This window comes from Ranitomeya variabilis, chromosome 5 (assembly GCF_051348905.1).
Source record: "Ranitomeya variabilis isolate aRanVar5 chromosome 5, aRanVar5.hap1, whole genome shotgun sequence".
Classification (NCBI taxonomy): domain Eukaryota; kingdom Metazoa; phylum Chordata; class Amphibia; order Anura; family Dendrobatidae; genus Ranitomeya; species Ranitomeya variabilis.
The window spans coordinates 400,523,429-400,645,324 of NC_135236.1; the positions used below are offsets into that span (position 1 = coordinate 400,523,429).

The window sequence follows — 121,896 nt, forward strand, 5'->3', positions numbered from 1 at the left end:
TTACGTGTACCCGGCTGCACTCCAGAGGATAAAGAGTGCAGTGCGCTGAGTGAGTACAGAGACTTGTTACCGGCGTGCGGTCACCCAGGGAAACTGGACAGAGGGAAGTTTGGCCTGTGTATTGACTGCGTCATATAGCCATGCATTATTAATGGACAGTATGAAAAAGCTGTATACTATATGGACTGTGTGAAGTAACACAATAAAAGAACGTTTTGCTTGAACTTGTTTGGGTCACTGCCGTTTCACTGTGTATGGTCATACCGCTGCATCACAATACATACTACATACATACATACATACATACATACATACATACTACATAAATACTACATACAATACATACATACAGACATACAGTACATATAACATAGAGTACATACTCACCATCACTTGTCACTTTGGTCCCCGAAGCCACTGTCATCTGTAAAAAAGATTAAAATAACACACAACCAATATACTACCTGTCCGCAGAAATCCACGAGTGTCCCACGACGATCTCCCGTGGAGAACGGCAGCATCAGCTGATGCGCCCGCTCTCCAGGGTCTCCAGGAACACAATGACGGGAGGAAGGTATCCTTCCGCACTGTATTCCTCCGCCGCTGTAAAAAAAATAGTCCCTAGTCTCACTTTATGCCATTGCTGTGTGAGAAATTTTCCCACGCAGCAATTGCCATAAAGTAAGACTCTGAGAGGTTACTATCGTTCAGTGATGCACTGCAGGAGCCATTATCTCCTGTCAGTGTGTCACTGAAGGTCCTATATAGTCCATGAGCCGGGCCAGATATCGGTACCACCCGGAGTGACTAATTTTCTTTGGTATTTTTAGGTAGATGCATGTCTGTAGTTTATTTTTTGATATGATAGCCCTTACATATACGTAGCTTATTAACCCCTTCAGCCCTAGGCCTATTTGTACCCAAGTGCCTAAGCCAATCTGACCTGTGCCACTTCATGGGCTAATAACTTTGGAACGCTTTCACCTATCCAAGCCATTCTGAGATTGTTTTCTCGTGACATATTGTACTTCACGTCAGTGCTAAATGGGAGTCAATATATTTTACCTTTCTATATAAAAAAATGCTAAATATTCGGAAATTTTGGAAAAATCGGCAATTTTTTAACTTTGAAATTCTCTGCTTTTTACAAAAATACTGATACCCCCCATAATAGTTATTAATTTACACTCCCCACATGTTTACTTCATATTGGCATCATTTTGAAAATGAAACCTTATTGTTTTACGACGTAATAGGGCTTATAGTTTTATGCGCAATTTTTCACATTTACAGCAAAACCCACTTTTCAAAGGACCAAGTCACTTCTGAAGTCACTTTAAGGGGCTTACATAACAGAAACCACCCATAAATTACCCCATTTTGCAAACTACACCCCTCAAGCTGTTCAAAACTCATTTTTAAAAACTGTTAACCCTTTAGGTGTTCCACAGGAATTTTAGCAGAATGAAGGCGAAATTTCAAAATTTCATTTTTTTTCCAGATATTACATTGTAATCCAATTTTACCTGCAACCTAGCAAGGGTTAACGGCAAACCCAAACTTGGTTACCCTAATTCTGCAGTTTATAGAAACACCCCACATGTACTCGTAAACTAAAGTATGGGCACACAGCACAGCTCAACACGGAAGGAGCGCTATGTGGTTTTTGGGTGGCGGATTCACTGGAAGAAATCTAGGGGGCCATGTCACATTTGAAGGCTGCCTGAGGTACCCCCACAGTGGAAACCCCAAAAAGTGACCCTATTTTGGAAACTACACCCCCAAGGAATCTTTTAGGGGGTATAGTGACCACTTTGACCCAACCAGTGTTTCACAGTAGTTGGAAACACTTGGTTGAGAAAATGGAAAAAGTGCATTTTTTACATGAAGGTGTCATTTTAGGCTTCCACACAATCTGTAATCTCCTCTCTATCATAGGGAACAGATTTCAGGATGCAGGCCTTAGAGATCTGTGTGTTGAATCCGGTGTAATCGCTGAAGGATCAGTGTCTGGAGTGATGGACGGCCGGAGGTACAACAGAGCAGTGAGACTACACAAGCTGGTCTATGAAGCACTTATGAGGCTTGCATGGAAAAACTTCCTTCCATGGCTAGAAGAAAACCATGCAAGGGACCTTCACCATCTGGATGAAACACTGAAGAACATCACAAACTTTCGCATCAGTGTGTCGCAGGGATCCTTCGAAAAGCTCTTGGATAATGAATCTTGCACACTTACCCTGAAGCTCTTTCAAGTTTATCTTGAGACCCTCAGAAATGAACAACTCTCAGCATTCTGGATGTCATACTTGGACATGGTCGAGACCATGCTGGCCCTGGTTCGAGCTTCAAGAGAAGGCAACTGGATGCTTCACCTAGGAGCAATCCGACAGATGATACCATGGTGTTTTGCCTATGACAAGGTCAACTATGCCCGATACCTAACCTATTACTATGCCACAATGTCTCGGCTGCCCATAGAACACCCAGAGGTCCATGAATACTTCATGCAAGGTGGCTTTTCGGTCCAGATCGGTAGCAAGAATCCTTTTGGACGAATTCCTGTGGACCAGACCATTGAAGAGACAATCAACAAAGACACCCAGACACCAGGGGGCACAAAAGGCTTCAGCCTCAAAGTTGGAGCTGTTTCCAGGTTCTACCTGACATCAGAGTACCGCAGTATGTACTTGAGGCAGCTGAGGGCCCTGGTAGGCCAACAATATACTGACTTCAGCCATTCAGACCTACAGGTGTCTAGGATTAGAAGAGATGAAGCCGATGTCCAATCTTTCGTTCAACTGCTGGAGACAGGTTGGGTGAACCCCTTCAACAAAGAGCATAATGGTGAACTTATCAGTTTGTCAACAGCGACTGTAGCACCACCAGATGTAGCCAAAGACCTTCAAGGGGCATACAGTATAGGAGAGGATGCATATCAAACATTCAAGGATGAGCGTTTGGGTACCGATAAGCCAACTACATTGTTTCATGACAAGATGACGAAGAACAAACTTAAAACGTTCTCTAACATCCAAATGAAGACACGCAGACAAGGTCTTGGCAAGGAGGTAATTTTGAAGGCTGACAGAAACCTATTTGGCCAGATGATACTTGTAGCTGAGAACAGAAAGCTACAAATGAGTGATGTCTTGACTCATCCCCTGGGTCCATTGCCATGGGCACTTGCCAATGGTGATGGGTCTATCCGCAAGACCAACAAGGCTGCCCTCGCAAGGGAGTTGGAGAGGAATGCTCGTCCTGCAGAAGTGATCCCCGAGCCCTCTGCAACCATCATTGATGGGATGAGCCTGGTTCAGAAACTGAAGGGAAACAATGCAACATTTGGCCAGCTAGCAGGCACAGCAATGAGTCGCGCTATCCATGAGGGTGCTAAGAGCAAGCGCATTGATATTGTCTTTGACGTCTACAAGGAGACATCCATCAAAGATACAGAAAGAGTCAACAGATATGAAGGCACAGGGATCCATTTCAAGAACATTCAACATGGGCACAACATCCAGCAGTGGAAAAAGCTTCTAAGTAGTTCCTCCAACAAGGCAAGTCTCATAAAGTTTCTGGTAGAAGAATGGAAGGCGAAACACCACAGGGAGAAGCTTGAGGAGAAGGAGCTGTATGTCACATGTGAGCAGCTCTGCTTTAAGATCACCAAAGAACAGTGGGAAGAGGCTGCTGACCTTAAGTCAAATCAAGAAGACGCAGACACACGCCTCCTTCTCCATGCTCTTCATGCAGCAGAATCTGGTTACAAGTCGGTCATCATCACTTCGGAGGATACTGATGTCATGGTCCTGTGTCTGGGCATGTGCCACAAAATCCCATCCCACCTGTTCCAGAAATGCGGTACACAGAACCGGACAAGATTCCTGGATATCACCACTCTGAGCCGAACATTGGGAGGCAGCGTATGTGATTCATTGATTGGTATGCATGCATTTACAGGCTGTGACACCGTCAGTGCATTCGCTGGCCGTGGGAAGATGACGACACTCAAGCAGTTGAAGATGAACAAGACATACCAGGATGCCTTTCAGGAAGTTGGTCGTTCATGGGAAGTGTCTACCGAACTTTTTGAGAAGTTACAGGAAATCACCTGCCACATGTACCTGCCAACTACCCAAACAACTGAGGTAAACAGGCTCCGTTATCAGCTGTTCTGTGCCAGACGTGGAGTGGTAGAGTCAAGTCAACTCCCTCCTTGCCAGGACTGCCTTTTCATGCATGCACTGCGTGCAAACTACCAGGCTGCGATCTGGAGGAGAAGTCTGCAGAGCCAGCCATGGGTTGCAAACCCAACAGACTGCGGTTGGATGATAGATAACGACGGAAAGCTTGTTGTCAAGTGGATGCAAGGGGCACCAGCACCAGAAGCTATTATACAGCTACTGTCCTGCAAGTGTGTGCGGTCATGTGAACTTCCTCAGTGTACTTGCCTCAGCAATGGCCTGAAGTGCACAGACATGTGCAGATTACAGACATGCCAGAACAAGGGTACTGAAGACGAGCCAGTAGAACAACAGTCAGATTCAGAGTCCGATGTTGAAGATATTATGGAGTAACATATATATATATATATATATATATATATATATATATATATATATGCACATGACATGTTCAGTGTGTATTTACATAACTTGGATTAAATTTTGTTACAAATACTACATCTAGTCACTCCGGGTGGTACCGATATCGTCATATTTGGTTCTTGGCTCATGCTAAAATTCCTGTGGAACACCTAAAGGGTTAACAGTTTTTAAAAATGAGTTTTGAACAGCTTGAGGGGTGTAGTTTGCAAAATGGGGTAATTTATGGGTGGTTTCTGTTATGTAAGCCCCTTAAAGTGACTTCAGAAGTGACTTGGTCCTTTGAAAAGTGGGTTTTGCTGTAAATGTGAAAAATTGCGCATAAAACTATAAGCCCTATTACGTCGTAAAACAATAAGGTTTCATTTTCAAAATGATGCCAATATGAAGTAAACATGTGGGGAGTGTAAATTAATAACTATTATGGGGGGTATCAGTATTTTTGTAAAAAGCAGAGAATTTCAAAGTTAAAAAATTGCCGATTTTTCCAAAATTTCCGAATATTTAGCATTTTTTTATATAGAAAGGTAAAATATATTGACTCCCATTTAGCACTGACGTGAAGTACAATATGTCACGAGAAAACAATCTCAGAATGGCTTGGATAGGTGAAAGCGTTCCAAAGTTATTAGCCCATGAAGTGGCACAGGTCAGATTGGCTTAGGCACTTGGGTACAAATAGGCCTAGGGCTGAAGGGGTTAATAAGCTACGTATATGTAAGGGCTATCATATCAAAAAATAAACTACAGACATGCATCTACCTAAAAATACCAAAGAGAATTAGTCACTCCGCTTGGTACCGATATCGTCAAATTTGGTTCTTGGCTCATGGACTAATAGAGCAGTGACATCACCCAATGTCACTGTTCTATAGGGGAGATCGTCGTGGGACACTCGTTATTGATTGGACTACGGCGGACAGGTAGTATACGGTTTATTATTTTACGTTTTTTGCAGACGCTGAAGTATGGTAAGTATGGTTAAATGAAAAATATTAAAATACTTTTATCTAATGTGTGTGTTTTTTTAACTCTTTCGTACTATTGGATTAATAATGGATAGGCGTCTTATTGACGCCTCTCCGTTATTAACCCGGCTTAATGTCACCTTACAATAGCAAGGTGACATTAACCCCCTATTACCCCATATCCCACCGCTACACGGGAGTGGGAAGAGAGGGGCTAAGTGCCGGAATTGGCGCATCTTACAGATGCACCATTTCTGGGGCGGCTGTGGACTGGTGTTTTTTAAATTCAACGCTCATTAAGGAATCTTTCACACTTGCTTGGGTACGGCTCCGTCGCTATGTGTCGGGCCGACGTACCGACGCACGTTGTGAAATTTGTGCACGACGTGGGCAGCGGATGCAGTTTTTCAATGCATCTGCTGCCCATTCTGAAGTCCGGAGAGGAGGGGGCGGAGTTTCGGTCACACATGCGCGGTAGAAAATGGCGGACGCGACGGACAAAAAAAAGTTCACTTGAACGTTTTTTTCGTGCCGATGGTCCGCCAAAACACGACGGATCCATTGCACGACGGATGCGACGTGTGGCCATCTGTCGCGATTAGTCACTAATACAAGTCTATGGGTAAAAAATGCATCCTGCGTGGGCCCCCGTGCAATTTTCTGCGCCAGAGGGGGAAAGCCGACGGCCGGGGGCCAATATTTGTAGCCTGCTATGAATATCAGCCCGCAGCTGTCTGCGTAGCCTTTACTGGCTATTAAAATAGGGGGACCCCCCAAAAAATGACGTGGGGTCCCCCTATATTTTATAGCCAGAAAGGCTACGCAGACAGCTGCGGGCTGATATTCATAGCCTAGAGAGGGGCCATGGATATTGCCCCCCCCCCCCCCGGCTACAAATACCAGTCCGCAGCCGCCCCAGAAATGGCGCATCTGTAAGATGCGCCAATTCTGGCACTTAGCCCCTCTCTTCCCACTCCTGTGTAGCGGGGGGATATGGGGTAATAAGGGGTTAATGTCACCTTGCTATTGTAAGGTGACATTAAGCCGGGTTAATAACGGAGAGGCGTCAATAAGACTCCTATCCATTATTAATCCAATAGTAATAAAGGGTTAATAAAACACACACATTAGGAAAAAACTATTTTAATATTCTTCATTTAACCATACTTACCATACTTCAGCGCCTGCAAAAAACGTAAAATAATAAACCGTATACTACCTGTCCGCCGTAGTCCAATTAATAACGAGTGTCCCACGACGATCTCCCCTATAAAACAGTGACATCGGGTGATGTCACTGCTCTATAGGACCTTCAGTGACACACTGATAGTAGACAATGGCTCCTGCAGTGCATCACTGAGAGGTTACCTTAGGACAAAGTCTCACTTTATGGCAATTGCTGTGTGGGAAAATTTCTCACACAGCAATGGCATAAAGTGAGACTAGGGACTATTTTTTTCAGCGGCGGAAAAATACAGTGCGGAAGGATACCTTCCTCCCGTCATTGTATTCCTGAAGCCCCTAGAGAGCGGTCGCTTCAGCTGATGCTGCCGTTCTCCACGGGAGATCGTCGTGGGACACTCGTGGATTTCTGCAGACAGGGAGTATATTGGTTGTTTGTTATTTTAATCTTTTTTACAGATGACACTGGCTTCGGTGAACAAAGTGACAAGTGATGGTGAGTATGTAATCTATGTTTAATGTACTGTATGTCTATATGTATGTATTGTATGTAATGTATGAATGTATTGTATGTAATATGTATGTAGTATGTATGTTGTATGTATGGTTTTTTTTCTTCTTTTTTTTACATTCAACACCTTAGCCGTATGATGGGACTACTACTGTCCCATCATTGGCTAATGTGTCAATCACTGTCACTGTTGCAGGCATCGTCCGATGGGACTTGTAGTCCCATCGGACGATGCCTGCACACACGCACAGAGCCCTGGCACACCACACAGCGCCCCGGCACGCCGCATAGAGCCCCACACAGAGCCCCGGCACGCCGCACAGTGCCCCAGCACGCCGCACAGTGCCCCAGCACGCCGCACAGAGCCCCGCAGAGCCCCGGCACACCGCACAGAGCCCCGGCACGCCGCAGAGCCCCGGCACGCCGCACAGAGCCCCAGCACACCGCACAGAGCCCTGACACGCCGCACAGAGCCCCCGCAGCCCGCACAGAGCCCTGGCAGGCACGCACAGAGCCCCGGCAGCCCGCACATAGCCCCGAGATGCCCGTACAGATCCCCGGCAGGCCGCACAGACCCCGCCCGCACACACAGACATGCACAGTGTCCGCCCACACTCTTCCCCCCTCCGGAAGAGGATGTAGAAGAACAGAAAGGGCTTATTTACATTCCGATATTTGTGTCCCATTGACTTGCATTGGTATCGGATATCGGTATCGGCGGTATCCGATATTTTTTGGATATCGGCCGATCCAATCCGATACCGATACTTCTTGATATCGGAAGGTATCGCTCAACACTACTGATCAGAGATGCAGCCAAGAGGCCCATGATCACTCTGGATGAACTGCAGAGATCTAAAGCTGAGGTGGGACAGTCTGTCGATAGGCCAACAATCAGTCGTACACTGCACAAATCTGGCCTTTATGGAAGAGTGTCAAGAGGAAAGCCATTTCTCAAAGATATCCATAAAAAGTGTCATTTAAAGTTTGCAACAAGCCACCTGCGAGACACACCAAACATGTGGAAGAAGGTGCTCTGGTCAGATGAAACCAAAATCGAAATTTTTGGCAACAATGCCAAATGATATGTTTGACGTAAAGGCAACACAGCTCATCACCCTGAACACACCATCCCCACTGTCAAACATGGTGGTGGCAGCATCATGGCTTGGGCCTGCTTTTCTTCAGCAGGGACAGGGAAGATGGCTAAAATTGATGGGAAGATGGATGGAGCCAAATACAGGACCATTCTTGAAGAAAACCTGTTGGAGTCTGCAAAAGACCTAAGACAGGGATGGAGATTTGTCTTCCAACAAGACAATGATCCCAAACATAAAGTAAAATCTACAATGGAATGGTTCACAAATAAACGTATCCAGGTGTTAGAAGTCAAGTCAAAGTCCAGACCTCAATCCAATCGAGAATCTGTGGAAAGAGCTAAAAACTGCTGTTCACAAACGATCTCCATCAAACCTCACTGAGCTCAAGCTGTTTTCCAAGGAAGAATGGGCAAGAAGTTCAGTCTCTCGATGTACAAAACTGATAGAGACATACCCCAAGCGACTTGCAGCTGTAATCGCAGCAAAAGGTGGAGCAACAAAGTATTAAGTTAAAGGGGCCGAATAATATTGCACGCCCCCTTTTCAGTTTTTGATTTTCCACAAAAATTTATAAATAACCAATACATTTCGTTCAACTTCACAATTGTGTTCCACTTGTTGTTGATTCTTCACCAAAAATTTGCATTTGGTATCTTTATGTTTGAAGCATGATATGTGGGAAAAGGTTGAAAAGTTCCTGGGAGCCAAATACTTTCGCAAGGCACTGTATATTCTATCACTAAATAAATATTTGAATGTTAGGGGTCCCCACGCTGTTTTTTTTTATTATTTAAAGAAATTATTTTAAAAAACGGACTTGGCCCCCCCATTTTTGACAACCAGCCTTGCTAAAGCTCATAGCTGGGGGCTGCTTTTCTCAGTATGGTAAGGGGCCATTGATATAGGCCATCCCAGCCTAAAAACAGCAGCCCGCAGATGCCGAGAAAAGGCACATCTATTAGGTGCGCCTATTCTGGTGCTTTGCCTGGCTCATCCCACTTGCCCTGTAGTGGTGGCAAGTGGGGTTCATATTTGTGGGGTTGATGTCACCTCTGTAATGTCAGGCGACATCAATCCCACGGCTTAGTAATGCACATTTGTCTATAAGATACCTATCCATTACTAATTCTATAGTTATATGTTAAAGGGAACCTGTCACCCCGTTTTTTGAAGATGAGCTAAAAAAAGCATTAAATAGGGGCAGAGCTGGGCGTTACATTAGTGTCTTTTGTGTGCCTTTATTACCCACCTATGCTGCTGAAATACCTTTGTAAAGTCGCCGTTTTGTGCTGTCACTCACGCTGGTCTGGTCCTATGGGCGTGGTGACAGCGCTGTTTCTCCCCCAGATCAGGCTCATCATTCCGTTGGTGGCGTAGTGGTGTGCGCATGTCCAACAGAGAATATCCACTGCCCAGGAGATGCAAAAGAGTGCGATCTGCGCTATTCAGCCGTTTACCGGTGGGCGCGGCCATCTTTCTGTGGCCACGCGTGCGCAGATGGAGCACTCTGCTGCACGGGGCTTCAGGAAAATGGCCGCCGCGATCTCCATCTGCGCACGCGCGGAATCCCGTGGCCGTGAATGATGCTGCGCTCTCAGCTCCTCATTCACCAGTGGCTTTCTGCCTAGAGGTCGCATCACAAGTAGCAGACCATCATGTGACAGCACAAGGAAATGACCATCATGTGACAGTACAAATAGCAGACCATCATGTGACAGAACAAATAGCAGACCATCATGTAAGAACACAAGGAGAAGACCATCATGTGACAGCACAAGTGGCAGACCATCATATGACAGCACAAGGAGCAGACCATCATGTGACAGCACAAGGAGCAGACTATCATGTGACAGCATAAGTGGCAGACCATCATGTGACAGCACAAGGAGCAGACCATCATGTGACAGCACTAGTGGCAGACCATCATGTGACAGCACAAGGAGCAGACTATCATGTGACAGCATAAGTGGCAGACCATCATGTGACAGCACAAGGAGCAGACTATCATGTGACAGCACAAGGAGCAGACCATCATGTGACAGCACAAGGAGCAGACTATCATGTGACAGCATAAGTGGCAGACCATCATGTGACAGCACAAGTGGCAGACCATCATGTGACAGCACAAGGAGCAGACTATCATGTGACAGCACAAGGAGCAGACCATCATGTGACAGCACAAGTGGCAGACCATCATGTGACAGCACAAGGAGCAGACCATCATGTGACAGCACAAATGGCAGACCATCATGTGACAGCACAAGGAGCAGACCATCATGTGACAGCACAAGTGGCAGACCATCATGTGACAGCACAAGGAGCAGACCATCATATGACAGCACAAGGAGCAGACCATCATGTGACAGCACAAGGAGCAGACCATCATGTGACAGCACAAGGAGCAGACCATCATGTGACAGCACAAGTGGCAGACTATCATGTGACAGCACAAGGAACATACCATCATGTGATAGCACAAGGAGCAGACCATCATGTGATAGCACAAGGAGCAGACCATCCTGTGACAGCACAAGTGGCAGACCATCATGGGACAGCACAAGGGGCAGACCATCATGGGACAGCACAAGGGGCAGACCATCATGTGACAGCACAAGGAGCAGATCATCATGTGACAGCACAAGGAGCAGATCATCATGTGACAGCACAAGGAGCAGACCATCATGTGACAGCACAAGGAGCAGACCATCATGTGACAGCACAAGTGGCAGACCATCATGGGACAGCACAAGGGGCAGACCATCATGTGACAGCACAAGGGGCAGACCATCATGTGACAGCACAAGGAGCAGATCATCATGTGACAGCACAAGGAGCAGACCATCATGTGACAGCACAAGGAGCAGACCATCATGTGACAGCACAAGTGGCAGACTATCATGTGACAGCACAAGGAACAGACGATCATGTGATAGCACAAGGAGCAGACCATCATGTGACAGCACAAGTGGCAGACTATCATGTGACAGCACAAGGAACAGACCATCATGTGATAGCACAAGGAGCAGACCATCATGTGATAGCACAAGGAGCAGACCATCCTGTGACAGCACAAGTGGCAGACCATCATGGGACAGCACAAGGGGCAGACCATCATGGGACAGCACAAGTGGCAGACCATCATGTGACAGCACAAGTGGCAGACCATCATGTGACAGCACAAGGAGCAGACCATCATGTGACAGCACAAGGAGCAGATCATCATGTGACAGCACAAGGAGCAGACCACCATGTGATAGCACAAGGGGAAGACCATCATGTGACAGCACAAGTGGCAGACTATCATGTGACAGCACAAGGAACAGACCATCATGTGATAGCACAAGGAGCAGACCACCATGTGATAGCACAAGGGGAAGACCATCATGTGACAGCACAAGGAGCAGACCATCATGTGACAGCACAAGGAGCAGACCATCATGTGACAGCACAAGGAGCAGACTATCATGTGACAGCACAAGGGGCAGATCATCATGTGACAGCACAAGGAGCAGACCATCATGTGACAGCACAAGGAGCAGACCATCATGTGACAGCACAAGGAGCAGACCATCATGTGACAACACAAGTGGCAGACTATCATGTGACAGCACAAGGAACAGACCATCATGTGATAGCACAAGGAGCAGACCATCATGTGATAGCACAAGGAGCAGACCATCCTGTGACAGCACAAGTGGCAGACCATCATGGGACAGCACAAGGGGCAGACCATCATGGGACAGCACAAGGGGCAGACCATCATGTGACAGCACAAGGAGCAGATCATCATGTGACAGCACAAGGAGCAGATCATCATGTGACAGCACAAGGAGCAGACCATCATGTGACAGCACAAGGAGCAGACCATCATGTGACAGCACAAGTGGCAGACCATCATGGGACAGCACAAGGGGCAGACCATCATGTGACAGCACAAGGGGCAGACCATCATGTGACAGCACAAGGAGCAGATCATCATGTGACAGCACAAGGAGCAGACCATCATGTGACAGCACAAGGAGCAGACCATCATGTGACAGCACAAGTGGCAGACTATCATGTGACAGCACAAGGAACAGACGATCATGTGATAGCACAAGGAGCAGACCATCATGTGACAGCACAAGTGGCAGACTATCATGTGACAGCACAAGGAACAGACCATCATGTGATAGCACAAGGAGCAGACCATCATGTGATAGCACAAGGAGCAGACCATCCTGTGACAGCACAAGTGGCAGACCATCATGGGACAGCACAAGGGGCAGACCATCATGGGACAGCACAAGTGGCAGACCATCATGTGACAGCACAAGTGGCAGACCATCATGTGACAGCACAAGGAGCAGACCATCATGTGACAGCACAAGGAGCAGATCATCATGTGACAGCACAAGGAGCAGACCACCATGTGATAGCACAAGGGGAAGACCATCATGTGACAGCACAAGTGGCAGACTATCATGTGACAGCACAAGGAACAGACCATCATGTGATAGCACAAGGAGCAGACCACCATGTGATAGCACAAGGGGAAGACCATCATGTGACAGCACAAGGAGCAGACCATCATGTGACAGCACAAGGAGCAGACCATCATGTGACAGCACAAGGAGCAGACTATCATGTGACAGCACAAGGGGCAGATCATCATGTGACAGCACAAGGAGCAGACCATCATGTGACAGCACAAGGAGCAGACCATCATGTGACAGCACAAGGAGCAGACCATCATGTGACAACACAAGTGGCAGACTATCATGTGACAGCACAAGGAACAGACCATCATGTGATAGCACAAGGAGCAGACCACCATGTGATAGCACAAGGGGAAGACCATCATGTGACAGCACAAGGAGCAGACCATCATGTGACAGCACAAGGAGCAGACCATCATGTGACAGCACAAGGAGCAGACTATCATGTGACAGCACAAGGGGCAGATCATCATGTGACAGCACAAGGAGCAGACCATCATGTGACAGCACAAGGAGCAGACCATCATGTGACAGCACAAGGAGCAGACCATCATGTGACAGCACAAGTGGCAGACTATCATGTGACAGCACAAGGAACAGACCATCATGTGATAGCACAAGGAGCAGACCACCATGTGATAGCACAAGGGGGAAGATCATCATGTGACAGCACAAGGAGCAGACCATCATGTGACAGCACAAGGAGCAGACCATCATGTGACAGCACAAGGAGCAGACCATCATGTGACAGCACAAGTGGCAGACTATCATGTGACAGCACAAGGAACAGACCATCATGTGATAGCACAAGGAGCAGACCACCATGTGATAGCACAAGGGGGAAGACCATCATGTGACAGCACAAGGGGCAGACCATCATGTGACAGCACAAGTGGCAGACCATCATGTGACAGCACAAGGAGCAGACCATCATGTGATAGCACAAGGAGCAGACCATCATGTGACAGCACAAGGAGCAGACCATCATGTGATAGTACAAGGGGAAGACCATCATGTGACAGCACAAGTGGCAGACTATCATGTGACAGCACAAGGAACAGACCACCATGTGATAGCACAAGGGGAAGACCATCATGTGACAGCACAAGGGGAAGACCATCATGTGACAGCACAAGGAGCAGACCACCATGTGACAGCACAAGGAGCAGACCATCATGTGACAGCACAAGGAGCAGACCATCATGGGACAGCACAAGGAGCAGACCATCATGTGACAGCACAAGGAGCAGACCATCATGGGACAGCACAAGGAGCAGACCATCATGTGACAGCAGTTGCAAGAGATCATTCTCCTTTCAGCATGTACTAAGTTTACTTAAAGGGAACCTGTCACCACGTTTTTGGAAGATGGGATAAAAATAGCGTTAAATAGGGGCAGAGGTGGGCGTTACATTAGTGTGTTTATTATGCGTTTATTACCCACCTAAGTTGCCAAAATACCTTTGCAAAGTCTCCGTTTTCGCCTGTCAATCAGGCTGGTCTGGTCAAAAGGGCGTTGTCTTCCCCCAGATTTGGCGTAGTTTTCCGTTGGTGGCGTAGTGGTGTGCGCATGCCCAAGGTCCCGAATCCTCTGCCAGGGGATTTAAAAGAGCGCGCTGTTCGTTATTTCCTTGGTGATCGGTGGGCGCGGCCATCTTCCTTTGGCCGCGCGTGCGCAGAAGCGGCGCTCTGCTGGCCGCGGCTTCAGGAAAATGGCCGCCGCGATATCCATCTGCGCACGCGCGGCATCCCGCGGCCATTTTCCTGAAGCCGCGGCCAGCAGAGCGCCGCTTCTGCGCACGCGCGGCCAAAGGAAGATGGCCGCGCCCACCGATCACCAATGAAATCACGAACAGCGCGCTTTTTTAAATCCCCTGGCAGAGGATTCGGGACCTTGGGCATGCGCACACCACTACGCCACCAACGGAAAACTACGCAAAATCTGGGGGAAGACAAGACGCCCTTTTGACCTGACCAGCCTGATTGACAGGCGAAAACGGAGACTTTGCAAAGGTATTTCGGCAACTTAGGTGGGTAATAAACGCATAACAAACACACTAATGTAATGCCCACCTCTGCCCCTATTTAACGCTATTTTTATCCCATCTTCCAAAAACGTGGTGACAGGTTCCCTTTAATGAACATGTGCTCACCTACAGGAATATATTCCTACACAGAAAACGAACGCTTCTTGGAGAGGTTTGCCCTCACTGGCTTCCTGTACTTCCTAGAGTAAGTCACGTGACGGGAAAACAAAACAGGCGAGAGTCAGGCCACAGCTGATGTGATCTCATACACAGCGAGCTCCAGTGACAGCGGCTGCGCTCCTCCCCGTGCTGAGGCTGCCCTATACCGTACCGCACTGCCCGTACACAGCAGTCAGTGGCGGCCCGGGAGCGCGTACAGGTAACAGGCGGGTGAGGATGGGGCAGGCTACAGTGCACACAGGGACGCGGGCCTGTACGATAATATGCAGTGTGTAATGTGTCTGTATGGCATAATTGTGTATTCGCATGGTAGTGTATGATACATGTGTGTTGTGTAGGGATATAGTACATGTATAGCACATACACGGGTGTGAGGACGATGTTTGGTATAATTGTATAGGTACAGTGTATGGACACACAGTAGTTGTATGTATATACCGTGTCTAGGGACATAGTATGGTATGTGTGATTCTATAGGTACATGGACATACAGGCGTATGAGGACATAGTATGTGTATGGTATACGTGGTACTATAGGTACATGGACATACAGGTGTATGGGGACATAGTATGGTATACGTGGTTCTATAGGTACATGGGCATACAGGTGTATGAGGACATAGTGTGTGTATGGTATACGTGGTACTATAGGTACATGGACATACAGGTGTATGAGGACATAGTATGGTATACGTGGTTCTATAGGTACATGGGCATACAGGTGTATGAGGACATAGTATGTGTATGGTATATGTGGTACTATAGGTACATGGACATACAGGTGTATGGGGACATAGTGTGTGTATGGTATACGTGGTACTATAGGTACATGGGCATACAGGTGTATGGGGACATAGTGTGTGTATGGTATACGTGGTACTATAGGTACATGGACATACAGGCGTATGGTATACGTGGTTCTATAGGTACATGGACATACAGGTGTATGGGGACATAGTGTGTGTATGGTATACGTGGTTCTATAGGTACATGGGCATACAGGTGTATGAGGACATAGTATGTGTATGGTATACGTGGTACTATAGGTACATGGACATACAGGTGTATGGGGACATAGTGTGTGTATGGTATACGTGGTACTATAGGTACATGGACATACAGGCGTATGGTATACGTGGTTCTATAGGTACATGGACATACAGGTGTATGGGGACATAGTGTGTGTATGGTATACGTGGTTCTATAGGTACATGCAGGTGTATAAGGACATAGTATGGTATACGTGGTTCTATAGGTACATGGGCATACAGGTGTATGAAGACATAGTGTGTGTATGGTATACGTGGTACTATAGGTACATGGACATACAGGTGTATGGGGACATAGTGTGTGTATGGTATACGTGGTTCTATAGGTACTGGTACATGCAGGTGTATGAGGACATAGTGTGTGTATGGTATATCTGCTTCTATAAGTACATGTATATCACGCACAGGAATGTAAGGACATAGTATCTGTGTGATTCATCTCTGCTCCACATACTCTTCTTCCTGGGGTGGGTAGTGGCTACACTGGTGAATCACCTATGACCGTCGTGTATTTTAGGAGAGTAGTGCGCGCTGTTTACTACTGTACTTACTGGGAATGTGACAGACTCGTGTTTTATTTGTCTGCATTCTAATCCGGATTCTCTGCTATGATATTTTGCTATATTTGTCATGTGTAGAGAGAAGGTTTTTTTTTTTTTTTTTTCTTTTTAGCCTGCTAGGTGTAATACGTGCTGTATTTATTTACATGTTTACCTATTTTGTGATTGTTGCCAATGATTCTGTCCTCTGCTCCACAGTGAGGGGCAACTACTTATTCATGGAGGGGATTGCCTCTACACTACGCTTTAGTACAGAAATCTGTAACAAAAAAAGTGTCTAGATATAATTGATATGTCACTTCCTTATAAAAGTCATAATTCTAGCGGCAATTAGGGACACTTAAGCTAGGTAATTAATTATTTTAAAAGGAACTGATTCATCCAACAAGAACTCTGACCAGCATGGACCAGCGACAGGCTCCGATGCTGGATCTATGTTTCTGTATTCAAAGTGAAACATGCAAGGATGCAATAATGGAGCCGTTCTGGGGATCATGCTTTCTGTAATTCAGACAGCATACATCAGCTATCAGGTTCCTTTTTAAGTAAAAACAGATTAAACTTAAAAACATTCTTTAATGAAGACGAGAGCACTGACGTTGAGATCTGAGAACAAGTCTCGGGCCCAGTCTTCATTTCTACATTGGTTTCGCTACGAGAACTTACAAATCCCTAAATGGAAGGTTAGTATGTAGGGGGCTGACTGATTAATAAGGAATAGTAGCGTTTTGGATGCAGCGTGTCACGCACTTGTCTCTTAGAACTGCAGATTTACCCTTAATATCTAGGACCACTTGCTCTTCTGTCCGTACATAATCCTTGAAAATGGATGTGGCAAAAAACAAGCTCAATAGGGTTTTATTCACTGGGACAAAACATCAGTAGGGTTTCAAAGTAAAGGTTTCCATCTACTGTAGCTCCACAGGTTGGTATAGCCCACATATTATATGTGGTTCTCATGATAAAGAAGTCAGAGCAGTTCTAAACGCGTTAAGAATAAAACCGCAATGTTACCCTCCATGCCATTTGTTGGATCCTTTTGTGGACACACAACCAGCAGCACAGGTTACCCACATCTTCCATTAGTTGTATGCATCGTCCTTGACCGAGATCTGGTCTGGTTGACTTTTGATGTGAATCTTCAGTTATGTCGCCAACAAAGGGAGGGCTTCTCTGTGTAATGCGATTCAGAAATGGAGCTTTCTGAGCCACGGGATCTGCTTTCACATCTAAAGTATATTAGTAACTTTCATCTATTTTTGCGGGAAACATTTTAAGGACTACATGGTCTTTTTTTCTCACAATGCAGGTTGTCGCCAAAAATTGCCCAATGCAATGCATGTAAATTGCAATTCCTAGGGTACCACAACAAAAAAGTTGCAAAATATCCAACTTTTTGTAAGTAGGTTGTCACAGTCATTGTACTCCAGGGGTTGCATCAAGATCCCACTTGCCTGCATTTTGGGGTGGGTGATATAGCATCTGTACAGAGTGATCTTTACAACCGTGGCACAGACAAATTCTCTATGTAACCACAGCCCAAAACTTATTTATTTACCTTTAAACAATATCTTTATAAAATTTCTAGACGTTTCTGCTGTTTAAAACATATGATTGAAGAATCTCCTATGTTTATAGGAGGCACTCGCATAAGGAATTTTTTTGTGCTTATGGTGTTTTTGGGGATCTAAAGGTGGTAAAATGCATACAATAATAACCCTTACTCACCTGATAAATCTGCCACCAATCCAATTGTTCCAACAGTGGAATGTAAAAGTTTGGGCACCCCTGGTCAAAATTACTGGTATTGTGAACAGTTAAGCAAGTTGAAGATTAATTGGTCTTTGCATTTTAGCCAAAAATATATATTTTCAACTTTTACATTTGAAAAATTAAAAAAAGGAAAAGGAACCAATGTAAAAGTTTAGGCACCCTGCATGGTTAGTACCTAGTAGCAACCCCATTTGGTTGGGAGTATCACAGCTTGTAAATGCTTTTTGTAGCCAGCCAAGAGTCTTTCAGTACTTGTTTGAGGGACTTTCATCTATTCTTCCTTGGAAAATTCTTCCAGATCTGTGACATTCCTGGGTTGTCTTGCATGCACTGCTATTTTCAATGATGTTCAGATAAGGGGACTGTGAGGGCCATTGTAACACCTCCATCTTTTGCCTTTTGTGGTAGTCTATTGTGGATTTTGACGTGTGTATCGGATCATTATCCATTTGTAGAAGCCATCCACTTTTCAACTTCAGCTTGTTTACAGATGATTTTATATTTGCATCAAGAATTTGTTGAAATTTCATTGAAACCATTCTTCCCTCTAACCGTGAAATGTTCCCTGTGCCCTTGGCTGCAACACAACCCCAAATCATGATTGATTCACTCCATTCTTATTGGTTGGTGAGATGGTCTTTTTTCAGCACCCACTGAGAGAGGGGATCCGCCCCTAGGAACAGGAAACCTACAGAGATAAAAGGGGCGGCCCCCCTCGCTCCCTCAGTTGGTTTCCTGTTTCTAAGGGAACCTATGGAGAGAAGGTCGCAAGAGGATAACTGGGCTGTGATGCCGCCTGTGCGGTGTCTGTGGGAACGGCAGGGGCTCCAGCACCAGATGCAGCGTCGGGGGACTCCTGTGTTCAGCTCCCCCCTCAGCTGATGGACACCGTGAGGTCCGGGTTCGGGAAGGGCCGCCCTAGCTCACGTGGAGAGTGCTGGATGGGCTGGTACTTGTCCGAATCTGCGAGGGATCCGGGTATCAGCAGAGCAGCGAGGCTGTGCTGTTTCCCCAAAGTTTCCATGCGGGCGCATGCGCAGTGACTCAGAGCGCTCTCCCCCGGAAGTGCTGTCTTTAGCTTTCGGGAGTACCGGGGAGGTAGAAAAGCTGTGCGCCTGTACAGACGCACAGAGCGACCCACTTCCCGTGACCCGGAAGTGATGGTAACACTTCCGGATGATGAAGAAAAGAAGGGGCTGTCAACTTAATAGGTGTAATTAGTAACAATCACCCAGTGAAGCTTGTCAATATGGTACCGGTTGCGGAGGTGAAGGCACAGGCTGAGATGTGGAATGACTCGACTGTTTGCCTTTACCATTTTTATCTGTGGAACCGCTATGTCCGGAGCATCCACTGCCGCTTTTTCTGCTGCTGTGCTTCGGCACCAGTACTTCCTCCAGTGGGTGCATAACGGGGTCATTTGGGGACAACATCGCTGCACATCGGTAGGAATGTAGCCGATGCTTTTATGCAGCATGCCCCATTAACGATGGAATCCTAAAAAAAAAATAGTTTTCTATTTACCCCTTCAGGCTAAAAAGACCAGAAAATCTAAGCATAAGGAATGTGCTCTGTGTTCCCACCCCCTTCCGGGTATTTATACCAAACGGGTGTGCCAGATCTGCATTGGGTATACTCTGCAGGAGGAGTCCTCAGTAAAAACGGAGAACATTAGACGTATGATCAGGGAAGAGCTACAGGCCCTGGGGGGTTCCGGTGGAACCAAAGGGCAGAGGCCCAGCAGGGAACATACCTTCCCTAGGTCCAGATCATCTGCGGACAGTGGCGAGCTCGGCTCAGATTCCTCCCTAGAAATATTATCTTCTGAAGAGGAGGAACATAATTGCTTTCCGACTGACAGTATTAATAACCTTGTCACATCGGTTCGGAAAACTATGGGGTTGACTGATATCAATGACCCCAAAACTCCTCAGGAAATTATGTTTGCAGGTCTCTCTCAAGTGAAGAGGCGAGCTTTTCCGGTAATTCCAGCGGTCAAAGAGCTAGTGAAAAAAGAATGGGTAAGCAAAGTCAGAGAGGTTTCCTTCCCTTAAGGGTACTGTCACACAGTGCAATTTTGATCGCTACGACGGTACGATTCGTGACGTTCTAGCGATATCCATACGATATCGCAGTGTCTGACACGCAGCAGCGATCAGGGACCCTGCTGAGAATCGTACGTCGTAGCAGATCGTATGGAACTTTCTTTCGTTGCTTGATCACCCGCTGACATCGCTGGATCGTTGTGTGTGACAGCGATCCAGCGATGTGTTCGCTTGTAACCAGGGTAAACATCGGGTAACTAAGCGCAGGGCCGCGCTTAGTAACCCGATGTTTACCCTGGTTACCAGCGTAAACGTAAAAAAAACAAACAGTACATACTTACATTTCGGTGTCTGTCCTCCGGCGTCTCAGCTTCTCTGCACTGTGAGCGCCTGCCGGCCGGAAAGCGAGCACAGCGGTGACGCGGTGACGTCACCGCTGTGCTTTCCGGCTATGGCGCTTACACAGTGGAGAGAAGCAGAACGCCGGGGGACAGACACCGGAATGTAAGTATGTACTGTTTGTTTTTTTTACGTTTACGCTGGTAACCAGGGTAAAAATCGGGTTACTAAGCGCGGCCCTGCGCTTAGTAACCCGATGTTTACCCTGGTTACCCGGGGACTTCGGCATCGCTCCAGCGCCGTGATTGCACAGTGTGACCGCAGTCTACGACGCTGGAGCGATAATCATACGACGCTGCGACGTCACGAATCGTGCCGTCGTAGCGATCAAAATTGCACTGTGTGACAGTACCCTAACATCTAAGCGACGGTATCCCTTCGATGATAATGATCTAGCCTCTTGGGTAAAAGCTCCCAAAGTAGATGCAGCCATAGCCTCTACCTCCCGTCGTTCTTCTTTACCAGTAGAGGACTCGGGAATGCTTTCCGACCCCCTAGATCGTAAAGTAGATTCTATTCTTTAAAAATCCTGGGAGACATGTACGGGAGCCTTCGAACCAGCAATATCCTCCACCTGCACCACAAGATCCATGCTAGTTTGGCTAGATCAATTGGAGGAGAATATAAAAGCCGGTTTATCCCTCTAATCAGAGTTGCAGCTGCATTCTTGGCAGATGCCTCAGCCGATTGCATCTAGCGGCAAAATCAGCAGGATTATCTAATGCAGCCCGTCGGGACTTATGGTTAAAAGGCTGGAGAGGTGATGCCCAGACCAAATGGAAACTCTGCCATTCCATGCCAGTGTGAGTACCGGTTTGGCACAATATTAGACGAAATTCTCACCAAAGCGGGCGAAAGAAAGAAGGGGTTCCCTAATGCATACATTCCATCCTATAGCAGAGCCTTCAGGAAGGGAAGCTTTGGACAGTCATTCAACAGGGAAAAAGACTATAGGAACCAAGACCGCTGGGGCAACAAAGATGCTAAGCAGAAGGGTACTCTGTTTGGCAGGCGTCCCTTCAGGAGTGGAGATAAATCCCGGTGGGTGGCAGGTTATTACTCTTCTGCCGTCAATGAAAGGCAATAACATCTAAATCCTGGGCCATTAGCCTCGTGACATCTGGCTTAAGATTAGAGTTGCCCAGGTCCCTCCGGACTCCTTCCTATTGACTTCTCTAAAGTCTCAGGCTCAGCAGGAGGCTTTGGAGTTGGAAATCAGGGGTCTGTTAACTAAACGTGTTCTTAAAGATGTTCCGGCAGATCAAAGAGGGAAAGGTTTTGACTCCCCCTTATTTCTGGTCTCTAAGCCAGATGCTCTTATAGGACAATAATTAATTTAAGAAATTTGAACACCTTTCTAAGATCTCGAACATTCAAAATGGAGTCCATTCGTTCAGCCATAAAAATTTTATTTCCCAGGTGCTTCATGGCAGTCCTAGATCTCAAAGATGCATATTATCATCTCCCAATTCATGTCTTGCATCAACAATACCTTCGGGTGGCAGCCGTGTTAGAAGGTCAGATTCGTCATCTCCAGTTCACGGCGATGCCTTTCAGATTGTCCATGGCGCCCCGGGTCTTCACCAAGTTAATTCTGGAGGTGATGTCGCATTTACGGTTAAAGGACACTTTAATAGTTCTGTACCTGGACGATCTTCAAGTGATAGGAAACTTAGCTTTCTGATGTGAGCGGCGGCTAGTTGATGTAATTTCATCTTTGCAGGATTTGGGTTGGCTGATCAACTACAAAAAAATCCAGGTTGCTCCCGATAATCTGCTAGACGTTCCTGGGCCTTCAACTAGACTCTGTAAGTCTGAAATGCCTCCTTCTGAAAGCGAAGAAATTAACAATAGTTAATAAAGTACGTTCAGCAATTGACAACCCTAGAATGTCCCGGAGGGAGGATATGTCTCTGCTTGGCTCTCTTACATCATGTATCCCTGCAGTACAGTGGGCCCAGTTCCATGCTAGACAACTGCAGCGGACCATCCTAAAGGAAGAGGAAAGACTGCAGGGATAGTTGGAGGGAGTAATGTCGCTTTCAACTGAGGTTGTTAGATCCCTGGAATGGTGGCTAGATCTAAGACACCTCTCCAGAGGAGTTCTGTGGGTAGTAAGACCCTCAAAAAAATTTCCACGGATGCTAACCCCTTTGGGTGGGGAGCGCATTTAGAAGAAAACATAGTTCAGAGTCAGTGGTCTCTAACCGAAGAAAACGACTCTTCAAATTTAAGGGAGTTAAAAGCGATTTGTCATGCTATGTGTAATTTTCTTCCACAGCTGCAAGGAACTCATACAAGAGTTCTATCAGACAACACCACGGCAGAGGCATATTTAAATCGTCAAGGAGGAACATGATCAGGAACTCTGATGTCTACCGAAGACAGGATCCTAAGTCTGGCTGAAAAACATATCTTGTCCCTGTCAGCCCTGCACATCAGTGGTGTAGACAACTCTGTTGCAGACTTCCTAAGTCGCCATACCCTGCATCAGGGGGAATGGGTGCTCAACCGTTGTTTTTTCAAGAAGATAACGGACATGTTGGGCATGCTGGAGATAGACCTCTTTGCTACAAGGAACAACTGGCAGGTCGAAAGATTTTCTTCACTATACAGAGAAGACCATCCAGATATACTCGACTCCCTTCAGTCCCCATGGACCTTTAATCAGGCATATGCCTTTCCCTCGATGATAATTTTACCGATAGTCATCAGAAAAATAAGGGAGGAAAGAGCAAAAGTGATCTTGATTCCCCCGTTTTGGCCCAAGAGGCCGTGGTTTTCATGGCTCGGAGCCATGTTAGTCTCCGACCCTTGGATCCTCCCTTGGGATCGGTACCTGTTTTCTCAAGGGCCCTTCTATCATACTCAGGTGAAGGGCCCACGCCTGACCGCATGGAACTTGAGAGACAGTTGATGAGACTAAGAGGATTCTCAGAAAATTTCATACCCTCCTGAATAGTAGGAAGGAGGCCACGACCAAAATTTACGCTAGAATTTGGAAAAAATTTCTTCATTTCCATTCGGCGGCACTTTCTAATGAGGTTCCTATCCCTGCTATATTAGAATTCCTGGAGAGAGGTCGGGAATTGGGTCTATCAGTAAACACCTTGAAGGTCCAAATATCAGCCCTGGGAGCCTTATATAGTTACAATGTTGCTGGAGACAGGTGGGTAGCTAGGTTCGTTTCAGCATGTCAGTGAGAGGACCCAGTGCATATTTCTCATATACCACGTTGGGATCTCAACCTAGTTCTAGATGCATTGACAGGGGGCCCATTTGAGCCATTACACTCAGCCTCATTAAAATACATTTCATTAAAGATGGCCTTATTAGTGGCCTTAGTATCAGCAAGAAGAGTGAGTGATATCCAGGCCCTGTCAATGGATCCTCCCTTTCTGTCAATATTCCACGATAGGATAGTTTAAAAACAGACCCTTCCTAAGGTGTCTACTAAATTCCATAGATCCCAGGAGATTTATCTTCTCCCTCCTTTTTTGATAACACCGGAAGAGAGAAATTTCACACGTTACACGTGAAGAGAGCTCTCTTGGCCTATTTAGATAGGACTAGACCCTGGAGGCAGAGCAGGGCTCTTTGTGTCCTTTCAGGGCCACAGGAAGGGGTCTGGAATCACAAACAGCACGCTTTCTCGATGGATCAGAGAGGCGATTGGTCTGGCATACTTGGCAAAAGAGGATAACCCGTCGCAGAGCATGAAAGCACATTCCGCACAAGCCGTAGCATTCTCCTGGGCTGAAAGAGCGGATGTCCCGATTGACCTCCTATGTAAGGCCGCAACCAGGTCCTCACCTTCTACCTTCTACAGTCACTACAGGCTTGACCTGTCTTCTTCTGTAGACTTAGCCTTTGGTAGATCAATTCTTGACACGGTGGTCCCTCCCAGGTGATTCTCTGAAAATCTCTCAGTGGGTGCTGTCGTGGCGAAGAGAAAAAAACGGATTACTTACCGGTAATACTCTTTTATAGAGTCCATGACCGCAACCACTCGTTTCCCTCCCTCCCTTAGTTTGTAGTTACACATGGGTTTCTCCGATTGGTGATGGATTAGTATATAGAAAAGGATATACAGTTCTATATATCTAGAGATGTAAATAGATTCATACTTTAAATAACTTGCGCAGCAATTGACTAATGCTTGTGTGGCGGTTCCACTCTTTCTCTGTAATCCAACTGAGGGAGCGAGGGGGGGCCGCCCCTTTTATCTCTGTAGGTTTCCTGTTCCTAGGGGCGGATCCCCTCTCTGTGGGTGCTGTTGTGGACTCTATAAAAGAGTATTACTGGTAAGTAATCCGTTTTTTTAATGAAATTCTGTGCCCCTTTTTCTACACATGTACCTTTGATCTGTGGCCAGAGTTCTATTTTAACCTCATCGATGTACACGGCTTGTTTCCAAAATGCATCAGGTTTGTTTAGATGTTGTTTTACATACTTCCGACAATGAATTTTATGGTGAGGACGCGGGAGAGGTTTTCTTCTGATGACCCATATTTGTGCAGGTGTCTCTGAACAGTAGAACAATGTAGCACAATTGTGCTTGGTCTTTCAGACCTTATCTTGACCTCCACTGTTCCTGTTAACTGGCATTTCTTAATTACATATTGAACTGAGGAGTTGACAACTTCAAAATGCTTTTCTAGCTTCTTATAGCCTTCTTCCGCTTTGTAGGCCTTCAACATTTTCATTTGCATAGTGCTAGGCAGCGGCTTGAAGAACCTGTGTCTGCTGTGTTTTGGCACAAGGTTAGTGGAGGCTGAATTTTTAGAAAGCTGGAAAATTTGCAACACGTGGTCATTCCTAACGATGATAATGAACAAGCCATGACCCTATCGGGCTAATTAACCCCTTACGGACATTTGCAGTACGTGTACATCATAATTGGGAAGGGCTTCTAGAACAATGCAGTATGTATACATCATGTCAATCATGCAACAACTGCGATTGTCGCATGATTTTCCCTGTTGTTTCTTACAGCAGGGAAAATGGCGCCTTTGTCCCGAGAGTGGCGAGGCTCTCTCGCAACTACAATCGCTATGATTGACTGTTCAACAGTGAACTGTGAACAGACTATTGCAGCATTTCTCAGTGTTTCAGACAATCAGATTGCCTGAAACACTTATATCCAACATAGGATCGGTTCTGTAAAAACAACAATTAAAGGCTGGCTCCTGGCAACCACGCAGTCACCGGAGTCAACTCTGTCTGTGTGTAGTGCTGAGCCTTGTGGTGCAACAGAAGCCTGTGCCATCACTGAGACTGCTGCTGCTTGCCTGTGCTCCAGCTGAAGAAGAAAGAAGAGTTCCTGATCACAGCCTGATCTTTCCCTAATCCACCCTAATTTCCCTCACTTCCCTTCTAATCCCCTCCCCCCCACCTCACCTCTTCCACTGAGCGCTGATCAGAACTTGATCACTCGTTTTTTGGCATTTTTTTTTTTTCCGTTCATCTTGCAGCGACCAAGCGCTGATCAGTGACGCAATTTACTGATCAGCGTCCGTGCTTATAGGTTTCCAGGGCATTTTTTTTGTTCCTATCCATTATTATCCCCCTTCACCACCCCTTTGCACCACCTCCATGCGTGCATCCTGCAGCTGCCGAGCATTGGTCATTAAAACAAATCACTGATCAGCACTCGTGCTCGCTTTCCAAAGTTTTCCACAACTTTTTTTTTTCTACACACGTTAGGATTATTTGGTTATTTGCAGAAATTTCCTGAACAAAACCAGACTCCGCAGGAAATCCGCAAGCATTTTTCTCGCGTCTTTCTCACGGTTTTTGCTTGTTTTTTGTGCAGATTTTTCGTGTTTTTTTCCGGAGCTTCCCAATGCATTAAATAGCGGGAAATCCGCAAAATTAATGAACATGCTGCGTATTTTTCCACAATGCGTTTTTATCGTGGAAAAAAACGCAACATATGCACAAAAATTGCGGATTGCATTCTATTAATGGATGCGTTTTTTCGCGATAAAATAATTTTTTCGCGATATAAAATTTTTATAGCGAAAAAATGCGTTTTTGGCAAGGACTTTTTTTTCCCTTCACTTTTTTTTTTTTTTTTTTTTAAATCCCCGTTTTGCACCACATTTATGCGTGCGTTCTACAGCAAAATACTGTAAGCTGTTCGTACAGTAAAATATCATTTAGGTTGGTTGAAAGGATTAGATTAGTTAGGGACAGTAAAAGTATACTGTAGTAATCGTCGTCTACTACAGTAATTTTTACTGAATTGAATCAGGTTTAGTGTCATTTGCGAGCTCTCAGTAACCTATTTACGGACGTCCATTTAGTAAGTTTGTTTTTATTTTGTCAAATTTTTATATTTTTCTTTCTATATACTTTTTTGTTTCTCTTCTAAATAAATAAAAAAAAAACCTTTACACCAAGCACTCAGAAACACACCTAAATAAAATTTGGTACACAAACACCACAAACGTGAAAAAAATGTCATCCTGCTCGTCCGAAACCCCAGTATTCAGCAGATGAGGCATAGGCTTTCCTTGCCTCCGACACAGACAGTGAGAGAGGATCTCTCTTCTTCTTCTTCTCCTCCTCCTCCTCCTCCTCCTCCTCTAGTGATAACGAACCGCCACAGGGCCGAAACTGAACCACGTCCACAGACTGTATGGACTTCACCTCCTGAAAATTATGAGCCACGGATTCCTGATTTCGTGGCGCAATCAGGATTCCTATTTGACGCTACCGGCTTCACAGAAATTGACTTTTTCAAAGTCCTTTTCTCTGAAGATTTTGTAAATCTCATCGTGTTGCACACAAATTTGTATGTATGGTTTGGGGTGAGCTGGACCGCAGAGTGAAGGCAAAAGGGCCAACAAGTGCTAAGCATCTCTGGGAACTCCTTCAAGATTGTTGAGAGACCATTCCCGGTGACTACCTCTTGAAGCTCATCTAGAGAATGCCAAGAGTGTGCAAAGCAATCATCAAAGCAAAAGGTGGCTACTTTGAAGAACCTAGAATATAAGACATGTTTTCAGTTGTTTCACACTTTTTTGTTAAGTATATAATTCCACATGTGTTAATTCATAGTTTTGATGCCTTTAGTGCGAATTTACAATTTTCATAGTCATGAAAATACAGAAAAATCTTTAAATGAGGTGTGTCCAAACTTTTGGTCTGTACTGTATACATATTTGGTATCGCTGCTTTCATAATTGCCTGATCTATCGATATAAAAAAATAATCCGATCGCAAAACGGCATGAGAAAAAAGTAAAAATAACAGAATTACGTTTTTTTGGTTGCCTCAACATCATGAAAGGGGTTAATTTTGAGTATTTACCTGAATTGAAGCTTTTGTGCCCACGATCCTGTATAGCTCACCTGCGCTGCATCCAAACCGCTGCATTTTAGGTTACAAGCACAGTGGATGGGATTTATAGAAAGCCCATGGCTACTCTGCTTCTATTTGACGCTGCGTAAACTCGCCCGCGGTGCCAGTTTACGAGCCGCAGCATGTCAATTGTCTGCAGCTGAGACTCTATTCACACCCATAGCCTTTCATTAGATGTGGTAAATCCACATGGTTCACATGCGGATGTACCTGCGTGATTAAACCGCTGCGTTTTGGATGCAGCAAGAATACACAGTGTCCAAAACGCTGCTATATCCTGATTGACATGCCCTAAAAATGCGTTCCTAGACTGTAGAATGAGCTGAATTGAAAGGTGTACTTTCTAGTAATATTGTGATGTGCGATATACAGGTGTTTCTCACAAAATTAGAATATCATCAAAAAGTTAATTTATTTCAGTTCTTCAATACAAAAAGTGAAACTCATTTATTATATGGCGTCATTACAAACAGAGTGATCTATTTCAAGTGTTTATTTCTGTTAATGTTGATGATCATGGCTTACAGCCGATGAAAACCCAAAAGTCATTATCTCAGTAAATTAGAATAATTAACAAACAATACCTGCAAAGGCTTCATAACCATCTAAAAAGGTCCTTTAGTCTGTCTCAGTAGGCTCCACAATCATGGGGAAGACTGCTGACTTGACAGATGTCCAGAAGGCAGTCATTGACACACTCCACAAGGAGGGTAAGTGTCATGGGTTCCTTCTCCGGTATCACACAATCAACAGAGCAAGAGAATAGTGAACAATTCCAAGACCTTTATTTAGGCAAAACACGAAAGGTCCATATATACGATCCATCACACAAAGGATTAAATATTCCAGAACACGAACACAGTTCAGTTACAGAATAAAAGTCCAACAATCCAGCACAGAGGATGACAGTCCATATTCCCTTCTTTCTCTCTCTGACATGCTGTCTTCACATCATGGGTTCCACACAGGATCTGATCTCCCCCAGCTCCTGTCCTCTCCTTATCTCCAGGAGTAGTCAGACAGGATAGGGTGGTTTTCAGGCCTCCCACACCTGACAAAGGTGCCTGGTGGATTAAGGCACTACAGGAGGCCATTGTTTCAACAAGCTAGTTCAATATGTCATTAGCATATTAGCAAACAGGTTTATTCACTGACCCTGTGGAGAGATAACAATACGGGGAATGTGGGGGCTGATATCAGATGGCAAATAACAGCCATTCATCAATTGTCAAATAACTCATACTACAAGAGAGAGAACAATCAGTAAAATATAAATATACACAAAAATGATACCCACATAACATATCACACCATCACAACCAGCTACAAAAGGTCATTGCTAAAAAAGCTGGCTGTTCACAGAGTTCTGCATCCAAGCATACTAATGGAAAGTTGAGTGGATGGAAAAAGTCATAGAAAAAGGTGCACAAGCAACCGGGAAAACCGCAGCCTTAAAAGGATTAAGAAAAGGTCATTCACAATTTGGCGAAGATTCACATGGAGTGGACTGCTGCTGGAGTAATTGCTTCAAGAGCCAGTAACACAGACGTATCCAGGACATGGGCTACAAGTGTCGCATTCCTTGTGTCAAGCCACTCATGACCAGTAGACAACGCCAGAAGTGTCTTACCTGGGCCAGGGAGTAAAAGAACTGGACTGTTGCTGAGTGGTCCAAGGTGTTGTTTTCAGATGAAAGTAAATTTTGCATTTCATTTGGAAATCAATGTCCCAGAGTCTGGAGGAAGAGTGGAAAGGCCACAATCCAAGCTGCTCGAGGTCTAGTGTGAAGTATTCACAATCAGTGACAGTTTGGGGAGCCATGTCACCTGCTGGTGTAGGTCCACTGTGTTTTATCAAGACCAAAGTAAGCGCAGCCGTCTACCAGGAAATTTTAGAGCAATAAATGCTTCCCTCTGCCGACAAGGGTTTTGGAGATGGAAATTTCATTCTCCAGCAGGACTTGGCCCCTGTCCACACTGCCAAAGGTACCAATACATGGTTTAAAAACAACAGTATCACTGTGCTTGATTGGCCAGCAAACTCGCCTGACCTTAACCCCACAGAGAATCTATGGGGTATTGTCAAGAGGAAGATGAGAGACACCAGACCCAACAATGCAGACGAGCTGAAGGCTGCTATCAAAGCAACCTGAGCTTCCATAACACCTCAGCAGTGCCACAGGCTGATCGCCTCCATGCCACGCCGCATTGATGCAGTAATTGATGCAAAAGGAGCCCCGACCAAGTATTGCCTGAATTTTCTGAACATACATTCCAGTAGGCCAGTATTTTGGATTTTAAAATCATGTTTCAAGCTGGTGTTATAAAGTATTCTAATGTTCGGAGATAATGACTTTGGGGTTTTCATTGGCTGTAAGCCTTAATCATCAACATTAACAGAAATAAACACTTGAAATAGATCACTCTGTTTGTAATGACTCTATATAATATACAAGTTTCACTTTTTGTGTTGAAGAACTGAACTAAATAAACTTTTTGATGATATTCTAATTGTGTTAGAAACACCTGTAACTTGCCTTACAATTTACCATTGTGAAACGTACTTTGAATGAGGCACATGCCTTCTTGAGCGCACTGACAGGTTCAGGGCACATGTGCTGCTGACCTCATCAGGCTTTCTGTGAGAGCATAGAGGTGTGCCCCTCATACTGAGCTCTGATTGGTGGACACACCATAGGAATGTCTCTTCCGAGATCTGTAACATGACCACACATAAACATGACTGTCTAAGTGACTACTATCTTGAGCCTTCCCATATCTGCAGCATACTTCTAGGAAAGTGAACAGGGTACAAGTGTTCTTTTCACTTTTTGTCCACAGCCTTTGTGATATGGTGTCAGGACAATCAGTTCATTGGCATCTACAGTCATTTTATATTTTTCCAGTTGTCATATCTACATTCATCATAGAAATTTAATTTACAAATAAAAGGATCTAAAGTGGACTAACAATCATCATATTATTCGGTGTTTCTCTAGTCACCTTCCACGACAGCCACTTCGGAGGTTGTCTTCCCCGCCCTAATAGGGGACAGGAACACAAAGAGGTTAAATACCCCTCCCCTTCCTGCACTGCCAGTGTTTTCCTGTCCCCTATGGGGCATGAAGAGATTCTGAAGGGGCTGCCGTGGCCGGCGACCGGAGCTCCACTTACCAGAAGCCGGGCAGCATGAGGTCGGGCGTCCCTCCTCAAAGATTGCTGCTCCCGTCTCCTCTCTTCGGAGGGACTCGGGACCTTCCCGCCCCTCCTGCGCTCCCTTCGCGGAGTAATGCGGGGCGGTGACGTGCGTACCGGGGGCCTCCTGCAGCCCCCCGGTTTCCTCCTCCCTGCTGCAAGCGCTGGAGGTGGCGCGCGTCCCGGTGTCTGTGGCCGGCCGACGGCTGGGTCACTTCCGGGTTTACGCGCGTCACTTCCGGTTCACTCAGGTGCGTTCCAGGAAGCACGCGCCGGCCGGCAATGGCATCCAAGCAGCAAGAACACGCCATACAGCAGCGTTTCGGGGGCGTCCCAGGACCTACCCCAATCGGGCGATGGTGGGGGGAGGAGCACCATGACGCTGGGCCTTCGATCCTATATAAGAGATCCAGGTGCAAGGTAAGCTGTCTGACTGTTCACTACGTGACGGACATGGACGGTGACAGACCCCCTTGCACTGCAGCTGCAGATGCCAGCGTTCCCCCTCCTACCCAAGTAAGTAGCAGGGATTGGGCCCAGCTATCCCGTATATACGTGTATGCATATATGCATATATAGTTATATACCCTTAGTGGCTTAGCAAACCCTCTTTCTCTCTTTTAATAGGGAGAAAAGGTTTCTGATCCTAGAAAGTCAAGCCGCAGATGTAAAGTGTGTGCGACCAAACTCCCATTGACGTACGGGAAAAAGCTCTGCCAATCCTGTACGGATGAGGTCCTACGCGCTGAACAGCCCTCGCTGCTGGATAGCATTAGATCCCTCATTAAGGATGAGGTCCGTTCTTCTATGGCCACCTTCTCACAGATGTCGGTGCCTCAGCCACCCCCTCCAAAGAAGAGGAAAAAAGCCCCAGTAGAATCCGACCCGGACTCAGGAGAAATCCAGTCCTCGGGTTCGGAAGATGACTGGGAAAATGAAGGCTCCACTTCTACCCCCACCCTTAAATCAGAAAACAAAAAATACTATTTTAATTCTGAGGACATGAGTGACCTAATCAGTTTAGTAAGAGGCACCATGGGGGTAGAGGATGAAGAAGTTACACTCACAGTACACGATGAGATGTTTGAGGGTCTGAAGCCCAAAGATCAAAAAGGGTTCCCGGTACATAAGAATTTACGAAATCTAATTCTTCATGAATGGAACCTCCCTGAAAAAGGTTTGACTGTGCCATCAGAGCTAAAAAAACGGTGTCCATTGGACGGGGATAACTCTCTATGGGAGACCCCGAAAGTGGATGTACAGGTGTCCAGGGTAACAAAGAAGACAGCCCTTCCATTTGAGGACTCTTCGCAACTCAAGGATCCGATGGATCGTAAAATAGAGAGTTTGTTAAAAAAGTCCTGGGACACCTCCACAAATTTACTAAAGTCCAATATTGCCTCCACTTGCGTGGCCAGATCTCTATTTGTCTGGTTACGCAAGCTTGAGGATCACTTGACACAGGGTACCCCAAGGGAGGAAATTTTAGACTCTCTGCCCTTGCTACAGAAGGCAACGGGATTCCTAGCTGACGCTTCTGCTGAATCGGTCCGTGTAGCCGCAAAAGCTGCCGTCCTTTCCAACTCATCCAGAAGAGCACTTTGGATAAAATCCTGGGGAGGCGATTTTGTCTCCAAGTCCAAATTATGTAGCATACCCTTTCAGGGTCATAATGTGTTTGGACCCGTTCTGGATGACATTTTGGATAAGGCGGCAGATAAAAAGAAATCTCTCCCTGAGCAGAAGATTCCTAAAAAATGCTTTTTTCGTCCCTCCCGTGACCAATCTTCACAGAGAGGAAAAGGCAAAACGGGAAGGTGGAGCTATCCCAAGGGAGGCAGGGGAAAAAATATCCTGGCCCCTCAGGCCCAACAGACCCTAGATAAGCAATGACTGTGTTCCGGTCGGGGGTCGACTCTCACGTTTTTTCACCAAGTGGCAGAACATCTCCACAAATCAGTGGGTCCTTCGTACAGTTCAAGAGGGACTAAAAATAGAATTTGTGAGACCACCCCCTCAATGCCTAAGGATAACCTCCCTTCAAAACCCAGACCTCCAAAACTCCTTGTTACAAGATCTACAAAAATTACTGCGGTCAAATATGATCTCGCAGGTACCGAAATTGGAGGAAGGACGTGGTCATTATTCACGCCTTTTTCTGATAACCAAGCCATCGGGGAAGAACAGAATTATCATAAATTTGAAACCCTTGAACGAATCAGTCCGGTACAGGAGATTCAAAATGGAGACAGTCAAATCTGTAATCCCCCTCATCGGTCAAAATTGGATGATGGCGACTGTGGATCTGAGGGATGCGTATTACCATGTGCCAATCCACCCAGAGCACAGGAAATTCCTCAGATTCGCAGTCTCCGAGGGTCACCAGATCGAACATTTCCAGTTCAATGTCCTCCCCTTCGGCATCTCATCAGCCCCACGGGTTTTCACGAAAATTATGGCAGAAGCAATAATCTTCATCCGTCAACAAGGAATATGCATCGTCCCGTATTTAGACGACTTCCTGATTATGGCTCCATCTGCCCCCCGTCTGGAAACAGACGTATCAAAGACCCTAGAGATATTACAAACTCTGGGTTGGATCCCAAATCTGGAGAAGTCAGAGATCCGTCCCTCCACAAGGAGAAAATTTCTGGGGGTGCTACTGGACTCGGAAGTAAGAACATCTTTTCTGCCCAAAGATCATCAAATCAACCTTGTCCGCAAAGTAGCCAAATTCAGGGGCCAGCGTGCACCGACCCTCAGAGAATCAATGTCTGTACTAGGGTCCCTGACCGCATGTATACAATCAGTGTCCTGGGCCCAGGCTCACACACGAGCTCTCCAGACTTACGTACTCCTACATTCCAGGAGACGACAGATTCCATTGAGTCAAAAGATTCCTCTCCCTGGCCATGTAAAAGCATCTCTAAAATGGTGGCTAGATTACCAAAATCTCCAAAGAGGAGTCAGCTGGGATCACCTTCCCCTAAAAACACTCCGCTCAGATGCCAGCAAAAGAGGCTGGGGTGCAGTGGTAGAGGGTTTCCACTTTCAGGGTCAATGGGCATCGAATATCAGCAGCAGCTCCTCGAATCTAAGGGAACTAAAAGCTGTAGAGGAAGCCCTAAAAGCGTCATCTTCGCTGATCAAGAATCATCACGTTCGTATTTACTCGGACAATATGACCACAGTAGCCTATCTACGACACCAGGGAGGAACGAAGTAAGCCTCTCTGAAGGAAGTAGCTGCAAGAATATTTTTCTGGGCAGAGAAAAACCTTCTATCGGTCACAGCGGTACATCTGAGGGGGTTAGACAACACTCAGGCGGATTTCCTCAGCAGGAAATACGTTCATCCAGGAGAGTGGTCCCTAGACCAAACAGTGTTTCAATCCCTAACCTCAAAATGGGGTACTCCAGAGGTGGATCTATTCGCCAACAGGCAAAATGCGAAGGTAGAAACATTTTTCTCCCTTTATCACAAAGACAAGGCACAGGGAATAGATGCCTTCTCACAGCAATGGAAGTTCAACCTTGCATATGCTTTTCCTCCCATTCCCATGCTGGCGAAAACTCTGCAAAAGATCAGAGCGGATGGAGTGACCACAATTTTGATTGCCCCATTATGGCCCGGGAGGAGTTGGTACGGCGCCCTATTAGATATGGCCCTGGAAGGTCCCTGCCTTCTACCTCAAAAGCTCGATCTCCTACACCAGGGTCCCCTACTACATCCAGACCTAAACAGATTGAACTTGGCAGCATGGCTACTGAAGCCACAATCTTAAAACCTAAAGGTCTATCGGATGACGTAATTCAGACCCTTCAAAAAAGCAGGAAAGCGGTAACCAATGCCATCTATACTAAGGTCTGGAAAAAATTTATGTCCTGGTGCTCCCCAGAAGTTCCAGACCCCTTCAATCCTGATATAGCAAAAATCCTGCAATTTTTACAGAAGGGCTTGGAAATGGGCCTTACCCCTAGCACACTCAAAGTGCAAGTATCGGCCCTTAGTAGCTTTTTTGATTACAGCTTAGCCAATCACCGCTGGATCAAACGATTCATGACAGCAGCATCCAGAATTCGTCCTACGCTCCGTAGTAAGGTGCCTTCCTGGGACCTCAATACAGTACTTAACGCACTAACCCAGAGTCCATTTGAACCCCTGGATGCTATAACTATAAAGAACTTAACTTTGAAAACAGTCTTTCTGGTTGCAATCACTACGGCTAGATGGATTGGTGAGTTACAGGCCCTGTCGATACAGGAGCCTTATCTAACGGTCACTGCGGATAGCATTATACTAAAACTAGACCGGTCCTTTTTACCTAAAGTGGTCTCGAATTTCCACAGAGATCAGGACATTCTACTACCTTCATTTTGCCCAAACCCCTCCAACCCTAAAGAACAAGCCTTCCACACCTTGGATGTTCGCAGGGTGGTCTTATCTTACTTACAACAGACTGAAGCCTGGCGAACTGATCAAAATTTATTCATCCAGTTCTCGGGACGAAACAAGGGAAAGAAGGCGGCAAAAAACACTATTGCAAGATAGATCAAACAGTCTATTTGTCTGGCATATTCATCACAGGGACTGGATCCACCTGCCTCTCTAAAAGCACACTCTACCCGAGCGATGGCAACATCATGGGCAGAGAGGGGGAATGCCTCATCAGAGCAGATTTGCAGAGCCGCCACCTGGTCGTTCATCCATACGTTCACCAGACATTACCGGCTTAATTTCAATAGGGATTTAACATTTGGCGGACGTGTTCTGCAGGCTGTGGTTCCTCCCTAGAGAAATTAGTTGTTGGTACTACTCCGAAGTGGCTGTCGTGGAAGGTGACTAGAGAAAATAGAATTAGTTCTTACCGGTAATTCGGTTTCTAGGAACCTTCCACGACAGCACTAATTTCCCTCCCTATCTGATATTCTTATTGGATGATTCCTGCACTTTTGTGGTAATTATACATGCTACGGTGTCCAGGAAAACACTGGCGGTGCAGGAAGGGGAGGGGTATTTAACCTCTTTGTGTTCCTGTCCCCTATTAGGGCGGGGAAGACAACCTCCGAAGTGGCTGTCGTGGAAGGTTCCGAGAAACCGAATTACCGGTAAGAACTAATTCTATTTTCTCAGCTTTTCTACACCCCTAAATGGCTACAGAAGTGAATGCCGACCATACTGGTTGTCACCCAGCTTTCCTGTAAAGACGTAGAACATAGGGACCATTTACTCTGCAGGATTATCATGAACAGTTCCGAAGAACGCTCCTTTCCTGATAATTTGTCAGTGTAAACAGACTGCTGATCACCCGACAAATGCGCACAATGCTTGTTTACTGGGTGAAATGAGCTTCTGTGCTGCACAAAAGATCCTAGTTCTCGGCAGCACACTGACCTGTGTAAACAATGGCAGACTATGCTCACCGAATGATTTATGACAGATCATTTATTGTGTATTGTTAAGTGCGGTCTGCATGTATTTGTCAGGCTATTAATGACCGCAAATTGGTAAATATTCCTTTTAGCGGACATTTAATGTTGCAAGTTGGCTGATGTAAACCGAAGAAGCAATTTATAACCTGACTTAACAGGACAAATAAGGGACTTTTACGTTTTGTTTGATATTTCTTTAAATTTATTGCCTTATGTGTTATACCATGGGTTTAGTATAACTAACGCCGCCAGATAATCCTTTTGCTATAAAGATGAAAGGGCTTGTGTCACATGACCAGGCTTTTTATAACTGCCCTTGAACCTACAGCAGTTGGGACCAGTTTCTGCACCCTGAAATAAACTTGTGTGTATACAGGTGAACACAGGTATTTGCAGGTTTACAAGTCAGTGCATTACCAGTGCCACAACTCATAAAGCTTGGTGTTTGATAAATACTTTATGTAGTTGGTATATTACCCATGGAAATCGGAGGTGGGTTTTTTTTCTTTCTCCATGCTCAAGAGGGCTCCTCCAACCAAAAATGTTTTTTTTTCTTTCTTTAATGCGGGTAGAGAGGAGAAATCCACTGCCAGACTCTTATGGCAGCAGCTTTTCTCCCCTGAAAATTAAAAGAATCTGCAGTTGAAATTCATAAACTTTTAATTAACTTCCCTGACCTACTCTGTCAGGGGAGAATCTGGAGGCCCCCATACTCATCAGATGGTCATCCGGTTCCACAAAAATTGGCGGTTAAGAACAACGTGCATCTGTTGTGTATAGGAACTATTGTAAGATTAAAAATGATAACGATTTCTTGTATCATCCTCTTCAGCACTTACCCCAATCAGCAAAGGCAGGAGATCTTATTAAAGGGGTTTTCCAGCCTGTGCACTGTCAGGATTCTCCGGTGCGTTTGCATACCTCGGGCTGCATTCCAACTACCCGCGTCCAGCCTAGCTCAATTCACTTGTATTGAGCCAGGCCGCATACACGTCTTATGGTTCCGTGGCCGCTAGCACCTGGCCCCAGGGTGGGTGGGTACCTGCTGTGGTTGTTATTTAAGGTATTTTACAGCATTCGGGTCCGAGACTTCTCTTGGAAATGAAGAAAATGAAAAAATACGCTATTAGAAATAAAGTGAAAAATATTTTTTCTTATTTTACATAGTATAGTCTTGTGTAGGGAGTAATTATTAGGCTTATTAAAACAGCTGCCGACATCGTAGTAAACAGAAAACCTATACTAAACACAGTGGCACATAGGTCCCCGACGATAAGGAAAAGAAAAAGGTCCCAGGTCACAGGAAGGTCCCTAAAGGTCAAAAAAGGAAAGGAAACCTAAATTATAAAATAATTTTTTTTTAACACCAAATCGTGTGTGTGGGGGGGGGGGGGGGGAGAGCAAGAGAAGGGGGAAAAAAAAACGTGTAAGGAAACGATAAGAACAAAGTGTTATTCTGTAGGTAAAGTTCAGGAAGCTTTTCAGGCACCAAACTACCCCGCACTTATCCAAATCCTATGCCTCCATATTTAAATGCAAAGAAAACTTCGGCACACATCGATGCAACACAATTTATTAGTAGACCCAAAAAGTAAAACAGACAGTATTGACCAACGTTTTGGCCTTTCTCAAAGTATATCTGTACAAAGAGGCAGAACAAAATCAAAATTGAAAAATCACGTGACAAGTATAGACATGCTTGGGTCATACAACTGAAAGCTTTAGCTATTCATAATAAATATGGTCAAATATCAAAACATGTCAACGAGGTACTTAGAAGTATTGTGAGTATCAGAATAGACCTCAAGAGGACTGTATCCAAGTGTCAATATAGGTGAAAATCAAAAAGGTTCAGGAGTGATCTCTGTTATGTTCCAAGGAGCGGGCATGACATGGCACATAGGTCCCCGATGATAAGGAAAAGAAAAAGGTCCTAGGTCACAGGAAGGTCCCTAAAGGTCAAAAAAGGAAGGGAAATTAAAATACATATAAAATACTTTTTTATTTATTTATTTTTTTTACACCCAATGAAGTGTGTGTGTGTGTGGGAGGGGGGGGTGAAAGAGAAGGGGGGAAGAAAAAAAATATGTAAGGAAACGATGAGAGCAAAGTGATATGCTATAGTCAAAGTTCAGACAGTGAGGGCGCAGAGATGGATCCTACTACCTGTTTTGAAGCAGGGGTTGAAGATTATTTGTTACTTCAGAGCACCTGTCTTACACCCATTTCTTTCATGTCCATATTTAAACACTTCAGCATTGCCAAATTACCAGTGGTGCTCTGCTTAGATCCAGAAAATCAATGATAAGAAAAGCGGCACTCACAAGTTCTATTTCTTAAAAGTCCTTTAATCCATAAGATGGGACATCGTTGCAGTGCGCAGGGGGTGTGTGTCGGAGAAAAAGCTAGAGGACGATGGCCGTTTCATGTCTAGTGACGCTTTTACGGGTACAAACTCTGGACCGAGAGAACTCGAATGGACTCATAGAAGCGCCGTGTAGATGCGAAACGGCCGTTGTCCTCTTGCTTTTTCTCCAGCACATACCCCCTGTTCACCACAACGGTGTTCCAGCTTCAGCTTTTCTCTTTGTTGCTTCACATTGAATTACTTCTGCCAATACTGACCCACTGTACGTTTAATTCAGTTACACAGAATGCAGTCTTGTGACATTGACCTTGATGTTTTCAGCACTTTTTTTTTCATGTTTCAGATGGCATATGAGCAATTGTGGCAATAAAAGTAATGCCAGTGCTGTTGCTGCTGGATACGTATCTGTATTTTGTGGCGTCAAGGAGGAGGATCTGGAGGAGACCTGACTTAAGCTTTGTGTGCTCCTACTGCAGACACTTTACCAATTACTCAAACATCCACTGTAGTAACTTTTTCTCAAAGTTTCAACAACACAAAAGTCCATACAGGAGAGCCAGAGAAAGAGACTTTCTTCACACCAAGTCCCAAAGTCATTTCTACTCAGTAAGCTCAAAAGTCAGTACTACTACTAAGGGAATTGCTATCGCAAAGGCGTCTATGTCACGGATTAAGAATACTTTGGATTCTGTCACTAAAGTTGTCTCAAGCACACATGGAGACTTACTTTCACGTATCGTCCGCCCAAAGCCAAATTCAGCCAATATTGGGAAAGAAGAAACTATCCAAATAAGGGAGGCGAGTGCAAGCCAGTCTGACTCTGATAAAGGAGAAGTTCAAGACTCTGACCAGGACCTTCCGAATCAGTCCAAGAAATCCAGTAGTACAACCAAATCTACCTCGCAGGCGGCCCAAGCCAGTTCTCCCAAGCCAGTGGATGCTTTAGAAGAAGGCACGGAGCACAGAAACGGGGTGTTCCATGCCAGTTATATTACCACTAACTTTGGGGAAACCTATAACTTCTTGTCTCATCATATAAACTCTTACTTTGCTAACGAAACAAAGATGGAGAAAAATAACATTACCCAAATTGATAAAGACCACACTATTGATCTAAGCAGTGACAAGGAAAAAGATTTGGCCCCCGAAACTGAAGACGGCTCAAGTTCTGCAAAGAAAAGCATTTCAAATTTCCTAACAAATCAGTCCAGTAACGTCCATGCTTTTGTAGGTAATTATCTTGGTGGTCTTGTGCCTAAGTTCAAGCCTGAAATGAAGCCTGCCTTAGAGGGAAAAGCCAAAGAACTAGAAAGTGGTGAAGCCACGAATAAGACAGAGCAAGAAATAAGTAAAGATAAAGGCGTGGATGAAAAAGCCAAGCGATTGTCTCTTCAGAGGGAAAAGGTAGGTTAGAGTGTCTGTCTCCGTAACTTCCATAGAAATGAATAGGAGGAAAAGAAATGGCTCCGCTCGCTATTTGTGGTTCGGAATACAACCAGCATTTTTACAGCTTTCTCTTTGCTTTCTAAGCCATTGCCTTATCAAGTCAAGCAGTAGTTTGTATTCAGGTAGCAGCTATCAAATATACTTCTGACTCCTATTCACACAGCTTTTTTTATTTGCCTGCATAATCTTTTGGAGCTGCCTTGATGTTGACTTTTTGATGTTAGACAGTGTCTGATTTTCTGGCATAGTGAGGTGGCAGACATTTCCGATATATAAAGTTAATGTGAATTTAGAGGAGATTGTACGTCAGCTATGGTGCCCGTGGTTCATTTAGGGAATTGATTATTCAGATATAAGACTGCAGAGCAAAATGTTTTCCTATAAAAGTGAGTGTGTGGTTTATCCACCAGTGTCTAGATCCATACCACAAGACTGTCAAAAAGAGAATATATATCAGCCGTGCAAGACTGAAAAATCGATCAGCAGTAACTGGAGTCCAGAAATACAGATAGATGCACATACTGCAAGTGTAGCCTTGTGTACAGATAACAGGCAGTAACCAATCAAAGGGAGCGATTATAGGGGATTTCTGAGCTCAATCTAAATTTCCACTCTCCGTCTATGTGGCTGCAGATTGCTGAATTATGTCTGTGTGCAACATGCACACTGTCAAGATTATCCTCTACTCCAGTTACCGTATATTTCTCTTCATGTTCATGAAAAAGTCTGTTTGTGACCACAGGCATGCAAATCGCGTATTGTGGTCATATGACCACCTGCTTGAGCTGGAAATAGACTGGAATCCTGACAGCATGCACATTGCGCACTCACGAATCAGCAGTCTACAGTCACATAGAATGACTGCGTACTTTTATGATGAGACTGTAAAAACCCTTTTAAGAAAGTCTACATCTGGCTATGAGAGGATCGTATTTTTTATTGTAACATTTTTCATTCCTCAACGGGAAGTTTTGTGAACTTCATTGGATCCATTGAGTGTTATTTTGCCCACAGATCGTCTTGTCGTTCTCCAGTGCTGCAGTAAATGTCAACACCTATTGGGTATAGCTCTTATTTTGACCGAGTGGGCTTGCTGATATGCAGAGGGAGGTAATGGATCTATCTTTTACTGTGTTACATCTAGATTATTGCACGTGTGAGCGTTGATAACAGAACAAGATCTTTAGTTCAGTCCCTGAAAAGAGCTACGGACCGAAGATTATGCATCAATCGGGTTGAAGAGTTGAATTGTCACCTTCTGGAGTTTCCCGAAACCAGGGGAGTCGCAGTTAAGGTATGAAGTGACTGTGAATTCCCAGTAAATTCTGTGGGTCAGTGCACAGATTTATGAATCGGATTTTCCTTTAATACTACATTAAAGTGACCATACATATTGGCTGCATCTACCATTTTTTAGCAGAATTGACCAATCTTTGGTAAATGGTCACATTTCGAACGTCCGTTTCATTGAGTAGATCTAGAAATGTTGCCAAAGTCTTTGAAAACTTGCTTCTACCTTCTGATTTTTTGGGGTAGTTTTTGATTGTCCTATATGGATATTATTTTGCTAGAAGATCTGACACTTGAAGTTAACTAGCTTCGGGAAGGGGGTTAACTTGCTGTTTAACATCTACAGAATTGGTAATGAATGGGGTGATGGGTGTCCCCATGCTTTTTGCTGGCCCCTCTTCTGTATACAGCCACATCCCCTGCTAGGTAGGCCTTTGTATATACATATCGCTGTCATTCACAGTTATACATTACCCTGCTGTACATATACGCAGGTGTGCGGGAAGCTCCATGATCTGTCCATTCTTGCATAAGGCCTCATTTACACAGTGGTAGCAGTGTGACCGAGAACCATCCGTGTGATCAGCAGTGGTGGTATATAGCAGATATTGGTAACATCGAGGAAGGCATGAGCAGCACCCGTCTATCCGTCCTGTGGGTGTGATGCAATTCCCCACTCCACACACTGTCCTGAAAACAAGCAAAAGAAGGCAATCCAATTAGTTATTGAGCAGAAAGAAAGGATTGTCTCCAGCGTAAAAATTCATATGAATAAAACTTCACTTTTATTTAGAACTTTCGTAAGAACATGGTCTCAGGCATGTACAAGTTGTAGGGTCCCTGGTAAACTACCAACGCATTTTGACCTATGAGGTCATGGTACTTCATTTGTTGTTCAGTAGACTAACTGAGCCACTTAAAAAAAAAAAACACTAATTTCCGTGATGCGATTTTTTTGCGGAAAAAATCGCAACATTTGCACAAAAAATGCGGAATACACTGTAAATAATAGGAGGCATATGTTAGCGTTTTTTTCGCGTTTTTATCACGTTTTTATAGCGAAAAAACGCGAAAAAAACGCTAAAAATCCTGAACGTGTGCACATGGCCTAAACCTGCAATATAGGACACAAATAAATAGTAGGCACATCAATATTAAAACACACACTTAGAAATGAGGAGCATGGAACGCACAGGACTGGAGACCACTAGGTCTGCTTGTCGTTCACTGCAGAGAGGTGAGCGAGCATTTATCTCCAGATCTTATCAAATGTGTCCAAGCACCACCTTCTTACATGTGTAATCCTATGCACTACGCTATTCACTTCACATATCCACGTAGCTCCTGAAGGTCTTTTAGGAAGTTTCCAGTTTAAGGTAACATTTTCTGTGACCTATAGCAGTATTCTTTAACGTTGCGAGCAGCAGCTCCTCCACCAGTCCAAACAGACAGACCTTAGGATGTATGATTATTGGAGCACCTACCTGAGTTTCCAGATATTCCAGAACATTGTGCCAATAGTTTTGGAGTATGGAACACTCCCAGAACATATGCATTATTGTTCCATCACCATTAGACATCTCAGACATTCTGCAGATTCCAGCCTGCCCATTTTATACAACTGTGAGGGGTATAAAAGATCCTGCTGAGGACTGACAAGCAGGTGACCGGGGCTATCAAGTATAGAACCAATGTCATCTTCATCGATGTTATGCAAGCTTGGAGATGAAAGTGGATATGTAAACCCGCGCTGCCAGTATACAATAGGAGACCAGATGCGGTTTTATATGTCGGCATGTTTTTAGGTAATCACAATGATTAGATTTTATATCCACTTTTATCTCCATTTTTGTACACTATCTGTTTGGTGGATCTGCAGTAGAAGTTAGCAAATGGGTTGTTCCAACCGCGGAAGTGGGCAAATTCCACTTTTACTTTTTCCTTTCTAATCCAGATAAGACCCTATTGCGATTATTGTCATTCCAGTTTATAGCTACAGATCTTCACCAATAATAGCTATATCCTCCCTTCATTGCTGCAGATTTGTTTCTTTCATTGGGGCTAGGCATCTATAAAAGTTGGATAGCGGTTTAGCAAAGCAGCCTAAAATGGTGAGGTTAAATGGCATTGACTTTTTGTTCCACAAACATTTGAATGCAACTTATTTTTCTTGTTAATTTTAGGAAAAGGCCATTCCTTACTTACTGCGACTACGGCAAGCACATGATGAAACCCTCCGGGCTGCCGTAAGAGAAGCGTTGGCATTGATTGGCTACAATGACCCAGTTAAGGGCAGAGGAATTAGGGTGCTCACCATCGATGGTGGGGGAACCAGGTAAGCCTGTTCCTGGCTTATACTACTCAATATAAAGCTAAATAATATACAATAACATTTCTTTTGTCTACTATCTGATAACAAGAAAAGTCTGATAAGCTTGCCACCGCAGCAATTCAGTATACTGTGGACTATACTCCGCTTTTACTAAATTTTGCAAATCACATGATATACACTCTTTTATACCTGCGCTTCCATTGGGCTTCAAACTGTGGCTTTCTGATTTTTTTTTTTTTCCCCCCCACGTTATTTCTGCAGAGGAATTGTAGCTCTACAGACATTACGGAAGTTAGAAGAACTGACCGGGAAGCCCGTGCATGAGCTGTTTGATTACATCTGCGGTGTCAGCACAGGTAAAGGGATATAAAGTTTAGTTTTTACTGGCACTGATGGCTATTCCCAAGTTTAGAAGTTATCCGTGATCCATGGTATAAAGCATGACTTCCAGACTGATGGGACACAAAACAATCCAGAGAATGGGATGTCTGAAAATCCCCGTGTGAATGGAGAAGTGTTCGATAATGCGCATTGATGTCCATTAATTCTTATGGGAGTTCAGAAAACAAGCCAAGCACTGCATTCCACTATCTCCTGCAGTCGCATTATAAATGAATGAATGGAGTGGAAGTTTGCATGATTGACCACCGCTCATCTTTAGAGCCCTGATTGTTAGGATCATTGGGGATCAAGACTTCCATGATTGTGACGTTTTTCCCTATCTGGTGAATAGCAGATAACTCTAAATTTGAGAATACCCCTTTAATTATGATTTATCTTACTGTATCTGCAAACTGATTGTGTGTTTGTACATAAGGTTATCAGGTGAACTATATAGCGTCAGGTGTCGACCTATATCCCCAACCCATCTAATCCAAGGGTTGTGGTATTACCCTATTTTTTGTTATTTCAGCGTGCTGCCCAACTCATACATGGGCCGTAGAGTTGTATACGATCACACTCAAAAATAAATTCATTTTTTCCTTTCTAAAGCATTTGTAATCTGTTCTGAGACAGTGGATTGATGATCTTGTGGTCAGTGTAGCAATATTGGAGGGAGGACATGAACATTTCTCTGACATCGATCAATGTAATTGTTCTGCTCTTGTCCAGCATCACTCTCTCATAAAATAATAATGGCTTACGGTATACACTTATCAAGCAAACCTGCCATAATGCCGCAGCAGAAACCTTGTATCTGTACATATGTCAGGAGCGTGTTGTATTATGGATGGGTTATTCAGTCCCGGCAGCATCATAACCGATTGCAACCTCTGGCTCAAAGGCCTCAGTGGTAGAATGAAGCAGTTCTAAGGGCTGCAAAGAGTGTTACTATTTATCACATCAATGCCATGGCACAAATAATATGCCACAGATGGCTGATGAGAGGTGGTTGTGGCAGTGAAGTGGGCACCGATTTGGAGAATGGGGGGTCTTCTCCCTTTTTTGCAGTCGAGAATGAAGAAAACATGCATGTGGCTCCCTCTATCAGGTTTATGTCAGTGGCTGAATTGTATGCCATTTTCATAAACTGTAATGAAAGTAGCCACTAGCCTGCATGACCATCTCCATTTTGGGGTGTCATACAGGGGTCGGGGATACCACAGATGACCAAACACTACACTAAGTAGCATTTACCTGCCCCTGCTCACACGCTTTGCTTAATGACATAAAATACACATGCTTGTCTATTGGGGGTCACATAGATTGGCTGTTGTGCCCCCCTGCCATAAGGCATGAAATGTGGCCCATCAATGGACTGCACATAACTTGCCAATGTTTCCACAAGGTCTGGACATACATACATCTATGATACACAGAGGAACTGGTCTTCTGAAATGTGTACGGTATTTAAAAAAAATAAATAAAATAAAATCTATGGACTGCAAATGTTGCCGTATGAAAAAAGCCCATGCTTGGCAACCCTGCCTGTAAGTTGTAACCTTGAGTTTTTGCGCCATCTTTTGCACTAAAGTTCTGTAGGGAATTGCATTGGGACACCTGTGCAGCCACTGGGGAGAAATCCGACTTGCCTTTAACACTTTACAGAAGCTGTTCTTCTTTCTGTAAAAGAATATTGGCATCTAGTGATCACACTGGCACAGGGGGACATAGCTGCAGGCTCCCGACCTCCCAAAATACTCTCCTGCCCTTCTGTGTATTAGGGAATGGCACACTGTAATCCTTTATAGTCAGGAATTCCTTGGCTGTACACAGTCCGTCCACACAGGATAGGAGAATGCCTTACAGACTCGTTACAAATAAAACTCGTTTGTTCAGATGGCTCTTTCTATACAGTATAACGTGTTTTTTCACTATTCATCAGTACAAGAAAGTCTCATTTTTCGGTGAACTTGTTTGATCCTTTATAGTCTATTTTCACACACAATGTTTTGTCTGCTGAGACCGTGTAATGTTGTTCTGGTATTTGCACACTAGATGGCACTATAAGGGTACACTTGATGACTGAACATTTTCAGCCTGTTTCTTCTAAGCCATGACCAATGCATTTGATGTGCTCCTTGGAGCTAATCCCAGAGAAATTACCAAATGTTAAACATACCCACTGAGGTATCATTTAAGATATCTGAATATTAAGCCATCGTTTTAGGAAGCCACCTGGATAATTAGGCCTTCGTATGGATGTGGGAGTATGTGTTATAATTCATGTTGTATGTATGCATTTTCAGGTATGTTTTATATACAATCATATTTTCTTCTTTACTAGGGGCAATACTGGCATTTATGCTGGGATTATTTCACATGCCTCTTGATGAGTGTGAAGACCTGTATAGTAAATTAGGAAGTGATGTCTTCAAGCAGAACGTTATTGTGGGAACAGTAAAAATGGGCTGGAGCCATGCCTACTACAATAGTGAAATGTGGGAAAAGCTGCTCAAGTAAGTACCCAGGCGTGTAGGCAATCACCCCTAACTGTTATATAATCAGATGGAGCACAATATCGTCGGTGTATCATTATAGATTTATGTAAACTCCTATAGCGATGGGAGAACCGATTCACAGGACTCCGGTCCATCAGCCAGGTCAGTAATCTGTGACCAATGGACGGGAATATGTCAAAGATGCTATAGGATTTTTACAGGATGAAAAGAGTGAAGTGGTCAATAACGATGTTGAGAAGGCTGAACTTTTAAATTCCTATTTTGCATCTGTTCTCTTAGAAAGCAAATGTAACAGCAACTGATCTTCACGGTGCCATCGAAGGAATAAAATAATCCACACTATCCTTAAAGAGAGAGATGGTGAGGGAACACTTAGCTAATTTAAATGAATTTAAATCTCCTGGTCCAGATGAATTACATCCTAGGGTACTGAAAGAGTTAGCAGAAGAAATTGCAGAACCACTAGCCAGAATCTTTGAAAACAGGAGAAGTCCCAGAAGATTGGTGAAGGGCAAATGTTGACCCTATCTTCAGAAAAGGAAAGATGATGGAGTCAGGAAATTACAGGCCAGTGAATTCAGCAAAGCATTTGATAAAGTATCTAATACTATCCTGATTGAAAAAATTACCAAGTATGGGATTGACAAGGCTACAGATAGGTGGATTTGTAACTGGCTCAGTGATCGTACTCAAAGAGTGGTAATAAATGGTTGCACATCCAATTGGAAAAGTGTTTCAAGAGGGGTGCCACAAGGCTATGTCCTGGCCCCAGTGTTGTTCAACATTTTTATAAATGATCTAGATAAGGGAACCAAAGCTAGGAGGGATTGCTAAAGGTACCTTCACACTAAACGATATCGCTAGCGATCCGTGACGTTGCAGCGTCCTGGATAGCGATATCGTTGTGTTTGACACGCAGCAGCGATCAGGATCCTGCTGTGCCATCGTTGGTCGGAGCAGAAAGGCCAGAACTTTATTTCGTCGCTGGATCTCCCGTAGACATCACTGAATCGGCGTGTGTGACACCGATCCAGCGATGTCTTCACTGGTAACCAGGGTAAACATTGGGTTACTAAGCGCAGGGCCGCGCTTAGTAACCCGATGTTTACCCTGGTTACCAGCGTAAACGTAAAAAAACCAAACACTACATACTTACATTCCGGTGTATGTCCCCCGGCGTCCGCTTCCCTGCACTGTGTCAGCGCTGGCCGGCCGGAAAGCAGATTACAGCGGTGGCGTCACTGCTGTGCTTTCCGGCTGGCGCTTACACAGTGCAGAGAAGCACAGCGCTGGGGGACAGACACCGGAATATAAGTATGTAGTGTTTGTTTTTTTTACGTTTACGCTCGTAACCAGGGTAAACATCGGGTTACTAAGCGTGGCCCTGCGCTTAGTAACCCGATGTTTACCCTGGTTACCAGGGGACTTTGCATAGTTGGTCGCTGGAGAGCTGTCTGTGTGACAGCTCTCCAGCGACCACAAAGCGACGCTGCAGCGTTGCTAAATGTGACGGTACCTTAACACTAGAGAAGGCTCTAGATAAGCTTGAACAATGGGCAGTGACTAAAGGTACCTTCACACGAAACGACTTTGTAACGATATCGCTATCGATCCGTGACGTTGCAGCATCCTGGCTAGCGATATCGTTTAGTTTGACACGCAGCAGCGATCAGGATCCTGCTGTGATATCGCTGGTCGCTGAATAAAGTTCAGAACTTTATTTGGTCGTCCGATCGCCGTGTATCGTTGTGTTTGACAGCAAAAGCAACGATACCAACGATATTTTACACTGGTAACCAGGGTAAACATCGGGTTACTAAGCGCAGGGCCGCGCTTAGTAACCCGATGTTTACCCTGGTTACCAGCGTAAACGTAAAAAAAACCAAACAGTACATACTCACCATCTGATGTCCGTCAGGTCCCTTGCCGTCTGCTTCCCACACTGACTGAGCGCCGCAAAGTGAAAGTGAAAGTACAGCACAGCGGTGACGTCACCGCTGTGCTCTGCTCTCACTGTACGGCGGCACTCAGTCAGAGCAGGAAGCAGACGGCAAGCGACCTGACGGACATCAGATGGTGAGTATGTACTGTTTGTTTTTTTTTACTTTTACGATGGTAACCAGGGTAAGCATCGGGTTACTAAGCGCGGCCCTGCGCTTAGTAACCCGATGTTTACCCTGGTTACCCGGGGACCTCGGCATCGTTGGTCGCTGGAGAGCGGTCTGTGTGACAGCTCTCCAGCGATCAAACAGCGACGCTGCAGCGATCGGCATCGTTGTCGCTATCGCTGCAGCGTCGTTTCGTGTGAAGGTACCTTAACAGAATGGTATTTAACAGGGAGAAATTCAAGATTCTATATCTGGGCAAGAAAAACAAAAATGACATCTATAGAATGGGAGGAATAGAATAGATCACAGACTGCACATGAGTCAACAGTTTGATGTAGCAGCAAAAAAGGCAAACACATTTCTAGGATGTGTAAAGAGAAGCATAGAGTCTAGATCACGTGAAGTAATTATTCCCCTCTACTCCTCCTTGGTCAGGCATCATCTGGAATACTGTGTTCAGTTCTGGGCACCACATTTAAAAAAAGACATTGAAAAACTGGAGCAAGTTCAGAGAAGAGATACAAGGATGGTAAGCAGACTGCAAAGTATGTCCTACAAGGAACGGTTAAAGGATCTGGGAATGGTTACCTTGCAAAAAAGAAGGCTAAGAGGAGACTTAATAGCTGTCTACAAATATCTGAAGGGCTGTTACAATGTAGAGGGATCATCCTTATTCTCATTTACACATGGAAACACGAGAAGCAATGGAATGAAACTGAAAGGGAGAAGATACAGATTAGATATTAGAAAAAACTTTGACAGTGAGTTCTCCTTCAATGGAAGACTTCAAACCGAGGCTGGACAGACATCTGTCTGAGATGGTTTAGTGAATCCTGCATTGAGCAGGTTGGACATGATGACCCTAGAGGTCCCTTTCAACTCTTAACATTATACGATATGTCTATGATCCTATGAATCCCCTAACCTCTTGGCATTCCTCGTTCTTCTTTTGACTAGCCAGGCTAGCATGAAGTCATCATTGCGACGAAAAGTCATAATTGCGACATCTAATAAAGAGTAGCTGAGAAGGGCAGGAGATACGCAGGACGCCTTTCGGTACTCGGATTACTGACCTGGCCAATGGACCAGAGTTACATGAGTCAATTCTCTCATCTCTACAGTGATATTTATGACATCCTTTAGGCCAGGGGAACCTCAGGCCCCAGGGCCATTTACCACCCTTGATGACATTTTATCAGGCCCCGAGCAGATTCTCAGGGACCGCTTTCTTGGGCAGGGAAGTGTATTTTGAAAACGACCAGCTCATTAATTTCTTCTTGCTCTGTTGGCACACACATGCAGTGTTCACTACTAAACACTGAAGGGCATGCAGTGAAAGACTATGTCCTGACACCAGTGCCAGAGTCAGGATGCACTTTGTGGGCAGAGTTTGTACGGCCCCCGAAGGATGGTATAAACATCCAAATGGCCCTTGGCAGAAAAAAGATTCCCCAACCCTGGTTTAAGCCAGGTTCATGTTTTCCAAGCAAATTTCTGCTACATGCCCCATTTTACGCAGATGCTCAGCATTTCTTTGTTGCATTGCAAAGGGTGACAATGGAGTCACAAATTGGCTGCGAATTTGCAGCATAATACCACAACCTAGTATACAGGAGGAATAAGAGTCATGCTAATAATAAAGATATATTTCAAACAACTTTATTAGTTAGATCAATCACATAAATATCTTAAAAGTAGGGCTTTAGAAAACGAAAAAAAAGCCCATAATACAGAGCAACCAGATAAGTAAGTAAATAATTTACAGGGTTACAAATAAGTGACATATAATCCAAAGTTGAATAGGAGCCTGGCACAGCACCAAGGTATGTGGGCAGAATTTAATAATGTATTGCTATAGCACATAAAATATTATCATGGCGTAAATTCAAACAATGATATGTTGGAGTCCCTTCGTAATCATAATGGAGGTATATTTCCCATGTAGGTACTAGTGGCCACTAATTAAAACTCCCCATATATTTTGAACTCAATATGGCCATTCCAAACTCATATTAACATCAGCAAAGTGTGCACAGCAAGACCATATATTATAAAGTATATTTACCCATCATAGTGTCCTGGTGCCTGTGTCAGAGCTCCTTCCCCAATGCACGTTTCGGAAATGAATTTCCTTTTTCAAGGAATATATGGTACTGCTGTGCACACTTTGCTGATGTTAATATGAGTTTGGAATGGCCATATTGAGTTCAAAATATATGGGGAGTTTTAATTAGTGGCCACTAGTACCTACATGGGAAATATACCCCCATTATGATTACGAAGGGACTCCAACATATCATTGTTTGAATTTACGCCATGATAATATTTTATGTGCTATAGCAATACATTATTAAATTCTGCCCACATACCTTGGTGCTGTGCCAGGCTCCTATTCAACTTTGGATTATATGTCACTTATTTGTAACCCTGTAAATTATTTACTTACTTATCTGGTTGCTCTATATTATGGGCTTTTTTTTCGTTTTCTAAAGCCCTACTTTTAAGATATTTATGTGATTGATCTAACTAATAAAGTTGTTTGAAATATATCTTTATTATTAGCATGACTCTTATTCCTCCTGTATACTAGGTACTTCTGAGTCGCTTTTTTCACAATATGCAATTTAGCATATAAAGGCATACGAATGCAATGCAATACTTATTGACTATAATGTTTTGGGGACTATATGTGCAATAATACCACGACCGCATTCATATATTTGCTTTGCTTGAGTTCTGTTACATGGATGCAGCTGATTTCCTCGTTGCACTAATTGCTTCATGGAATGACTTGCAAACACCGGTTGTACAGATTCCAGTGTTTTGTTGTTACCTGTCTTCTCCAGGCATGCTAGTAAAGGCCCCGTCTCACATAGCGATTTACCAACGATCACGACCAGCGATACGACCTGGCCGTGATCGTTGGTAAGTCGTTGTGTGGTCGCTGGGGAGCTGTCACACAGACAGCTCTCTCCAGCGACCAACGATCAGGAGAACGACTTCGGCATCGTTGAAACTGTCTTCAACGATGCCGAAGTCCCCCTGCAGCACCCGGGTAACCAGGGTAAACATTGGGTTACTAAGCGCAGGGCCGCGCTTAGTAACCCGATGTTTACCCTGGTTACCAGCGTAAATGTAAAAAAAACCAAACAGTACATACTTGCCATCTGATGTCCGTCAGGTCCCTTGCCGTCTGCTTCCTGCTCTGACTGAGCCGCCGTACAGCGAGAGCAGAGCGCAGCGGTGACGTCACTGCTGCGCTCTCGCTGTACGGCCGGATCTCAGTCAGAGCAGGAAGCGGACGGCAAGGGACCTGACGGACATCAGATGGCAAGTATGTACTGTTTGGTTTTTTTTACATTTACGCTGGTAACCAGGGTAAACATCGGGTTACTAAGCGCGGCCCTGCGCTTAGTAACCGATGTTTACCCTGGTTACCAGTGAAGACATCGCTGGATCGGTGTCACACACACCGATTCAGCGATGTCAGCGGGACCTCAACGACCAAAAAATGGTCCAGGCCATTGTGACACGACCAGCGATCTCACAGCAGGGGCCTGATCGCTGGTACGTGTCACACATAGCGAGATCGCCACTGAGGTCGCTGTTGCGTCACAAAACTTGTGACTCAGCAGCGATATCGCTAGCGATCTCGCTATGTGAGACGGGGGCTTTAGTCATACAGGTCAGCAGTGTAGGACGGCTGACAGGTTAAAGGATGCTTCATTATCACCAGGGAGGAACAGAGACAGTGGCTTATCATGCATGATTCATGAGGACACTGTGGGAAGGAGAAATCCGATGTGATCACAAAGTAACTGGAGGTCACATTGCAGAACACATGCAGATAGGTGTTGATTTTTTAAATTTTTTGCATAAAACGCTAAGATACAAAGGAACATCTTATTTATGAAACCGTAAGTAGAAAATATTATGTTTTACAGTGACACTATGTATGGCCATTATATCATTGGTACCCTGCATTGAGCAGTTTCCCCTGTGCATTACAAATGTTGACAGATTTAAAGAGGACCTGTCACCTGCTCATAATTGAGTTAAATACCTTGGAAAAATCCCTGGGCTTCCCTATGATTCGGCCACTCTCTTCCGTTTTATGATGCGTTGCTCTATTGCAGAGATATTCACCTTTGTTGCTTTTGGAGCACAATATGTGAAATCTCAGCTTGTTGTCCAATTGGGTGTTTTTTTCAAAGTCTTCTTTTGGGGCGTGTGCTTCGATTTCACCTTTCACATCTCCGCTGTTTCTACGTTTTCTAGTCCAGCTCCCTTGCTGTGATTGGCAGCATCTGGGAGGGAGAGGAGAAAGCGCACACCCCCATAGAGAACATGGTGTAGAAATGGCAAGTTGATCGGCAAGCAGAGAGATTTCACATATTGTGCTCCAAAAGCAATGAATGTGAATATCCCTGCAATGAAGTGACACAGGGCAACACGGGGAAAAAAGTAGTAGAATCGGAGAAGTTCAGATAAATTTTTACAGAGTATTTTATGCAATTTTTTTAAGCTAGTGACAAGCTCTCTTTAAACCGTTTTTGAAAGTGAATGATCAGTGTACTAAGCAAAAAAAAAAAGAATAAGAGGACAAAGAAGCAGACATCTCTAAGGTATGTTGCAAAGTTTCTTATCTTCACTTGTACTAATCATTTGTTAAATCAAAAAGTCTAGTTGCTGTTGAAAGAGGTCATATGGCAGGTATGTGGCACTATTTCAGTGAAATAACATATGTAGTATACCTGCCCGGTCATGCGCCTTTCTCGACTGATTTCAGGTTGTAACCTCATCGATATTGCTCATTTCCGATGCAGAAGTGAGCAGCTCTAGAATATCCCCGGATAGCCTCTGTTTATAAAATCTTTATTATTCTGCTATTGATAGTAACAGCGGGTCATTGATATGCTGTATAATCATACATTTTATTTTTATTTATTTTTTTAAGAGAAAGAATGGGCGCTGACCTTATGATCGAGACATCAAGGAAACCCCTATGTCCTAAAGTAAGTACTTGAAGGTGTGTCACTACTACTTTAATCCCCTTTCATTTGTCCCATTTTTAGTTATTTGATCCCATAAATTTAATTTGTGCCTATATTTTTCTCACTTCACCAGCTAAGGCTATGAGCACACGTAAGAAAAGAGGTGCAGAATTTTCTGCACAAAATCCGCATCTCCTGGCAGAATCCGCAGCCGCAGATTTGCCGCGGTTTTTATGCGGATTTAGTGTGGTTTTTGTGCGGAATTGATGCGGATTTTGTGCGGATTTTCTGCAGTTTTTCCCAATGCGGATTTCTATCATGGAGGGGTGCAGAAATGCTGCAGATCCGCACAAAAGAAGTGACGTGCACTTCTTTGAAATCCGCAGCATTTCCGCACTGATTTTTCCGCACCATGTGCACAGCTTTTTTTTTTTTTTTTTTTTTTTTTTTTTACATTGATTTACATTGTACTGTAAATCACAGTGCGGATCTGCAGCGTTTCTGCACGGAAAAAACGCTGCGGATCCGCACTAAATCCGCATCATGTGCACACCGCCTAAGACTATTTCATACTGATGCATCTCACACAAATATGATTACACAAATATTTAAATACAGGATGTGATGCCAGAAAATAAATACTTTCCCAAGCCACTGTGTATAACCCACAGAGAGATAAGCTTCCAGGAGCAGGGCAGGTAATAACAATATATTAGAAAAGTGCTAGTTAGGACAAATGAAAGAGGGTTAAAGAAGTGGAAAACCTCTAAGTTGTGAGACACAATGGTATAACCATGGCTTGTTTTGGGGAATTGCAGTCTATATAGCAGGTAATGCAGTAAAGAACTGTGCAATTGGGACAGGTCATCTTGGTCAATGTGGTCTGTGAGTGACTGTATTCATAGGACCATGAATGGTATCAGGCGAGTGCTGCTAACATAACACAGCATACAAATTCTTACTTGTACAATTCACTTTCTTTTCCTTTTACAGTGAGGTTGTGCTGTTTTCCAGTACAGGATTACCCTGTAGTATATTAGCATGTATATTTAATTCCTTTAATGTACTCTTCACTACCTCTACTTAGAGGCCTTTTTATATAGTTTAATGGTCTGTCATATATCACTTTTATTGATGGTAGCATAGATGAATACACTGGCTTAGTTACGTGACCTTAAGTCCTTAGGTTTTAGGCATGTTACAGGGCTTCATTTTATAATTAAAGGGTGTGTCCAGGTTTGAGGTGATAGTCTGCAGTCACTATAGGTGGCCGCAGGCTTCTGAACTCTCACTGCAAGCACTGCACACTTTTAGGATTGATCCTTGCCGGTGGTAAGAGTTGACGATCATGTCAGCACAAGTATGTGATTGTATACTTCTGGCCACATTCCGACTAGACGTGTCCGGCCTTGCTCAATTCATTTTCATTGAGGCCACACATGTCTAGTCAGCACATGACTTCATGTATGCAAATCTCCTTCACCAAAGAATCCTGACAGTGTGCAGTGTGCACAGTGAGAATTCAGAAGTCTGCAGTCACATAGAATCACTGCAGACTCATCACAAACGTAGACAACCCCTTTAATACTTGTAACATAAGTAAAAATATGAGAATTAGCATCACAAAAATTTTTACATCCTGATAGATGACGTTGTCTCTGGAGTCGTTCTCTTTCATCTTTTCAGACTCCATTATGACTTTTCTTATCCATAGCTTGTCTCTGCAGACTTCCATCTTCTCCATTCTTCTGCAGCACATCTCCACATTAAGCACTTAAAGAAAGCTCTATTATAATGCTCCTGAATTAAAATATCAGTAGCAGCAAATCAAATGACTAAACTGTACTGTACTTATGTATAATAAACCTAGACAATCGGCTGAGCTCCTTCTCTGATTCCTCATGTGGTCTCTGTTCGATCTCTGTCTCTGTCTGAGTTTCTGTCACAATCCTGCGCTCTTTCTCCTCCTTCCGCTTTTTGTCTTGTTCTCGCTCTCTGCTTTCATTCTCTCTACATTTCCCTTTGTTCTCCAGTGTTGCTTGCATACCTGCCTAGCGCCTAAGGGCTGGTCCTACGTAGGTCAGGCGCGCACTGCTACTGTGCCGGCCCTGCACTGCCACCTTTCAGCCCTTTGGCTGTCTCGATCCGCTTGCCAGATTGGAGCAATGAAACAGCTGGATGTGGTTTGGAGGCCGCAGTTGGCCTAGGTTCTGTCTATAGAAAGTTGTTAGATAGTGACTTAAAGGGAACCTGTCACCCCCAAAATGGAAGATGAGCTAAGCCCACCGACATCAGGGGCTTATCTACAGCATTCTGGAATGCTGTAGATAAGCCCCCGATGTATCCTGAAAGATGAGAAAAAGAGGTTAGGTTTTGCTCACAAAGGGGCTTTCCCGCTGTGGTCCGGTCCAATGGGCATCGCGGTCCGGTCCAGCGCCTCCCATCTTCTTACTATGACGTCCTCTTCTTGTCTTCACGCTGTGGCTCCGGCGCAGGCGTACTTTGTCTGCCCTGTTGAGCTTATCTGCAGCATTCCAGAATGCTGCAGATAAGCCCCTGATGCTGGTGGCCTTAGCTCATATACGATTTTTGGGGGTGACAGATTCCCTTTAATCGGGCAAATGCCGAGCATGTAAAAAGGAACCCTTAGTCTATTTTCAGAGTTCTGACCATATAATTGAAGCTTCCGGATCATTTATTGTTTGCAGACAATCCTCGGAATATTATAAAAGTGAATATTTCTGCTTCTTTCGATTTTACAACAAAGTGGCCTTTTGTTTGAGGCAGTTGTTTTCCGGCTTTGAAAAGCATCTCTTACCCTTAAGTGGATCAATTATTCATTTAGTATAATACAACTGTGGGACGGGGAGTTTATTCACTGCCATGTTCTGCTTTATCAAGTGCTGATGTAATGCTGCGAAGCTGCAGGAAAACACAAAGGCCACTTCATAAAATGTAGCATTGCAAATAGTAATCCAATTGACGGAGGCACTAGACGTCCTGTGATTCTGAATGTCAGCCGCTCTGTGCGTATGTCTCACTGGAAAAGTTCAGGATGAGTCTTGGTACTGTGTTTGGAAACACCCCATACTGACGAGGGCTGCCCAACAGGATGTGCTGGATCATCATGTGAATTCCCGGCTGATGCGGTGTAGGACATTCTGAATGGCCGCGATCTTGCAGATGCTCAGCAGCATGGGGTTTATAGTATTGTAATATCAACGTGCTGATTACTGGCCATTACACCTCACATACAACCAGTTTAGACCAATGACTTCTAGAAACAAAAAGGAACCTTACGGGCAGTCTGAAATCCAGATTATCCATTTTATGCGCTGCATAGGAGCCTTAATAACACCCTTCTGTACAGGATGATGTGTATCTAGCTACAGTCATGGGTACAAGTGCACGTTTGTTTCTAGTTATTGTATCCTCACCACCCGTCCTGAGATCCGAGCACTGCAGCTGGCCCTTTTGAGTGAACTAGTACTACTGGTTTCTGGTGCACTGGTGACCGGGGCACAGCTGTGAGAGGAAACAAGAGGACAGTGTTGGGTCCCTTCAGTCTCAGAATAGGTGTCTATTAAAGGGAATCGGTCACCGGGTTTTTGTTACTTTATCTGAGAGCAGCCCAATGTAGGAAAGAGACTCTGATTCCAACGATGTATCACTTAGTTTGCTGGGTACAGCAGTTGAGACACAATCAGTTTTTAGATGCATGTAGCAGATCTCCGCATACTAACCTCACCCACATCCCTGATTAGTAACTTTCTATGTACATTTTATGTTGACAGTAAGCTGCTAATCAGTGGTTGAGGCGTGGTTGGACCAGGAGGCACATGGGCAGCTAGTCTGGCAGTGATAATCTCCTGCTTATAAAACCTTTATTGTATTGAAGCAACAGCAGCACACAGCCTAATAAGAGACACAGCTGAAATCGGTGTCTTTGCCCCTGCCTCATGCTGTCCTCAGATTACATTGCAAAAACCTGGTGACAGATTCCCATTAATTACCAGGCTCTCCTCAGAAATTGGGCTCTTGGCAGAAAAACCGTGATGTGATCACATACATCTAAAGAACAGAAATAGAAAAATGACGAATTGAAGGAGTTGTCTCACAGGATACAGTATTACATTCTGTGATTATTGATAAAACGTGTTTCTAGAGCGGACCGCTCTCCATCAGGTACAAATGCAGATAAAAACATTCATACAGGGTGAATTGCATTCTTATAAGCACATAGACCAGGATTTAGATTGATTGATTAATTAACCCTTACCATGTAATCACTTATAAGTATAAGCATATACCCCCAGATACTAAACAGCGCAATTAGCAATTACAAACAGATATCAATATCCCTATTCAGCCTGTATGGTCTATACATTCATTCAGTCCTTCAGGAACTAATGTGGACAATGTAAAAGACCACAAACTGTTTGGATGTCATTTATGTATTGCAGTGTCAGTGTAAGTTGCAGTACGTGGGACGGACCACTATGCCAATGCATCTCGGGATGAATAAACACAGGTCTAATGTAAAAAAATGGAATTAGGAACCATAGTTTGTCCAGACGGTTTTTTTTTCATGTGCAGGAAAAACCCCGCCAATCGGGAACTTATTATAATAGAACAAATACCGGCTAGTAATATTAATAGATATCAAAGATTGGTGAAGTGGGAAAACTTCTGGATTTTTACATTGTCCTCATGAGTTCCTGAAGGAGTGAATAAATGTAAAGACCATACAGGCTGAATTACCGATACATTGATATCTGTTTGTTATTGCTAATCGCTCTGTGTAGTGTCTGGGGGTATATGTTTATACTGATATGTGACTACATTGGAAGGGTTAAATATTTAATCAATCAAAAGCCCTACACCTATGTGCTTATAGGAATGCAATTCATTCTGTCTGTATGTTTTTATCTTTATTTGTGCCTGATGAAGAAAGCGGTCTGCTCTAGAAACGCGTTCTGTTAATAAAAACAGAATTTTATACTATATCCGGTGAGACAGCACCTTCAGATAGTCATTTTTTTTCCTTGCTGTTTTTGTTTTTATCATCCCAGCTGGGATTGACGACGGCTGCTGCAGTCTGCCTTTCCCAGGGTTGTGCCTGTGCCAGTCAGCCTTTACCAGGGTTGTGCCTGTGCCACAGTCTGCCTTTACCAGGCTTGTGCCTGTGCCAGTCTGCCTTTACCAGGCTTGTGCCTGTGCCAGTCTGCCTTTACCAGGCTTGTGCCTGTGCCACAGTCTGCCTTTACCAGGGTTGGGCCTGTGCCCCAGTCTGCCTTTACCAGGCTTGTGCCTGTGCCCCAGTCTGCCTTTACCAGGGTTGTGCCTGTGCCAGTCTGCCTTTACCAGGCTTGTGCCTGTGCCCCAGTCAGCCTTTCCCAGGGTTGTGCCTGTGCCACAGTCTGCCTTTACCAGGCTTGTGCCTGTGCCCCAGTCTGCCTTTACCAGGCTTGTGCCTGTGCCCCAGTCTGCCTTTACCAGGGTTGTGCCTGTGCCACAGTCTGCCTTTACCAGGGTTGGGCCTGTGCCAGTCTGCCTTTACCAGGGTTGTGCCTGTGCCAGTCTGCCTTTACCAGGGTTGGGCCTGTGCCCCAGTCTGCCTTTCCCAGGGTTGGGACTGTGCCGCAGTCTGCCTTTACCAGAGTTGTGCCTGTACCACAGTTTGCTTTTACCAGGGTTGTGCCTGTGCCGCAGTCTGCCTTTCCCAGAGTTGTTCCTGTGCCGCAGTCTGCCTCCACCATGGTTGTACCTGTGCCACAATCTGCCTTTACCAGAGTTGTGCCTGTACCACAGTTTGCTTTTACCAGGGTTGTGCCTGTGCCGCAGTCTGCCTTTCCCAGAGTTGTTCCTGTGCCGCAGTCTCCTCCACCATGGTTGTACCTGTGCCGCAGTCTGCCTTTACCAGAGGTGTGCCTATGATTGCGCATTTTGTCCAGGTGAGCCTGTCCAACATTTGGCTCCACAACGTCAGCGGGCTCACACATGGGAGCGTCTCTGAGGCACATGGGTGACATGCAATGAATCAGAGCGGGTGGTGTTATTTTGCTTTCTGTTTCTGTGATTACACCTGTCCAATTGCTGCTTACCTGGTTTTCAAGTACCACAGTCTGGTGGCAGGAAACTTAAAGATAGAGTGATTGTGTCAGTACTACACGTCCCATCAGGCCCTGAGCATCCGGTGCAAGAAATACTTACTTGGGTAACATTACGGCAGCTGATGAAGGTTTGGCTGTATTAGGCAGTACATGAACAGTGCTTGAAATTGATGTGTTGGAAGCAGAGCAAATGGGCAAGTATAAGTAGAAGCATCTGTGTGCTTTGAGAGGAACATAGTTGTGATGGGTCAGATTATAAAGGGTTGTCTAGTGTCTGCTACTAGGACAAACCTTTATTGATCTGGATGTTTGGCCCCTATAAAATAAAACCATTTATACTCGCCTCCCGTGTCGGCATTTATGTTCCCGGGGCTTACATACGGTTATTATGACGTGAGCCCTGCACCCAGTCAATGCTGGCATCATTGTCCCCACCTATGCACCTACAAATAATCAAGAGGAAGTGAGTAGCCAGTCACAGCTCTCCCTTCTCCCTTTTTTTTTTTTTTTATTACACATACGTCTGAAGGAAGGGATATTGATGCCAGCACTAATTGGGCGCAGGGCTCACGTGTCATAATAACCGCATGTGAGCCCCGGGAACGTGAGTGCTAACACCGCCGACAAGAGAGGCGAGTAGAAGTGATTTTGTTTCATCAGAGCCAAACATTGAGATCGAGAAGGGGTTGTCCTAGTAGTATGTTGTTAGTACCTACCAAAAGTGGTATATACAAACGTGAACTGGGGGCCCAGTTAAGGACACCTTTTTGGAAGTGCATTAGAACAGCAAGGTGGCTTGTTGTTGAAGGGAAATAGAGGAAAAAAAAAAAAATCTTTAAATCTTCAGCATAGCGAGTGTGAGCGAGCTGAGTGTGACCTGAGCGTAAGTGTGGACGGCGGTAAGTGTGACTTGTGACTCAGTGAAGAGGTATTTGGAAGGCCTTTAACAAATACCTGTGTGAATTTGTGTGAGCTGTTGAATTGGGAGTAGCTATATTCACAAGGGGTTAACTTAGGGTGGGCGGTCATAATCAAGGGTTTATAAGGGGCAGCTGTTTGGGGCTCAAGTCCTTTTTGGAAGTGCATTAGAACAGCAAGGTGGCTTGTTGTTAAAGGGAAATAGAGGAAAAAAAAAAAATCTTTAAATCTTCAGCATAGCGAGTGTGAGCGAGCTGAGTGTGACCTGAGCGTAAGTGTGGACAGCGGTAAGTGTGACTTGTGACTCAGTGACTTTGGAATCAGGGAGTTTCCAAGGGAGGAATTGCTGTTCCAAGTGTTAATTAATACTTTGTATTTGGTTTTATTTAACGTTTCTGTCTGGTGCAATCCCCATTAGGAAATGTGCTCCACAATTGTTAATGCCATCCAGTGCACATCTTGCCACATGTATGCAGTCCTTGATCAGCCGTTCGAGGGTGCATACTGCTGTGCGAGATGTGAGCATGTTGTGGATTTGGAAACCCAGATACTGGATCTAAATGTGCAGCTGGCAACACTGAGATCCATAGACAATATGGAGAGGAGTCTTCTGCTCACAGAGCAGACGCTCAATGGGATAGATCAGGAGGGGGATGGTAGGATGGAGCTGCAGGACAGTGAGGCAGTTAGCTGGGTGACAGTTAGGAAGCGGGGTAGAGGGAAGAGTGCCAGGGAGGCTAGTCCTGAACTTTCACACCCCAATAAGTTTGCTAAGTTGGCAGGTGAGGGGGGTGCCAGTACAGGGGTAGCACTGCTGCAGCCAGGCATGTCCTCTGAAAGCCGGAGGAGTGACTGCTCCAGTAAGGAGGGAAATAGGAGAGCAGGGCAGGCCAGACAGGTGCTGGTAGTGGGGGACTCAATTATTAGGGGAACAGATAGGGCAATCTGTCACAAAGACAGGGATCGTCGAACGGTGTGCTGCCTACCTGGCGCTCGAGTCCGACACATCGCTGATCGGGTGGACAGATTACTGGGAGGGGCTGGTGAGGACCCAGCGGTCATGGTGCACATTGGCACAAATGACAAAGTTAGAGGTAGGTGGAAGGTCCTTAAAGATGATTTCAGGGAATTAGGCTGCAAGCTGAAAGCAAGGACCTCCAACGTGGTATTTTCTGAAATACTGCCTGTACCACGTGCCACGCCAGAGAGGCAACGGGAGATTAGGGAGGTTAATAAGTGGCTCAAGAATTAGTGTAGGAAGGAGGGGTTTGGGTTCCTGCAGAACTGGGCCGACTTCTCAGTTGGCTACAGGCTCTACGCTAGGGATGGGCTGCACCTCAATGGGGAAGGTGCAGCTGTGCTGGGGGAGAAAATGGTTAGAAGGTTGGAGGAGTGTTTAAACTAGGGAATGGGGGGGAGGGTATTCATTTTATAGGTGGGGAAGATAGTGCAGATAGAGACCTGGGCACAAATAAGGAAGTTGGGGGTGGCGGAGGCATGGGGGGTGGGGTTAGAACAGTTAGTAATTTAAGAAAGAATAGAGGTACAGAGAGGAACATCAAGTGCATGTATACTAATGCCAGAAGCCTCACCAACAAAATGGACGAATTAGAACTAATGATGTTGGAACATAATTATGACATGGTGGGGATATCTGAAACATGGCTGGATGAGAGCCATGACTGGGCTGTTAACTTGCAGGGCTATAGCCTTTTCAGAAATGACCGTACAGATAAGCGAGGGGGTGGGGTGTGTCTGTTTGTAAAATCAGCCTTAAAACCCATCCTGCGTGATAATATAGGTGAATCTAATGAAAATGTAGAGTCCCTGTGGGTGGAGATAAGGGGAGGGGGAAAAAATAATAAATTACTGATAGGGGTTTGTTATAAATCTCCAAAAATAATGGAAGCAATGGAGAATATCCTTGTAAAGCAAATAGATGAAGCTGCGACTCAAGGAGAAGTCATTATTATGGGGGACTTCAACTACCCTGAAATAGATTGGGGAACAGAAACCTGCAGTTCCAGTAAAGGTAATCGGTTTTTGACAACTATGAGAGACAATTACCTTTCACAACTGGTTCAGGACCCAACAAGAAGGGGGGCACTGCTAGACCTAATATTAACCAACAGGCCAGACCGCATATCAAATATAAGGGTTGGGGGTCACTTGGGGGAATAGTGATCACAAAATAATAAGTTTTCATGTCTCCTTTAATAAGATGTGTAGTAGAGGGGTGACAAGGACACTAAACTTCAGGAGGGCAAATTTCCAACGGATGAGAGAGGATCTTGGTGCAATTAACTGGGACGATATCCTGAGACATAAAAGTACACAAAGAAAATGGGAGACGTTTATTAGCATCCTGGATAGGACCTGTGCACAGTATATACCGTATGGGAATAAACATACTAGAAATAGGAGGAAACCAATATGGCTAAATAAAGCTGTAAGGGGCGCAATAAGTGACAAAAAGAAAGCATTTAGAGAATTAAAGGAAGTAGGTAGTGAGGAGGCATTAAATAAATACAAAAAATTAAATAAATTATGTAAAAAGCAAATCAAGGCAGCAAAGATTGAGACAGAGAGACTCATTGCTAGAGAAAGCAAAAATAACCCCAAAATATTCTTTAACTATATAAATAGTAAGAAACTAAAAAATGATAGTGTTGGCCCCCTTAAAAATAGTCTGGGTGAAATGGTGGATGAGGATGAGGAAAAAGCCAATATGCTAAATGACTTTTTTTCATCAGTATTTACAAAAGAAAATCCCATGGCAGCCAATATGACTAGTGATAATAATTCCCAATTTAATGTTACCTGCTTAACCCAGCAGGAAGTACGGCGGCGTCTAAAAATCACAAAAATTGACAAATCTCCGGGCCCGGATGGGATACACCCCCGAGTACTGCAGGAATTAAGTACAGTCATTGATAGACCATTATTTTTAATCTTTAAAGAGTCCATAATAACAGGGTCTGTACCACAGGACTGGCGTATAGCAAATGTGGTGCCAATATTCAAAAAGGGGACAAAAACTGAACTCGGAAATTATAGGCCAGTAAGTTTAACCTCTACTGTGGGTAAAATCCTGGAGGGCATTCTAAGGGATGCTATACTGGAGTATCTGAAGAGGAATAAACTCATGACCCAGTATCAGCACGGGTTTACTAGGGACCGATCATGTCAGACTAATTTGATCAGCTTCTATGAAGAGGTAAGTTCCGGTCTGGACCAAGGGAACCCAGTAGATGTAGTGTATATGGACTTTTCAAAAGCTTTTGATACGGTGCCACACAAAAGGTTGATACATAAAATGAGAATAATGGGGATAGGGGAAAATATGTGCAAGTGGGTTGAGAGTTGGCTCAGGGATAGGAAACAAAGGGTGGTTATTAATGGAGCACACTCGGACTGGGTCACGGTTAGTAGTGGGGTACCACAGGGGTCAGTATTGGGCCCTCTTCTTTTTAACATATTTATTAATGACCTTGTAGGGGGCATTCACAGTACAATTTCAATATTTGCAGATGACACTAAACTCTGCAGGGTAATCAATACAGGGGAGGATAATTTTATATTACAGGCTGATTTATGTAAACTAGAAGCTTGGGCTGATAAATGGCAAATGAGCTTTAATGGGGATAAATGTAAGGTCATGCACTTGGGTAGAAGTAATAAGATGTATAACTATGTGCTTAATTCTAAAACTCTGGGCAAAACCATCAATGAAAAAGACCTGGGTGTATGGGTGGATGACAAACTCATATTCAGTGGCCAGTGTCAGGCAGCTGCTACAAAGGCAAATAAAATAATGGGATGCATTAAAAGAGGCATAGATGCTCATGAGGAGAACATAATTTTACCTCTATACAAGTCACTAGTTCGACCACACTTAGAATACTGTGCACAGTTCTGGTCTCCGGTGTATAAGAAAGACATAGCTGAACTGGAGCGGGTGCAGAGAAGAGCAACCAAGGTTATTAGAGGACTGGGGGGTCTGCAATACCAAGATAGGTTATTACACTTGGGGCTATTTAGTTTGGAAAAACGAAGACTAAGGGGTGATCTTATGTTAATGTATAAATATATGAGGGGACAGTACAAAGACCTTTCTGCTGATCTTTTTAATCATAGACCGGTGACAGGGACAAGGGGGCATCCTCTACGTCTGGAGGAAAAAAGGTTTAAGCATAATAACAGACGCGGATTCTTTACAGTAAGAGCAGTGAGACTATGGAACTCTCTGCCGTATGATGTTGTAATGAGTGTTTCATTACTTAAATTTAAGAGGGGACTGGATACCTTTCTGGAAAAGTATAATATTACAGGGTATATATATTAGATTCCTTGATAAGGCGTTGATCCAGGGAACTAGTCTGATTGCCGTATGTGGGGTCGGGAAGGAATTTTTTTCCCCATGATGGAGCTTACTCTTACCACATGGGGTTTTTTTGCCTTCCCCTGGATCAACATGTTAGGGCATGCTAGGCTATGGGTTGAACTAGATGGACTTAAAGTCTTCCTTCAACCTTAATAACTATGTAACTATGTAAGGATGATTAATGTATGAGGGGAATAAAGGCTAGTCCGTCTTGTCTGAACTGACAGCACAGCTGCTGTAGAACAAATGGCTGCTTACCATAGCAATGCCATTGCAGCTTGCTGATACAGTGCTGTGCAGACACAGACCGCACCAACATTGTGCACATGAGAACTTGTAGGAAACATTTTACATATAATGCTGGAATGTTGTCTTATAGATTGTAGTAACTTTTCACTTTATAGCTTCAGAGAAATTACAATTGGGAATTTTTGCACTTATTATTTATTGTGCTTGTTTCTATAGTGCTAACATATTCCACAGCACCTACAAACTTTAATCACCAGTGTTCCCATTGGGGCTCACAATCAGATTCCCTATCAGTATGTCTTTGGATTGTGGGAGGAAACTGGAGGAAACCCACACAAACACGGGGAGAACATACAAACTCTTTGCAGATGTTGTCCTTGGTGGGATTTTAACCCAGGACCCCAGTGCTGCAAAGTTACAGTGCTAACCACTGAGCCACCATTAATTTACTTCTCAACTTGTGACATTTGTATAATTTGTGTTGCAATGAGGAGGAGGGGGTTATGAATCATGGTTGCGCTGAGATATTGGTGCATTGCTGTCTTCCTGATACCATGTTCATCTTGTTGCTGTTGTAGGTTTCTGCCGTCAGTACCATAGTTAACCGAGGAATCCCATTAAAGGCGTTTGTGTTCAGGAACTACAACCATTTCCCAGGGATTAAATCGCCCTATATGGGAGGATGTCAGTATAATCTGTGGCAGGCGATCCGAGCTTCATCTGCGGCACCAGGCTACTTCCAGGAGTATGTTCTTGGGAACGACTTGCACCAGGTAAGGACATGTCCACCCCTTCATAATGAACCTGGTTCCAGCATTTAGTGTTTTTTCTAATACACGTTGTTATTCATCACCTAACCGTATGCAGACTCCAACGCTCAGGATTTAGTAGCACATCTTTAGTGAGCACGGTTTTGTGAATGCGCCCGAAGGCTGCTTAATAATCATGTCAAACACATCCTCCACTTCACATCGCTATTTCTCCGCAGACTGTGACTGACCTAATCGCATAAAACAAAAAAACCTGAACTGAAATTATTCGGTAGCAGCCTGACAGCCCTGACACTAATAAAAAGCATTATTGAGGAGCAGAATATTGTGCCTTCTGGCATCACTTGCTTGGATTCCTAAACAAAAGAACCATGATACCCTTGACATAGCAAAGCTTGTTCCTTTCCAGTGCACCGCTGCCTGTGAAGATCATAAGTTATCCGCCATTTCTTCCCTTGTCTTCCCGCCATTTAGGAGTAAATTCTATAATGATAGTGTTACTATCCTGTTACTGTAAATGGAGATGTCTGCTTCTTTTCTCCTTAATTTCCTGCACTATATTTGTCTGCCTTGGCCATAGGCTGCTATTACTTCTGTCCCTGTCATACCTACTTAATGCCCATCATTCCTAGTCTGGCAGGTTATGACCACTATGCTACTTAAGCTGTCAGAAGGCAGGAGAATTGATTTGGATTATGATGACCACATGTTCTTTCTTGCTTTATAACACAACAGCATTGATTATTCATTTGTATTTCTTTTCAGTCTCTTTCCATTTCTGTTTTCTGGTATTGGTTGCTTTTTTGCGCCAAATTTATCAAAATGGCACACCCGATTCTTGAATCTGGCGCAAAGTTAAGAATGGGTTGGCAGGGGAGCGGTGTACTCATGAAGACCGGATGTGGGATAATCATTTGACGAATACCGCCTCTGCTATACTAAAGTGGTGGTATTAGTGTGAAATGATCCTGTAAGTGGATACTCCCACATATTACTAATTTCTTTATACGTAATGGGTCTACAAATGATTTTTAATGGGATAATCCCTTTAGTCATTTTCCATCATTTTCCATGAAAGCCTAGAGTCTAAACTGTCAAGATATTCCAGGCTTAAAACGACTTTCCTCTCTGGGGCTGAAAAGCGATTTAAGGATTACACAAGTCCATTGTACACCCAATTTAACCTATTTCTATTATTCACTTTGTTCCAATTTTCAAAGTGGTAACACATCAAATGCATTTGAAAAGTCCACTGGATAACATCCACTTGCTTAACCCGATCCAATCTGGAACTTTCCTCCTCATAAAAGCTGATCAGATTAGTTTGGCAGGGCCGATCTCTCATAAACCCATGCTGATGATGGATCATAATGTTATTTTTATTGTGATACTAGAGATTAGCATCTCGCAAAAAAACTCAAAGATTTTGCCAACAGTAGAGGGTAAACTTATACATCTATAGGTTCTGGACTTTGTTTATTACCTTTTTTTTAAATGTTGTCTCACAATTGCTGTGTGACAGTCCTACGGAACAAACCCTGTTATTATGGAAACCTTAAATAAATGCCCGCTGCAGTGGCATGGGGAATGTAGTTTGTAACGTGCCAAGTTGCTCCACTATTTGCTGCAGTGAGCCAGAGGTAACTTTTCAGTGCAAGTGTATGAGAGCCTGAAGATGGCGGGTGGTGAGTATAATGTTAGGTGCATGAATCTTACATTGCTAGCACCACTCCATATGTGGGGGGAAAAAAACAACAAACGCTGGCGCTATGTGCTATGCTGTTGGCTAGAGAAGGCAAGTTAAGAGTGGTTTAGACATATCTGTGTTTTCCATGTTTCTGTGGCAGCCTTCTTGAAAGCAGGTAGAAGGAAACATCAATCTGAGCAGAGGCGGTAGTGTCAAGCGAACAGAGGGCACAAAGTAGGGGTGACTATACTTGAGAAATGAATAATCACTTTTCAGTTTCAGGATGGAGTATTTAATGCTCTAGACCACACATATCAAACTCTGGCCCTCAGGGTGATTTATATTTGGCCTGCGCCGCTGGAGCTATGTGGGTCCACTATACTGTATGAAGGACTAGGTGGGTCCATTATACTGTATGGAGGCCTAAGTGGGCCCATTATACTTTGTTGAGGACTATGTGGGTCCATTATACTGTATGGAGGGCTATGTGGGGGCCCATTATACTGTGTGGAGGACTATGTGGGGGCCCATTATTCTCTGTGGGGATCACAGTTGGGGCATCATACTTTATTTGTATTATTAATTCAACTTTTTTTATCCTTTGTTATTACATACAGGTGCTTCTCACAAAATTAGAATATCATCAAAAAGTTAATTTATTTCAGTTCTTCAATACAAATAGTGAAGCTCATATATTATATAGTCATTACAAACAGTGATCTATTTCAAGTGTTTATTTCTGTTAATGTTGATGATTATGGCTTACAGCCAATGAAAACCCAAAAGTCATTATCTCAAAAAATTAAAATACTTTTTTGCACCAACTTGAAAAAATGCTTTTAAAATCTGAAATGTTGGCCTACTGAAATGTATTTTCAGTAAATGCAGTCAATACTTGATCAGGGCTCCTTTTGCATCAATGCGGCGTGGCATGGAGACGATCAGCCCGTGGCACTGCTGAGGTGTTATAGAAGCCCAGGTTGCTTTGATAGCAGTCTTCAGCTCATCTGCATTGTTGGGTCTGATGTCTCTCATCTTCTTGACAATATCCCATAGATTCTCTATGGGATTAAAGTCAGGCGAGTTTCCTGGTCAATCAAGCACAGTGATACTGTTGTTTTTCAACCAGGTATTGGCACCTGTTCACACACTGCCAAAATGTTAAATATTAATTGACTTATTCTTGGTCTCGATGCAGTACAGAGCACATTGCTTCTTGCTGACGTTACAAAAACTATTTATATATATATATATAGGAGCTCAGAGCATAAGTCAACGCCTTATAAAGGGTAACACGTGGTCTGTAGAAACATATATACACGTCTCTTAGGAGGGTGTGGGTGCTTTTTGTCACGTGGGACTGCCACCTCCTGCCTTCACATCATTTACCATGGACGAGAGATGAAGAAACAACAGCTGTTAGGGTACTGTCACACTCTGCAACTTTCCAACGATCACGACCAGCGATACGACCTGGCCGTGATCGTTGGAAAGTCGTTGTGTGGTCGCTGGAGAGCGGTCACACAGACCGCTCTCCAGCGACCAACGATGCCGAGGTCCCGGGTAACCAGGGTAAACATCGTCGTTGCAGATTGTTTGGAAAGTTCCAAACGATCTGCTACGACGTACGATTCTCAGCGGGTCCCTGATCGCAGTAGCGTGTCAGACACTGCGATATCGTATGGATATCGCTGGAACGTCACGGATCGTACCGTCGTAGCGATCAAAGTGCCACTGTGTGACAGTACCCTTAGCCATCATAATGATCTTCAGACTTCACACAGACAGACTGCTTTTACCATCCAAACTTTGAGGAAGATGAGTATAAGTGCTGATATCTACACATGGACAATCTGTTCGTAACTATTTCGTCTGTTTTTATGTTTCACTGCAATGTGGTTATTCTGTGGACAATTCAATAAACCACTACATTTTTCATGAGAATATCATGACATTTTTCTTTAAGAGTAATACACCTGGTGAATAGTCTAGATTAAATAAATGTGCAAAATAAGCATATTTAACACAAAAGTACCAAGTCCTGCTGGAGAATGAAATTTTCATCTCCAATAAGCTCCAGTGAGCAGGGGGAAGCATGAAGTGCTCTAAAATTTCCTGGTAGACGGCTGCACTGACTTTGGTCTTCATAAAACACAGTGGACCTACACCAGCAGATGACATGGCTCCCCAAACCATCACAAATTGTGGAAACTTCATACTAGACCTCAAGTAGCATGGATTATGGGCCTTTCCACTCTTCCTCCAGTCTCTGGGTCCTTGATTTCCAAATGAAATGCAAAATTTACTGTCCTTGTGGAGTGTGTCAGTGACTGCCTTCTGGACATCTGTCAAGTCAGCAGTCTTCCCCATGATTGTGGAGCCTACTGAAGCAGACTAAGGGGCCTTTTTAAATACTTAGGAAGCCTTTGCTGTTTTTTTTGTTAATTTTTCTAATTTACTGAAACAGCGCCGCCCCTGTGAGTGAAGCCTCAACACTGCCAGCAGGAATGAAGTTACCGTAGTTTCCTCATGGCATTGCGGCTCTAAGTGCCAGCTTGGTTCAGAATCCTATTAACCTGAATATTAACCCCATATCTGCAGGATAATAGCATTTTTTCACGTGACAGGTTCCCTTTATTTTATTTCCTGTACTGTGCTGGCAGCGCCAAACACAGAAAGAAAAATGCATTCCAGACCTGAACTAATTAATAATAATAATAATAATAATAGTAATAGTAATAATAACTGGGTCAATCGACTATTCCATCAGGAGAGTGTGAACTTCTCACACACAGCTTTGTAGTGAGTCATGTCTGGCAGTCTCAATTCTCGGGAGGCAAGATCTAAACGGAGCACATCCCTAGCCATACTGTATATCGCAGTTCTCAGGTCCTCGGGCTAAGGAGCTGATCGGTGTCTCTTACAGCCACAAGGAGCATACTCTTGAAAATGTAGGTAGAGAACCGTTCAATGGCAGTGTTCATTTTCTGTACACACATCGGCGATGGCTTGTAATGTTTTCATGCTTCAACCTATTTCTTCCTTTCTCCTTTTAAGAAGAGGGGCTGAGCTGTGAGAGTCACTAGCAATGCGGAGCATGTCTAACCAAGCCGTGATGTGAGATGGTTACTATGGAGTCCGAAGAACTTGTGCCCAAATATTACAGTTGGCTTTGCATTTGTATCATTGCTGCTTCACGGAGAAAAATGCTCAAGGATGTGTTTTTGTGTGCTGCATGTAAAATAGCAAACTTTTACAAGAGCGTGATTGCTGCAAATGACCACCAAGGCAAAAAGTGAGAAATATCACCGGAGAATAATGTGGGACAACAAAATGATTGCTACTATTCTAAGAATGTGGATATTTCCGAAATTTGCTTTATCAGGAATGTATGTATTCCCTTGTGAAGAGACACTGGCCCACATTTATCAAGAGTTCTTCACACCCATCGTGATTAGGAGGCGTGCTGGAGTCTGAGGCACCGGATTCAGTAAGAGATGCACCTTTTAATGAATGAAGCGCATCTAAAAAGTGGCTGGAGTAAGATTTGACGTAAGCCACACCACGGATAGTCATAAATATGACACTTAAGATCCGCCATGCCTCCTGTCACGTCCTTCCTTTGGCTGATCTGGGCAAGTTTGGCTTGAAAACGCCAAAACTTACAAAATGTTTCCGCAACCTTGCATTGCACAAAAATATTTTTTGTCTTTTCAAAGTGTTTTGCACAAGATTTCTGGTGTAAACACTGATGAGTCTGGGCCCATGTCTTTGAGACATGCCACGTTTTTCCTGCTGGAAGGAATCTGTTATGTTTTTACATCTGAGAGCAGCAGGCTGTAGAGGCAGAGACTGATTCTAGTGATGTACACCTTACTGGGCTTCTTCCTGTAGTTTTGACTAAAAAATATTTTATCAAGGGGCATGGCTTGTCGATGGGGGAGTAAGATTCATGTACACTGGGAGCACCAGATTTCATTTATGGGGTACTAGGAACTAAAACAAAACACAGATGAAGTCAATTGTACCTGGGTGTTGGTTCTTGCAGAGTTTCATTCACAAGTAGGCTAGGTTCCCCAATCTACCAATGCCGACCCCATACATTGAGGATGTCCTTTGACTTTGTAGGACGTCACTTGTCATGTGTAAGCTAGACAGTCGCTGACTGCTTACTGTTGGCATCTGCCTTTTAAAGCGCAAGCTCTGCCCCGCAGAGTGCTTCATCACATTCTGTCTAATCTGATATTTGTGTGCCGCTCACACCGTCACTTTGTAGCCCAATACCCCTGAAGAAGCCAGAAATGGTGAAACATGTCGGGGAGGCAGCTGGCCAATTATTTTAATAAGCAGTAGTCTATAGTGGCCAACTACAAATATTAAGTGGTCCTTGGCCAGCCACATTATGCAAAAATGATAGATGAATGAATAATAACCAATAAGTCCAAAGGACTTTAAATTAGTTGTGGTATTCCCTGGTGGAAGCAATAGGCGTTAGTTGATTGTACTAAACTCATTGAGCTAACTGTATTAAATCCGCTGTATGAACACAGTGTCACAGTGGACTGCAATCAGCAAAAAATAGTAGTAGAGTTGAGCGACTTTTACTTTTTTAGGATCGAGTCGGGTTTCGCGAAACCCGGCTTTGTCAAAAGTCGGGTCGGGTGAAATCGGCTGATTTATTGCGAAAAGTCGGGGCCAACCGCAACACTTAACCCAATGCAAGTCAATGGGGAATCAAAGTCGGCAGTGAGTGGAGGACAGGAAAACACATACAGTGCCCATTTTAATGCCAAAAACATCAATTCTTGTTACTTAAGCTTGTCAATCTTAATTTACCTTATAATAATAGTTGGGCATTGAAACTTGGGGGTCATTTGGCTAAAGTTGTGGGGGGGTAGGACTGGCTCAAGTTTTTCATGGGCCTAGGAAACGCGGACTACGTCACTGCGGTGGAGCAGGGAGAGGTAAGTATTTAAACTTTGCAAGTGCTGTGATCCTGAGCAAGCAGGGGGGGCCCACTCGTTCGCATTGGCACTGGCACAGGGCCCCTCAAAGTACGGCGGTGTGTTTGACGGCGGTGGCGCCTCCCACCGGCAGAGACACTTTTGCGTACTATGAGGGGCCCTGTGCCAGTGACGTCGCCAACGAGTATGCCCCCCCACCTGATGAAGGAACCTGCACTTTCATCTGCACCTTCCTCTTTGTCCCCGTGTAAGGTGGTATAGTATGCGGGAAGGGGAACCTGACTTTCAGCAGGGTCAGATTCTGGCTGTGTAGAGTGCAAGGGGAATGTAGTGGTCTGGGTCAATGTACCAGCAGACTCCTCTAGCAGTGGCTAGGCAATGGGCAGGATGAGTAGGAAACACAGATATAGGCCCAAATAATAAAGTAGGCTAAATGCAGTTCAAATGTGGTAACAGGACTAAACAGGCGGCATTGCTTTGTTCAGTGGAAGAAAACTGTAATGAGTGGCAGACACAGTTAGTAGGCCCAAGTAATAAAGTGGGCCAAATGCAGTTCAAAATTGGTAACAGGAGTAAACAGGCGACACTGCTTTGTTCAGTGGAGGAGAACAGCAAGGAGAGGCAGACACCGTTAGTAGGCCCAACCAAACAAGTAGACCAAATGCAGTTTAATATTCGAAACAGGAGTAAACTGGCGGCTCAGCTTTGTTCAGTGGAGAACAAGAAGCAGCGGCAGACACCGTTAGTAGGCCGAACCAAACAAGTAGGCCAAATGCAGTTTAATATTCGAAACAGGAGTAAACTGGCGGCTCAGCTTTGCTCAGTGGAGGAGAACAACAAGCAGCGGCAGACACCATTAGTAGGCCCAACCAAACAAGTAGGCCAAATGCAGTTTAATATTCGAAACAGGAGTAAACTGGCGGCTCAGCTTTGTTCAGTGGAGAACTGCAATGAGAGGCTGACACAGTTAGTAGGCCCAATAAAGTAAGTAGGCAAAATGCAGTTCAAAATTGGTAACAGGACTAAACAGGCGGCATTGCTGTGTTCAGTGGAGGAGGACAACTGTAATGAGAGGCTGACACAGTTAGTAGGCCCAAAAAAGTAAGTAGGCTAAATGCAGTTCAAAATAGGTAACAGGACTAAACTGGCGGCATTGCTTTGTTCAGCGAAGGAGGACAACTGTAATGGGAGGCAGACACAGTTAGTAGGCCCAATAAAGTAAGTAGGCTCAGTGCAGTTCAAAACTGGTAAAAGGACTAAACAGGCGGCATAGCTTTGTGCAGTGGAGGACAACTGTAATGAGAGGCAGACACAGTGAGTAGGCCCAAATAAGTAAGTAGGCCTAGAAGCAGTAAAAAAATAGGTAACAGGACTAAACTGGCGGCATTGCTTTGTTCAGCGGAGGACAATTGTAAGGAGTAGCAGACTAAGTTAGTAGGCCCAAATAATAAAGTGGGCTAAATGTCAGCCAAAAAATTGATCATAAGTAAACAGGTGGCACACCTAGGTGGTAGTAGGCGCAATGTATTAAATGGTCTAAATGGAGGCCAGGGCCCCTGTATATTTTAACTATCATCTATCATTTCCACAAATTTGTATTGGCAGTGCCATTGAAGGATTTATCAGCACAGACTACACTGTGGTGGAGCAGGGAGAGGTAAGTATTGCAAGTGGTAGAGCACTGTTCGACCGGGGGGGGACACTCTCTCGTGGGCGGCGGTACTGGCACAGGGCCCCTCATATTACGACGGTGTGTCTGACGTTGGTTGTGCACCACCACCGTCAGAGACACTTCATTGTACTATGAGGGACCCTGTGCCAATGCCGTCGCCCAAGAGTGGGCACACCCACCTGTCCAAGCAAACGGCACTCGCTCGGGTGCTTGCGCCAGGTGGTGACCACAGCCCTGTGGGGGGAGTCAGCCCATTTAGGGAGGTATAAAAATGGCCTACGGTGGACATTCAGCAGCTGCAAATGGAGGAATTAGAGCAGTCAGTAAGAGGAGGCCAAAAGCAAGACATTTCTCAGGCAAGCTACGTGTCAGCAGGGGAAGGTGGGGCCAAATAATTGGAAATCCATGATTGGTTCATTTTATTGAAGGTTAGATCATCGACATTTCGGGTTGCCAGACGTGTCCTTTTTTCGGTCAGTATTGAACCAGCCGCACTGAAGACTCTTTCGGATAGCACACTAGCAGCAGGGCAAGCGAGCTCCTGTAATGCATATTTTGCCAATTCAGGCCAGGTGTCTATTTTAGATGCCCAGTAATCAAAGGGGATGACCTATGAGGGAGAATGTCGATAAGGGCGGAAAAGTAGTTTGTAACCATACTGGACAAATGCTGTCTCCTGCCACTTTGAATCGATGCAGCAGTGCCTGTCGTGTCAGCGGTCATTGCGAAATCACTCCACAACCTGGTCATAAAACCCCTCTGTCCAACGCCACTTCAGATTTGTGCACCTCTAACACCTCTGCCATGTTGCCCACTACTACTCGTGTTAGAACCATCACCGCCGCTGTGTGCTGGGAATGCCTGAACCAAACGGTCTACAAGAGTTGCTTGTTTGGTAGCCAATATTTGCTCAAGGTTCTCATGTGGCATGATATTTTGTAATTTTCCTTTATATCGTGGATCCAGGAGGCAGGCCAACCATTAATCGTCATCGGTCATCATTTTGATAATGCGGGGGTCCCTTTAGGATACACAAGGCATACTCAGCCATGTGGGCCAATGTTCCAGGTGTCAATTCACTGCTTGTGCTGGGTTGAGGAGCATTTTTTTGCAAATCAACATCACTTGTGTCCCGCAAAAACCCTGTACCTGACCTTGCAACGCCACCAGTTTCTATTGCCCCCTGAGAAGCATCCTCCTCCCATAAATATTCATCCCCATCATCCTCCTCTTCGTCCGCCAACTCGTCCAGGAGAGTTCCCTGAGCAGACAATGGCTGACTGTCATCAAGGCTTTACTCATCCTCAGCTGCAGACGCCTGCTCCTTAATGTGCGTCAAACTTTGCATCAGCAGACGCATTAGTGGGATGCTCATGCTTATGATGGCGTCGTCTGCACTTACCAGCTGTGTGCATTCCTCAAAACACTGAAGGACTTGACAGAGGTCTTGTAGCTTCGACCACTGCACACCAGACAACTCCATGTCTGCCATCCAACTGCCTGCCGGTGTATGTGTTTCATCCCACAAATAGATTACAGCACGCCTCTGTTCGCACAGCCTCTGAAGCATGTGCAGTGTGGAGTTCCACCTTGTTGCAACGTCAATTATTAGGCGTGCTGGGGAAGATTCAGCGATCTTTGATGGTTCAGCATACGGCTGGAGTGTACGGGCGACCGGCGGATGTGCGAGCAAAGTCTTCGCACCTTGAGGAGCAGGGCCGGTAACCCCGGATAATTTTTCAGGAAGCACTGCACCACCAGGCTCAAGGTGTGAGCCAGGCAAGGTATGTGTTTAAGTTCTGAAAGGGCTATGGCAGCCATAAAATTCCTTTCGTTATCACTGACTACCTTGCCTGTCTCAAGATGTACACTGCCCAGCCATGACTGAGTTTCTTGCTGCAAGTACTCGGCCAGAACTTCCGCAGTGTGTCTGTTGTCGCCCAAACACTTCATTTGCAACACAGCCTGCTGCCGCTTACCACTAGCTGTTCAATAATGGGATACCTCGTGTGCAACACTGGCAGCTGCGGATGGAGTTGTCGTGCGACTGCGCTCTGTGGACGAGCTTTGGCTTCTGGAAGAGGAGGAGGGGTGGCGTACGCCTACAGCCAACTGTTTCCTAAACCGTGGGCTAGGCAGAACTGTCACACTATGGCTGTCCCCTGTGGACCCTGCATCCACCACATTAACCCAGTGCGCCGTGATGGACACGTAACGTCCCTGGCCATGCCTACTGGTCCATGCATGTTGTGAGGTGCATCTTTTCACTGACTGATTGCCTCAGTGCATGGACAATGCGGTCTTTGATATGCTGGTGGAGGGCTGGGATGGCTGTTCTCGCAAAGAAGTGCCGACTGGGTAGGTTATAGCGTGGTATTGCGTAGACCATCAGGTCTCTGAAAGCGTCGCTTTCAACCAACCGGTAGGGCATCATCTCTAACGAGATTAGTCTAGCAATGTGGGCGTTCAAACCCTGTGTACGCGGATGAGAGGATGTGTACTTTCTTTTCCTAACTAGAGTCTCTTGTAGGGTGAGCTGGACTGGAGAGCTGCATATGGTGGAACAGGTGGTGGTGGTGGTGGTGGTGGTGGTGGTGGTGGTGGACATGGCGGATTGAGAGAGGGTTGGTGATGGTATTCTTGGTGTTGACCTACATACAGTGTTTCCTACCAAAAACCTTGTGATTCCCTGACTGCTTTGGCCTTGCGACGATACCTCCACATTTGCTGCTGGTGGTGTTTTAACCGGTGGGCTTACAGTGAGGGAAGCAATGTAGCGTTGCTGACTACCTTCATTCTGAGCGGGTGCACCAACGGTACAGGACGTTTGGTAGTTAGTCCAGGCTTGCAAGTGCATGCTGGTTAAATGTCTACGCATGCACGTTGTATTTAAATTTTGGGGATTCTTCCCTCTGTTAAAGGTCTTTGAGCATTTCTTACAGATAACTTTGCACTGATCATTCGGATCTTGGTTAAAAAATTGCCACACTCCATTATTCCTACTATGGAATACCTTTTCAGGCATTGCACGCTGTGCTACTTTCACTGGATGGCCACGCTGTCCTAAAACTGTTTTTTTTTGTTGACAAACGTTTTTGGCCTGAGACGGGCCTGCCAGATGAAAGCTGTTGCGATGTAGATGGCTGCTGCGGATCATCCTCCTCCGCTTCTGAGCTACGGTCAGCGGCAGCATCTTCCCCCAATGGCTGCCAATCTGGGTCAACAACTGGGTCATCTATCACCTCCTCCTCAGTGTCATGTGCACCTTCCTCTGTGTCACCGTGTAAGGTGCTATAGCGTTCGGGACGGGGCACCATAGTCTCATCAGGGTCAGATTCTGGCTCCGTACACTGCGAGGGCAATGTAGTAATCTGAGTCAATGGAACAGCATAATAATCTAGCTGTGGCTGTGCATCAGTGCACTCCATGTCCGATTCATCTTGTAATGGGCTGTTAACAATTTCCCTTTCTAACCCAGGCACGGTATGTGTAAAGAGCTCCATGGAGTAACCTGTTGCTCGCTGCTTTTAAGCTTGGAACTTTCTGAAGATGAGGCGAAAGAGCTAGAGGCTGAGTCAGCAAGGAAAGCTAAAACTTTTTCCTGCTGCTCCGGCTTCAAAAGCGGTTTTCCTACTCCCAGATAAGGGAGCCTTCGAGGCCTTGTGTAGCCAGACGATGACGCTGGCTCAACACCTCCAGCCTTATCTGCTATTTTGCTTTTCCCACTACCACCATAGATGCTCCACCACCATCACCATCAGTACCAGCTGGCAACGACTGCCCACGGCCACTTCCACCAGACTTCCTCATTTATGGGAAAATCTAACCAAAATAACAACTAACAACCGTTATATGGTACTGTAAAACAAGGTAGAAGGTGTATATAAACTTCTTGAGAATTTAATTCTCCCTTTTTTTGGGGGGGAGACAGCACCACAACTCAGGCCCAGTGTATTTTACAATGCAATGTGAGTGGCAACAAATGGCTGGCTGATACACCACAAACTAAGAGGACTGAGGTATATCCACTTTGTGAGAATTTGAATCTCACTTATTTTTTTTGGACACAGAACCCAAACTCAGGCCCAGTGTATTTTACAACTCAATGTAAGTGGCAGAACGTGGCTGGCTGATATACGACAAACTAACAACTGATGTATATCCACTTTGTGACAATTTGAATCTCCCTTTTTTGGGGGGGAGACAGCACCACAACTCAGGCCCAGTGTGTAACACATCGCAATGTGAGTGGCAGCAAGTGGCTGGAAGATATCTGAAAAAATCCAAGGACTGCAGTACAATTTCAATCTCCCTACAATGATCTCAGGACAAGTATGGCAGCAACAAAAAGGACTGCTGCACACAAAAGTGTGGACAAATAAACAAGATAACTTCAGAAAGGAGCAACAGGATTTTTGCTTTTAAAGGGAACCTATCACCCCGTTTTTTTCGGTATGAGATAAAAATACTGTTAAATAGGGCCTGAGCTGTGCATTACAATAGTGTAGTTTAGTGTAGTGTAACGTATTTCGGCAGCATAGGTGGGGAATCGGGGTCCACAAACTACACTATTGTAATGCACAGCTCAGGCCCTATTTAACAGTATTTTTATCTCATACCGAAAAAAACGGGGTGATAGGTTCCCTTTAAAAAAGCAGTTGGTTTGCACAGCAGCGGTGCAAACAGCAATGCAGCTATCAGGGAGCCTTATAAGCTACAGAGCTGATGCACAAAGATATAGCCTCCACTGTCCCTGCAAAAAAAAGGTGGTGTTGGACAGTGGAAATCGCTACAGCACAAAACGGTTTGGGGGTTAATCTTCCCTCCCTAACTATATCCCTGCTTCTGACGAAGCTGCAGCAACCTCTCCCTATGCTAAGATCGGCGGAAGTAAGATGGCGGTCGGCGTGCACGCCCCTTTATACCCCCTGTGACTCCACAGAAAGCAAACCAATCACTGTCATGCCCTTCTCTAAGATGGTGGGGACCGAGACCTATGTCATCACGCTGCCCACACTCTGCGTCCTCCTTCATTGGCTGAGAAATGGCACTGAACGCGTCATGCGAAACACGATTTTGGCGCGAAGATCGCCGACCTCATGGCCGATCCCACACTAGGAAAGTCGGCGATTTTTGAATTTGTCCGATCCGTTTCGCTCAACCCTAGTTAGTAGGACTTGTTCCCTATACAGCTAAGGGGTGTCAATCGGCACTAATCGTCCTTAAATGAGGGAGATGTCTCCCGTAAGGTTTCCTTAATGGCTCCATAAAGGAACCACAAAAATGGAAATCTATTAACCGTTTAGGACAATTGCTTATTCATTGACCACACATACACTGATTTTTAAATGAGCACTCTATAATATGTAGATGGAAATAAGTTATATTTTAATTTTATAGAATCTTTAGTTAGGGTCTATTTGTCTTTGGCGTTTTGGAAATACAGCTCACACGGTCACGACACATGATCACTCTCACTGTTGACATCACTGTCACTATTATAGAGATCTTCCAGATAATCTCCTTGGATCTTGAACAAATGTACCTTCATCAAGAATTCATGATTTAAATAATTTGTTAGTCACTTGTGAAACCATATCACTCATGGTACAACGATCAGGTGGAACAAGCAGGAGGTAGGTATGATGAAGATAATACACTGTCGTCAACTTTCATATAAAATTACTAAAGTTGTGACTTTGTGCTACAAATGAGGGCTTATGAATAGAGATGAGTTAATGTGTTAGGAAGACGATCACCAAATCCGAATTTGCCATATATGTACCTTATTTGTGGCAATTTTATGTTTGACTATCGTTTCCGAACATATTCGCTCATCTGTACTCCCATTGACTCCAATCGCGTTCGGTTATGTTTGGCGAATATTGCAAATACGGCGATCGCAATTCGGACTGAAAATTGAAATATTTGCTCATCTCTACTTATGAATGCTCTTTGTTCTACACACTTTGTTGGAATGCACACACAATGTTGTCTCCTCCTCTCTAGATAAGTTTGCCGGAATAAAAAAGCTAATTGTTTATACAGTTTAGATATGGCTAAGTTGTTTCATCGAACTACATACACATTCTTATAAAGTGACTATAGGATCATAAATATTACTTGTTATATGCCTAGAGGCTAAAAATGAATGGCAATGCATCCTTCTTTTTTAAAAGGGTTATACAAAGCTAAATAGTTGAATAAACATCATTTCTGTTTTTGATTTCTCATTTCCATTCCAGAGATATCCACATATATTAGAATCCTAAACTTTACAAGCTAAGCCCAAAAGAAGCCCCTAGAGAAGCTTAGAGCAAAATGTCTCTGTATAAGGCCGGCGTCACACTAGCGAGTTTTACGGACGTATGAGTGCAGAAAATACGTCCAGAAAATACGCATTGCACACGGCCCAATGATTCTCTATGGCCCAGCTCCTATCTGCCGTTTATTACGCATCCGTAATATACGGTATGTTACGGCCGTAGAAAATCGCAGCATGCTGCGTTTGTCAGCGTATTGCGCAAAAAATACGCCAATGAAAGTCTATGGGGGCGAGAAAATTACGGATTACACACGGACCATGCGTGTGACTTGCGAGAAATACGCACCGATGTTCTAAAGAAAAGCCGGCAATTCAGTGCGGTGTACAGTAAAATCACACTGACAGAATAGAATAAGTTGAATAAATGTGTACACATAGAATAGGTATATATACATACATACGATACGATACGATACACTTTATTGATCCCGTGGGAAATTATGGATGGTAACACACTCCGTTACCGCTGCTATTAACCCTGTGTGTCCCCAACTTTTTACTATTGATGCTGCCTATGCAGCATCAATAGTAAAAAGATCTAATGTTAAAAATAATAATAAAAAAAAAAAACCTGCTATTCTCACTGTCCGACGATGCGCTCGCTCCTGCCGCCATCTTCCGTTCCCAAAGATGCATTGTGAAATTACCCAGAAGACTTAGCGGTCTCGCAAGACTGCTAAGTCATCTGGGTAATTTCGCAATGCATCCTGGGAACGGAAGATGGCGGCAGCCGCGCGCGCATCGCCGGAGCTTCGCTGGATCCCGGCGGGTGAGTGCATAACTATTTTTTATTTTAATTATTTTTTTTAACAGGAATATGGTGCCCACACTGCTAAATACCACGTGGGCTGTGTTATACAGGTCCTTCTCAAAAAATTAGCATATAGTGTTAAATTTCATTATTTACCATAATGTAATGATTACAATTAAACTTTCATATATTATAGATTCATTATCCACCAACTGAAATTTGTCAGGTCTTTTATTGTTTTAAGACTGATGATTTTGGCCTACAACTCCTGATAACCCAAAAAACCTGTCTCAATAAATTAGCATATCAAGAAAAGGTTCTCTAAACGACCTATTACCCTAATCTTCTGAATCAACTAATTAACTCTAAACACATGCAAAAGATACCTGAGGCTTTTAAAAACTCCCTGCCTGGTTCATTACTCAAAACCCCCATCATGGGTAAGACTAGCGACCTGACAGATGTCAAGAAGGCCATCATTGACACCCTCAAGCAAGAGGGTAAGACCCAGAAAGAAATTTCTCAACAAATAGGCTGTTCCCAGAGTGCTGTATCAAGGCACCTCAATGGTAAGTCTGTTGGAAGGAAACAATGTGGCAGAAAACGCTGTACAACGAGAAGAGGTGACCGGACCCTGAGGAAGATTGTGGAGAAGGACCGATTCCAGACCTTGGGGAACCTGAGGAAGCAGTGGACTGAGTCTGGTGTGGAAACATCCAGAGCCACCGTGCACAGGCGTGTGCAGGAAATGGGCTACAGGTGCCGCATTCCCCAGGTAAAGCCACTTTTGAACCATAAACAGCGGCAGAAGCGCCTGACCTGGGCTACAGAGAAGCAGCACTGGACTGTTGCTAAGTGGTCCCAAGTACTTTTTTCTGATGAAAGCAAATTTTGCATGTCATTCGGAAATCAAGGTGCCAGAGTCTGGAGGAAGACTGGGGAGAAGGAAATGCCAAAATGCCTGAAGTCCAGTGTCAAGTACCCAGTCAGTGATGGTGTGGGGTGCCATGTCAGCTGCTGGTGTTGGTCCACTGTGTTTCATCAAGGGCAGGGTCAATGCAGCTAGCTATCAGGAGATTTTTGGAGCACTTCATGCTTCCTGGCACCTGCTCACAGTGCCAAAACCACTGGTAAATGGTTTACTGACCATGGTATTACTGTGCTCAATTGGCCTGCCAATTCTCCTGACCTGAACCCCATAGAGAATCTGTGGGATATTGTGAAGAGAAAGTTGAGAGACGCAAGACCCAACACTCTGGATGAGCTTAAGGCCGCTATTGAAGCATCCTGGGCCTCCATAACATCTCAGCAGTGTCACAGGCTGATTGCCTCCATGCCACGCCGCATTGAAGCAGTCATTTCTGCCAAAGGATTCCCGACCAAGTATTGAGTGCATAACTGAACATTATTATTTGATGGTTTTTTTGTTTATTAAAAAACACTTTTATTTGATTGGACGGTTGAAATATGCTAATTTATTGAGACAGGTTTTTTGGGTTATCAGGAGTTGTAGGCCAAAATCATCAGTATTAAAACAATAAAAGACCTGACAAATTTCAGTTGGTGGATAATGAATCTATAATATATGAAAGTTTAATTGTAATCATTACATTATGGTAAATAATGAAATTTAACACTATATGCTAATTTTTTGAGAAGGACCTGTATACTGTGTGGCTGCTAAATACTACATAGCCAGTGTTATATACTGCGTGGGCTGTGTTATATACTATGTGGGCTGTGTTCTATACTGTGTGGGCTGTGCTATATATTATGTGGGCTGTGTTCTATACTGCGTGGGCTGTGCTATATATTATGTGGGCTGCTATATAATGCGTGGGCTGTGTTATATACTGTTTGGGCTGTGTTATATACTTCGTGGCCACTGTTATATACTGCGTGGCCTGCATTAACGCATCAGCTATTCTACAATATGTATGTATGTATATAGAAGTCACATAGTATATAGCACAGGCCACGTAGTATTTGTCTGCTATATACTACATGGCTCCTATATACTACGTGGCCTGTGCTATATACTATGTGGCTGCTATATATATACATACATACATACATATTCTAGAATACCCGACGCATTAGAATCGGGCCACCATACTGTGTGTGTGTGTGTATGTATGTATGTATGTATGTATATATATATATATATGTGTATGTATATGTATATATGTACCGGTATATAATATGTATATATAGATACAGTACAGACCAAAAGTTTGGACACACCTTCTCATTTAAAGATTTTTCTGTATTTTCATGACTATGAAAATTGTACATTCACACTGAAGGCATCAAAACTATGAATTAACACATGTGGAATTATATACTTAACAAAAAAGTGTGAAACAACTGAAATTATGTCTTATATTCTAGGTTCTTCAAAGTAGCCACCTTTTGCTTTGATGACTGCTTTGCACACTCTTGGCATTCTCTTGATGAGCTTCAAGAGGTAGTCACCGGGAATGGTTTTCACTTCACAGGTGTGCCCTGTCAGGTTTAATAAGTGGGATTTCTTGCCTTATAAATGGGGTTGGGACCATCAGTTGTGTTGTGCAGAAGTCTGGTGGATACACAGCTGATAGTCCTACTGAATAGACTGTTAGAATTTGCATTATGGAAAGAAAAATGCAGCTAAGTAAAGAAAAATGAGTGGCCATCATTACTTTAAGAAATGAAAGTCAGTCAGTCCGAAAAATTAGGAAAACTTTGAAAATGTCCCCAAGTGCAGTGGCAAAAACCATCAAGCGCTACAAAGAAACTGGCTCACACGAGGACTGCCCCAGGAAAGGAAGACCAAGAGTCACCTCTGCTTCTGAGGATAAGTTTATCCGAGTCACCAGCCTCAGAAATCGCAGGTTAACAGCAGCTCAGATTAGAGACCAGGTCAATGCCACACATAGTTACATAGTTATTAAGGTTCAAGGAACACTTTAAGTCCATCTAGTTCAACCCATAGCCTAACATGCCCTAACATGTTGATCCAGGGGAAGGCAAAAAAAACCCATGTGGTAAGAGTAAGCTCCACCATGGGGAAAAAAATTCCTTCCCGACCCCACATACGGCAATCAGACTAGTTCCCTGGATCAACGCCCTATCAAGGAATCTAATATATATACCCTGTAACATTATACTTTTCCAGAAAGGTATCCAGTCCCCTCTTAAATTTAAGTAATGACTCACTCATTACAACATCATACGGCAGAGAGTTCCATAGTCTCACTGCTCTTACAGTAAAGAATCCGCGTCTGTTATTATGCTTAAACCTTTTTTCCTCCAAATGTAGAGGATGCCCCCTTGTCCCTGTCACCGGTCTATGATTAAAAAGATCATCAGAAAGGTCTTTGTACTGTCCCCTCATATATTTATACATTAACATAAGATCACCCCTTAGCCTTCGTTTTTCCAAACTAAATAGCCCCAAGTGTAATAACCCATCTTGGTATTGCAGACCCCCCAGTCCTCTAATAACCTTGGTCGCTCTTCTCTGCACCCGCTCCAGTTCAGCTTTGTCTTTCTTATACACCGGAGACCAGAACTGTGCACAGTATTATTCTAAGTGTGGTCGAACTAGTGACTTGTATAGAGGTAAAATTATGTTCTCCTCATGAGCATCTATGCCTCTTTTAATGCATCCCATTATTTTATTTGCCTTTGTAGCAGCTGCCGGACACTGGCCACTGAATATGAGTTTGTCATCCACCCATACACCCAGGTCTTTTTCATTGACGGTTTTGCCCAGAGTTTTAGAATTAAGCACATAGTTATACATCTTATTACTTCTACCCAAGTGCATGACCTTACATTTATCCCCATTAAAGCTCATTTGCCATTTATCAGCCCAAGCTTCTAGTTTACATAAATCAGCCTGTAATATAAAATTGTCCTCCTCTGTATTGATTACCCTGCAGAGTTTAGTGTCATCTGCAAATATTGAAATTGTACTCTGAATGCCCCCTACAAGGTCATTAATAAATATGTTAAAAAGAAGAGGTCCCAATACTGACCCCTGTGGTACCCCACTGCTAACCGCGACCCAGTCCGAGTGTGCTCCATTAATAACCACCCTTTGTTTCCTATCCCTGAGCCAGCTCTCAATCCACTTACATATATTTTCCCCTATCCCCATTCTCATTTTATGTAACAACTTTTTGTGTGGCACCGTATCAAAAGCTTTTGAAAAGTCCATATACACTACATCCACTGGGCTCCCTTGGTCCAGTCCGGAACTTACCTCTTCATAGAAGCTGATCAAATTAGTCTGACATGAACGGTCCCTAGTAAACCCGTGCTGATACTGGGTCATGAGGTTATTCCTCTTCAGATACTCCAGTATAGCACCTTAGAATGCCCTCCAGGATTTTACCCACAGTAGAGGTTAAGCTTACTGGCCTATAATTTCCGAGTTCAGTTTTTGTCCCCCTTTTAAATATTGGTACCACATTTGCTATACGCCAGTTCTGTGGTACAGACCCTGTTATCATGGACTCTTTAAAGATTAAAAATAATGGTCTATCAATGACTGTACTTAATTCCTGCAGTACTCGGGGGTGTATCCCATCCGGGCCCGGAGATTTGTCAATTTTTGTGATTTTTAGACGCCGCCGTACTTCCTGCTGGGTTAAGCAGATAACATTTAATTGGGAATTTTTATCACTAGTCATATTGGCTGCCATGGGATTTTCTTTTGTAAATACTGATGAAAAAAAGTCATTTGACATATTGGCTTTTTCCTCATCCTCATCCACCATTTCACCCAGACTATTTTTAAGGGGGCCAACACTATCATTTTTTAGTTTCTTACTATTTATGTAGTTAAAGAATATTTTGGGATTATTTTTGCTCTCTCTGGCAATGAGTCTCTGTCTCAATCTTTGCTGCCTTGATTTGCTTTTTACAGAATTTATTTAATTTTTTGTATTTATTTAATGCCTCCTCACTACCTACTGACTTTAATTCTCCAAATGCTTTCTTTTTGTCCCTTATTGCGCCCCTTACAGCTCTATTTAGCCATATTGGTTTCCTCCTATTTCTAGTATGTTTATTCCCATACGGTATATACTGTGCACAGGTCCTATCCAGGATGCTAATAAACGTCTCCCATTTTCTTTGTGTACTTTTATGTCTCAGGATATCGTCCCAGTTAATTGCACCAAGATCCTCTCTCATCCGTTGGAAATTTGCCCTCCTGAAGTTTAGTGTCCTTGTCACCCCTCTACTACACATCTTATTAAAGGAGACATGAAAACTTATTATTTTGTGATCACTATTCCCCAAGTGACCCCCAACCCTTATATTTGATATGCGGTCTGGCCTGTTGGTTAATATTAGGTCTAGCAGTGCCCCCCTCCTTGTTGGGTCCTGAACCAGTTGTGAAAGGTAATTGTCTCTCATAGTTGTCAAAAACCGATTACCTTTGCTGGAACTGCAGGTTTCTGTTCCCCAATCTATTTCAGGGTAGTTGAAGTCCCCCGTAATAATGACTTCTCCTTGTGTCGCAGCTTCATCTATTTGCTTTACGAGGGTATTCTCCATTGCTTCCATTATTTTTTGAGATTTATAACAAACCCCTATCAGTAATTTATTATTTTTTCCCCCTCCCCTTATCTCCACCCACAGGGACTCTACATTTTCATTAGATTCACCTATATTATCACGCAGGATGGATTTTAAGGTCGATTTTACATACAGACACACCCCACCCCCTCGCTTATCTGTACGGTCATTTCTGAAAAGGCTATAGCCCTGCAAGTTAACAGCCCAGTCATGGCTCTCATCCAGCCATGTTTCAGATATCCCCACCATGTCATAATTATGCTCCAACAACATTAGTTCTAATTCGTCCATTTTGTTGGCGAGGCTTCTGGCATTAGTATACATGCACTTGATGTTCCTCTCTGTACCTCTATTCTTTCTTAAACTACTAACTGTTCTAACCCCACCCCCCATGCCACCGCCACCCCCAACTTCCTTATTTGTGCCCAGGTCTCTATCTGCACTATCTTCCCCTCCTATAAAATGAATACCCTCCCCCCCCAATCCCTAGTTTAAACACTCCTCCAACCTTCTAGCCATTTTCTCCCCCAGCACAGCTGCACCTTCCCCATTAAGGTGCAGCCCGTCCCTAGCGTAGAGCCTGTAGCCAACTGAGAAGTCGGCCCAGTTCTGCAGGAACCCAAACCCCTCCTTCCTACACCAATTCTTGAGCCACTTATTAACCTCCCTAATCTCCCGTTGCCTCTCTGGCGTGGCACGTGGTACAAGCAGTATTTCGGAAAATACCACGTTGGAGGTCCTTGCTTTCAGCTTGCAGCCTAATTCCCTGAAATCATCTTTAAGGACCTTCCACCTACCTCTAACTTTGTCATTTGTGCCAATGTGCACCATGACCGCTGGGTCCTCACCAGCCCCTCCCAGTAATCTGTCCACCCGATTAGCGATGTGTCGGACTCGAGCGCCACCGTTCGACGATCCCTGTCTTTGTGACAGATTGCCCTATCTGTTCCCCTAATAATTGAGTCCCCCACTACCAGCACCTGTCTGGCCTGCCCTGCTCTCCTATTTCCCTCCTAAGGGCTCATTTCCACTTGCGAGACATACGTCCATGTCTCGCAGGTTAAAACCCTCTTCTGGCGCCGGCACTCCAGAGCGGAGCGTGTGGCCGCACAGCAACACATGGAGCTGCACGCTCCGCTCCCAAGTGCCGGCGCCAGAAGAGGGTTTTAACCTGCGAGACACGGACGTATGTCTCGCAAGTGGAAATGAACCCTTACTGGAGCAGTCACTCCTCCGGCTTTCAGAGGACATGCCTGGCTGCAGCAGTGCTACCCCTGTACTGGCATCCCCCTCATCTGCCAACTTAGCAAACTTATTGGGGTGAGCCAGATTAGGACTAGCCTCCCTGGCACTCTTCCCTCTACCCCGCTTCCTGACTGTCACCCAGCTTGCTACTTCACTGTCCTGCAGCTCCATCCTACCATCCCCCTCCTCATCTATCCCATTGAGCGTCTGCTCTGTGAGCAGAAGACTCCTCTCCATATTGTCTATGGATCTCAGTGTTGCCAGCTGCACATTTAGATCCAGAATCTGGGCTTCCAAATGCTCAATGTGCTCACATCTCACACAGCAGTATGCACCCTCGACCGGCTGATCAAGGACTGCATACATGTGGCAAGATGTGCACTGGATGGCATTAACAATAGTGGAGCACATTTCCTAATGGGGATTGCACCACACAGAAACGTTAAATAAAAAATAAATACAAGTATTAATTAAAAACAGACAGCAATTCCTCCCTTGGAACACAGAGTTCTAGCAGTAGACACATCTCTACAACAACTGTTAGGGCTCATTTCCACATGCGAGGCACACGTCCGTATCTCGCATGTGGAAACCAAGCTGTGGAGCCGGCACTCCAGAGCGCAGCGTGCGGCCGCATAGGAACACATGGAGCTGCACAGCTCCGCTCCAAAGTGCCGGCGCCAGAGCTTGGTTTCCACATGCGAGATACGGACGTGTGCCTCGCATGTGGAAATGAGCCCTTAAGAGGAGACTTTGTGCAGCAAACGTTCATGGTAAAATATCTGCTAGGAAACCACTGCTTAAGGACAGGCAACAAGCTGAAGAGACTTGTTTGGGCTAAAGAACACAAGGAGTGGACATTAGACCAGTGGAAATCTGTGCTTTGGTCTGATGAGTCCAAATTTGAGATCTTTGGTTCCAACCACCGTGTCTTTGTGCAACGCAGAAAGGTGAACGGATGGACTTTACATGCCTGGTTCCCACCGTGAAACCTGGAGGAGGAGGTGTGATGGTGTGGGGGTGCTTTGCTGGTGACACTGTTGGGGATTTATTCAAAATTGAAGGCATACTGAACCAGCATGGCTACCACAGCATCTTGCAGCGGCATGCTATTCCATCCGGTTTGCGTTTAGTTGGACCATCATTTATTTTTCAACAGGGCAATGACCCCAAACACACCTCCAGGCTGTGTAAGGGCTATTTGACCAAGGAGGAGAGTGATGGGGTGCTACGCCAGATGTGTGTGTGTGCATGTATGTATGTATGTATGTATGTATGTATGTATATATATATATATATATATATATATATATATATATATATATATATATATATATATATATATATATATATATATATATATATATATATACATACATACATACATACATACATACATATATATATATATATATATATATATATATATATATATATATATATATATATATATATATATATATATATATATATATATATATATATATACACACACACACACACACACACACACACACACACACACACACACACACACACACACACACACACACACACACACACACACACACACATATATAATGTGTGTATATATATTCCTAATTTCATATGGCAGCATATACCTCATATTGCTGCATCTGCTTTTTGTGCTTTCTCTTTTACAAACTACCCAAGTTCTGACCATTTCCATCTAGGCGGTACAAAGTAGTAGTGTTTGCAGTAGCTGTACAGCATCCTAATTATTGCTGGAAATTCTATACGTTATCACTGATGAAAATAGGTGTGGTAGTATTACCAACACAAAGCAATATCATTTCTCGACATTCTGCAATCGTATCTAATGTCTTGCTATCGCTATAAACACGGATCGAACATTATCCAATCAGTTGCATCAAAATCATGTACCTGATATTATCTGCATTACTGTGTGGCCTCACTTCTGCTTCTAATGTGTGATCACAAAACATGATTTTAACATACTGGATATTTTCCCTTTAATTAAAATCTGACACATATAATTTATATTGTTTGTACCCTTCATATTTCTTCCACCACTCTGTGGAATTTATACTCCTCTATTTATTTATTATATATTTATTCAATATTGTTTTTTTATTTGCTATTACTCTGCTGACAAGGTGGATATTTTATGTATACATCTGATACCTCTCTCCCCATTTGTGTACATTTTTTACATCTAATTCACCATCTAGTATATGCCAATATACAATCTCTCACCTGTAGCTTAATCAATGAGGGAATATCCACGAACTTGGACCACTTCAGTGGCAGCAATTGTAAATGTATAAATGGTCTCGCATTGCAAGAATTTGACTATGTTGTGTACTTGAAGAAGTGGGCGGTAGATCCCAAAACATGCTGTGTACTGCACACCCCCATTAAATAAACAGTGAGAGAGCTTTCACTGTAATCTTTGGATCCTTTACCTTTAGGCAACTTGGCGATCAGGAGCTTCTTTTCTCTTCAGTCGTGCTAAAAGGCCCGCTTATCTTAGATTATAACCAGTGATTGATCGAGCATGCTGGGTAATGCTCTGTACTCGCCCGAGCATCGCAGAGTTCGCGATGCTCAGCGAGCGTCGAACATTTCCGGGTTTGCTCGGTGGGTCCTCGTGTCCCCGCCCTGCATATTTGGCTCGGAGCGCCAATCAACACGCAGGGATTTTCTGCCACACACTGTAATGCCGCAGCCATGTTGGTTAGTGATTGTTTGGCCGCGCAGCATTATCAGGTCCATATCAGACCTGGCAACGCCCCTGCTCATCACAGTGAGCTCCGGAATCACCAGTGTAGGGAGAGTTGCTGCAGCAATAGGGACAGAATAGGTGGGGTATCAGTGTGGGTATACCATTGTTGAATCCACATATCCAGCTAAACCAACAGTCCTTCTAAGGACTAATTACGGGGTCTATAGATATCGGTGATAGGCAGGCAGTATATGTGGCATACTTTATTGCATACAGCAAGAGGGTCCATACCATTACTGTCTGCTGCTGCCTATTACAGATATTTACCGTATCTACATAGCCCCAGGTATCTGTGGCCAGGAATAATTTTTTTTGCATCTTAATCCTGGTTATTTTATTTAAAAGCAATCCAGAACACAAGTTGTTTTTTTTCTCCATTTGCTTTTTGGCACTGCAGAATACAGCCAGCTCGTTTCCATAGTACAGCGTTAAAATACAACTATTTTAAACAGAGGTTTGGCCATCACAGCGATCACATCTGAGTGCACATAAAATTCTGCCATTTTTGTGGTACTGTAAAAAAATTTTGGAGTGTCTTTTACAAGTTCTTGACACCAGTTGGCTTAAAATAAAAATCTTTACCTACAAGGAAGATATTTTACACTGTGTTTGGTCCGCCACATGGATCACCTATCATTGTGCTCAAAATTGTGCCATTTCAGGGCTCCATTGAACTTTTTTTGCGGTTGCTTAGCCTACTTATTGACACAATTTTGCTGTTAAAAAAAAATAAAAAAATTCCAGGCCAGATAATTAGAAGTGGAGGATCTCCGTCACAGGCCTCGCCTATCTGTGGGCTAAAAATTGAGGCATTTTTTGGGCTCAAATTAACTGTTTTTGCTGTGTCTTAGTCTAGTTATTGACACAAATTTGCTTCCAAAGAAAAAGATGTTACCGTATTTTCCGGCATATAAGACGACTGGGCATATAAGACGACCCCCCAAGTTAAAATATAAAATCTTCTTAAAAGTGGGGGGGTCTTCTTATACGCTGTGGTCCGCATCCGCCCTGTAACATGACACAATCTGCATATGGTGGGGAGGAGTGGTCCCGATGATGAAGGGAGGGGGCGTCTCACAGGGAAGGTGTAAACGGAGTATCCCCCTATTACCTCATTGTGGCAGTGATGCTCTCTGTGGGTCTCTGTGCTGGGGGGCGGTGGCGGCTCCTCTTTCAGCATTGTGGGGGCTCTGTGCTGGGGTCGGCGGTGGCTCTTTGTGCAGTGTTGGGGCTCCGCCGGCATTTCCTCAAAGCCCGGAGGCCCCGGCAGCTCCATTTTTGCGATGCGGTGGCTTCTAGGAAAATGGCCACTAGGGGCGGCGCATGCTCAGTTTCAGATCTTGTCTCCCGAGATCAGGACCTGGAGGAAGACACATGTGGTGTCGAAACATGTCGTCCATAAGGGATTGAATGTATGCAATATTGTTACTGAAGAAATCTGGAACTTTTAAATGGGTAAATAAAAGGTATATTTTACTCTACCATTGGACTGATCGCTGGAGAAACAAAAAGTTTTAAATATATAGTGTGTGCGTGTACTGTAACCTGGACATTCCACTCGTGCTCTGTAAACCAACTGATGCAGAGAGAGGTTTTCTGTCCTTGAAGGGCACATCCCCCTCTCTCGTGGTGCTGTCATGGGTTACAAAAAAATACATTACCGGTAAGTAATATGCGTGATTCCGGCACGTGTGGCATCCGGTTTCACACGTACCGGAGACACGTACATATGCACACCCATTAAAATCTATGCTGCTGCTTACATGTCCTTGTTTTCACACTCTCTGAACCCCATGTTGACATGTCTGTTTTTTACTGGCAGCACTAATCACACAGACCCATACAAGTCTATGATAATATATAAAACACGCACCGCACACGGATTTCATCGGTGTACCGTTCATGAGACAAGTACTGTAATATAATGCTTTCAAGAAATTACAGATTTTTATGTGATGTGCAAAGATTATAGAAAGTAGTTGTAAGCAAAGGCTCTGGAGTGTCAGGACGAGGCTTCATAGCTTTTGTTCATTGGAATCCCTGGACTACATCTGATTCTGTGGACTACCTCAGACCTGCATGGGATTTTTTTCTTTTTTGAATAAAGTGGTGAACTAGGGAAAGTGTTGTGGAGTCTTTATTTAAATAAAATGTTTAATTATTTAAATTTAATTTATTTAAATAATTTTTTTTTATTCTTATTACTGGGTTAGTAATGGGGATGTTTGATAGACACTTTCCTTTACTAACACCAGGGCTTGATGCCAGCTGTGTTTTTGGACACTAAACAGTTGACATCAACCCCAAAAACCATTACGATTGCCAACACACCAAAGCAATAAGAAACAGCTAAGGTGAAGCGCTAGATTTGGAGTATCTTATGTGACACTTCATTTGTGGGTCATCTCTGGGCTTGTATTTTTAGGCTGGGAAGGGCCCAGTAACCATGGACCTTCCCAGCCTGATAATATCAGCTGTTTGCTTTACCTATGCTGGTTTAAAAAAATAGGGAGGTCTCCACATCATTTTTCTTCCTTTAATTATTTAAAGGAAAACACAGATGTTGAAAAAAAAGACCACAAGGATGTGTTTTATGCGCACTTGTGAAGGCGACCAAACATAGGGCCCACAAATTTTATCCAACCAGCCAATAATCTGAGTGTAGATCAGTGGTATATTTACATCGGCCAGTGGTCTGGAGCAAGCGTTCCTCTGAATACTTGTTCTGCCAATATCGGCCCATGTAAAGAGGACTGTACGAGGCTAAAACTGGTTGGTGCACTGCAATAGTTATTGGTGATTGCTCAGTGACTTATTTTACATTTTATTGAATAATATATGTGCACTATAGTATTGAATTCTCTAAAATGTGCTGTTTGGTAACCTGGGAATCGAAGCCGCTGTGCTTTATGTAAATAGGTCTTATTACTCAAATTCAGACCTACCATTAATTCCAGTCATTAGTAGTAAACTCATTTTTTAATCTTTGGTTTTTTTTCTACAAATTGGAGAAGACTAGCTTAGATTTTTTATTATTATTATTCCTGGCTGGCCAATTTAGCACCCTGTTCTTATCTACAGTATCCACAACTGTAGTAAAATAAGATTCTGCTCAGTGTGAAGCTCTACTAAATAATGTATGATACTCTCTCAAGGTTCTCTTCAAAAGAAATCAGAATGAGACCTGCTTTATTTGGGGGAAGGGAATTTTTTAAACAAGGAACACGGGCCAGGTTTCTGCTTTGAAAATGCTTGTAATCATACACCAGTTAAATATCTCATGTTAACACTATGCTTCTTTTCAATAAATGAACTCAACGTGCCTTAATAGGATAGATAGTCTCAATGTATTTTATGCTTAGTTGCTGAATCAAATTGGTTCTCTTTTTTCTTTATTGTTCGTAGGTGGTAATTGTTATAATTCTTAACTGTGTTCTAGGGCTCTTGTAACATCTACACTATGGCTTTTATTATTAATGTTTTTTAGAACAATTATAATGTGTTTTCTTCATCCCCATGGATTGCATATTTATTATTAATGTTCAGACTTATCCCATCATATAGTTTCTTTCTTGTATCTTTTTGCATTTCTGTCACTGTGCATCCAGCTTCACATACAACGGGGAAACTAAGTATTTGATACGCTGCCGATTTTGCACATTTTGCAACCTACAAAAAATGTAGAGGTCTGTAATTTTTCTCATAAGAACACTTCACCTGTGAGAGACAGAATCTAAAAATAAAAAACAGAAAATCACAGTGTATGATTTTTACATAATTAGCATTTTATTGCATGAAATAAGTAATTGAGACATTAGAAAAATGAAATATATTTGCTACAGAAACCTTTGTTTCCAATTACAAAGGTCAGATATTTCCTGTAGTTCACGTTTGCACACACTGCAGCAAGGAATTTGGCCCACTCCTCCACACAGATCTTTCAGATTTCGGGGCTGTCACTGGGCAACATTGAGTTTCAGCTCCTTCCAAAGATTTTCTATTGTTTCAGGTCTGGAGACTAGCTAGGCCATTCCACGACCTTGAAATGCTTCTCATGGAGCCACTCCTTAGTTGCCCTGGCTGTTTGTTTCAGGTCATTGTCATGCTGGAAGACTCAGCCATGACCCATCTTCAATGCTGTTTACTGAGGGAAGGAGGTCCATCCTCCCTTCATTACGGTACCATCATCCTGTCCCCTTTGCAGAAAAGCACCCACAAGTATGATGATTCCTCCTCCATGCTTCATGGTTGGGACGTGGTTCTTGGAGTTGTACTCATCCTTCTTCTTTCTCCAAACACAGCAAGTAGAGTTTATACCAAAAAGTACAAATTTTTTTTTTTTCTGACCACATGACCTTTTCCCATGCTACCTCTGGATCTTCCAGATGGTCGTTGGCGAACTTCAAATGGGCCTGGACATGTGCTGGCGTGAGCACCAGGACCTTGCGTGCCCTGGAGCCTTTTAATCCATGGCGGTGTAGTGTGTTACTAACGGTAATGTTTGAGACTGTGGTCCCGGCTCTTTTCAGGTCATTGACCAGGCCATTCCATATAGTTGTGGGCTGATTCCTGACCTTTCTCAGAATACTTCTTACCCCACGAGGTGAGATCTTGCATGGTACCCCAGACCGAGGAAGATTGACAGTCATCTTGTGTTTCTTTCATTTTCTAATAATTGTGCCAGCAGTTGTTGCCTTCTCACCAAGCCACTTGCCTATAGCCCATCCCAGCCTTGGGCAGGTCTACAATTTTGTCCTTGGTGTCCTTAGACAGCTCTTTGGTTTTGGCCATGTAGGAGAGGTTGGAGTGTGATTGGTTTAGTGTGTGAACAGGTGAATTTACTAGTGGGCGTGGCCTCACTCTATTCAAGTGTATGGAGCGAGGCAATGTGCAATAGTCGGGCTCTTGCCGGGATTATGCATAACGCATACGTACCCACCAGTCCTGGCTCTGAAATCAGCGATTCCTCGCACAGTTCGTGCGCTGGGGGAATTCATAAGTCTGCAGTCACAGAGCGTGACTGCAGACTTATCATTTTGGACTAGACAACCCCTTTAATTTAAACTTTTTTGTTTTGGTTTTATGTTAAATGTTCTTTGAAACTGTAATTCTCTGTGATACATTGTAGTAGCTGCATGCAGATGGTTTACAAAGTTTCTCTGTGTAAATGTCACTGTGATGGCAAACTGTAGGACTGTGGAGGAGGCAGAAAATGAGATGTCACTTCTAGGTCAATTGAGATTTCAATTCCAGGCAAAGTAAAAGTTTTAGTAGTTACTTTTTTAGGTTCTTACTTTGCCCTGCGTTAGTTTTGACTTGATACTTTCTGATACTTAATAGAGCATTATATTTCCTTTGCAGGATGGAGGACTGCTTATAAATAACCCATGTGCACTAGCTGTTCATGAATGTAAGTGCCTATGGCCAGATACGGCTTTCCAGTGCATAGTCTCACTTGGCACAGGGCGCTACGAGGGCCCAATGAAGACTGCAGCTACACACACAAGTCTAAAAGCCAAACTGAACAATGTCATCAGCAGCGCAACTGATACAGAAGGTAGGTATGAGCTCCGTATAGTATCAACTGTAATGAAAATCCCTAGCATTCAAGGCTAACATCTCCTAGAAGGACTTTTTTAAATGAAAGAAGGCACTTTCCTCCAGATCTCTCGACCATTTTGGTTGTCACCTACCAGAAACTGAAGTACATGACTGAATAAGAGAGGGCAACAGACTTTATTGGTATTACTAGGTAAAACTGTTCCTAAATAAGGCAAGTGAAATATCAGAAGATGATGATGATGATGATAATACTGATTATTGCTCATGTCATGTATGATGAGAAGGACCATGTGCTCCTGTTCAGAGTTACCTCCTTGGAAATTCTGTTTATTCATATATGGTGTCACACTCTGCCATTAAAAAAGTATGATGTTTTTTATTATGAAAGACAAGACACTTGGACATCTCACATCTAGTGACTGAGAAGCAGTATAAGCATTTTCCTTCAGAGTGATAGAATTCTTAGGAGGCCTGATTAGAGTCCACTTGTACCAGAACTATGTGGCCATTTACAATTGGCTTTCATTTGTCAGTCTATGATTTTCTTTGGGAAATGTAAAGACTTGGTGGGACAGATCCATTGTTTAATGTGTACTCATCTTTTGTAGATTTTTATTTTCTTTTCTAAAGAAACTGGCAACATTTCAGAATGTCGCTCCTATTAAAGGACCCCTCTGTTCTCTTGACTTGCCTGTTTACCTGGCAGATCTGTACTTGTATTCCAAATGATATAACAATTCAGGAATGTATTGTCACAGAAGTCTGCGTTGTGTCACTCAAGTAAGGCTACTTTCACACTAGCGTTAACTGCATTCCATCACAATGCGTCGTTTTGCCGAAAAAACGCATCCTGCAAAAGTGTTTGCAGGATGCGTTTTTTCACCATTGATTAACATTAAGCGACGCATTGTGACGGATTGCCACACGTCGCACCCGTCATGCGACGGATGCGTCGTGCAGTGGCGGACCGTCGGGAGCAAAAAACGCTACATGTAACGTTTTTTGCTCACGACGGTCCGCTTTTTCAGACCGCGCATGCGCGGCCGGAACTCCGCCCCCACCTCCCCCGCACCTCACAATGGGGCAGCGGATGCGCTGGAAAAATGCATCCGCTGCCCCCGTTGTGCGGCGGAGACAACGCTAGCGTCGGGAACGTCGGCCCGACGCTAGTGTGAAAGTAGCCTAAATGACAAATTCAAGTTTCCATTCACCTTGCAAATATGTGTGTGAGTTAAAAGGGTGTCCACTAACTTTTCTTCTTTAAATACCAGCCAAAAATGGTCTAAATATAAAAAAATAATGTATACTGCTCACAATCCTCTTGTACCTTGGCCTGGGTCCCTATTCAATACCCAAGCTTCATATTAACCATTGCAGTAAATCACTTAAATAAAGGGGGTTGTCCACAAAAAATATCTTCAGATGTACTTGACATGTGAGTATATTTAGATTACTAATATGTTTGCATTTACAAAGGTGTCCTGATTTTAGCTTCCTGTGTTGGTGGTATAAAAAGAGCATGGACCACACCTCCAAAAATCATACATTGATCTAATGCCGCTAGACAAAAATATATATATAACTGAACATGAGGTTCTTAGCTTAACATTCTCATCAGACTGTATGAAGCCCACTGCCACTTCACGGCAAACTTCTTAGTGGGTCCCTATCGCCCTAACGGAGCGGCATTAGATCAGTGTATGATTTTTGGAGGTGCTGTCCATTCCTTACTCTGCTTACTCACTGCTCACTGCTCACTTATTGGTTAGTTTATTTCAATAGCTTAACCAGCCCCTTTTCAGCGTATGCATCAGCCGTGTGAGAGAAGGCTAATGAGTAGTCAGCCAGCCCCTTTTACCTGTCAAAGGATATGCTCTCCTGTTTCAAACAGCTAGAAGTGGGGCTGCCAATGGCGCTGATATGTGAAGATTGGCACACTTTTTAACTACAAGTACTGAATATTAGTAAGTGGTTTGTGTAATTTCTTAGAAATTAAGCACGCTACCCATTCTCTAGAGGGGCTACAAAAAAAATAAACCAAGCTCAGCAGCCCCATAGGGAATGAGTGGAGCAGCAGTCAGGCTTGTACGCTGTGTTCCATTCTAATTGGAATAAAAGTGCCCCTACCGCCAAGCAATATGGGGTCCTAGCATTCGGACGCCCACTGATCAACAAGTTCTCACCGGACAACCCTTCCAAATTCTCTCGTCAGATATTAAAAACATTTGAAAGATTTTTATGTTTGATAGCACTCCTGATGTAGAAATAATTTGAGTCTGATTAGTCTATAAATTGGGGATATACACGACTTTATAATGTATCCAATAAATGAGTTAATGCCAGCTCAGCTGCCACATAGCGATCATATGAAAACTAGTCTGTTCCTTACAAAACAAGTGACATTTGAGCATTGTGAAGAATAAGCTCTGCAATAGGCATGGCTGCTTTTCCTTTGAATTGATTCCATAGTGACTGTAGCAATCTTTCCTGCTAACAAAGAGAGTGATGTTGAAGCTATTTTTAATCTGCTGATGTTGTCCTGCTCTGCCGGCTCAGCATATTCACCGGTGGAGTGGATTGCAGTTCTGAGCATGGCCAATATTTTATTTGACTGAAACCTTAGTCTGACACGCATTGCAGGGCTGATTCTGGACAGAACACATTTGCTTTTTATGTATGTGACAGGTATGGTTCTCCAAACTGGAAGAAGATTACAGAGATGTCATGTTTCGGTCTCTCAGACCTTCTGTGGTAATAAGTTATGACATCAAATGGGATATATTTGATTTAGTGATCAGAAATCTGTTTCTACAGAATGACTAAATTAAGTGTACTGAATCATACTGAGCATGCCCACAGGACGACCTCCCATTGGAGGTCGGGGGTCACATGCTCAGGTCCTGTTGCACCTCCTATTGGACAATCTGGAAGGTCCCGTAGCACTACTGCTATAAAAGGTTCGCATGGTCACTCAGCCATGCGCTAGTGTATACTTGAAAACATGTATGTGTAGATGTGTGAAAGTCGCTCTTTAATCAACCCCCTTCCTAGTGTTGTTGTTTGCTCGCGTATGGTGGATGTTTGCTATCTAGCGCCTGACAGTGCCATCTGCACACGTTACAGTGCCTTTGCACCGTGCGCAATCAGTGCGCTTTCCTGACAGCCTGTCAGTGTAGGGTGGGAATTCCCGCTTGGACTCAGCATCTGTCTCTGGGCGTCCTCAGGCACGGGCTTAAAGGCCACTGAGGGACAGAGAGTTTCCAATCACCAGCTTAGTGGGGGTGATTCATAGGGATCCCACTAGTGTCTTTCAGCTGCACCCTGGGACTGCTAACAGGGCGCAGCATATTTATGGCGACTCTGTGAAGCAAAAGAGTTTGCTTCTATTCACACTGGGTGAGGTCTAACCCACGTGTGAGCAAGCATCCGTCCGCCGTTACTCAGCAGCTGGTGTCATCTCTGTACGGTGGACCCCGGACTGCGAACACACCCCATATATTCCCTATTACTATTATTTTGTGCGTTCCGCCAGTCCTAATATATATATATTTTTAACCCTTTGCAGTGTCATGTGATCACCATGACTAAACGCTCGGTGATCGCATGAAGGTGCCTGCTGTTTCTGCCAGCAGGGAACTGGGACTCGTAGCCAGAGGGTTCACTCCTACCCTCCAACTACGATCGCTGTGATTGGCTGTTCAATTCTGATAACAGGCGCAACGGAGAAGGGCTAAAGCTAAAATATTTTTTAGAAAAGTAACTGACAGAGAGTATATGCTTTAATATCAGTAATACAAGACAGGCCAGTGTATCTGCATGGATATTCAAAAACATAATGCAACACTGTTAGCAGGAAAACCACCAGGAAACTGACCACCAGGTTTGATAACTATTCAAAAGGGGTTTCAAGGTTGTGAAAAGCTTATAATCCATACCAAACTGGGTACAGCCGGAGCCACGTATAGTCAGAAGAAGAGTTCCGTGGCATCACCCTTGCAGCAAGATGCTTCAGCTCTGGATGAACTTCTGTGCCTCAATGTCAAATTGTTATCTTTTAACCTTTTTATCGCCACAAGTCTGCTGTACAGAAAAAGAATGGAATGGCAAATCAGGGATATAGGACATAAGGTTCAAAAAACATCACAGATAAAAAGCAGCTGTATTTACCATCACCAGGTCACAATACTAATGCACTACAGAATGCAGTAGGTCCACCTAAAGGCAGAGGAAGCACAGGTCTAAAATACAGATAAACCCATCACTCGCACAAATACCATTCATGGAGGGGATGGTTGCATAATATTACACACGCACACTGCTAAGTCTTGTATAGGGCTCCAGTCAGACATAAGTGTAGTGCACAGTTTCTGCCTTACATCCTATTAGTGACACCTATATTATTAGAAAAGTCTGGCTGCCCAGCACTATGTAAGTGCATTCCACACCCCAATTCCCCCAGCCAGCACTAAAGGACCCAGTTGCACCCCGAAAAAGATGAAACGATGTGCAACAAAAAGATGTAAAAAATGTATGTAGTATTGCTCAATATTTTGATCAAAATATGGAAGCTTGCAATTCACATTAATGTTCCTCATTTTCATTCGAGTCCCTACACTAAAATTAAAAGTAACTCTCCAAAACGGACATAAATTCATAAAAACATTGCAGAACAAAGGCAGCCATATTTACCAATATTAGGTTATAATACTAATGCACTACAGAATGCAGCAGGCCCTATCACTGGAACTGCCATTCACATAGGTCAAAGGAACAAGTCTGGGGGAAAAATGGAGGCCACCATACTCCTGCACAACACAACTGATGGTCCCAACCCGATTTATAAGGCAAGAAATCCCACTTATTAATCCTGACAGGGCACACCTGTGAAGTGAAAACCATTCCCGGTGACTACCTCTTGAAGCTCATCAAGAGAATGCCAAGAGTGTGCAAAGTCGTCATCAAAGCAAAAGGTGGCTACTTTGAAGAACCTAGAATATAAGACATAATTTCAGTTGTTTCACACTTTTTTGTTAAGTATATAATTCCACATGTGTTAAGTCATAGATTTGATGCCTTCAGTGTGAATGTACAATTTTCATAGTCATGAAAATACAGAAAAATCTTTAAATGAGAAGGTGTGTCCAAACTTTTGGTCTGCACTGTATATATTAGCTATTCTATGTGTATTCATGGCATATGGTTATTGTGCCCCTACTGAAGCCACATAGTGTTCTTACCAACTATGATACCCCTTCCATGGCCCTCATAGAATATGATGCCGCCAAACATTACCCCACATAGAATGATTTTCCCACATTCCTCCACCTACACAGCATAATACCTCACAGCACCCCATAGGCTCCACACACATAATGATGTCTCCCATAAACCACATAGTATGGCCTCCACAGCCCTCCATACAGTATGATAGTCACCACAGCCCATACACAGTGATAGTCACCAAAGGCTCCACACAGTATAATGGTTACTACAGCCCCCACATAGTATGATGTTCACCACCGTCCCCTGATACAGAATGATGGCTGCACAGCTTCCTTATACCAAGTATTGACCCCAACAGACTCCCATATAGTATCCTGGCTGCACAGCTTGCTATACACCTTCTCCCACAGCCCCCCCCCCATACAGTATGATGACTGCATAACTCCCAATACACAATATTGTCCCTCACAGACTTCCATACAGTGAAACCCCTCCACCCATACAGTATGATGTCCCTCATCTTATAGTACTCCATACAGTATTATGCATCCCAGTTTTAATATAGGACAAATTTAAAAAAAATGGATACTCCCCTAATCCATGCTCCCTGTGCACCTTTGGCTCGATCTCCTCTTCTAGCTTGTCTCGTAGTGAGCCAGCAAGGGCGGAGTGATGCAGTGACATTATTTCACCGCCTGACCTAAGCAGGATGCATGAAGTCGCTTTTGTCATGGTGAAGGAACCGGTGTTAAAAGTATTTGCGTCCTGAGATATTGTTAAGTGTCGCAATCAGTCCCATGACAGATCTGCCCTATGGCTAGTCCAAACCTCTCTGTCAGAAACTGTTCTTAGACAGTAACTGTAATGAACTTGGGATGAAATGGTAAATGTCAAAGACATAACTACTGGTTTTATAATTGTGTAATGTGGTTTTTTTTCTTTGTTTTTTAATACTATACAGAGGTGCACAAAACACTGGACGCTCTGCTACCACCAGACAGCTATTTCCGCTTCAACCCAGTCATGAGTGAAGACATATCACTTGATGAAAACCGCAAGGAAAAACTCATTCAGCTGCTTTCAGATGGCCAAAACTATCTAGAGCGAAATGAAGAGAAACTAAAGAAAGCTGCGAAAGTCTTGAAACAGGACAGAACTACATTCCAGCAGATTTGTGACTGGACTAAATTAAAAGTGGATATGTATGATGGCTTGCCACTTCTCTCGAAGCTGTAGAGCTACAACCATGTATGACACAGGTTCATATGTCCATTATCAGTCAACACATCAATTGTGTGCTGTTTACATCTTCTCTTGTAGCCAACAAGTAAAGGGATCATTGTGAATGAAGCTTCTTTAATTGTTCCTCTTCAAGCTTAATGTGAAGCTAGAGGGATAGAAATACTTCATTTTAGACAGATTTTTACATTGATGGATAGAGTTGAAAGAATTGATTCACATGACTCCAGTCTATTGGCCAGGTCAGTAACCTGTGACCATAGGACGATAGTCCTGCAAATGACATACATACAAAATGTCACGCAAGTCTGGCTAATCAAAATAAGAGCTGGGAAAGGCTGGGGATTAGGAGATTTGCAGGGCTACCATCTAACAGTCAGAGAATACTGACCTGGCAAGACTCCTGGGAACCAATTATCCCATGTCTATTGCTGGATACTGCATTTGAGATCAGAAATGTACATAGTATAAATATTCCTTACTTTTACTGTTTTATTTGACTTGTATTAATGTGCGTGGTTTATCTTTATAGATTTTTTAAAGGGAACCCCTCATTGAATATGGCCGTAATCTGTGAATGACTGTGTGCACACTTTTATACAGCAAAGTCAATTACTGATTAGGACCGCTCTCTTGACTGTTAAGCTCAGAATGAGCAAGGAATTAAATGAATGGAACTTATACTGAATCTGTTTCTGCCAGCCTATTTATCAATTTATCCTACCTTATAACATACTGGCCATAGATTGCAGAGTAGTTCCATGATGACTGGTTCCCTTTAAGATCAAATATTGATTTCCATCCTTGCCTCCATCCTGTCAAGAGATAAGTGCACTAAAAACTTATCCACCACAAAATTTAAAGAGGTACAATTATTGTGCCTATAAGTTATATACGGTAATTAAATTGGTTTACATACACACAATAAAATGATATTTTCTTAGACTTATATGACAAAATAATGTTCACTGCTGAAATTCATCTTCCAGTTGAATACATAAAAATTTTCATAAAAAATTGTCTAACTCAGTTGCTTTACTTATCTTACCTATGCTGAGGAACTGTACAGTACTTCTTATACCTTAATGCTCAGTTTTGATTCTGACAATCTGTTACCAACTTAGTTGCTCTATTATAATACAGGTTAGAATGCTGTATTGCATTCTGAGAGTTTCCTACTTGAAAATAGTAGACAGCACCTTGTGTTAAGCTTACACTACCCAGAAAGTATATCTTTATGATTAGCTGTGAGCAGTCAGTGATCAATCAGGGGATATTCTAAACTTTAGTCTAGTGATCTACAGAACGTGATTCTAGCCTATTGGGCCCGACTGGTAGGAATTCCAGATCAATATACAGTTAAAATAACAGCCTATACTCTCCTCTGGTGCTGGCACTTTTCCAGCAACATCGGCACCTGGTCCCTATGGGATTACATGAATTTGTATTGCCTCATGAGCTCGGGGCTTACGTGACATTACTTCATATGAACCCTGTGCCTAATCTGCGTCCGCTTTACTCTTACTTCTTTTGGACAAAACTGGCACTTGAAATTATTGAGAGCTGCTGCTGCTACTCGGACTTCCTCCGAATGTGCGTTTCATCCGAAAGAATTGAGAGTGAAGCGAACACTGATTAGATGCAACGTTCACATGACATAACGTTATGCAAGAGCCGATGTCGCTGGAATGGCACTGGAGCTCAGTATAGGCTTTTATTTTACATGCAGAAATAATAGCATTTGAGAAGATGTTGTCCGAGTATTGGACAACCCCTTTAGGTTGCTTACATCTTCAGCGGGTGAAATAAGTATTGAACAAGTTATCCATTTTATAAGTAAATATATCTCTAAATGCATGGAATTGTCACCAGATGTCGTTAAGAGCCCATCCAATCTGCACAGGCAAAGAAATCAAACCATAGACGTTCATAAATTAGGTATGTGTAATAATGAAAAATGACTCAGGAAAAAGGTATTGAACACATGAAGAAAGACGTGCAAAAAGCCATGAAAAGACATGACACCATCTGAAATCTATCCGTAATTAGAAGGCATACTTGCCACTTAGTGAAAAATATCAGCTGGTTCAAGTCATGGTCTTTAAAAAAGGTGTCTCTTTACCATGGTGCCACACAACATCTCATGATGGGTAAGTAGGCTCAATATCTTTGTAACCTTGTTGTTGCAAAACATACTGATGGCATTGATTACAGATTAGTGATGAGCGAATATAGTCGTTGCTCGGGTTTTCCCGAGCACGCTTGGGTGGTCTCCGAGTATTTGTTAGTGTTCGGAGATTTCGTTTTCCTTGCCGGAGCTAGATGATTTGCGACTACTAGACAGCTTTATTACATGTGGGAATTCCCTAACAACCAGGCAACCCCCACATGTACTCTGGCTGGCCAGCAGCCGTAAATCATGCAGCTGAATCAACAAAAACTAAATCTCCGAGCAGTCACAAATACTCGGAGATCACCCGAGCCTGCTCGGGGAAAACCCGAGCAACGAGTATATTCGCTCATCACTATTACAGATGAATTTCTAAACTACTGAAGGCTCCAGTGAGCTCTGTTGGGGCCATAATCTGGAATAGGAAAGATCATCATTTCACCCTAAACTGGGCATGACCAAGTGATTCCCGAAAGATATCACAGAGGAGTGAAAAGAATTCAGAGGAGTGAAAAGAATTCAGAAGAGTTGTCCAAGAGTCAAGGACCACCCGTGGAGAGCTACAGAAAGACCTGAAATCAGCAAGTACAATTGTTTAAAAGAAAGCTATAAGTAATGTGCTTAAATTTCATGGCCTGTATGCACCAAAAGCATATTCAAGCACATTTAAAGTTTGTTCAGCATCATTAAGACAAAACTGTGAAATACAGGGAAAATATGTTCTGGTCAGATGAGATCAAAACTGAACTCTTTGGGTGCCTTAATACACACCATGGTTGGAGGCCAAAAGGCACTGCATATCACCTCAAAAACACCATACCAACAGTGAAGTTTGGAGGTGGGAACATCATGGAGCAGTGCTTTGTTTCAGCATATGGCATTGGCAAACTTCAAATGAGTGAAGGAATGACGAATGGGCAAATGTACTTTGTCATTCTTGATAAAAATCTGTCATCTCTCAGGATGATGAAGATAAAACAAGGGTGGACATCTCAGCAAGACAATGATCCCAATCACATAGCCAAGGAAACTCTCTCAATTGGCTTCAGAGTAAAAAAAATAATGCTGCTAGCATGTCCTAGCCAATCACCTGACCTGAATCCCAATAGAAAACTAATGGAAGGACCTAACCCTCAGTTTTCATAGGAGCCCATAGAACCTTCAGGATTTGATGAGTGTTTGTGTGGAATGGGCTGAAATCATAACTCGGCAATGCATGTGGCTAGTTTCTCCATATAGGAGGCGTCTTGAAGCTGTCATCAGCAACAAAGGCTTTAGTATGACATATTAAAAAAATACATCAAATTTTTTTTCCTCTTAATATATTGCAGTTTTCTTATATGGCAATGTGCACTTACAATTGCTCATTTTGCCTTTCTACCCAGCTAATTCTTCTGTTTTCCATTTGGTCTTTGACATTCCATGACTAAAAACTGACTCCCTAAATCCTTCTAATTTCTATGTAGAAACAGGAAGTTCTTTTTTCCCTGCATGAGTCATCAGTCACTGCAAATGTGTCTGGTAGTTGGGAGGAAGTAGCTGGTCGGGAGTTGAAGAGGGGAATGACTCATGCAAGGAAAGTATACTTCCTGTTTCTGCAAAAAAAAAAAGTTTACTGGGTAGAAAGGCAAAACGAGAAATTGCAATATATTAAGAGGATACTTTGATGGAAGTTCTTCTTTAAATAAATTTCAGTAATCATGTTCAATACTTTTTCCTGTGTCATTTCCCATTATTACACACAACTTAATTTATGGACTACTATGGTTTAATGTATTTGCCTGTGTCGATTGGTACAACTTTGGAAATATGTTTACTTGGTGATGTGTTCAATACTTATTTCACCTGCTGAATATGTACGGTAAATTGTGTTGAAGGTGCTCATACACCTTATAATTTATTTTTACAATCTACTGTTTCTCAGTTTTTCCAAAGGCAGGATGAAAAACATATTGGACAATATTGAGTGGATCAGTAGTTTATATAATAAACCTTAGAATGGATGATGAATATAGTGATATATTTACAACAAAACTGTAATCTTGAAAATTCTGTCCAGTCTATAGGCAGCTTGTTGTACAGAAGCAAATTTATTTAGTTCTGTGGCAGAAGACTCAGTGACTTATATAAAACTATTTAAATATCTGTTTTATATAGCATAGGAGTTGGGTGATCTCACTCAAAGATTGCCAGCCTTCTCCATTTGAATGTCAATCACTGAGGAAGACTGCCCACTGGACTCCTAAAGCTGGAATGAGCAGTAATAAAAAAAAAAAAAAAAAAGTTGACTGAAACCTGTTTGCACAAAATTATACTCTGTTAGTTCTGCTCCTACATCATGCGGCCACAGATCAGACCGCATGTTCAATGTGACAGATGCCCGTAAGGGTATTGGTTAGCTGCAATGAGAAGTCCATGGGCTTTACTGCTACAATGAAGATACTTTAATCCTCTTATGCCAATGACTTTGTGGTTCTCCTGGTAAATATATTGTATTATATTATCACCAATTCATTTAATTAAAGAAAAATGTATGCAGATTCCTTACTGATAATGTTATGTCTAATTTGGCTCTGAGTTCATTTTGCAGCATCTTAACTTATCAAGATTCTTGTGTCTGTGGACTGTGTAAATCCTTTTGTTGTTGCACACTTGTCAATTTTTAATATTCTCTTTTATACTTGAAAATACTGTTGAATATATTGGGGTATATGCACAGCATTAGAGTATACTTTGGTTTCCCTGATTTCGAAAAACACATTATATAATTCACAAATATACTGTATATAATTTTCAAAAAGTGGTAACGTCAAAATTAAGAGCCCAATTCATCAAGACCAGTGTTGTTCATGCCAGTCTTCATGAGGGAGTGTCATAGAATGTTAGAGTTGAAGGGACCTCCAGGGTCATCGTATCGTGACCTACTCCCTGCTCAATACAGCACAGGGTTCACTAGACCATCTCAGACAGATGACTGTCCAGCCTCTGTTTGAAGACATGACAGCCTGTTTCACTCATTGATCACCCTCACTGTCAAAAAGTTTTTTCTAATATCTAATCTGTATCTTTTCAGTTTCATTCAATTGCATCTTCTTTCCATGTGCAAATGAGAATAAGGATGATCCCTCTACACTGTGACATCCCTTCAGATATTTGTAGAAAGCTATTAAGTCTCCTCTTAGCCTTCTTTTTTCCAAGCTAAAACATTTCCAGATCCTTTAACCGTTTCTCGAGGGACATACTTTGCAGTCCTCTTACCATCCAGGTAGCTCTTCTCTGAACTTGCTCCAGTTTTTCAATGTCTTTTTTTAAAAATGTGCCCAGAACTGGACACAGTATTCCAGATGATGCCTGACCAAGGAGGAGTAGAGGGGAATAATTATTTCATGTGATCTAGAATCTATGCTTCTCTTAATACATCATAGAACTGTGTTTGCCATTTTTGCTGCTGCATCACACTGTTGACTCTTGTGCAGTCTGTGATTTATTAGTATAACCAAGTCTTTCACACGGGCTGTAGCTTAGTTCTATTTCTCCAATTCTGTAGATGTAATTTTCGTTTTTTTTTGCCCAGATGTAAAATCTTGCATTTCTCCCTGTTAAATGCCATTCTATTAGTCGCTGCCCATTGTTCAAGCTTTTTTAGATCCTTCTGAATGCTTTCTCTGTCTTCTCTAGTGTTAGCAATCCCTCCTAGCTTTGCATTTTCTGCAAGTTTGATTAGTTTAACTTCAGTTCCTTGGAAGTCAGATGCTCCTCACTCATGAAGAGGTGCTCATAAAGTTATAGGGAGAACTGTAACTATTTCAGGAGAAATAAAAGAAAACAAATCAGCTCATGGAACAAGGATCCCTGATGCACTGATACAGCCTTGTAGTACGACAAGTTTACATGCAGGAAAAATGTAGAAATCCTGCAACGGGGTCCTTAAAATAACATTTTTATTGAAGATCCATTAAAAATCCAATGTGGAGTAGCATACGCGTTTCTGACCCAATGTCCTTAAAGGGGTTGTCCACTACTAGGACAACCCCTTCTTGCTCTAAATGTTTGGGGCTGTTTTGAACATTAAGAAGTCAGAGCTGCAGCTGATCCATTTCTCTTCCTATTCAAAACGTGCGAAGGTGGGGACAGTGACACCAGCCCTGATTGGGTGCCAGGGTCACGTGTAACAACAACCGCACGGGAGTCCCAGGACCGTGAGTGCTGGCATCACTGCAAAGGCGCTGGCACAGAAGGGGAGTATAGGCTTTATCAGCCCAAAACATTTAGATTAAAAGGGGGTTGTCCTAGTAGTGTTTAGCCCTTTAATCATTGCATACCTAATCCACACTGAAATCTTCAGCTGTGTATACAAGTGCTTCTCACTAAATTAGAATATCATCAAAAAGTTATTTTATTTCAGTTCGTCAATACAAAAAGTGAAACTTTATAGTCATTACAAAGAGTGATCCGTTTCCAGTGTTTATTTCTGTTATTGTTGATAATTATGGCTTACAGCCAATGAAATCCCAATGGTCAATATCTCGGTAAATTAGAATAATTAACAAAAAAGCACCTGCAAAGACTTCCTAAGCATTTAAAAAGGTCCCTTAGGCTGTTTCAGTAGGCTCCACAATCATGGGGAAGACTGCTGACTTGACAGATGTCCAGAAGGCAGTCATTGACACACTCCACAAAGAGTAAGCCACAAAAGGTCGTTGCTAAAGAAGCTGGCTGTTCAGAGTGCTGTATCCAAGCATATTAATGGAAAGTTGATGGGAAGGAAAAAGTGTGGTAGAAAAAGGTGCACAAGTTACCTTGATAACTGCTGCCTTGAAAGGATTGTTAAGAAAAAGCCATTTAAAAATTTGGGGGAGATTCAAAAGGAGTGGACTACTGCTGGAGTCATTGCTTCAAGAGCCACCACACACACAGATGTATCCAGGACATGGGCTACAAGTGTCACATTCCTTGTGTCAAGCCACTCATGACCAATAGACATCACCAGAAGCGTCTTACATGGGCCTGGGCATCTATCAAGTCAGCAGTCTTCCCCATAATTGTGGAGCCTACTGAAATAGACTAAGGGACCATTTTAAAAACTTAGGAAGCCTTTGCAGGTGTTTTTTGTTAATTCTAATCTATTGAGATAATGACTTTTGGGTTTTCATTGGCTGTAAGCCATAATCGTCAACAATAACAGAAATAAACACTTAAAATAGATCTTTCTGTTTGTAATGACTCACTTTTTTGCATTGTTGAACTGAAATAAATTAACTTTTTGATGATATTCTAATTTTGTGAGAAGCACCTGTATGTAAAAATCATACAATGTAATTTTCAGGATATTTTTTAAGATGGTGTCTCACAGTTGAACTCTACCTATCATCAAAATTACAGACCTCTATTCTTTGTAAGTGGGAAAACTTGCAAAATCCGTAGTGTATCAAATACTTATGTTCCCCACTGTTTAGTCAAATGACATTAAGCACCTTTTAACTCTTGCTTTATGAGATTAAAATGAAAACAGTTGCTATTTAACACAGTGTTAGAGTGGTACAATCAGGTGAAATCATCTGCCATATATAGCCATTTTTTGTCCTGTGAAAATCAGCAATGTTTGAAATGTCAGAGTTCACAAGCATCATCTCATGTACCTGTGACATGTTTGTGTATTATTTTACGCCCAAGTATTTCTCGGTCCTATTATAACCTAGATTCATGGCAGATAAAAATAGCAGGCTAACTTTTTTAGGTGTAACATTTGTGGTGTAGCATGAAAAGGTAAATCTTTTTTTGTTCTGTCATAAAGAGACATGGGAGGGGAAATGCTGCAGGTGACATTATTAATAAAGCAGCTTCATGGGAGTGGGATGGGGTATTAGTGGATATCTCCTATGGAGAACACTGAAAGTGGCACAGAAGACAAGCTGATCATGCAAGAATCGGGTGGAATCCTTTATTGATAGCCTCAGCATTTGCAATGCTCATAGGCCTCTTTCTTTTATAACAAAGACACCGATACCAGCACAGCAAACCAAACCAAATGGCGTTAAATACAAAAAGGGTGCAAGTCACACCCACATCATATTTACAATATACAGAAGGAATATTAAAAACAATTAAAATTGATTTATAGATAATCAGTTGATACATGCATTAAAAAAAAATCAGTTAAAGGTCAGAAAACATGGGAAGATAAATTGCATATAGTGAATGGCCTTGGGAATAGAATGCTAGCATAGGTAAGCCAAATCAAGAGTCCATTTGTGGCTTCACTGGCCTTCAAAATACGTTGGTCGCAAACACTTTCAGGAAAGGCAGGGTCAGTGCCCAGTTCTCTACAGTGCTGATTTGTATTGCACAACTGTTCTGAGTCAGAGTATAGTTAAGAACCACTTAATTAAAGGGGTTTACCCACAACAAAATTCATTTTAAGTCAATACATATTGGAATATTAACAATTTCAACAATTGGATGCATTTTAAAAACATGTTCCTGTGCTGAGATTATCTTATAAATGTGTCCCTGTCGTGTAATGACCTTTATCGGCATGGGAGGAGGCAAAAGAGTATACAGGAATTACAGCCGGGGATCACAGCTGATTTTTTTTTTTTTTTTGTGGTAAAATATTTCCCTGTCTGTTTTTAAATAATGTTTTACCTCAAAGAAAGAATCAACAGTGATTTTGTCCTGTAATGTCTGTATACACTCTTTTGCTTCCTCCCCTGGCCAGGGGCTGCGGTATGTCCAGACTGTACATTCTCCTGCACGGTCATACTCAGCCATTTCACAGTACATAGGGGTACATTTAGAAGATTATCTCAGCACAGGATCATGTTTTTAACATTTCCAATTGTGGAACTTATTATTCCAAGATCTAATGATTAAAATTAACTTTGTTCGTGGGAAAACCTCTTAAAGAGAAATGACAGTCCATCATTACTTTAAGGCTAGGTTCACATTGCGTTAGGGCAATCCGTTTAGCGCATAGCGCTAGCGGGTTGCGCTAACGCAATGCTTCCCTAGGGTCCGCGTTCGGTGTCCCCGCTAGCGCAGATCCCCGATCTGCACTAGCGAGGAACGGACCTCGGGCGCGCCGCGGACGCTGCAAGCAGCGTCCGAGGTCCGTCACTCGAATGACGCGACATCGCTAGCGCACGCCCAATGTGGGCGGGCGCTAGCGACGCGCTCACCATTACAGGCTATGGTGGCGTTAACGGACTACGTTAACACCGCGTTATGCCGCGGTGTAACGTAGTCCGTTAAACGCGGTCACATAACGCAATGTGACCCTAGCCTAAGACATGAAGGTCAATCCATCTGAAAAGTTGCTTGAATCTTGAAGGTATCCTCAATGTCGGTCATGAAAACTATCAATCACTATGATGAAATTTCCTCTAATGAGAACTGCCACAGGAAAGGAAGACAAGGAATTACCTCTTCTGTAGGGGATAAGTTCACCAGAGTTACAAACCTCAAAAACTGCAGATTGACAGTCACTCAGATAACATCCCTTATAAATGATGCATAGACATAAAGTAGTAATCTCAACCAGAGGAGACTGAGAAGCAGCCCTTTAGGCTATGTGCACACGTTGCGGATTTTGCTGCGGATCTACAGTAGCTTTCCATGCCTTTACAGTACAATGTAAACCTATGGAAAACGCAATCCGCAGTGCCCATGCTGCGGAAAAAAAACACGCGGAAACGCTGCGGTTTACATTCTGCAGCATAATTCTTTGTGCGGATTCCGCAGCAGTTCACACCTGCTCCTCTATAGGAATCCGCACAAAATCCGCTGTAAATCTGCAGGTAAACGCAGTGCCATTTTTGTTCCTGGCGCTCAGATCCAATATTGCGGCCAGCATGCAGCCAGCAGGAAAGAAAAGGGTGAATCAAACACCCGAAAACCCCGCCCATATGACCCAAAACTGGTCCCGCCAAATTCAGGTGACAGGTTCCCTTTAAATGAAGATGGATCACTATTATGGTACTGTCTAAAGTGACGAGGGATCGTCTTGAGGAGGGCAATGTCTGTCGCTGTCTTGGCTGCACAAATGTCCCGCACATGCTCCCGCACACGTACTGTCAGCTCTCTTGATGTAAGTCCAATATAAATTTTTGGGCAGCCGCATGTCGCAAAGTAGATGACATTCATGCTACTGCACAATGTTCGATGTTGAATATTGAATTGATTCTTTCCATCAGAAGAGCCGAATGCGGTGCAGCGCAGGACATTTGGGCAGGCAAGACTGTGACCGCATGGTATAGAACCAGGTATTGGGCCCCTAGAGCCAAATGGATGATTAAGAGTAGGAATATAGTGGCTACTCACTAAGGGTACATGTCCAGTTTCAGGATGGCTGGCGGTTTGGACGGAGCGGCAAACTCGCTCCGCCCAAAGCTCCGCCCCTTCTGGAGATGCGATGATGCCGGATGTGTTCATTGCACACATCCGGAATCATCGCACCCCACACATAGGGCCTTGTGTTTTACCTTGCGGCGGCACAGCGTCGCCGCAAGGTAGACTGACATGCTGCGATCTAAAAAGACGCGCCGCATGTCCGGAATCGCAGGGCCGCCGGGTGCGTGTTACCATGCATAGTGGAGACGGGATTTCATAAAATCCCCTCCACTATGCTGTAACATCTGGACGCTGTGGATTGAACGCTGCGGCTCCACGCAGCGTTCAATCCGCTGTTATTCCGGATGTAAAACGGCACGTGGACACATACCCTTAGAGATCTTTAAGATTTTTAGATATCCTTGCAGTCATGGTGGGATAGTCACCAAGAGATGTTCCCAGGGAGGGCTCAGTACTCAGAATAGACCAATGTTTTTTAAGAATCTGTCTCATAACCTCCCATCTGTGATTAAACGTAGATATGAACCTAATTGGTCCATCCTTTACTTTACAAGGTCGGGCTCTGGAAGGTTTAAGAAGATTGCTCCGTGGAGTTGCCTTTGCTCTCTGATATCCCTGCTTTATGCACCGGTTAGAGTAACCACGTGCCGCAAACTGGGATCTTAAATCAGAGGCTTGTTTTTCAAATTTGGCATCGGATGAAAAATCTGCCTCATCCTAAGGAACTGTCCGACCGGGACGGCCTTAATCGTGGAAGGATTGTGAGCAGAGGATGCATGAGTCATAGCATGTACAGATGTTGGTTTATGATAAACATTCTGTCTGGATACATCCAGACTGATCAACCTCAAAGCTGACATCCAGGAAGTTGACCTTCCTGATGTCATATGTATACGTGAGGCGGATGTTTAAAGAGTTCTGATTCAATGTCCTCATAAACTCCGCAAGCTGCTGCGCCGTCCTGTCCCACAAGAAAAAAATATCTATGTATCTGCCAGCACAGCACATGGGAGGCGGCCTGTGGGCCCCCGTCGCCAAAAAGGAATCTCACAGGAACCCAGGAAGAGATTTGCATATGAGGGCGCACAGGCCGCGCCCATGGCTGTGCCGCTCTTCTGTAAATTGAAGTGATCTTTATAGACAAAAAAGTTGTGGGTCAGGACATAGCACAGCAGCTCGAGGATAAATTCACACAAAGGGCCATCACAGTTGGAGGCCCCCAGGAAGAGGCGGACCGCATCGATGCCATGCTCATGTTCAATACACGTATAAAGGCTCTCCACGTCAGCGGTGACCATCAAAGTATCGTGGTCCACAAGAATACCATTGACCCTAGGCAGGGCGTCCGTAGTGTCCCGTATATATGACGGCAATGTCTCCACCATAGGTTTTAAATAAGTCAAATAAATTGGCATATTGGGTTACAAAGTCCTCCAATGCCTGACAATAGGGCGCCCTAGAGGGTTGAGGGCATTCTTGTGGATTTTGGGCAGTAGATAAAACTTTGGAATTTTAGGAGATTTCACAGTAAGCCCATCCAAAATCTGCCGAGTGATACCAAGATACCTTGGAGATCAAGAGAGAAAGACTTTAGAAGGGGGGAACATTGTGATCTGGCTTCAGGTCAAATACGAAAGGGAGGCCTTTAGACAACTAAGGGATTCTGATACATATTCCAGACTATCCTTTAATCCTCTAAAGTCTTTCTCTCTTGATCTCCAAGGTATCTTGGTAAGGGCTCTGGATAGAGATGTGATCACTCAGCAGATTTTGGATGGGCTTACTGTGAAATCTAAAATTCCAAAATTTTATTTACTGCCCAAAATCCACAAGAATGCCCTCGACCCTGTTCACAATAACAGTAATTTTGACCAGGGATGCCCAAACTTTTACATGCCAGTGTAGCTCAGTAGTTCTTGCTTGTATCCTGACTCAAAACAGATGTAGAATAGGGCTCAGCACTGTATGAAATTGTGTACTAATGCTGCCTCTGTAAAACACCTGATGGTCACAAACACTTTCTGAAGGCCAAAAGACTCTATGAATGAGCTCATGATAAGCCACATCTGTTCATTAGAATCCATTCCAGATGACTACCTGATAAAACTTTGAGAGAATGCCTTGGGGTATGTAAAGCTGTCATCGGGTAACAGAGAGGTACTTTGAGTATTTTAAGGTTTAACATATATTCTGCTTTGTCTCACATTTGTTTTGTTTTTTTCACTCCTTGACCCCAGTCCATCATTTTGCATTTTTTTATGTCACTTTCTACAGTGTTTGTTGGCAGTATTTGTGCCTAATTCTTCAAAATGGAGCACGCGGTTCAGGAATTTTACACAGTCAAAAATCTTTATTTTTTTCTTTAACCATATTTGTGACTATTAGTGTACACAAAATAGTAATACAATTTGCAAAAATTGCTCTAAAAATTATGGTCTACATACAATTACTCCGAGGGGGACTGATAAACAGTATAGACTAAAAGTTTGGACACACCTTCTCATTTAAAGATTTTTCTGTATTTTCAGGACTATGAAAATTGTACATTCACACTGAAGGCATCAAAACTATGAACTAACGTGGAATTATATACTTAACAAAAAAAGTGTGAAACAACTGAAATTATGTCTTATATTCTGGGTTCTTCAAAGTAGCCACCTTTTGCTTTGATGACTGCTTTGCAAACTCTTGGCATTCTCTTGATGAGCTTCAAGAGGTAGTCACCGGGAATGGTTTTCAATTCAAAGCTGTGCCCTGTCAGGTTTAATAAGTGGGATTTCTTGCCTTATAAATGGGGTTCTTCTGATGAAGAATGACGTCACTCCTTCGAAGCGCGTCGGTTTTTTGGTCTCTGTGCTGCCCCATATCACCCACAATCTCCGTGATGTCACACGCTGACCCTCGTGCCAGCTATTCCCTCCTCTTGTTATTCTCCCGCTCGTATCCAGGGACGCCACTGGCCGGGGCTTTCAATGGCTCTACGCAGCTTCTGCATTGCACCGCTGTGCTGCGGTTGATTACTCCTGCCTGCCCATCCTCCTGCCTACACTCCTACATGCCGGATCTTCCTATCCAGACCGGACTGCATCTACCACGCTATACGGCGCTGCACTTCCATCTCGGTGAGTCCTCTGGTGCACTACCATCGGTATCCCTAGTGTGGTTACCATCTCTGTTTTCAGGTCTGGCATGGGTTCAGTTGCAGTTGACCTGCTACGGTCTCGGGGCTTGTAGGAGAGCACAGGATGCATATTCACCCTTTGTGGTATCATACTTTTATTGTGCCAGGGTTTGATTAGGGTTTTGTGTGTAATGCCGTCACACTAGTGTACTCTACATCATCCTGTCACCCCTTTAGCGTGGATTCAGTTGCACTTACATTTATTGGTTATCCCATTGACAGAGGTGGCACCTGCCTGTCCTGTTTCCTGCAGCTTAGAGTTTCATCCTGTTTTTGTGAGGTAGCGCGCGTGTGTTCTTTTATATCACTTTTTTTTTTTTTATTTTACCATTGACCTAGTTGCTTGAGGACTTTTTTGGGTGGAGGACTCGTGTTTTTCATTGACACAATTTTTTTCATTGATACAATTCTGGGCTACAAACAACTTTGATCACTTTTTAGTGCTTTTTTAGTAGGTAAATAATGCCAGTGTTATATTGTATGTCATAGCACTTTTTTTCTATATGTAACTATTTTTTTTTCCATGATTTATTCTTCGTCCCACAGTGGGATTTAAACATCCTGTACTTGGATGATTTACAAAATACACTGTGCTAGATATGTAGTGCGGTGTATTGTGCCTTCCTGTTGGTATTGCATCTTATTAGGCCCTCCCTTTGGCAGACTCCGGGGGACTTTTGAATGCATCTGCTGCCATTATAAAGTTTCATCATTGTGAGTCTACAGGTTCATTCTAGGTATACTGGTTGGGTGACACATGGAAAACACCTACTGCTTCTAAGAGGTTTAACGGTCAGGATCAGAGCTAGCCCTGATTATGGCTATTGCTGTCAGGAGTCCATTTTATGTTACAGCTGACACCCCCCTACTGATGGCGCTGGTTTATTTCTGAACCATGTGATATTAAAATAAGATCAACTTTAATGTTGGAGAAACTGATTGTAAATATCAGTCTGTTGTATGTCTTTGTGATTTTCCTTTTTTTTTTCATTTATTTGAAACCAAGTATTTTGACTGAATGATTTCCATAATATGAGCATTTGATGGGTGGGTATATGCATTAAAATTAGTTCTCTGTGAAACAATGGGCAGTGGAAGAACTTTCATATTTTGCATGAAGTATCCATTCTACAAAGTACCTGCAGTAACACATGTATATAGCTGTACTTTTGCTGGTTGAGCAATGTATGCACACGAGTACTAAGCTCTTGACCAAGAAATGCATAGGCCTTTTTTTCACTAAAAGAAAACTATATCCCTGGAGAAGTTATAATTTGTAAATGCTTTAACAAATCAATAGCTGTGATCCACTTAAAGCACATAATTCACTTCACCAGGAGAAGCAGTGCCTAGTAAATAAAATGTATAATGTACGAGAGAAGCCAACAAAACCTACACAGTCTGCATGAAGCAGAAATAGCCACTCTTTTTAATGGATTCTTTGAATTTGTAAACATTACTTTCATCAACAGTATTACCGGAGGGAATGAAGTCAAAGTAGAGCAAACAGCTGCTCGACAAAAGGCAACAGGAAATATGCCATGTACTGTTTACCGAGAAATCCTTAGCTAACTCGATCAAAAATACAGGAAAATTCTTGTAGTCCAGAATCAATAACTCTAAAAGGTGCTGGATTATCTGACATTATTATCTACTGTGAAAGATGTATATAAAACCTGTTTTCTAAAGCAAAAATCCCTCAATAATGCAGCCCAAAATAAAATGTTACATTGGCAAACAAACAGAAGAGGGGTCCCTTTTCAAAAACAACATAGGGACCCTCTTCAGTTCAATAGCTCATCGTAATTCACAATTCTACCTTCTTTGGAGGTGGAAATATAACGGCTTACCTTTTGGTCCCCTCTTGATAGCAACATTTCTGGAGTGGACATACCATTGATGCAATGTCTTTATATGCAAATTGCCTCTTCTGAGAAAAAGAGGACTTAAACTCTATAGCGCCATCTGTTGGAAGTAGCGATCCTACAAGCCACAATCAACCCTTTAACGAGTTGTGCAATATGACTTAGGATAAAAGCCAAATCAGTATCTCAATTCGCAGACATGGTGTTTCGGGCTGTTGGCCCTCGTCAGTGCGAAGCATGAGAACTGATTTGGCTAGGTGAGAGGCTCTGGACTTGGGTCTATGGGGTATCTTTTCTCCTTATGGAGAGTGACATACCATCTCTGGCTATGTCTTTAGTCAGACATAATTCCTAAATTTTGCTCAGTCTTTAACATCTAGTTCTGAGAGGTGCTATGTGTTTGGCCCTTCTTTATCGTTGAATACACATTGCCAACAATTAAAACTATTTAATTATAACACGCCTATGGAATATGTGCTAATTTATATATCGTGGAGTCTTACCACTTGGACACCCACCAACTGGCATCACAGGACCCTTTTATTACCAGAAGTTCAAAGTTTGTCCCTGGAGGCTTCTTACTGCTCAACTAGACTGACCGGTCTGTCCCTAGATGTAGGTATTGTAAGAGACCTGTCAGTCAAAGGGAACAAAGCAGTGAGAAGTCACTAAGGACCAGCCTTGGACTGGTCAGTAGAGACACTTAGTCCATAGCCAGTATATTTTCTCGGAAACGCCAGAGTGTTTCAGTATAAAGCACACAGGGCTGCAATAATTGCTTACTTCATGCTTCCTGTGTTTCGGAAAGCTGGAATCAGATGAAAGGTTCCCTTTTATCTTTAATCGACCAAGCATTTTAAGCACTTGCATCTGAGATTTTTGCATAGATGCAAAATGTGGGAGTAAATAAGTCAATGCTATATAAACTGGTATTTTTACCTGCTGATTGTTGCTAAAAATCAGATGCTCTACATGTAGGAGAATACGAATAGACTAAGAAAGTTGAAAAATGGGGTTATGCCAAGCACGGCAAATTGGAAGTTATCATACCTACTGGAAGCCAAGGTAGACTTTATTTGGATGCCAGCTTAGATACAAAATAGACCAACAGCAATCCTTTTAAAAGAATGTTCATCTTTCTTCCCATCTACTCAATGCACTGGATTTCTTTTCAAGTTAGGCTTGGTGGAAAGAACAATGGGAAGATGAATTTTACATCTCTTGCTAAAAGCCTTTTAATATGTGCTTGTAAACTATAATGATAATAAAGAATATAAAAAAAAAAATCTGCAATATTTCATTTCTTCTGAGAGCACCAGGAGGCACTGCAGGTATGACAACAGAGTCTTTGTGATATTTCAATAACAAACTATGGAAATTTACAGCATTTTCAGGACTGTTTACATGTCATAAGATAGTACCTAAGAATGTGGTGCCTAAAATTATATGGTTTGTCAGTCTCCAATTCACTGCAGCTATTTCTAATTCAAAGTCAGCTACCAAGGTCTGCATGTCAGCCCATAGGGAGAATGTATGAAATTGCCATTTCAAATTGCTCTGCTATGGAACAATTTGATAATTTAGAGCTGTTATATGTGGAATAATACTGATAATCACATCACCTACATTGCACATCTGGAGCTGAGGTTCTGAGTTACAGTACACATTGATATCTGCTCTGGGATATTTTTACTATTTCTTGTCCACAGAAAGCCAAACCCAATAAAGGTTAAGTGCACAAGTGTAAAGAGATGACATGTTGCCCACATGCCCACATTCCCCCTTGAAGAACATATCTATTGTTGCAAAAAGTATTTTGATGTATAATGTGAACTGTGACATGCGTTATGGTGTTGTGTTCTGCCAGACAGTAGTGAGAGTTAGAGTTAAGTTTGTGACTTGCCCAGAGTGGGAGGTAATAAGCTTAGTTTCCCGTCAGAACATGAGATAGGTCCCAGTGTGTGTAGAAAGAAAATTTAAGGTCTGGTCAGTGAGCAGTGCCACATGACGTGGGTGTCCCTAACATCAGAGGAGACCATGATGGAAGATAGTGAGATCCCCAGTAGAAGCAAGGGGAGAAGTGACAAAGTCAGAGTGACAGACCGGAAATGGGACCAGGGGAAGGATGCCTAAAGGTAATAGGCCAAGAAGGGACAGAATACGTGAGACGAAGAGAGTGCCCTGGGTGGAAGTTATAAGGCATCTCTGACAGAGAAGTGAAGTAATGGCCATACTGGCAACATAGTTCCTTTGAGGGGAAAGAAGACATGGAGCCATGGTTGACTAAAGGACTCTTGCTAACTGGACTGTCAAGATAGCAACGGCCAAGATAGAGGACCTGTGAGCAAAGAGAAAGGAATTGAAACTGTGTATAGAAAATGCTACCTATTGTGAAGAAAATGTTCATCAAGATATGTACCCGCTATCTACTGCATATAATCTCTGCTAAATTATCGTTCAATAAAGAGTTTATTTTGACTGGTGGTCTCCCTCACTGAACTGCAAAACTGGTCCTGGCCAACCAAAGTCATCGGTTACATGCAGCCTGAAAGTGGCTGGCATCTCTATACTGTAGTA

General features: G+C 43.6%; 1 protein-coding gene across 1 annotated transcript; it reads left to right on the forward strand.

The window, feature by feature from the left end:
• Positions 1-15,066: 15,066 nt before the first annotated feature.
• On the forward strand, positions 15,067-104,765 carry PNPLA8 (patatin like domain 8, phospholipase A2). Its single transcript, XM_077265081.1, has 10 exons — positions 15,067-15,252; positions 39,585-40,645; positions 41,832-41,981; positions 44,161-44,312; positions 44,571-44,665; positions 47,038-47,209; positions 54,278-54,335; positions 66,557-66,751; positions 97,092-97,287; positions 103,477-104,765. Exons 2-10 carry the CDS (start codon positions 39,617-39,619, stop codon positions 103,749-103,751), a joined length of 2,322 nt encoding a protein of 773 aa, XP_077121196.1. The 5' UTR covers positions 15,067-15,252; positions 39,585-39,616; the 3' UTR covers positions 103,752-104,765.
• Positions 104,766-121,896: the final 17,131 nt, after the last annotated feature.

Bases quoted from the DNA above. Each gene is read 5' to 3' on its own strand.
- PNPLA8 (XM_077265081.1), top strand. From the start codon at position 39,617: ATGCCAGTGCTGTTGCTGCTGGATACGTATCTGTATTTTGTGGCGTCA. The intron at 44,666-47,037 runs GTAAAGGGATAT...CTTCTTTACTAG, and splicing joins CATCTGCGGTGTCAGCACAG to GGGCAATACTGGCATTTATG. The intron at 97,288-103,476 runs GTAGGTATGAGC...AATACTATACAG, and splicing joins CAGCGCAACTGATACAGAAG to AGGTGCACAAAACACTGGAC.